At 50.9% G+C, this 141,926-nt stretch overlaps 2 protein-coding genes and 1 long non-coding RNA gene across 5 annotated transcripts; 1 reads left to right on the top strand and 2 right to left on the bottom strand.

The window, feature by feature from the left end:
* Positions 1-5,416: 5,416 nt before the first annotated feature.
* On the top strand, positions 5,417-67,945 carry CDC42BPG (CDC42 binding protein kinase gamma). Of its 3 annotated transcripts, none has more exons than XM_045023195.1 (36): positions 5,417-5,573; positions 28,406-28,497; positions 28,905-28,988; positions 29,341-29,436; positions 29,898-30,046; positions 30,218-30,311; positions 30,587-30,787; positions 32,094-32,342; positions 32,608-32,687; positions 33,169-33,284; positions 34,018-34,139; positions 34,408-34,650; positions 35,856-35,966; positions 36,572-36,771; positions 40,459-40,552; positions 42,734-42,858; positions 43,392-43,506; positions 43,745-43,893; positions 44,280-44,368; positions 45,426-45,478; positions 46,081-46,185; positions 46,582-46,650; positions 48,255-48,360; positions 48,679-48,812; positions 49,253-49,392; positions 55,996-56,077; positions 56,505-56,721; positions 57,131-57,193; positions 58,866-59,453; positions 59,920-60,017; positions 60,470-60,554; positions 61,649-61,769; positions 62,680-62,797; positions 63,275-63,389; positions 63,860-63,945; positions 66,265-67,944. In XM_045023195.1, the coding sequence occupies exons 1-36, from the start codon at positions 5,417-5,419 to the stop codon at positions 66,328-66,330; spliced, it is 4,812 nt and encodes a 1,603-aa protein (XP_044879130.1). In that variant the 3' UTR covers positions 66,331-67,944. The 3 variants fall into 3 exon arrangements, with proteins under 3 accessions (XP_044879130.1, XP_044879131.1, XP_044879133.1); XM_045023196.1 differs by lacking the exon at positions 5,417-5,573 and adding an exon at positions 13,820-13,841 and having other exon boundaries at positions 63,860-64,027; positions 66,265-67,945; XM_045023198.1 differs by lacking the exon at positions 5,417-5,573 and adding an exon at positions 26,725-26,801 and having other exon boundaries at positions 63,860-64,027; positions 66,265-67,945.
* Positions 67,946-77,498: 9,553 nt separating this feature from the next.
* On the bottom strand, positions 77,499-111,964 carry SCYL1 (SCY1 like pseudokinase 1). The gene is made up of 18 exons (XM_045023199.1): positions 111,779-111,964; positions 109,930-110,070; positions 108,701-108,823; positions 107,332-107,552; positions 106,323-106,413; positions 104,875-105,030; positions 103,201-103,359; positions 102,156-102,263; positions 101,428-101,541; positions 97,839-97,994; positions 97,126-97,314; positions 96,818-96,893; positions 96,538-96,720; positions 93,272-93,411; positions 79,691-79,792; positions 78,333-78,635; positions 77,979-78,045; positions 77,499-77,896 (listed from the first exon to the last, which is right to left on the bottom strand). Exons 1-18 carry the CDS (start codon positions 111,893-111,895, stop codon positions 77,772-77,774), a joined length of 2,571 nt encoding a protein of 856 aa, XP_044879134.1. The 5' UTR covers positions 111,896-111,964; the 3' UTR covers positions 77,499-77,771.
* An 18,446-nt stretch (positions 111,965-130,410) lies between these two features.
* Positions 130,411-136,677, bottom strand: LOC123373571. The gene is made up of 2 exons (XR_006580764.1): positions 131,908-136,677; positions 130,411-131,557 (listed from the first exon to the last, which is right to left on the bottom strand). It is a non-coding gene; the product is annotated as an uncharacterized LOC123373571 (long non-coding RNA).
* Between the last annotated feature and the right edge of the window lie 5,249 nt (positions 136,678-141,926).

The raw sequence follows: 141,926 nt of genomic DNA on the forward strand, positions 1-141,926 counted from the left end.
AAGCATAGTTAACTCTGCTCCTGAATGCAGCTGTTGTACCATGTTCCAGCCCCTGGGTGAGAGCAGTAGGGGGAGTGGGGAAGGGGGTCACAGAGCTGGAGGGAAGAATTGAAGTGTGGGGGAACCGGATCAGATGAGCAGCAGCTGTTGAGGAGCAGGCTCTGGCATAGCTGTGGGGTTGAGGGGTAGGAGTGCAGGAGCTTGGGAGGGACAGACATTGGGCAGTTTGTTTGCAACCAAACAGTAGCTGTTGAGTCTGTCTAGAGGAGGAAGCTGCTGATGCTCTGGACCTTCAGGGCATCTTCCTACTTCCTGGTGTGATCAAGGGCATGTGTACACATGCCCATACCCTTCCTGTCCCACAGCTTCCCTCCCTTCCCAGCTGGTGGAGGGGAATGGGATTTTCCTATGAGACCTGTTCTGCATCTTCCTCAGTGGGCTTCCCTGGGCCCGGTCCCAGAGTGTTGATCCCGTCTCAACACCCAAGCTCCTATTGTTACCAATCGTCCATTCTGACAGGTGGCTGGCAGGCTGTGCGCAGGGAGGAGGGGCTACTATGCAGTGGGGGCAGTGTCTCACTTTTCCTGGAGAGGGCATAATGTTTCCCTCTATCAGAGGGAAAGGATCGACTCCTCAAGGTGAGAGTTTGCATGCAATGGGGGAGGGAGGGGGCGGCAGCATGGCAGAGGGAGAAGCTTGCCTGCAGGGCTACTGCTGGGAAGGAATGGGTTGCAGGGGTAGTGGCACCAGCACTGAGACTCTTGGTGAATTCTGTGGGTGGGAAGGGTGGAATGTGGGAACAAATAGTGGGTGGAGGCAGCATGTAATGAGACTGGATTCTGCTGCCTGGAATACAGAAAAGGGAGGAAGGGTGGAATGCTGCTGACCTCTGCTGGGTGGAATGGATACTGCACAGCTGTTCCAAAAGCCCTGTACTGCCAATATCCAAGAGTGGAGACTCCTGGTCAAAGCTTACTCCTTTAAGAGCTGCAGCAGGATTTGAGTCCTGTCATCCTTGGCATGCAGCCCTGGAGGCTGGAGTTCAGCTGGAAGAGTCTTTGTACCCCCTGCTGCTGAAATGCAGCTGCCATTTGTCCGCAGGGAATTAGTTTTAGGGCCTGGTATTAAGCAGAGGAGAGGAGGTTGTTTGGCACCTGCAGCCCTGAACAACTTGGGGTGGGGGATATGTAAAGTGCAGCACATGGCAGAGTTTAGAGGCCCACTCTGCCTCAGTTGGGGCTTTTCAACTGAGGGAGGGTAGAATCCAGGATTGGGCCCTCCCATTAAAAATAAAAGGGCCTGATTGTACTGCACCCACTGGAAGTCTTGAGTGGGGGCAGGCCTAGAGAGGGGAGGAAGATGGGCGAGCATGATCTCACCCCTCTTGGCCATCTGGCAGCAGACAGTTCACATCTTCTCAAGGTTTCCATGCAAGTGCAGGTTAAACAAAATGCTTTGTGGGAATGTCAGTTTCACCAACTGTTGGAGTGGAGGGATTGGGGGAGTCAAACTCATTGAGACTCCCATATTGTAACTGTTTAGACTTTAAAATTTTAAATAGATTCTATTGTAACTTTCAACAGGCAGTATAGTATATGTATTGTGTTCATATTAGTCAAAGTCCTTTCACTTTAGTTGAATCACATGTTGATCTTCCTGAATCAAACTTCCATTTTGTGGGAAACTTTTTTGCAATTTCAGCTTTTTTTGCTCCAATTTGGAATGGGGAAGGGGGGGAAGCTTTGTGAATGGGGGAATTTTATGCAGAGGGGAAGTTCTTAAATGAGGTAATTTGGTGGTCACTTCCTAGGCTAGGACTCCCCCTGTATTCTCTATGCTGGGAATAAGTGTGCAGGGGATTCCTGCTCAAGGCTGGATTGCGTCTACAATCCAAAACGGCTAGTGAGTTGCTGTAGGATAAGAATTTCTAATATGTGCCTTTAACCTCTTCCCTGCTGCTGACTGCCATCTCCCTGCTGTCAGCTGAACTGAGTCCTTTTTTGTGTGTGTGAGTGATTCTTAGCCCTTTGTAGGGAATCCCAGCTGTGTGTGTGGAGGGGGGGGGGTCACAATCATTAGACCAATCTTTGCGGCATGTGCTGTGAGGTGGGTAAGTATAATTATCAGTGGGACAGTGGCTTGCCTGAGGACAAGCGGAGTCTGGTGAACGTAGGAATACAACCCAGAGTCCTGACTCCCACCCCTGTGTTTTTGCTATAAGGAGACGTCACCACCTCCCAGCCTGGCACATGCTGTCTGGGAAGGCTGTACAGTGTTTTGGGTCAGATGGGCTGTGTGGGTCTGGCATCAGTTGGTGCTGCTCTAGCATGAGGCCCTGTCTCTCTCCTAATGACTGGGCACAGTGTTCGTTGGTCGCTTTCTGCTGCAGTGGCCTGACAGCAGGGAGAAGTTTCTCACTTCCTCGACGTGCCAGCTGGGAGAGGGATGGAGTCTGGGCTTGGAGTCAACCCTTGAGCTTCCCTGGGTTAGCTTGGTCTTAGCCCAATAACCTGCCTTTAATTCAGTCATCCAGCAGTGGGTAGTGTTGCTTCATGTAAGCTGCTTCCTGCCCCCTATCCCTGCCATGGCCTCTGGTTAAACTGTGTAAGGAAACCTCACTGCTGTTGGGCCTATGCAGCTTGGTTTGATGGGGGACCCCAGTCAGATTGGCACTTGGCAGACTGAGGGGCCCCAGTCTCTGTTGTGGCCTCTAGGTGCTTTCACAACATAAAAGGGAAGCCAGCATGGCCAAGAGGCTAGTACAAGGGATTGAGAGTTGGACACCTGGGTTCTATTTCTGCCCCAGGTGCCCTGTGAGAGCTTGAATGAGTCCTTCTCTCCCCTCCCCTCCCTACCCAACATTGGCTGTTACTCCTCCCACCTTTTGTCTGTTCAGACTGCAAGCTCTTTGGGGCACAGGGTCTATGCAGTAGCTGGCATGCTAGGGGCACTGATCTGAGTTAAGGTTCTTTAGATGCTGCCCTGATACTAATATGCACATGCCATGGTGGGGCATCAAGTGCCAGTTGGTGCCTCTAGGCTAGTGATTCTCAGTCTATTTACCATGGTGAGCCACATATGCAGGTCTGTATGGCCCTGAGGATGTCACATGGGCTGCAAATGTATGCTGGTTGGGTTGCAAGCAGCCCATGGGCCACAGGTTGAGAACCACTGCTCTAGGCCCTACTGCACTGCTGGTGGTAACCCACACTGCATAATGTGGGCTCTAGCCACTATCCTAATGCTGCTAGAGAGGGCTGCATTGCCCTTAATATCTGAACAGGGGCCCTGCTTCTTCCCAGGGTGGGGAGCTGAGAGGGGTCTGCCTGAGACCCTCCACTTTGCCCCCAGCCACAGATTGGTCAGTCAAGCACCAGTCTCTTTCAGTGCCTCCTGACCTGGTGTGAAGTTTTCTGGGTCAAGTGGACATAGTGTACTTAGATTTCCAGAAAGCCTTTGACAAGGTCCTTCACCAAAGGCTCTTATCTAAATTAAGTTGTCATGGGATAAGAGGGAAGATCCTTTCATGGATTGAGAACTGGTTAAAAGACAAGGAACAAAAGGTAGGAATAAATGGTAAATTTTCAGAATGGAGAGGGGTAACTAGTGGTGTTCCCCAAGGGCCAGTCCTAGGACCAATCTTATTCATAAATGATCTGGAGCAAGGTGTCAACAGTGAGGTGGCAAAGTTTGCGGATGATACTAAACTGCTCAAGATAGTTAAGACCAAAGCAGACTGAAGAACTTCAAAAATCTCACAAAACTAAATTTCATTTGCCATTTTGTTGCCCAATCACTTAATGTGGATAAATGTAAAGTAATGCACACGGGAGGGGAGGGGAGAGGAGAAATAACCCCACCATATATACAATATGATGGAGGCTAATTTGGCTACAACTAATCAGGAAAGATCTTGGAGTCATTATAGATAGTTCTCTGAAGACATCCACGCAGTGTGCAGCAGCAGTCAAAAAAGCAAACAGGATGTTGGGAATCATTTAAAAAAGGGATAGAGAATAAGGAGAATCTTATTGCCATTGTATAAATCTATGGTATGCCCACATCTTGAATACTGTATACAGATGTGGTCTCATCTCAACGAAGAGATACTGGCATTACAAAAGGTTCAGAGAAGGGCAACTAAAATGATTAGGGGTTTGGAACAGGTCCTATATGAGGAGAGATTAAAGAGCCTAGGACTTTTCATCTTTGAAAAGAGGAGACTAAAGGGGGATATGATAGAGGTATATAAAATCATGAGTGGTGTGGAGACAGTTAATAAGGAAAAGATATGTGGAAACAAGTAAAAGAACTAAGGGCCACCAAATGAAATTAATGAGCAGTAGATTTAAAACAAATAAAAGGAAGTTCTTGACACAATGCAGTCAACCTGTGGAACTCCTTGCCTGAGGAGGCTGTGAAGGCTAGGACTATAACAGGGTTTAAAAGAGAACTAGATAAATTCATGGAGGTTGAGTCCATTAATGGCTATTAGCCAGGATGGGTAAGGAATGGTGTCCCTAGCCTCTGTCAGAGGGTGGAGATGGATGGCAGGAGAGAGATCTCTTGATCATTACCTGTTAGGTTCACTCCCTCTGGGGCACCTGGCATTGGCCACTGTCAGCAGATAGGATACTGGGCTGGATGGACCTTTGGTCTGACCCAGTATGGCCATTCTTATGTCTCGTTTGGGTTGCCGGTGAGGCAGGGGTCTATCTTAGCCTGGCCCTGATGGGGTTGGCCTGGCTCCTCCATGGTAGAGCAGAGGTGGGGAGAACAAGCATGTGCCATACCTCTCTCATTCCATCTTCCTCTTTTTCATTCTAAGCTGAATCTCTCTCTCTCTCCCGTTCGCTCTGTTTTCTTTCTGTTCTCCGTTCTCCCTCCAGGGGCTCTCCTGTCGGTCCATCCACCCCCGGCCCTGGCTGGCTGTCACTCCTCACCTCTTCATCCCTTCTCGTGAGCCAGCCTTCCCCGAGACTCTCCTTGTTTGCAGCTTTGCCTCTCCAGCCACCCCCTCTTTTTTCCATTGGCCGTCCTCTATCTATCCACCCCCCCCCCCCCGTACTTGCGCCCGTCTCTCCTGCCATCTGTCCATTCCTCCCCCTACACACCTTCCTTCCCTCTATTTTCCCGCCTGGCTCCTGTCTGCCCGTCGGTCTCCCTCCATTCCTGCTCTTGTGGTCTCCCCCCGCTTTTTCTTCTGCCCCGCTTTCCCCTTCTCTCCCTCCCCAGCCCTGGGGGCGTGGAGCTGTCAGAGCACATCTGGCACAGCTGGCCCCGCCCCTTCCCCACCTGGCCCAGGTGTCGGTAGCTCCCTCCCATTGGGGGCCGGCCGGCAGGGGCGGGGCCCGGGCTGCGGGGAGTGGGGAAGGGCAGGCAGGCAGCGAGGCTGGAGCGGCCGGAGTGGGGCAGCATGTGCAGCCCGGTGGAGCGGCGCCTGGCCGGGCTGCGGGAGCTGCTGCAGGGGCCCGGGCTCGAGTCGCTGCTGGACGTGCTGCTGTGCCTGTACCGGGAGTGCAGCGGCGCCCCCCTGCGGCGGGAGCGCAGCGTGCAGCAGTTCCTGGAGTGGGGTGAGTCTCCTGCCCCCAGAGCGCGGTGCAATGGGGGCTGGGCCCTAGAGTCCCAGGTGTTAGGGGAGGCTGCCCCTCATAGCTCTTGCAGTGAAGGAAAGAGGCCTGTCCCGTAAGCCCCCCCCCCCCGCCCTGTGCAATTAGAGGGGAGCTGTAGGCTGGGGGGGCTGCCCTCAGGGTGCAATGGGAGAGCTGACCCTGGGGTGCAATAGCAGGATATGCTGCCGCCCAGCACTCTGCAATGTGGGGTGGGATATTGGAAGGTCAGGAAGGGGAGAGGACTTGCCCACACCAGGTATGATGGCTAGGGGTCACCCATTACACAAGGTGGGGGATCCCTGTGGTGGGTGGGGGCAAGGCAGGAGTGGCTGTGCCTGAGTGCCCCCTTACTCTGCACCGCCACTGCACAATGTGCCCCCCTACCCCTGTTCACAACGGGGCAGGGGGAGGAAACAGAGGTGTGAGCATGTAGCACAAACTTGCTCCCTGCAATGCTTCCCCCACCTCCTGCCCTTTCTTCCCTGGGTCTGTGCTGATTGAGAAAGTAGCTGCTTTTATTTATATGGGGAGGTGGGCTCTAAATGACCCAGTAGGGACAAGTCTGAGACGTGGCAAACTCATGTCATGTCATTCAGCCCCCTCAAGCAGTTGGCTTGAGTCTGGATCACTGCTAGGTGCTTGGGGCTTGTCAATACAAGGAAGCTATTCTGAAGTAAGGTAGGGTGTGAATTTAAAGCACAATAGTTATTGTGGAATAGTTCACTCTTAGGGCTAGCAGTGCTGGTCAATCGCCCTGTGCCACCCTGGCCTGGCAGGGCTCTTGTCATTACAGTATCAGAGCCTCTCAGTCTGGCTGGTTTATCCTCAAAGCATCTATCGGCTAGTGAACCACTTAAAATGGGGCAAACTGAGGCAAAGAGGCTGTAGTGTGTTGCCCATAGTGAGACAAGGAGTCAGTGGCAGAGCTGAGGATAGAACTCGGGTATCCAGAACCTTAACCACACGCCCATCTGTGCCAGATGTGCGGCACTGCTTTTGGAGGACGGTGATGGATTGAGAGGTGGCTTGATCAGTGTACAAGTATCTTCAGAGAGGAAACAGCAGGTACTAAAGGGCTCTTTAATTTCTAGCTCTTGGTTCTTATTCTACGGTTCTCCACTAGATTAAAGTCAGAAACATTCAAGTTAGAGTTAAGACTCCAGTGTTTCTCAGGGACCAAACTCTGAAAGCAAGGGGTGGGGGGAGGAATACTCCATGTCTTGATGTCACCCACTCCAAACTGGCTGCCCAGCTGGAAGATGCTCCAGTCAAACATAGATTCATAGACTCCATGGCCTAAAGGGAATGTTGTGGTCATCTGGTCTGGCCACCTGTATAGCACAGGCCAGAGAACAGCCCCAGAATCATTTCTAGAGCAGCTGTCTAAGAAAAACATGAGCGATGGGGCTCAGTACAGGGAAAACTGCTGTGGTATTCTCTGGCCTGTTATATAGGTGGTCAGACTTGGTCTAATGGTCCCTTCTGGCCTGAATCTATGAATATTCTTGTCATAGTGTGGCAGGAGCTCCATTTTAGTTCAGGCTGAGACATTCTTGCTGTTTAACAGCCAGTTTTTCTAAGTGCTCAAAAATCCACCTGCTGCCTTTATTTAAAAATACAGAATACCTGCCTTCTAACCATCCAGCTGTGTTCTCATGGAGCCTTTGCTGTAGCATCTGGCCACCTTTCTCACAGAAGGAAACCTACACATTTGATACCAGAGCCTGTAAAAAGCTTGTAAATTTCCTGTTTGGCCCATCGCTACCAGTATATTGGCTCCTAGCAAACTGGTCCCTCTCATGCTCCAGATACAGAGCGAATGATGGGAGGGCTCAATTTTTCCAAAGTGCGTAAGGATTTCTGGGTGCACAAATGGAGACCTTCCTTAAAGGAGCCTGATGGAAGGGGTCCATTTAAGGCACATCCAGTTTGGCAGCCCCCAAATAACTAAGTGGCGATTTGAAGCTGTTTTGTTGACAAAGGAAGGTCCCTGCCCCAAAGCTTGGCCTAAACAGAGGAAAATAGGACAGGGGAGGGATGCTGCCATGTGCAGAACTTGGGTTCTGAGAGTCATTTGTAAATCTACTGTAATGGGTTGGCTACAGCATCGCCAGTGCTTGGGGGTCTTTTTGTGTCCTGCCACCTGCTGCCAATCTCTGAAGCCCCAGGGCTACGTTCATTTGCACCAGCTGTGGATCTGTCCCCAACTCTGGTTGAAGCCTGTAGGTCCTAGTAAAGAGTGCGTTGTTGTTCCATGCTCACCCCAGTGGAGGATGGCTGCTCTCGCACCACAGACCAAGCCCCCTGAGATAAGTCTATCAACTAATAAATGAGGGGAGAGGGTAAATCAGGATCTCCTGGCCTCATAGCACAAAAATGAGGGCCTACAGTGAAGTCTGAAGGTAGCAGTAAAGACAAGTGCAAAGCACTACACTTTGAGAAGGGGAAAAAACCAAATGCACAGCTATAACATGGGAAATAGCTGGCTAGACAGTGGTACTGCTGGAAAATAATTTGGGGGTCATAGTGGATCACAAATTGAATGAGCCAACAGTGTGGTGCAGTTGTGTGGCTTTTTTTTTTAAAAAGCTGATATTATTCTGGGGTGTATTAACAGGAGTCTTGTATGTAAGACCCAGGAGGTCATTGTCCTGCTCTGCTTGGCACTGGTGAGGCCTCAGCTGGAGTGCTGTGTCCAGTTCTGGGGGCCAGGCTTTAGGAAAGATGTTGATAAACTGGAGAGAGTCCAGAGAAGAGCAACAAAAATGATAAATGTCTTTAGAAAACCTGACCTGTGAGGAAAGGTTTAAAAAAAACCCAAACCTGGGCTTGTTTCGTATTGAGAAAAGACTGAGTGGGGACCTGATAAGTCTTCACCATCCTCTTTAAAACAGCCCTTAACGTATTTGATCAATTGTTCTCCATGTCCACTAATGGTAGGACAAGAAATAATGAGTTTAATCTGCAGCAAGGGAGATTTTAGGTCAAATATTAGGAAAAAAAATTTCTAACTCTTGGAGCCTGTTCCAGAGCTTAACTCCCCTGAGGGAGGCTGTGGAATCCACATCACTGGAGGTTAAGAACTGGTTTCAACAAACACCTGTCAGGCATGGTCTGGGTTTACTTGATCCTACCTCAGTATTGGGGCTGGACTTGATGACCCCTCAAGGTCCCTTCCAGCCAGACATTTCTATGACTTTATGAAACTCGCACCGGATCAAAGGATAGAGTATTTCTTTTAGACTATGGTACTTGCTGCCACAGGAAGTCAGAGGCCAAGAATTTACCAAGCTTCCAAAAAGGATTGGACAGGTTATATGGATAACAAGAATATCCAGCTATAGTTAATGTTAGCAAACTTTGGCAGGGCTATTAAACCTCAAGCTTTGGGGTTTAAGCTCATCTTTTAATTGATTAGTAATCAGGAGGAGACTTTCATTGGGAATATATTATCCTACATCAGCTCCCTCTGGTGTTCCTGCATCTTCCTCTGAAGCATTAGTGGATGGTGTTTGTATTGCTGTAGTGCCTATAAGTCCCAGTCATGAGCAAGGTGCAGTACAAACACTAAACAACAACTCTATTCCTGTCCCCAAATTATGACGCTCTAAATTCTGGGTTAGACAGCCTGCTGGTCTGATCTAGTCTGGCAATTCCTATTTTCCCAGGTCTAAACCCCGGGTCTGCCCCTCCCTCGTAAAACTGAGGCTGATAATTCAGCAGCTGCAAAGGGTGGGTGATGACATTTCGTTAGCTAATTGTAAAGTGCTGTGTTCTCTCCTTCCACTCCCTGAGAGCTGGTTTGCAGGAAAACAGGAATCTCTGTGCTGTGTGAGTTTGCATCCACTCCCACTGCTTACGTGTATTCTCCATGCTGGGAGTGATTTATGCTGCAGGAATGAAGATTGGAGGGGGGTGGGGGGGAGAATGATCCTGCTTCCGTGTTCTTTGTTTTTGTTTTAAGTCCTTTCTTCACAAGTGAAAATGTGGGAGAGATTCAAAATGAGAAGGCATGACTCTGCCCTCCTCCTGTGTGAATGTGAGAGCTGCATCAGGCCCTAATGTCTTGCTGTGAGAGCGTCTCTACCCCATTTGCAATACCATTGCCCTAGCACTAGAGTGACTGAAATTTGGGATTTCTGCTTTGCAGGACATAAGTTTTCAGCAAGTCTGACAATTTTAGAAATGGGGAAACACTGTTTTCAAAATGTAATACCTATTCCAGCAGGTGCTCAGGGGAAACAGACATGATTCTTGTCAGTTTCACTCTGCTCTCCACTGCATGACAGGTGATGCTAACCTGAATCATGTGAGCAGCTGCTGAGGACCCTGGGGATTGTATCTGCCATGGTTCTGGGGACCCAGGACTTCCAGTTTACCAGGTCAGCTGGTTCCCTGGGCTGCCTGGGGAGCCAGCTGCCCCAAGACACTGGCTAATAGTAGGGAGCCTGAAAGTCCTGGCTAGAGAGAGCTGAGCCAGAAGACCCATTGTGGTTCTCTAGTCTGATTTCTGTGTATCCCAGGCCCTAGGATGTCTCCTGAAGTAACTCCTGGTTGAACTAGGACTGGTCTGTTAGAAATACATCTTGTCTTGATTTAAACATTGCCAGTGATGGTAAATCCACCACAGCCCTTGGCTAATTATCCTGTCTGTTAAAATGGGAACCTGGTTTCATTCTGAATTAGTCTTGCTTCTGCTTCCAGCCATTGGGTCGTGTTCAACCTTCATCGGTTAGACTGAGGAGCCCATTTTCAAATTAGAATTCCTCATGTCGGTACTGCTAGATTGGGACCAAGTCACCCCTTCACCTTCCCTTTTGTAAGCGAAGCAGAGTGAGCGACGGGGCTTTAAGGGATGTGTGATAAGTGGTGAAAATGCCTCCAGTTGTTAGACTATTTCTATCCATAATAGATCTGTTTTCATGCATACTGCAGTTGGACCCAGCAGCCTTAGTCATGGATCAAGACCCATTGCACTAGGTCAGGGGTAGGCAACCTATGGCACACGTGCCAAAGGCGGCATGCAAGCTGATTTTCAGTGGCACTCACACTGCCCGGGTCCTGGCCCCTGGTCTAGGGGGCTCTGCATTTTAATTTAAAATTAAATGAAACTTCTTAAACATTTTAAAAACCTTATTTACTTTACATACAACAGCTTAGTTATTTATTATAGACTTATAGAAAGAGACCTTCTAAAAACGTTACAATGTATGACTGGCACACGAGACTTTAAATTAGAGTGAATAAATTAAGACTCAGCACACCACTTCTGAAAGGTTGCCGACCCCTGTGCTAGGTGCTGTACAAACTGAACAAAAGCTGGTCCCTGCCCTGAAGAGCTCACACTCACACTAGTCTGGCTCTGGCTCAGCAGCATGCTTCCAGTCCTTTTAAAGGAGTGGGAGTGAATTTTTGGAAAACCTCAGGTTAGTCAAAAACAAGCTCTTCCGAAAGCTTCAGCCCAGTGGCCTCCTTCCTCGGGCATCTTAAGTTCTCCCCTGTAAATAGCTGACATTTTCCAAACAGGTTTCAGAGTAGTAGCCATGTTAGTCTGTATCCGCAAAAAGAACAGGAGTACATGTGGCACCTTTAGAGACTAACAAATTTGAGCATAAGATTGGGGGACCGGGGGTGGACCCGTTGCTGCCCAGAACCCCTACACTGAGACTGGGGGAGACGTCCTGTTCCATCTGACTAAGAGCATGGGGCTGTCCCTGCTGTGCTAGAGGCTGTCCAGACCTGTCTGCCAACAGAGGTGTGTCCCCATGGGGCTAGGTTCTGTGCAGCCTCCTGCCCCAGAGAGCTTCCAGACCAAGCAGAGTTCACAATTAATGAATTTTCCAGTCCAGAAAGGGGTTGTTATAATCTAATGGGGCCTCATGCAGTGCCCTGGCTGGAACACCTGCTGCTTCCTGTGTTGAGCCGACAAGCTGGGGAGGGGCCCAGATCTATCGTGTTGGGACAAAACATCGAGGCTTGATTTAAAAGCTCTGCAGGTGATGGGGGAATCCCCCTTTCCCTGGGTCTCCAGCAGACAGAATTTGCTTCTGCCTTCCCAGTGTGAATTTTAATTCCACTCCCAGCTACTGGTTCTTCAACCCCTCCCTCTGGGTTAAACTGGGGCTCATTTGTCCTCCCAGTTGAGAATCGTTAGTTTCCTGAGCCATTGTGGATGGAAAACCTGGTCCCTGAATGAGAGGGGTGTCATCACTGGGGAAACAAGGGGATGAGGCGTGTGTTTCACGTTAAACACATGCAGGGCTGGAGGCTTCAATCAGCTAAAGAAAAACTTAGTTGTACAATGTTATTGCTCAGGCCTGGCCTATGCACAGATTTTGTACTGGTGGTTGTGGGGGTATGTGTGAGAGAGATGTACCACGACATCGGCTAGCGTGGATGCTCTTTCATAGAGTTTAAGGCCAGAAGGGACAATGAGGTCCTCTAGTTTGATCTTTGTATCTCAGGCCCTTTAACTTCACCCAGCTACCTCTGTACTTAGCTCAATGACTTTAGTTAGACTAGTGCATTTCAGTCCTTGGGCACCTGAGCCCTGGGCCTAGAACAGGAGAGACCACCGGTGCCTGTTCCCCTGCCATAACAGAGGCCTGAATGAGGTGAGACATGCCTAGATGATCCCAGCAGGTGACCCCCCACCCTATGCTGCAGAGGAAGGCACACCTGCCCCCCCTCCCCCGGTCCCTGCCAATCAGCTGTGAGAGAAATTCCTTCCCAACCCAAAATCTGATGATGAGTAAGAACCTGAGCACAGGAGCAAGATCCACCACCAGGCATCAAAGCCAGCGAATTCTCTGGACCCACCTCAGAGCCCTAGTTTGACTCATGTCCCGTTTCCAGCTGTAGCTGATCTTTGATCTGTCAGAGGCTGGGATTGTCTCACCTTCTACATTTGGCCAATTGTGCAATGGAGAAAAAAATGTCCTTCTCTGTTCTGCAGGTGCCCCATGCCTTGGACTGGTCTAGATTATTCCCCTGTGTGGCAGTGGTTTTCAAGCTTTCTAGGCTGTGTACCCTTTTCCAAATGGAGTCTACTGCATACCCCAATCTGAGAGAGGTATTTTATGACCCTACAATTCCATTGCAGTGTCTTCCTAAATAAAATGCGTTGTCCACCATTACAGGAATTTTTGCACATACCCCCGGATGAGAACTCCTGTACCTAGGGTTACGCATGCCCCGGTTTGAAAGCCACTGCTCCATGGGAATAATTGTCCTAGTATATATACATTGATAAGAGTAAAACTCTGGCTATGTCAGGTGCATTGTGCCACTTTAACTACAGCAGCATTAAAGTGATACAACTACTGTACGCAGACAAGGGCTGAAAGCGGGCGTAGTCAATAGGCGGGCTGCAGGCCGAATCCAGACCACCGGACGCTTTTGAACGGAGTGTGAAATCTTGTTGTTTACTTATGATCGTTATTGGGTTTTTATTATTTTCTCTGGCGTCTGGACCTTGATGAAAAAATAATTGACTACCCTTGGCTTAAAGAGAAGGCACACGGTCTAGGCTAGTAATTGAGACAGCTGGGTTCTAATCCTGCCTCTGCTACTCCTGTAATACACAGGATGGAGAACGCTCTTGTTCTGTGTCTGCTTGATGTAGAGAAATAGCAGGAAAACCACATATTGTGTCTCCTAGCGCAATAACGAAATTGGCCACAGTAGCTTGTCCTCCCTGTGTGTGTGTCTGCTTCAATCTTCAGCAGATTTTGGGGTGTGTTTTAATTTGTTTGGAAGAACAGCAATTTTTAAATCGATCTAAAAAACTCTTTGAGGGAGGGACCATCTCTTGTTCAGTGTCTGGACAGTGCCAGACACAAGGGTCCAGGTCCATGAGTGGGGCTCCTTTGTACTGTTGCAATACATATAATAATCTAAATATTGCTTCCTTGGTTCCTTATTTGACAGACCTCTTGAGATCTCCAGCAGCCCATAGAATCACCCAGTGGAGACAAGACTTTGCTTTTTCTACCACAGTAATACACCAGAAAGGGATCTGAGAATCGCAGTCATCCAAGGCAGCATCTCACTGCGTGCCGCCTGCCACTCCTGTCTGAAACTCTCGGCTGTACCAGCCTTTTTAAAAAACATCTATGATGTAACTCTTACCTCCGCTGGCTCCTTCTTGCGAGGCATTGGAAATACGATTACTCATGCTCCCCAACTGCACAGGACCCGTTTTTCAGGTTTAGGCGCTGGCTGCGTTAGGTAAAGCACTTGATCTTGCTGTAGGAGCCAAAAACCTCAGAAAACCATGCCTGGTACTTGGCAGGAAATTACCTTTTATTTTTTGTTAAAGTTAATCAATCATTTTGGCGGCAGGGCATATTCTCCGTGGGATCACAGCAGATGCTTGTGCGACTAACTTGAAAGGAAATTGATTGATTTTAGCTCAAGATCTCTATTTCAGAGATGATCGGCTGTTTAAAAACAGCTTTTGAAATCCCCTCATTTTACTGTGCCTTGGTTTGTATGACAGCAGGGGCTGGAAGCCCTATGAGATGAGGAAGGGGGCCCTGATGTGCCAGGCACTGCACAGACCCTGATCCAGATGCAGAGGGGTGGGGGAGGCATTATGGCAGGTGCATGAGCAATAGTAGTAAGGTACAGCCAAAAGATGCTGACCAAGATCAGGGTTCCCTTATGACATGCACATTATTAATAGTACTGTGGTAATGCCCAGAGGGTCCCATTCTATGATATGCTGTAGTAGTATGGTACTGCCATGTTGCTCTAGCTCAGACGAAGGGGCCTGCTGTCAGGCCAGGTGTTGTCCCTTGGCTGAGACTGAGGCCCATTTACGGCATCTGTATCATTGCTTGCACTATAGTTGGGCCCAAAGGAGATCCGCTGGCGTGGGGAGCCCTGCACAGACCCAAAATCTCCTGATTGTTTTAACACCTTCTCCTAGGTAAGAGTGACTCATGCTCCATCTCAAAGCCAGGCCAATGATGGCTTTCTGGTGAAAGCACTGCACTAACCTGCAGGACACCTGGCTTCAAGGGCTGGCTCTACCGCACAGTTCTTGGGAACCCTCAGCCAAGTCACTTCATCCATGCCTCAGTTTCCCTTGTCTGTAAAATAGGGCTGGCTTATTCACCCCATTTGCTTGGACTGTGAGCTCTTCAAGGCAAGGCTGGTCTCCCATTGTGTCTGTGCAGCACAGCGTGAGGGGGTCAGGGATTTCCCCCAGATCTTGGTCAGGGGTGTGTGCGCAGCATGTGGCACAACTAGGCCCCTCAGATCTTGGTTGGGGGAGGGGGAGGATGTCTGTGCAGCACCTGGCTTGGTGGGTCTCAGATCAGACACTTTGGCACAGGGCCGCCCAGAGGATGCAGGGGGCCTGGGGCAAAGCAATTTTGAGGGGCCCCTTCCATAAAAAAAGTTGCAATACTATAGAATACTATATTCTCGTGGGGGCCCCTGCAGGACCCGGGGCCTGGGGCAAATTGCCCCCCTTGTCCCCCCCTTCCCCCAGCGGCACTGCTGCAATACAAACATCTCCCTGTACCTTGTGCTATCAGTGAGAAACTGCCAGGGCTGAGTGGGGACGATAGCTACTAAATTTAAAAAAAATTAGCACAAGTGTCAACTGTGTGTGCGTGTGTGTTGTTCCTGTCGTCAGGGTAACCTGGCTGGAATCTTGGTTGGCAGGTAATTTTTGGATCCAGCACTGCCTGTTGATTTCAGAGGGCTCTGTCTGTGTCGAGTGATTGACTGGTAAAAGAACTGAGGCTTCCTGCAAACTCTGAGCTGTTAAAAAGGGACACTACCAATTTTTTACCATTGCCCGTCCAGCTCCGGCTCCATCAGTGTCTGGTTTGCCTCAGCCTTGCACTGAATTTGCTGGAGCACTCCTGGATTTGCAGTGAGAAAGGAATCCGGGGCCCTTTGCCAACGCTTTGTGTTCAAGTTCCATTTCAAAACAGGCATGTGGAGGGTTAATAAATCACTAGCTGTTTTAATGAATAGCTGATGAATTGTTACAGCTGCTTATCACTGTCTTTAACCCCTTGTGCAAGGTGTTTATAACACATGCTGCCTGTGCCCCTGATGTGCTGAGAACAGCTGTTTGTCACTATGTTAGTGTCCCATTTAGCGAGGTTAATCAGTGTAGCTAACTTACTAGATATGTTACGGTAGCACATGAAAGACCAAGAGTGGGAGCCTGTTATAGGGTGCACATTATTAGTAACATTACAGTAGCAGCTGGGACCCCACCTGAGAGCGGGGTCCCCATCAGGCCAGGTGCTGCACACACATATGTTGAAACCATCCCTGCCCGCCAGCACTCCCACTCGCAGTATAGGGTGGGAGGGGAACCTGGGGCACAAAGGGGGGAAGGGACTTGCCCCAGGTTAAACAGGGAGGCTGTAGCAGAGTGGGGACTTGAATCCTTATCCTACAAGGCCCAGGTTAGTGTCCTAACCACTGAGCCAACCTTCCCCTGTGGAGGCCTTTGAATCGTGTTGCATGTCTCAGATGGGTGTTAAGGCTGTTTTTTGTTTTCCTTCGGGTCCAGAGTTCACTGTTGAAGTAGTTGGGTGTGTGTGTGTGTAGTTGGCATGAGAGCATGTGTGTGGATAGCTGGGATGTGTATTTAGCTGGTGTAAGAGCATGTGTGTGGATAGGTGGGGTGTGTGTGTATAACTATGTAATGGGTGGAGCATGGCCATGTGCGTGCATGTATGTATATACACAGCTGGTGTGAGAGCATGCACATGTGTGTACTTCACTTTCCCCACCACAGCAGAAAGGGCAGGTAAAGGGTGTGTAATGGGGGTATCTGTGGTATGGAATCCTCCTCCTTAATGCAGGTCAGTGCAGGAAGCCCTGTGTTAAGGCTCCATCTCGCAGCCCGGCGGAGCACGCACACTGGGATGGCAGCATCAAGCCTCGAGCTGTTTAAATGTCTATTGAAGGGGGTTGTTAATGATCAACTGTACAGAGCAGAGCAAATGTGAGTCACACTGGAACCCGTTGGCTTGGGGCTCGGTCATCGGGGCTCCCGCAGGAGTCAGTGCTGCTCTTATGAGTCAGGACTCTGCCAAAACCTCTAACTTAACTGCTAACAAGATGGCAGCTGTAGCGGCTCACTGCCCTAGGATGCATTTGGTTAGTCGGAAGGGTATTGTGGCTTGAAGAGTAAGTGCAGAGAAGGGAGAGGGAAATGGAGCTGTGGTTAAAATACAGGCCGGGAAGTCAGCGCTCTAGGTTCATTGCATCCCTAGTTGCATCAGAGAGTGGGGCCTACTCTTTAGGGAAGCGAGGAGTGAGAATCAGGACTTCTGGGTTCTATTCCCAGCATGGGAGGGGATGTGCGTGCGGCAGCAATTTGTGGTTAGAGCATGAGATTAGGTACCAGGCGTGTGGGGTCTAGTGGTCAGAGCAGGGGGACTGGGAGCCAGGACTCCTGGCTTCTCTTGCCATCTTTGGGATAGTGGTCTAAGCACAGCAGCAGGAAGAAGGGTGGTCTTGTGGGTAAGTCACACAGGCATGTGTTCAGTTCCTTGCTCTGCCACAGGCTTCTTACGTGGCCTGGGGCTACTCAGTCCTCCTCAGCATCTGTTTCCCCACTGGTGAAACATGGAGAAGAATCCTTCTTTTGTCTAGGGAGAGCACAAAGTCCTGGGGGCAGGAACGGCTTGGTGCACCTGACAGGCCCTGATCTTGGGGGATGGTGGGGGCTAATCTTTGTTGGAGGATGCCTGTGTAACAGGGTCCCTAATTTCAGTGGGGGCCACCCAGTGAGTGAATGGGAATCTCTGCAATGCTGAGCATGATGGGAGACCGCCAATCTTGGTCAGGGCTGCGATGGGCTAGCGTAATACTGAGCGTACAGGAAACCCCACTCCCCCACATGCCGCCTCAGCCTTGTGACTCATGCAGGAGCATGTATGTCAGCTCTCTACTTCCTAGTAATAATGATAAGCCAGGAATGAATTGGCTGGTCTGGCCGGACATTCCAGCACCGTGATGCAAGAGCTTTGTTGACCTGGTGGAGAACTTTTCAGTAACTGAATGGCTGTTAAAGGAAGCTGCGCAGCTGTAGCAAGGGGGAGACCTGGAACTATTTTATCAACGGTTTCGTTGACACCCAAAAGGGTGTGAGTGAAGGCGTGAATTTTAACCGATACAGTTATGCTGGTTTAGCCTCACATGTGTTGTCTGGTTAAAAAGGATGTTGAAAAATCAGTGTGTGCAGAGAAGAGCCACAACAATGACCCAAGGGCTGTAGAAAAGGCTGGCCAGTGAGAGCAGACAGAAAATCAAGAGGTGACTTGCTCACAGGGTAGAGCACCTGCATGGGGGTGGGGGGAATCCCAGATACTGAAGGGCTCTTTAGCAAAGAAAGGCAGAACAAGCTCCCATGGCTGGAAGTTAAAGCCAGACATGCTGCACTTAGAAACAAAGCAGCAATAATTCCCCAGAAAGGTGATTAGCCACTGGAAGTGGTGGAATCTCTCTCCTGATGCCGCCATGTCCTGTCTGTCTGCCTTGCTGGAAGATGCTTTAGCCAGACACAAGTTATTGGGCTCAGTACATGGGGACCAAGTGGGTGAAACTCTCTGGTCTGGGATAGATAGGTTAGATGACATGATCTTATGGTCCCTTGAAGGCTGTGAAGCTAGACACGCATGTTCTAGTAGAAGAGGGACTTTTTCAGGTTAGTTAATGTCATTTAGGAAAGGGTCTAAGCTAAAACCTCAAATACCCACTTTTGTGTGATGAGTGTCCCCATGATTGTACAGCTATGACTGGACCGATAAACTATAACTGGTAACGCTTTCCCGGGTGGATAAGGCCTAAGGAACAGGATGCGGGTGGTGAAGAGACAGGAAGTGCTGTCTAGTGGCTAGAGCTGGGAGGCTGGACTCTGGGGTTCCTTGGGAGGTATCTAATGGCTACAGCAGGCACAGTGGTGGCCAGGACTCCTGGGTTTTATTCACAATTCTCTCTCTTCTGCATTGTCAGCTACAACACACAGATGCTGCTGCCACCAACAGTCACTCTAGAGAGGTTTTCCCAGCCCCATGCCTCAAGTTACACTGATTATTTCCCTTCCTCTAATGGATGTACTGCTAGGCTGTAAAGGGCTCCGATCCTCCGCTAAAAAGGCGCAGGGGGGAGGTTCAAAGTGTTAATTAGCAACGTTTGTCCTTCCGTGTGCAAGGTAATGGGGGTAAAGCAAGCTGGTTGTGAAACTAACGCACCTTATTTTTATATAGCATCAGTGATGCAAACAGTGTCTCAGGCCAGGTCCTCCGAGCTATTTAGGCAGCTGACTCCTCTGGGGGAGGATCTGGGTCTCAGTGCTTGAGAGAGAGAGGCGGGGTGGGAGCGTGGCCTAAGGGCCAGCCCTTGGCCTGAAATGCAAGAAACCTGGTTCCAGTTCCCAACTCAGCCATTGACTTCCTCTGTGACCCTCGGCACGTCCCTTCCCATCTCTGTGTCTCCACTTCCCCATTTTGTTGGGCCCTACACACATCCTGCCGGAGATTGGGGCCCCATCGTGCCAGGCGCTGCATAGACCCTGCCGGAGATTGGGGCCCCATCGTGCCAGGTGCTGCACAGACACACAGTGAGACACAGTCCCTGCCCTGCAGAGCTCACAGTCTGAATGGACAAAGGGTGCAGTATTCAGAGGGGGAACCTGTGGCCCGGAGCAGGGAAGTGATTTCCTTAAGGTCAAGCAAGGAGTCCCTGGTAGTGCTGGGAATTGAACCCAAGTTGCAGACTGGTGCCCTAACCTACTTCAGCTGTCCTGCATCCTAATTCAGCTGCATAAGCCTATGGCTGTCCTTTGCCGGCGCTGCCAACCTGGGAGATTTTAGCAATGTTCCTCAGGCACAGGCAGGGCTGTGGTTTGCTCTGCACTTGCCAGCAGGCCCCGGCTTCACGCCCCTCCTGACCTCAGAGAGCCACTCATTAACATGCTGCACAGTGCCCGGGGGTGGGTGTTGGGCGTGCCCCACGCCCAAGCATCCTGTCATCTTCTCAGCGCCTGCTGCCGAAATCCACAGCCCGGCACAGCCACCAGGGACTGCGAGGCACCTACCGGCCTGGCTGGAGGAGGAGAACTGATCAAAGGGCCTGTGGCTGCAGTTAGTAACTCGGCAGTGAAGGAGATGTAGGACTTGTCTAAATGGGAAAGCTGCCGGGGCTTCACTTAGGGAAAGTGTTACCAGTTATACAGCTCTAGTTACTCCAGCATAACCCCCGTGGGGAAGGATGTACTGCTGGTTATCAGGCTGGCCTGGGACTTGAGAGACCCACGTTGCCTGCCCAGCCATGGCCTTCCTATGAGATGTAGGGCAAGTCACTTAGCCACTCTGTGCCTCAGTTTCCCCACCTGTACAATAGGGATAACAGCATTGTGCTCACAGGGATGTTGCAAGGATGAAGGCATTGAAACTGGTGAGGTGCTCAGATATTACAGAGATGGGGTCAGACAAGCAGCGGCGGCTCCAGGCACCAATGCTCCAAGTGTGTGCCTGGGGCGGCAAGCCGCGGGGGGTGCCCTGCCGGTCCCTGCGAGGGCAGCAGTCAGGCTGCCTTCGGCGGCTTGCCTGACAGAGGTCCGCCAGTCCCACGGATTTGGCGGCAATTCGGTGGCGGGTACGCCAAAGCCGCGGGACCAGCAGACCTCCCGCAGGCAAGCTGCCGAATCCACGGGACCGGGAACCTCCCGCAGGCAAGCCGCTGAAGGCAGCCTGACTGCCATGCTTGGGGCGGCAAAAACGCTAGAGCTGCCCCTGCAGACAAGGACTCTAGTAAATCTTGCCTTGCCACAAAACTACTTGTATGTAAGTAAGCACACAGGTATCTCAGGGTGCAATGTTCCACTGATGGGCTTTCTGCCTTCTGGGGTTTTTCACATGGTGGGTCTTTGGCTCTCCCATGAGTCCTCTCCAGCTATCTCATAATGCATCTGGTTTTCATGAGCCAGTGCTGTTTTCAAACAGCTGCCAGCTTGTTTTCAAACTGCAAGGAGAAAGCATCGCAATCCAGGCAGCCATAACTGCTAGGGGTTGTACCAGTACAATGATATCAACTAAACGAATCACACCCTAGCAGACATAATTATATGTACCAGGGCACAGTCTGGGTGGAGACCATGCCTTCTGTTGGTAGAAGAATGGCTTTTTTGGGGTTAGCTTAAATCCCTTCCCAAGAGACCGAAACTAAACCAAAAAAGGTCACTCATCCCAGAATGAGTGTCCCCACAACGGGGGTTACAGGGGTAGAAATATATTGGTTTTAATTCATACTTGATCTGATGCTGACACACCTTTCCCACAGACAACAAGATAACACCCGAAGTTGTACTTGTGCTGGTAAAGATACAGACACAAGCCGGGGAATTTTGAGTAGGAGTAGAGAGGTCATATTACTTCTGTATTTGGCACGGGTGCGGCCGCTGCTGGAATACTGCTTCCAGTTCCAGGGACTACAGTTCAGGAAGGATATGGATAAATTGGAGAGGGGTCAGAAAAGAGCCACGAGAATGATTATAGTGAGAGACATCGGGGCTCAATCTGTTTAGCTTAACAAAGAGACAGTTAAGGGGGAACTTGGTCACGGTCTATAAGAACCAACATGGGGAGGGGAACAGAAATCGGATACAGAGAGCTCTTCAGTCTGGTGAGATCCAGTGGCTGGAAGTTGAGGCTAGGCAAATGCAGGCTGGAAATAAAGTGCAAATTTGTAACGGTGAGAGTAACTAACCATTGGAACAACGGCCCAAGAGCAGTGGTGGATTGTCCATCACTGACCATTTTAAAATCAAGGTGGAATGTATTTTGAACAGATCTGCTCTGGATTGAATAGGAATTAATTATTTCAGGGAAGTTCTTTGGCCTGTGTTATGCAGGAGGTCAGACCAGAAATATGATCAGAGTGTCCCTTCTGGCCTTAGGGTCTATGAATCTAATGTTGCCCCGTCTGCATTTCCCCCTTGTGCCTCCTAATGCTGCCCCTGCTACCCCTGTGCTCCCCACCAGTCAGGACCCACATGGTCCTTTGAAATGAGTTTAACTACACTGCTGTAAATTCACTCTTTCAAGCTTAAACTGGTGTAACTGTCTACTACTAATGCGCACACACCAAAATATGGCCGGATCTCGGCAGGCACCTCTGGGCGGTACTGTAATACTACTAATAATGCGCACACACCAAAATACAGCTGGATCTCGGCAGGCCCCTCTGGGCGGTACTGTAATACTACTAATAATGCGCACACACCAAAATACGGCCGGATCTCGGCAGGCACCTCTGGGCGGTACTGTAATACTACTAATAATGCGTGCACACCAAAATACGGCCGGATCTCGGCAGGCCCTTCTGGGCAGTACTGTAATACTACTAATAATGCGCACACACCAAAATACGGCCGGATCTCGGCAGGCCCCTCTAGGCAGTACTGTAATACTACTAATAATGCGCACACACCAAAATACGGCCGGATCTCGGCAGGCCCCTCTGGGCAGTACTGTAATACTACTAATAATGCGCACAAACCAAAATACGGCCGGATCTCGGCAGGCCCCTCTGGGCAGTACTGTAATACTACTAATAATGCGCACACACCAAAATATGGACGGATCTCGGCAGGCCCCTCTGGGTGGTACGGTAATACCACTAATAATGCGCATGCAAAAATACGGACGGATCTCGGCAGGCCCTCTTGGGTCTCGGTCTGAAAGAGGGACCGAGTGCTCGGGCAGGAGACACCCCGGTGACGGGAGGAGCCAGAGTCAAAGTTTAATCTGTCTCCTGTGTGGCCAACAGAGTTGTTACCTGAGTGCTGGCAGCCTAGCCCTCCCCTAGCTGTGTCCCTCCTGGTGCTTCCCTGCTGCCACCCGCCCTCGCCCCTCCCAGTGCTGCTGGGCTCTCTCTAGTGCTGCCCCCACCAGCACCTCTGAAAAAGACTTGGGGTCACAGTGGATAATCAGCTGAACATGAGCCCTCAGTGCGACACCTTAGCCAAAGGGGCTAATGCGATCCTGGGATGTGTAAATGGGGATTCTGGAGCAGGAGGGGAAGGTTCTGTTGCCTTTGGATTTGGCTCTGGTGCCACTGCTGCTGGAACAGTGTGTCCGGTTCTGGGGCCCACACCTGGAGAAGGATGTGGTAAACCGGAGAGGGTCAGAAGAGATCCATGAGAGAGATTAAACGAGTGGGAGCTCTGTATACCAAAGAGAGGGTTAAGGGGTGACTGGAACCGACGTGGGGAACAGAAATGTGATCACAGAGGGCTCTTTGATTTGCAGACAAAGGTCTAATGAAATCCAGTGGTTAGACAGAGTCCAACTGGAAATAAAGTGCAAACGTTTAACTGTGAGGGAAATTAACTCTTGGGACACCTGACCCAGGATGGGGGTGGATCCTCCAGCACTGGCAACTGGAACTCCAGATGGGAGGCTTTTCTGACAGATCTGCTCTGGTTCAAACAGGGAATTAATGCAGGGATGCTCCATGGTCGATGCTAGACTGGAGGTTGAACCTGGTGATCACAACGGTCCTGTTTGCCCATGGAACCTATTAATCTAATGCTGCCCCTGACTCCCCCGCCTAATTCTGTGTCTCTGGTCCCTCCTTCTGCACCCTAGCACCTCCTGTTCCTAACCCCCCTAGTCTCCCAGCAGCCCCCAAATCTACTCTGTAGGGAGTGTCCCTGTGTGTGTGGCTGAAGCAGAGAGGCTGTTTGTTTTCTCTTTACACTGCTGGCGCCTGTTTTTCTGTGACTCAGCTGGCACCTGCCCCAACGTGCCCGGGCACTGGCCGTCTCTCCTATCGCCCCACTGGGGAGCTGGACTCCTCCCAGTCCTAGGTGCGCCTCCAGAACATGGGGGAATAGAACCCAGGTGTCCCGACTTCCAGCTTCCCATTGTTCTAACCCACTAGATCCTACTGCCCTCATAGAGCTGGGGAGAGAACCCAGGAGTCCTGGCTCCCAGTCCCTGCTCCCCACTATTCTAACCCCTAGATCCCCGCCCCTCACAGACCTGGTGCTAGAACTCTAGAGTGGGGTCTAGCTGTGGGAACGGGGGTGCAGGGCTGGATGGGGGTCAGGTCTCCTGGGATTGATCGCCAGCTCGGGGTGCGGGGGTGGTGTCCAGTGGTAGGAGCAGGGAGGGCTGGATTGCAGTATGCTGGTCAGTAGAGCTGAGTCACTGCTGCCCTCTGCTGGCTGGCATCAGGCCTGCTCAGCTGTGTGTCATCAACTCTGTACTGCTAGCGGCTAATGGCAATTGTCCATTAGCTGAAGGACGCAGGATTTTGGCAGCAGGAGGAGCTGAGCTGTCTCCTCGCTGCCGCTGCGAAGTGCTGAGTGGCCTCAGCCTGCCAAGCAGCGTTACTATTAGATATCGGTGTGACGGGTGCTCACGTGTCATAGCTTGTGTAGGCCAAGCTCCTTGCCTACCCCACAGGTCCTTGCCTCCCTCCATCCCCCAGCAGCTGCCTCGGGCCACCTTCCCAGCCCCCGCTAGATCAGGGACTCCCTGCAACCCCCCACCCCTCCCATCAGAGGTGCTATGTGCTCCTCCTACTCCCATAAGAGGGTCCCCTTTTCTCCCCCCACTGCCAGCAGCTCTGTATGCGCCCCCAGTCCCACCAGCCATACCCTCCATTCTCCTCAGTGGCACACAGAGTGCCCCCTTACTCCTCCCCATGCAATGGGCTCTTATGCCCCCACCCCCAAGATCCCCTATTATTCTCCTTGCCAGGGTTCTGTGTGCCTCCGATGTCTCGCTCCCTCCCATACCCTGCTCCCGCATTCTCCCCCCATGCCAGAGGCTGAGTGCAGGCCCACATCCCCCCCCCCCCGCCCGCCATCCCCCACTTATTATTTGTCTGGGCAATGTCACTCCGGGTGTGGGGGCGTCTCCGTGTTACACTCTGTTGGGAGGCTGAGCTGAGCAGGGCTAGTGTTATGCTGGAAGCGTTAATAGATGCCCTCGACCAGTGCTTTGCTCTGTAGACAACTGCAGAGGTGCTCGGAGCTGTGGCTGTGCAGAGGCTCAATGGGTCCCCCCTTTTCCCCTTCTGGTTTCGTGATTTGCTCCAGAATCCATAAGATTCTGGCCAATGATGCCTCGACTGTTCCCTGAAATGCTGGAAGCGATTGGCTGCGGTGCTCATAACTTTATAGCCTGGCCCAGACAGACCCAGAAATGCCAACCGAGTGCCAGGGCCTTTGTGAGCTGGGCCGGGGTTATGGTACTGCCCACAGGCCCCAGCCAAGAGCACAGGGCCGTTATCGTGTGTGCGTTATTTGTAGTATTACGGTAGATACTAACTGGCCCAGCTGAGATCAGGGCCCTATTACAGCATGCGTGTTTCCATTAATGTTACGGTAGCACATCAGGGGTGTGCAGTGTTCATAGAATCATAGAATATCAGGGTTGGCAGGGACCTCAGGAGGTCATCTAGTCCAATCCCCTGCTCAAAGCAGGACCAATCCCCAACTAAATCATCCCAGCCAGGGCTTTGTCAAGCCGGGCCTTAAAAACCTCTAAGGAAGGAGATTCCACCACCTCCCTAGTTAACCCATTCCAGTGCTTCACCACCGTCCTAGTGAAAAAGTTTTTCCTAATATCCATCTAAAACCTCCCCCTCTGCAACTCGAGACCATTGCTCCTCGTTCTGTCATCTGGTACCACTGAGACCAGTCTAGATCCATCCTCTTTGGAACCCCCGTGGCCGTGTTGGTACTATAACAGTAGCAGCTACAGACCCCAACTGAGTTCAGTCCCCCGTTATGTCCTGCACATTACTGTTAGGATTACAGTAGTGCCTGGAGGCCCCTTCTGAGTTTGGAACATTGTGATTGTGTGAGCCCAACTAGCTCGGTATCCCCCGACTCTCCCTGTCACCCCCAATCACACCTGGGGCCCACCCAGCCTGGTATCCCTCCCACCCTCCCTGTCACTCCAGCTCAGACCCGGGGCCCACCCAGCCTGGTATCCCCACAACCCTCCCTGCCACCCCAACTCAGACCCGGGGCCCACCCAGCCTGGTATCCCTCCCGCCCTCCCTGCCACCCCAGCTCTGACCTGGGGCCCACCCAGCCTGGTATCCCCCCGCCCTCCCTGCCACCCCAGCTCTGACCTGGGGCCCACCCAGCCTGATATCCCCCCCCCTGCCCTCCCTGCCACCCCAGCTCTGACCTGGGGCCCACCCAGCCTGATATCCCCCCGCCCTCCCTGCCACCCCAGCTCACACCTGGGGCCCACCCAGCCTGATATCCCCCCCCCCCCCCCCTTCTGCCACCCCAGCTCTGACCTGGGGCCCACCCCCAATCACACACAGAGTTCCACCCAGCCTGATATTCCCCCCACTCTCCCTGCCACCCCCCATCAGACCCAGGGCCCATCCAGCTGGTAAGGTCTGTCACTCTGTAGCTGGGTGGGATCCTAGTGGCTGGGTGAGGGCCTGTGACCGGGCTGTGGGAAGCAGATCTGCAGCCTGGCAGCCTCCCCTGTGTGGTTCCAGACCCAGCACTGTCCCTGAGGGAGGAATGCAGCGATGCAGGTTCTCCCAGGCACATCCAGGCCAGACCACACCCTCAACGCTGCTTAAACTAGATGTCGTTGCCATCACTGTGCACAGGTGGGAAAGAAAAGTGTGAAGACCCAAGACTCCTTCACAGGCTTCTGCAGTAGCTGAGGACAGCACCCAGGAGTCCTGACTCCCAGCCTACCTGCTCTAACCCACTAGACTCCACTCCCCCCTCCCACAGCTGGGATAGAACCGAGGAGTCCTGGCTCCCACCTCCCCTGATCCAATCACAGGACCCCGCTCTCCTGTCAAAGCAAGGATCATGAGCTTTGGTTTGTTATTGTAGGGTTGCCTGCAGAGGTCTGTGCACACCCAGAGATTTCCCATCTGGCCACTATTGGGTGTCCCACGTCTGCAACGAGTTTGATGGGTCTCAGCTGTGTTCCTAGTGACACCCGTGCTCTAGCTTCTCTCCTCACCCTCAGTCTCCTTGGCGAGATCGGGGGCTGAAATGACCTCAGAGTCAGACACTCTCTTTCCACTGCAGGCGAGCTATCCCAATCCCTGTCCTGGGCCGAGGGGGCATGGCATGATGGAGCATGCCCTGATCACGCTGTGCCTCGGGATGCTGCAGAGAGGCGGGGGAAGGGGCACCTCAGGCAGGTGAACAAGTTGGTGCGTAGCAACCACAAGCGCCTAATTGGAGACAATCTGGAAAAGTTGCAACATCGTAAATCACTTTTGCGTTGTGCTTGCTGCTGTGACCGGGCAGGGAGGCTGGGTTCTATGCCTGGCTCTGGAAGGGGGGTGGGCCTAGGGGTTAGAGCAGGGGGCGCTGGGAGTCAGGACTGATGACTGGAGGGAGGGTCATTTATACAGCCCTGGCCAGCAGGCCCAGCCTTTGATGCACATCTGCAGACCACCTCCCTGGGCTGTGTAACCCTGGGCAAGTCTCTTCCCCTCTCAGGGCCTTTGTTTCTGCTGCCACCCATGCCTGTCTTGGCTGTAAGAGCTTTGGGGCAGGGACTGTCTGTCCCTCACTGTTGGGTCTGTGCAGCGCCTGGTGCAATGGGGCCCCAGCCTTAGTCAGGGCTTCTGCACGCTACCGTAATACTTCTAGCAATAAGCCTGTCACACTCATCCTCTCTGCAGCCTTTGAATGTTACTCTTACTGGGGTAACCCCACCAACCCCAACGGTGTGGGTCCTTGCCCCCTCTAGGGGCTAATGAGTGTGCTACTGCTCTGAGCTAGAGGCGCTGTGCCCAAAGGTTAAGGTTAGAGGCTGATTGTTTTAAATCTAGCAGTTCTGGCTCTAATTCCCTGTAAATAACCCAACCAGATACATCTGTGTTTTGGTGTTGCCCAGAGGTTGTAAAAGAGATCAGGGCCCCATTGTGCTGCCCAGACGCTGACCGAGACCAGGCACTGCACAGACATCGACTGAGATCAGGGGCCTCATTGCGCCAGGCGCTGCACAGACACCGACTGAGATCAGGGGCCCCATTGTGCCAGGCGCTGCACAGACCCTGACTGAGATCAGGGCCCCATTGTGCCAGGTGCTGCACAGACCCTGACTGAGATCGGGGCCCCCAGTGTGCCAGGCGCTGCACAGACCCTGACTGAGATCAAGGCCCCCATTGTGCCAGGTGCTGCACAGACCCCAACTGAGATCAGGGCTCCATTGTGCCAGGCGCTGCACAGACCCTGACTGAGATCAGGGCCCCATTGCGCCAGGCGCTGCACAGACACATGAGAGCGAGTCCCTACCCAGAGCTCACAATCTAACTAGACAAAGGAAGGATTGTTTGCCCCATTTTACAGGTTCAGGAGCCGAGTCCCAGAGAGCCAAATCTCCAACTGATGGAGATGGGCACAGCTCCACTGGTCAGTGAAGTCACAACCATTTACACGAGCTGAGGCTCAGGGCAGAGCCATTCATTGACTTGCCAAGGGCAAATGGGGAGTCAATGCTGGAGCCGGAAGCCTCAGCCTAGTGCCTTAACCACAGTGCCAGCTTTCCTCTTTCAAACTGTTGATACACCCAAGAGGCCTGACTCGCAGCCTCCCCCTCCCCCTGTGCTCTAACCCACAAGACCCCACTCCCCTCCCAGAGTCAGAGATAGAACCCGGGAGTCCTGACTCCCATTTCTACTCCTGGGTTCAAGCCACTAGCCCACCCCTCTGTCTCCAGGCAGCTCCCCTCATTTGCAAAGCCCCTGGGCAGCGCTGCCCAAACTGAGGTCTCTCTCTGTGTCTCCCTGTCCAGCCACCCCATTTGTCACCAAGGTAAAAGAGATGTGCCTGCGTCGGGAGGACTTTGAGCTTCTGAAGGTCATCGGGCGAGGGGCCTTTGGTGAGGTGAGTGCTGCCAGCCATCCCTGCTTGGACTCACGAGGGGCTAGTGGTCCTCAGTTTTGGCCATAGTCCCAGGTGCAGTGCCAGGCACCCTATCGCCTGCTGCCACCACTGTATCCTTCTGGCTGCAGTATCACCTGGTGTCACTGGGTGGGGCTGGAGCGGTTGGAGCCCTGCAGGGTGCAATACCGCCTGCTGTCACTGGGAGGCTGGGGAGGTCCTGGGGCACGTGGGCTGCAGGTAGCAGAGGGAAGACCAGGGAGTGGGGCTGTAGCAGGTTATTCCCACAGGGGGAGAGGGTAGGGCTCCATGCACCCATGGTCCCTCCCTGCTGCCCCTGCAACTATTTCAGGGCCAATTCAGACCGGCTCCTGGAGGTCCCCTCTTTGATCCCATTCTCTGGCCACCAGGTGGCAGTGGTGAGGCTGCGGAACAGTGAGAAGGTTTATGCCATGAAGATACTGCACAAGTGGGAGATGCTGAAGAGAGCAGAGGTACCTAACTCCCCCCCCCCCCCAGGACACTCACCACCCATGCTCCCCTCCCTCCTATCCCACAGATTCCCGGGCTAGTGGCAGTGAACAATGGCAGGTATCCCATTTTCAGGCTGGATGGGCCCATGGGTCTGATCTGGAATGGTAGGGGATGGAGGAGTGATACCAGTCTGGATGGGCCCATGGGTCTGTCCAGAACAGCAGGGGGTGGGGGGAGACTGGGCTGGATGGGCCCATTGCCCCAGTGCTGCAGCACTTTCTGCAGTGGCCTTGCTATGACAGAGCCCTGCAACCTCCCTGCTCTGGGGTGCATCCCCTGAGGCCTTGCCATCTCCCTGCAATCCTCTTATAGACAGCCTGCTTCCGGGAAGAGAGGGACGTACTGGTGAAAGGGGACAGCCAGTGGATCACTGCCCTGCACTACGCTTTCCAGGATGAGCAGTACCTGGTAAGACTCTCCCTTGGGGGTGGGGCGGTGCTGCATTGCAAGCAGACCCTTGGTCCCTTGAGCACCATCTCCTTGCTCCCATGGACCAGAGACCCTTCCTTGGAGGAAGCGGCTGCACAGGCCTGGTTTAAATCCTGTTCCAGCTGCAACCAGAGGAAATTTTTAGGCGGTATGCATCTGGTTGCCAGCAGGTGGCGCTGTGGGTGCTGGGCCTTGCCAACAGGATGTGTGTGGGGCAGGCTGGGGATTGCCAGCAGGTGGCGCTGCATGGGTGGCTGGCATTGCTGGATGAGCTGCAGATGCTGGATATTCCCAGCAGATGGCGCTGTACAACTGTATTGCTTGCGGCTGCCGTGAGTTATTTTGCATGTCCTGCAAGGCTCATTGCAGGTGACTGGCACAGCCTCCAGGGAGGGGATTCCCCCCCCATCTCCCCAACTAACGCTGCCCCCTGTCTGCAGTATCTGGTGATGGATTATTACGTGGGTGGGGACCTGCTGACCTTGCTGAGCAAGTTCGAGGACCGGCTGCCCGAGGACATGGCCTGCTTCTACCTGGCCGAGATGGTCCTGGCCATTCACTCCATCCACCAGCTGCAATACGTGCACAGGTACGGCCTGGCTCCCAGACCCTCCTGCTCTAACCCGTCGGACCCCACTCCCCTCCTAGAGCTGGGATAGAACCCAGGAGTCCTGGCTCACAGCCCCCTGCTGTAATCTTATAGCCCTGTTTACTTATCAGTGGCTGGTCCCTCTCTGCCTTCTCCCCTCTCTCCCCACAGGGACATCAAACCAGATAATATCCTGATCGACATGAATGGGCACATCCGCTTGGCCGACTTTGGCTCCTGTCTTCGACTGCGACCAGATGGGACGGTGAGAGGCACAAGCTGCCGCAGGCACTGAGTGTGTGCTGCCTGCAGAGCAGGAACCCCCACAGACCCAGGCCTGGGTCAGCCCCTACAGCCTATTGCCCAGGACTCTGGTCAGTCTAGGGTTACTGCTCCTGGGCAATGGGGCTCCTGCCCCTTCCCTTGTGGAGATGGAGGTGGATTGACCAGATCCTGTCTGCTCCGGGATGTGGATCCCATGGGATGGGGGCTGTCATGGCCACACACGGAGATAGACACCCTGTCTCCCCTCCTGGCCAGGTGGAGTCTGCGGTGGCAGTGGGGACCCCTGACTACATCTCCCCTGAGATCCTGCAGGCCATGGAGGATGGAAAGGGGAAGTACGGCCCCGAGTGCGACTGGTGGTCCCTGGGCGTCTGCATGTACGAGCTGCTCTTCGGGGAGACACCCTTCTATGCCGAGTCCCTGGTGGAGACCTATGGCAAGATCATGAACCATGAGGTGAGCCTGGCAGGGCAGGGTGCCCTGGCCAGGCCTCCCTGAGCTCGCTGAGGGGGCCTTGGAACAGGGGATGTATGGTGCAGGCTTTGCTGCAAAGGGGTGGATGCTTAGGAGAGTCTGAGAGGAGGTAGGGTTGTGAGGAGGGTTGGGGGAATCTGTGGGTAGATGGGGAGGGATGGATGAGGAATGGGGATGGATAGATGGGTAGATTAATATGGGTTGATATCTGGATGGATGGATGGATGAATACAGATGGATGGAAGAATATGGGTGGATGGATGAGTAGGTGAAGATGGATAGATGAATGTGGGTAGGTGGATGGATGGATGGATGGATAGGTAGATGAAGATGGATGGATGGATCCATTAATATGGTAAGGTGGGTGGATGGATGGGGCATGGTGATGGATAGATGAATATGGGTAGATAGGTAGATGGAGGATAGATGAAGATGGGTGAGTGGATGGGGATGGGTGGACGCGGTTAGGGATGGATAGATGAATATGGTTGGATAGGTAGGTAGATGGATGGATGAGGAATGGGGATGGATAGATTAATATGGGTTGATATCTGGATGGATGGATGAGTGGATACAGATGGATGGAAGAATATGGTTGGATGGATGGGTAGGTGAAGATGGATAGATGAATATGGGTAGGTGGATGGATGGATAGATTAATATGGTAAGGCGGATGGATGAATGGGGCATGGTGATGGATAGATGGGTAGATAGGTAGATGGATGGATGAAGATGGGTAGATAGATGGATGGATGAAGATGGATAGATGGGGATGGATGGATAGGTAGATGAAGATGGGTGGATGGATAGATGGGTGCATAGATTAATATGGTAAGGTGGATGGATATATGGGTGTATGGATGGGGTTGGGCAGATGGGAAGGAAGGGAGGAATGGAAGGGTAGATGAGTGTGGGTGAGTAGATGGAGTGGAGTGGAGGGAAGGAGAGGGATGTTTCATGAATGGAATGGAGGAAGGATGGGTACATGAGGATGTATTGTGATAACTGGGTGGATAGAGGGGGATAAATTTGAATACATCTGCATGTACTTGAATAAATTGTGCATACAGGAGACTGATTTGTGTGGCCATTTCAATCAATTGTGTGTATTCATGTTAATTTGCATACATTGGGATCATTTGGCATGTGTGCTGATAGCTCTGTCCAGAGGTGCAGATAATGTGATGGGCAAAGGGGCATCGAGCTAGGAAGCCAGCAAGGAACTCCAGCCTGACTCCCCTCATCAGTCCCTCTGCACTGAGCCCCTTTGCCTTGTACCCCTCTCCAGAACCACCTGCAGTTCCCCACGGACATCACGGACGTGTCGGAGCCAGCCAAGGACCTGATCCGGAGGCTGCTGTGCCGCCAGGAGCTGCGACTGGGCCAGAACGGCATTGAGGACTTCAAGCAGCACCCCTTCTTTGAGGGCATCGACTGGGACAACATCCGAGCCAGCACGCCCCCCTACGTGCCCGAGGTCAACAGCCCCGCAGACACCTCCAACTTTGATGTGGACGACGACACGCTCAAGGAGTTGGTGAGCGCAGCGCTAGGGGGCACTGTGCTGCAGGGTGGGGTGGTGGGGCTCAGTAGGGGGCACTCTGCTCTCGCAGTTGGTGCTGGCCCCAGTGCTATGCAGCGCCTATTTTCCTCTGAGGCTGTAGAACTGAGGTACAAAGGTTCACTGAGGTTCCTCAGACTCTGTGTAAACAGCCCCCGTGTCCCACCCCAGGAGTGGGGGTGTATCCGCACTGGCTGCCATGATCTCTTTGTGATGTGTCGTCCCCTCTCTCATCTCCCAGGAGACGCTGCCCCCTGTTTCTCACAGTGCGTTCACTGGCCACCATCTCCCCTTTGTGGGGTTCACCTTCACCTCTGGCTGGTGAGTACGAGCCCCTGGCAGGGACACCCCATCCCCCTTCACAGCTGTTCCCCTGGGGGCCAGGGCAGCCAGCGTTGTTATCACTTCAATGCACATCCATGATCCCCTCTCCCTGGATCAAACCAATGGGCCCCTCTCTGGGCTGCCCCAGGTCTGACCCATGAGCCCCCCTCCCTGCTGCCCCAGGTCAGACCCATGAGCCCCCCTCCCTGCTGCACTGAGCCCATCCAGCCTGGTATCCCCTCATGGGCCACATGTGAACTCAGTGCCCTCTGGCCAGGATTGAACTCATCACCTTGAGATCTAGAGACACGGGACTCTAGGGGTTGGGCTGAAGGACCATCCAGTCTGGGGATGCCGAGGCTTCTGCCACTTGGTGCAGCCACCAGGGGGAGACAAAGAGCCATGTCCTGGGCTAAATTGACCTTTGGGATTTCCGGGCCAGTTCCAGCTCACACACGCCCCTCCTCGTGTCCTGCAGCCCAGTCTCCGAGCAGAAGCCTCCGTCCCCTTCCACATCACCTGCCGTGGCCCAGCTGGAGAAGAAGATCCGGAACCTGGAGCGGGAGAAGCTGGAGCTGGCCCGGAAACTTCAAGGTGAGGCAGATGGTGCTCCGAGGGTTAAATCCCAAAGATCTGCCCTGTTTAGCAGCTTAGATGCCCCCTCTTGTACCTTTATCCCTGTGGTCTCCACACACCTGGTCATGGATGTATCTGCATCATCCCCATCTGGCAGAGAAAGTGACAATGAGTCTGGGAACAGAACCAGGATGGAACCCTGCCTGCCAACCTCCTGTTCTAACCCACTAGACCCCTGACCTTCCCAGAGCTAGGGATAGACCCCAGAAGTCCTGACTCCCAGCCCCCTGCTCCACTCCACCCCTCTCCCCTCCCAGAGCTGGGGAGAGAACCCAGTAGTTGTGTATGAGGGATGCCCCGGGAGGGAGCTTGCAGCCATCCCTCTCCTTCCTGTTTAGTCCCTTTCACCCAGTTTTGGAGGCTGACCCATTTTGCTTCCACCTGGCATTTCCCCATACAGACATGCTGCCCAGATTCCCACCCCTACCCCCACCCCAAGTTTCCAAAGCCCCGGCCAAGAACTCAGAAATAGGGAGCTTGAAGAGAGAAATAGAGATATTGTTGTGTAGAAAGTTGACAGGTACTGATGCCTGTGGGAGAACAGCCATGGATCAGCTGGGGCATTGATCTGATCTGGGATCTGATCTGGGGTAGTGGGGTTGTGAGAGAGAAGACTGGACTGGATGGGCCCATGGGTCTGATCAGAGGTAAGGAATCCCAGTAAATTCCCTGGTCTCTCTCTCATGCTCAGAGAACCAGTTGGAAGCTGAAGACATGGTAAAGCAGCGGCTGGAGGGGGAGGCATCTGGGCAGGTGAAAATCCTGGAGAAGCAACTGAAATTGCTCAGACAGGAGAGGAACGAGGCCCGTAAGGTGAGACACTCCCAGGAGTCCTGCTACTGCTCCCTCCACCTGTATAGAATAACTGGGATTCCTCACCTGGCACTGAGATGCAGCCACCTCTGGGGTGGGGCACAGGAGCTGTTCATACAGGGATCCCTCACCTGGTGCTGAGATGCAGCCGCCTCTGGGGTGGAGTGCGGAGGCTGTTCATACAGGGATCCCTCACCTGGTGCTGAGATGCAGCCGCCTCTGGGGTGGAGCACAGCAGCTGTCTTTAACAGTGTTTGTACCCCCACAGGAACTGTCGGAGGCCCAGGAGCGGCTGAAGGCCCAGGGCCAGGAGCTGCAGGAGCTCCTGGCCAGGCAGAAGCAAACGGCCGAGGAACTGCGCTGCACTGAGGCCAAGTGCGGGGACCTGCAGGCCCAGCTACTCCGGCATGTGCGCCAGCTGCGGGAACGTCAGGAGGAGACCGAGGCAGCTGCCCGGCGTGTGGATGGCCTGCGCAAGGAGCTGGCCCGGGTGGAGAGTGGGCGCAAGGAGGTAACCGGGCATTGCCCACCCCTTCCTGGCTGCACCAAGCATGGGACGCCTCCTAGTGAGGAACTTGCATGCCCTCATCACCAGGCCATGTCCCTCCCTGCTGTGTGCATAAGATGCCCCCTGGTGGTTGCCCTGCAGCTTTGCATTGTGCAGCACCAGCCTCAGCTTCCCAGTGCTACGAGTGGAACTTTGCCTGGTAGTTCCTTGCACCCATGCATCATACAGCACTGACTGCATCCCCCCCCAAAACCCTCTGCTGGCAGCCCATCAGCTGTGCATGATGCTGAGCCACATGCCTCTTGTGCTGAATGCACAGTGCCCCCTGCTGGACAGCACTGCCTCCATTCCCCAGCTGGCAACTTGGGGACAGGGCAGGGGTTAAATCCCAGTTATCTGGCAATCAGTGGCAGTGGCATAGTTAAGATGGGTGCCTTTAAGAACAGGCAGGGCAGAGTTGTGCTGGGGTACGAGGCTACCTGGACTGCTCTGGGCAGGACTGTGCTGTGGGCTTGGTTATGGGTGCACCTGAAAAATAAAAATAACCCCTCCCATCAAAGGGACTTTGCTGCTGTGTCCCCCAATAATCCTGGTTCCCCCTGTGCTGTCTCTGAGGCTCTCTGGGTGGCTTGGAGGATGGGGGAGCAGAATCCAGCCCCCTTGTGAGTTGCCTTAGGCCAAGAGGGGCTGGCACCCCTGGGGGGTGACCCCAAACAGAGAGGGGGTGTGCCAGGGTTAGAAGAGGGTCCCTGCTGCCTTTGGACCTGACTCCTGTGTGTGTGCCTGGGGCGGGGGTACCGGCAGGGAGCGTTCGGCCTCCCCTCCTTGTCCTGGGTTAAGCCCCTTCTACTGGGACTTAGTCTCTGGGCCCTGTCCTCCCATCTCTTGCCTGAGGCTGGGTACTGAGTCCTGGTTCTGCTGGGCCCTGCAAGCCCACATCACCAGGGGCTGGCAGTGGGGGGATGACTTGGGAGTGGGCTGGGATCCATGCCAACCCTCAGCCAGGGGCCGGGTCAGAGCCAGGGGGCCCCCGAGGGGAATGGCCCCATGTCTCATTCCCCACCCCCCTGAGCCAGCCATTCCTCCTCCCCCGGGTCTGAGTACCGGGGAAGGGCCCAGGTCCCCCAGCGCCCTCGGCTCAGGCCCGCTGTTCTCCCAGCCCTGGGGCTGTGGTGGTGCTGGAGGCTGATGGCCCCCCACCCCCACAGCTGGAGTCTCGGATCAAGGGTCTCTCCAGCGAGGTGTCCAAGCAGCAGAAGCTGAAGGAGAGAAGTGAGCTGCAGGCGAGGAAGATGAGGCAGGAGCTGGAGGGGCTGAAGGTGAGGAGGAAGGGGGCTGGGTATGTGGGGAGTAACGCACTAGTGCCCCTTGCACAGGTAGGCAGAGAGTGCAGCCTTCAGAGCATTTCCCTCCCCTGCCCGGCAGGGTCAGTGAGAGCATGTGGGCCCCTCGACTGGTCAGTGGGAACCCCTGCGGGGGCAGTTGGTGAGCGCATGAGAGCCCCTTGCCCGGTCAGTGGGAGTCCCTGTGGGAGTGTTTGGCGGGTGCACGGAGGCCCCTGCCCAGTCCTTGTGGCTCTGGGGGGGGAGGTGTTAGTGAGGGTCCTTTGCCCAGTCAGCGGGATCCCTGGGGGGGTGGTTGGTGAGCACATGAGGGCCCCTTGCCTGGTCAGAGGGGTCCTTGAGCATCGGTTGGTGAGCACATGAGGGCCCCTTGCCCCGTCAGAGGGGATCCCTGGGGGCAGTTGGTGAGTGCACAAGGGCCCGTTGACCCATCAGTTGGGGTCCCTGTGGGGAGCATTAGGGCCCCTTGCAGGATTAGGCATCAGCACTCCTCTTTGAATAGCTAGTGATATAGTACATAAGCGCCCCCCATGGTAATGGGCAAGTGGGTGCCTGTGGCTGAACTCTCCTGCCCCCTGCAGGCGAAGCATGGCACGGCCTCTCTGGACTCTGCCGGCCCCAACCACACCAAGGACCCCACACTCCTGCGAGGGGACCTGCAGCCCAAGGGGGAGCGGAGGAGCCTGCGTGAGCCACTGCAGCAGAGGGAGAGCCAGCAGGGGGTGCTGCAGGGTGAGCTTGCCCCACTGCAGGGAAAGCTGGAGAAAGCCAGGAAGGAGAGGTGAGTGGTGATTTGAACCCAGAACCCTCTCCCGCTCAGCATCCCCATTGGTCAGGGGCAGGGAGGGGAATTATGTTTTTTCTGAGGGAGGAGGGGGAGAAGGAAGGTGGATTTTTCCTGTGAGATTATTTCTCTTTTTTTATTTGGAGACATTTTTTCCACAAGAAAATGTTTGGAGTTTTTCTTCGTTTTCCTATTTCCTTTTTCCTCCCTCTTCTCTCGTCCTCTTTGATTTCATTTCTCCACTTCCGCCCCAGACTTGGACACCCCATTTTTTCCAATAATCATTTGTTTTTGTGTCCTAGGAATTTTTTCCCTTTTCTCTGCTCCGTTGCGTTTCAGGAATTTGGGGAGTTTCCGATAGTGAGAGTGACCGAATGAAGGAGGAGGGGGAAGAACCATTATTCAGTTCCATTTAATGGTTAAAAGGGGGGGAAAGGGTAAAATTGTTCATTTGAAGAAATTTAAAAAAAAAATCCACACTTTTTAACCCAGATAAAAGGGGAGGAGTTGGTAAATAAATGTCCTTCAGACACAGTTGCTGTTGTGTGGCCGAGAGCTTACAGCCCCAGACTGGGTTCTGTTCTCGGCTCTGCCACTGGCTTGTTGGGTGACCTGGAGCAAGTCAGTGCCTCTCTCTGTGCCTCAGTTTCCCCATATGTAAAATGGGGGTAATGATATCGATCAGATTTTTCAAGCAGTAGCTCTCAACCTTTCCAGACTCCTGTACCCCTTTCAGGAGTCTGATTTGTCTTGCATACCTCCAAATTTCACCCCACTTAAAAACTACTTGCTTACAAAATCAGATGTAAAAATACAAATGTGTCCCAGCACGCTATTACTGAGAAATTTGTACCAGATCATTCTAAAATAATTCCACTGGAATATAAATATTGTTGTTACATTTTAGTGTGTGGTATATGGAGCAGTATAAACAAGTCATTGTCTGTATGAAATTTTAGTTTGTACGGACTTCGCTAGCATAAGCGGCAGGTTCGTATAATTTTTGGTGGGGCCCAAAATGGTGGTCCCCCCCCACCCCCCCGCTCTCACCCTGTAAGCTGATATAAAATGAAGCTACAATGCGTCAGCACCTCAAGATTACAAGGGTCAATTAAAAGTGGAAAGTCAGAAGCAGCACTTGCCTGCTTCAATATACGGTATTAAATTTTGTTGCACCTGTTGTGACAAAGTGGGAATGTTCTTAATGTTTTCTCTGAATACTGTGTGGGTGCCTCAGTTTCCCCTGCAAAGTGCCAACTGACGGTGTTGGGGACAAAGAGATCAGGTGGCCTCCTTGTCCGGAAGAGACACAAAGGCCAGATGAGGGAGTGTCAGTTTGGAGCTGGCTGGGGAAATCGGGAGAGGCCCAGAACTTGGGTCTGGGCTCCCCACCCCCCAAGATGGACCTGACTGAGGGGTCCTGATTTCTGTACCTACAAGCTCTGTTTTAGACTGTATCCCTGTCATCTAATAAACCTTCTGTTTTACTGTCTGGCTGAGAGTCACGTCTGACTGCAGAGTTCGGGTGCAGGGACCTCTGGTTGCCCCAGGACCTGCCTGGGCAGACTCGCTGCGGAAAGCACACAGTGTGGAAGGGCATGCTGAATGCTCCGAGGTCAGACCCAGGAAGGTGTAAGCTTCTTGCCCTGGAGACAGTATGCTCAGAGAGGAGGCTCCCCCAGAGTCCTGACTGGCTTTGTATGGAGTTGTTCCAAAGCATCCCAGCATCCCCTTCCACACCATGCGCTTCCCGGAAGTCTGCACAGGCACTGACACTCCCTCCTCTGGCCTTTGTCTCTTTTCCAGGCATTAGGAGGCCACCCGATCTCTCTGTTCTCCAACACCTTCAGTTGGCACCTTGCAGGAGAGTGGCCCAGGCCATCAGTTGCCTGGAGGCAGGGTTGCAGCCATTCTCTGTGCAGACGGCATCACACTGGCCCTCTAGGGCTTTACAACAATCATACCCCCTTATCCCACCATCTAGAGCCTTAAGAAATGCATTGGGGAAACTGAGGCACACAGACAGTATTCAGAGAAAACACCTGTATACGACCAGTTACATACTTTGAAGGGTGTAAAATAATCAAATATTGTGCTAAATACAATGATACTCCAAACACCTTCAGTTGGCACCTTGCAGGAGAGTGGCCCAGGCCATCAGTTGCCTGGAGGCAGGGTTGCAGCCATTCTCTGTGCAGACGGCATCACACTGGCCCTCTAGGGCTTTACAACAATCACACCCCCTTATCCCACCATCTAGAGCCTTAAGAAATGCATTGGGGAAACTGAGGCACACAGACAGTATTCAGAGAAAACACCTGTATATGACCAGTTACATACTTTGAAGGGTGTAAAATAATCAAATATTGTGCTAAATACAATGATACTCCAGACTGACCACCAAATTTAAGTTGCATGTTTTTCCCCTCAGGTGAGGGTTCTGGGGTGGGGCTGGGGATGAGGGGTTCACAGTGCAGGAGCGTGCTCGGTGCTGGGGGTGCAGGCTTTGGGGTGAGGCAGGGCTGAGGATGAGGAACTTGGGGTGCAGACAGGCTGCCCCAGGGCTAGGGCCAGAGAGGACTCCCCATCACCACCACTGGCAGCAGCAAGCTCCAGGGGAGGGACCCCTCCTGCCCCCCACGGCACACACACTCTGCACATGCTCCTAGGGCCCCTCTCAGGTCCAGAAAGCTCACTCCCCTCCCCTATGATGGGTACTGGGGGGGGGGCACAGGTGGCCTTCCATGTTGCTGCCCCTCACCATAACTTCACTGTGGATGGGGCTGCCCCTTGCCGAGCATGGGGCAGAAGTGGGGTAGGCAGGGTGGTGGCTGGCTATGGGACGGGGGAGCAGGGTGTCATAAAATTCACCCAAGCCCCAGCTGCTCAGGTCTAGGAAGCCTCCCTCTCCCATCCCTCCTGTGGCGGGTGGGTTGGTGGGTGCTGGGGGAGGGGGCATTGCCTTCACATGTGGCTTCCTGCCTCCCCTGTGCAGCCTGCTGTGCCTCACTGGGGGTAGGAGTAGGGGCTGGGACTGGGGCTGGGGCTGGGGCTGGGGCAGGGGGGGAATCATAGGGTCAAACACTCAAACATAATAAAAAATCATAGGGTCAAACACTCACGGAAGCCCCAACAGCTGCTAAGGTGAGTGATGTCTGTCTCCTGGCCCGTTTGTGTCTCCTCCAGGTAGGGGCAGGAGAGGGGAGGCCCCCTCCACTCCCCTCCCCCTCCTGAGTGGGCTTCAGCAGCAGTTAGCACATTCCTCTTATGCTAATGCTGCAGCCCTTAGGCTACGGCAGCAGCAGCAAAGGAGAGAGAGACGTGCTGTGCGCGCTCTTTACATTCAGGCAGGGAAGCTCCGGGGAGGGGGAAAAATCTAGCTCCAAATATTGGTGGAGCAGAGCCCCTGATTATGAATATTCCTGGGGCTTTAGCTCCAAGAGCCCATATAAGTTGGCGCCCATGTTCGCTAGTGCTTTTTGTGTAGCCTGTTGTAAAACTAGGCAACTACCTAGATGAGTTGATGTACCCCCTGGAAGACCTCTGCATACCCCTGGTTGAGAAGCACTGTGGTAAAACACTTTGAGAGCTACAGGTGGAAAGTGTTGGATAAAAGCTAGGGATTAATATCATTATTTCTGTTAGTCGTGGCTCTAATGTTCTTTTCCAACCCCTGGGCTCTAGTTTAAGGGAACACAAGGAGCTGAAAGACCAGAACGAACGGGAGAGGACTTTGCTGCAGGAAGAGAACAGTAAATTCGCCCAGGAACAGGAGAGGGTAAGAGGAACTTGAATCTCTCCATTTCTCCAAGGTGGGCTTGATTTGGATCTTCCAGAGGTAATGGGGCTTAGCCTCTTGCAATCTGGTTGCTGCTGGGTTGCATGGCTGATGTGCTGCGGGCTGTACTACCGGCTGCTGTCACTGGGTAGCTGCAGGGGCTGCATCCTACAAGGTGCAGTACCGCCTGATGCCACAGGGGGCGTCTCCTGATGGGAGAGTGCTGTGGTCTGCCTGCTGCAGCCAGAGGGATTGCACGTGGGCTGCAGGTAGCAGAGGAAGGGGTCCTGGAGCAGTGAATGCAGGCTGCAAGTGGGGCTATTGGATCTTATCCCCCAGAGGCAAAGTACAGGGTCGCTGGAATCCCTGCAGCATGCAGGAGGAGGCACAGAGCCCCACCGCATGCCCTAGCTGGTACCTGAGGGCTGGTCTGTCTCATCTCATTGGCCAGCAGAGCAAGCTCTGCCCTGCGCTCGGAGCTGTACGTGAGCAGCTGTTTGCAATGGTGCACTACAGCTTGAATTGGCCCTGAAAAGCCCAGGAACAATTCTGCATGGAGCACCCTCTATTAGCAATTTAAATAGCTGTTGTATGTAGACAGAGCTCTCCCACGTACAGCGCACTCTCAAGATGCTCCTTAGCTGGCTATATACAGATCTCTCCCATGTGTTATAGCCGACCACTAGCTCTGCTGTAGTTAAGGTTGAGAAGCTCTTTCTGTTTAAAGGTCAACTCTATCAGGTGCTGTAAAATTCACATACTTAACTGAATTGCCTTGAAATTTGGTTTGCCTCATGGGGGCACAGGGTGTGGTTAGTGATCCAAATTTGGGGGCATTCAAACAAGAGGTTCCTGAGATACAGCCCCCCAATTCCCCAACATTTCTTAATGCTGACACTTTTCCATCAACTTTGATTGCGCAGATCTGGGGCTCAAACTGTGGGTCTGATTGTCTCAAACACTTGCCATTTATCCCTGCTAGTGCATGGCATTGGCACCCACTGCTTTTTGGGGGAAGCAATATTGAAAATGTTATTTGGAACAGAGTTAAGCTGTCTGGCTAGACTCGTGCTCTGAATGCATTGCAACGTACATGTGCAGAGAGAATAGCCAAGGGGGTTTTGTCACTCACTATTTACATGACCTGGATGGACCAAGGGGACATGCTGTGGGTACTGAACCTGAGCATACACCTAGGCAATAGGCAATGTGCATTTAAAACCTGCTGTGCCGAGAAGTCAGAGAAAGATTTGCTGGCATGTTGATCCAGTCCGCCTCCATCTGAGGGAGGGGGAGCAAGATGAGGTTATTTGGGGAAATGGAATCTGAGAACAGCAGATAATTAGGAAAATGCATATGCCTTAATTCTGGATGTCCTAGTTTCCAGAGGTTTGAGTTTTGCTAAATTTGATGTTCCGGAACAGCAAGAGATCAGCCGTAACTCTGCATTAGCCAAGTTTTTGGCCAGTGAATAGAGCATGCTTGGGACACTCAGCGAACAAGCTAGCTACTTGTGGACAGACCTAGCTCTCATGGCACCCTGAGTTAAAAGAATAGGAGGGATTTGAGGGGAAGGGGGAGGTAGAGCTGCCCGAACTTTTTCCATCAAAACTTTTTTTCAGTGAAAAATGCAGATTCAGGCAGATGGAAACATTTTGTGAATTTGGGTCGACTTCAGCAAATTGTTTTGGTTGAAATCGAACAAATCAAAAGCTCCAAAACTTGAAACACGTTGACTTGTTGATGTGAAATGAATTCTCATTTGAAATTACCTTTAATTTTATTTAAAATAACATTTCAAGGGGGGAGAGGGACTCGAAAATGACACATTTCAATTGACCTGAAATAAAACTATATAAAAATAAAACTTTTTTGCCTTTTTGATTTGTCGAAAATTCCAAAATACCTTGGTTTTGGGTCAACTTGATACAATTTTTTCCTGATATTTTGGAACTGCGAGGGGATGAAAGTCCATTCTCCACCCAGCTCTAACTGCAAGGTCCTTCCTTCCAAGGTCCCTGTGGCATTGTCTTCCTCTCCTGTTCGTAGGGTGACCAGATGTCCCGATTTCATAGGGACAGTCCTGATTTTGGGGTCTTTTTCTTATATAGGCTCCTATTATCCCCCACCCCCCGTCCCGATTTTTCACATTTGCTGTCTGGTCTCCCTACCTGTTTGCAGCTCCTAGGCCAGGTGGAGAAGCTAAATACAACCAACAGGCAGCTGGAGCAGGAGCTGCGCTCACTGGAGGACCGAAGAGAAACAGTCACTAACTGGGAGGCCCAGATCTCTGACATTCTGAAGTGGTATGAGCCCCCCATGCTGAGCCGGGTGGTCCAGGGATTAGAGCCCCTAGCAGGGCTCACTGTGGGGTGGGGTGAGAGCACACGAGGGTTATCCTGCTCTTAGAATGAGACAGCATCCCATCGTAGCAGGGAGCAACAGTATAGCCTGCGAGCCGGGACTCTAGGTTCTGTTCCTGGCTCTGGGAGGAGAGTGGTGTCTAGTGGTTAGAGCAGGGAGCTGGGCTGGGAGTCAGGACTCCTGGGTTCTATCCTTAGCTCTGGGAGGGGAGTGGGGTCTAGTTGTTTGGACAGGGAGGGTTGGGAAACAGAACTCCTGCGTTCTATTTCCAGCTGTGTTGCTGGCTGTGTGACTTGCCCCAGATCACTTACCCCTCTCACCCGGTTGACATGAACGTGTTGGGCTGGGGGCTCCTTTCCCTGGGATTGGGAAATAGGTTGCAGGGGCAGATGCTGCTGCCTCCTTGGTCCCACTTGGGTTTGTCTAGCTGGGTCCTGGCAGGGCTTTCTCCTGACTCTCTCTCCCCCTCCCCCAGGGTCAGTGACGAGAAGGAGTCCAGGGGCTATCTCCAGGCTCTGGCCACCCGGATGACCGAGGAGCTGGAATCCCTGAAACACATCAGCACAAAAGCCTCAGATGCCAGAAGCCCAGTATGAGCTCAACAGGGTTGTGTGGGGCTGGATTGGAGCCAGCATGTGTTTGGTGGGGCTGGATTGGAGCCCTATATCCCATTCCCCACCCCTCTGAGCCAGCCAGTGCCCTGCCCTTGTGCTGGGATTGGAGCTGGCACCCCCTAGAGGGAAGGCTGGGGGTCCCATTCCCTCTGATCCAGCCAGCCCTGGGGTTTCCCTGCTCCTAGCTCAGCCCTTCCTCTCTCTGAATGTGAAGGACAATCACTGGAAGGCCAGGCGCCTGCAGAAGATGGAGGCCTCGGCCAAGCTGGAGCTGCAGTCAGCGCTGGAAGCCGAGATCCGGGCCAAGCAGGGTGTCCAAGAGGAGCTGACTGAGATGAAGGCCGCACACCTGGCCACCGAGCGGTGAGGCGGGTGGGGAGCTGATACTTGTTAGCCAGGGAGGGGTGGGAGCCCCATGCCTTGGGACACTTGCCAGACAGCTGGGGGACTGTCGGTGGCTGAAATGGGACTAGAACCCAGGAGTCCTGGCTCCCCGGCCCCTCCTGCTCTAAGCACTAGGTGCCATTGCTGTCCCAGAGCTGGGGATAGGACAGAGGAGCCCACAGCCCCCTGCTACAATGGCTAGACAATGCTACTGCTTCAACAGTTTTCACCCCCTGAGACGTTCATCAGGGTAAAATCTGTCTGGGGAGGGGCTGGTGCCTTTGCCGTTGTGCTGCCCTGGCCCCGTGGCACCTTTGGAGCAATAAAGACAAGGGTTTCCCTTGTTGTTGGGATATTTTGACAAGGAAATTGCAAGAGGCCGAGGCGCAGAACCGGGCCCTGCAGCTGGAGCTGGAGAAGCTGAAGGAGGAGCTGAAGGTCAGGTCTGTGGAAGGTAAGGCCCTGGAATTTCCAGCCTGGCTGAGTACACACGCAGGATGGCTGCTGTGTGGTTGCTGCTCTAGCCTGGGGTGCCCCAGCTGAGATCAGGGGTCTTCGGGGGGGGTCCCTCAAATGAGATCAGGGAAACCCACCATGCCAGGGGCTGCATGGACCCTCTGATTGAGATCAGGGGGGCTGTCCTTGGTGCTGGTCAGGCCCACCCTTGAACGAGGTCAGAGGCTCGCCTGTTGTGCCAGGCGCTGCACCAAGACTGGGGGACCCAGTTGTGCCAGGCGCTACACAGACCGTGACCGAGGGGCCGTGACGGGCTGGGCACAAACAGACGCATGGTAAGAGAGTCCCTGCCCCCAAGCGCTCCAGGCCTAAACAAAGGGTGGGAGGGGCAGAGAGGAGAAGAGACTCTCCTGAGGTCGCTGGCAGAGCCAGGAATAGAACTCAGGTGTCCTGCGCCCTCCTCACTAGTTCCACTCGCAGCTTGGCCATGGCTTGACCTTGGGCAAGTCACAGAGTCACTCTGGCCTCAGCTTCCCCACCTATAAAGTGGGGAGAAGCCATCTTTTGTCTGGCCAGGCTGTCAGCTCTGGGGGACTGAGGCTCTCGCTGTGTGTGCAACGACTGGTGGGGGGCATTGTGGGGGGCACTTGGCTCAACCAGGGCAGGGGAGGCCTGCGTGGGAGCCCACCCCAATGTCATTTGGGGTCTATAGACGCTATTGTAATAATTCAGTGCTGGTGGGACATACTTAGAAGTGAAAACTCCCAGTTCCCAGCCCTAACCAGCACGTCATGTTCCATTGACCAACGCAGTGGTTGTGTGAACTGGCTTCTGTGTGTGTCTGTGTGCCATTGTCCTTTGCTGGATGCAACGGGAACTTCTCCACCATGTGTCAAATCACCTGTACTGCTAGCAGCTAATGGGGGATTCTCCTTTAGTGCAAATAGGTAGGGTCTGTGCTTTTGGGAGGAAGGAGCTGGGGTCCACCCTGGGCCATAGACAGGAGGCTGCTGAGGTGTTACAGTGCTATGTGTGAATCTTTCTCTTTCTTCTAGGCACAAAACAACAGGGGCCGCTAATTCCCTTCCTATCGTTCTGGAGTGCGGAGGTGCGTCCATCAGGCTATGGCTGGAGCAGGGCAGGCTGGGAATCAGGGCCCCTGGATTATATTTTGGCTCAGGGAGTTGAGGGAGTTAAGACTCCTGGGGTCTGTCCACAGTTCTGGGCAGGGAATGGGGTTTGTTGGTTAGGTTTGGGGGGCTGGAAGTCAGGACTCCTAGGTTCTATTCCTGGCTCTGGTCTCTCAAGACACTGACACAGGGGACTTTGTACTTTAGCTGCGTGCACTGATGGTCCCACCCATCCGGGGGAATTAATAGCCCCTTGATTCATATGGTGCCATCTAGTGCCACTCCGGGGTCAACACTGCCTGCAAGGGAACAGCGCCCCCTACTGAGCCTCCACAACGTCCCACAGTGCTGCTCTGGGTTCAGCGTTGACTGCAAAGGAACAGCACCCCCTACTGAGCCGCCACCCCATTCCCTCCAGCACAGCACCCCCTAGTACCATACTGGGGCCAGCACTGGCTCAGAGGGGAGAGCGCCCCCTAGTGCCATGCTGAGGCCAGCACTGACTCCAAGGGAGAGCGTCCCTGCCTCATTGCCTTACATGCCTCAGGGTTGGGTTTGCATGGTGCTTTTTCTTTGGCAGAAGGATGCGATCAGTTTTGGGAGCCCCCCAGACACGCAGGAGAATCGGAGATCAGCTGAGGAGGCCCAGCTGCGCCCAGAAGGGAGGAGAAGCCTCCGAGCCAATGTGAGTAGTAAATGCTAACAACCTTGCTGTGTGATGCCCCAGTGAGGAGCTCAGATGCAGGATGTAGCTCTTGGCTCCCCCAGGGCTCACACTTCTACCCTAGCCCAGCCCATGGCAATCTGCCCCCAGCTCTGGGAGGGCAGTGGAGTCTAATGGGTGGGGGTGGGGGTGGGGCCTGGAAGCCAGGACTCCTGGGTTCTATCCTACCTCTGGGAGCGGGAGGGAGTGTGGTGGGTTAGAGCAGGGTGGGGTTCGGAGGCAGGATGCCTTTGTGCTATTCCCAGCTCTTCGCCAGATTTGATTTAGAAAAAGTCACTTACTTGCAGCTCCTTTTGAAATGTTTCCCTCTGGGCTCTCTGTGCTGACTCTGCCCTCTCTCTCCTTGCATCCTCACAGCTGGCTCTGAACAAACCCCCAGCACAGGTAGCTGTTGCTGCAGAAGGAAGCAGCTCAGGTGCACTCAAGGTAACCTGGGGGAGTGAGAGAGAGAGTGTGTGTGTGTGTGTGTGTGCGCGCGCTCTGTTGTGCAGGGGAGGGCGTGGAGTGTGTGTATATGGGGGTATTTTAGTTGTGTGTGTTAGAACAGGGGGTTGGGGGCTGGGAGTCAGGACTCTTGGGTTCTAACCCCAGTTCTGGGAGGGGGTGGGGTCAGGCTGGGAACCAGGACTAAGCGTTGTGTTTGTGGCATTTCAGCGTGTGTTGGTACTGTGTGTGTGTGTGGTTTTTGTTTGTTCATGGGAGAAGGTTTTATGTGTGCAAGTTCTCTCCGTGTTTCAGGTGCATGTTTGCGGTCATGATATGTGATTGTGCTGCTACATAAGATCAGAGCCTTCTTCATTTCCACACTTAGCCAGATGATTTCTCGACGTGTGGCACAGTGGCTGAGTGGTTCAGGTGCTTGGCTACAGCCCGGGAAGTGGGTTTGAGTCTTGCTCGATCTCACCCAGACAGGGCATCTCCGGTCCACCCAGCTACAACTGGGTACCTGATCCATCAGGTTAGGGGAGCTAAGTGTGTTTGGATCTGGTGCTAGCCCATGTGTACCATTGTCTAGGGAAACTCACAGGCCTTAACCACCTCAGCCTGATGGCGCAGGGTGGACTTTGTCCACGATTGAGTGTATGTGATAGTTGGGGTGTGTGTACACATATCTAGGCATCTTTGTGTCTGCACACGTGGCTAGCAGAGAAATCCTCTCTTGCCCTTTTCTAGTGGATTTACGTAAGTGCGTGTGTGGTGTGAATCTGTGTTTATATAGGCATGTGGTTGTGGTTTCTCTCTGGCATATGGCGTGAGATACATGTGAAAACAGAGCATTTGTGTAGAGAGGATTTGTTGTGTGGTGTTGGGGTGTCCATATGTTTGGTGTGGGGGAGTGTGTGATGGAGAGGATTTATACCATAGATTGTGTGTTTCCTGTATGTGGTGGTGTGGGTAAGTGTGTATATACTTGCCAGTGTCAGATAAACCCTGTCTAGTCAGCTGCCGTGGGAGGTTTTTTGCGCATATGTTACTACATTGTGTGTTGCATTCACTTTGTATGTCTACCTGTTGCATGACAGGGGGTGTTTGGGTATGTGTGCAGGTGACACAAATCCCCTGCAATTTCCCTGATACTGTATTTTTTTTCTGCGTGTGTTGAGAGTGTGGGGGTGTGTATTTAGAATGCCCGGAGTGTGCGGTACGTAGATCTATTACAGATGGGGTGTTCTCTGGATATGTATGTTGTGAGCATGATGGAGGTGTATGTGTCAGTGCGTTGTACAGTTGTATGCTGTGAACATGGGAGATGTGGCATGTGCACCTGATGTATGTGTGGTGTGTTTGTTGTATACTTGTATGCTGTGTGTGCAGATGTCTGTCTATGGGTGTATTTAGGTGCGCATGGGGCTGTGCTGTGGGTGTGGAGATGAATGTGGGTGGTTAGTATGTGTGTGTAGTGCATTGTGTGGGTCTGTGTACACACATTGGACAAATGCCCGTTTATTCCCCTGTGTCTCTGGCTTCCTGAAATCCCTCCCCCACCGCAGATCGAAACCCCTTTTTGTTGTTTCCCCCCCATTTTCCAGCCAAAATCTCACAGCTTCAAGATGCGGAGCTTCGCCGTGCCCACCAAATGCACGCGCTGCACCGCGCTCATGGTGGGGCTGCTGCGCCAGGGCTACGCCTGTGAGGGTGAGTGAGGCCGGGCTGGCTCTGCCCCGGGCGGGCCCCGTTGCAATTGCTTCCCTGAGGTGAATTCCTGAATGGGGCTAAGCACTGGCCTCTGGGCCTGGAACCCGGGTCCCTGCCAGGCTGGGCATTGAGTGCTGGGCCATGGGGCTGTACCCAGGTCTTCTGCCAGGCAGGGCACTGGGGCCTGGCACCTGGGTCTCCTGCCAGGCAGGCTTGGATGCTGGGCCCTGGGGGCGGGGGGTGCCTGAGTCTCTGGCCCCTGTCAGAATCCATCCCCTTCTCCTCACTCATGCACCACATCCTGGCTTCTCCCTGCAGCTTGTAACTACGTCTGCCATGTGTCCTGCGCTGGGGGCATGGCCATCTGCCCCACACCCCCTGAACAGCTCCGGAAAACCATGGGAGTCAACCCGGTTACTGGGACAGGCACAGCATTTGAGGGGTATCTGTCGGTAAGTCCTCCCACCCTCCGCGGGTGCCCTGTGTCAGGCTGGCTTTTGTCTGATGTGGCGTGGCAGAGATGATTCTGCGAGCACCCTTCCCCCGATCTTCTCGGCCATGGTGAATGTGGTTAAAGCAGGGGCACAGAAGTCAGGACTCCTGGGTCCTCTCTCCAGCTCTGGGAGGAGAGTGGGGTCCAGTGGGTTAGCACAAGGGGTCTGGGAGCCGAGACTCCTGGGTTCTATCCCCAGCTGTGCCACTGATGTGCTGTGTAGCTTTGGGTAACTCGCCCTCTCTGTATCCGATTCCCATATGACAGTCACCCCAACCCAGGGGAAACTGAGGCAGGGTCAAGCCCTGCTGGGTACTATTAGCACCCGGCATGGTGGACCAACAACAGACCAAATCTTCCTGTGGCGAATGGGGCTGTAACCGTCTCCCATCCCCGTAGGTGCCGAAGCCGGCGGGGGTGAAGAAGGGCTGGCAGAGGGCATTCGCCATGGTCAGCGACTTCAAGCTCTTCCTTTACGACGTGCCAGAAGGCCGGGGCTCCCAGTGCGGCGTCAACGTCATGCAGGTCGTGGATATGAGGTAGGGAGGGGCACGACTGGCCCCCGCAAAATGCAGGGAAAGGGGACCCATGAAGTGCCTTATTGGTCAGTCCCCTGAGCCCACCTAGCCTTGCATCCCTCTCTGTCATCGCAGATCAGCCCCTGGGCCCAGCCAGCCTGGTAACCCGCTTCCTGCCACCCCGGCTCAGGTCCCCGGGCCCAGCCAGCCCGGATCCCCCGCCCCCCTCCCCCATCCCTCGCCTCAGACCCCTGGGCCACCTTGCCTCCTGGCTCACATCCCTGGGGCCATCCAGCCCAGTATCCCCACTCCTGCCACCCTGGCTCAGATCCATGGGCCCATCCAGCCCAGTGTCCCTCCCGTCTTTGCCTTCCTGGATCAGACCAATGGGCCCTACTAGCCTGGTGTCCCCCCAGCCTCTGCTGCCCCAGATCAGACCAATGAGCCCGCAGGACTGAGTGCAAGGCAAGAGCGCCCCCTGCTCAACCACCCTTCCTGCAGCATAGCGTCACTGTTGCCCCAATGGGTTTACCACCCCTCCAGATATGCAAATCACTGCTGGGTGAGTCGTCGAGTTGTCTGTTTTCTTCCCAGAGCTCATGTAGGTTGTGATCCTGGTGTCTGGGAAATAAACTTCCGCTCCCTCGGGGTTTCCAATTGTATGAGCTTTATTCACTAAACCGAATAATGAAGCAAAAAGCATGACGTAAATAATCCGTATGAACGGGTTGATACCAAATCAACTGCCCTATCAGATTGACTAAACCATATGCACAAACAATAAAGCCAGAAGAGACCAATGTCTGACCTCCTGTGTCACCCAAGCCATAGGCCAGCTCTGAATTAATTCCTGTTTGAACTAGAGCAGATGTGTTAGAAACACACCCAACCTTCATTTAAACATTCCCAGTGATGGAGAATCCAGTCCAGCCGTAGATCAAGTGTCCCAAGAGCTCATTCCCCTCACTGATAAACTTGTGCACCTCATCTCTAGTCTGAATTTATCTAGCTTCAACTTCCAGCCAGTGGTTCTTGTTCCACCTTTGTCTGCTAGACCGAAGAGCCCCATGCTGTATAGCCTGTGATCAAGTCATCCCTCAACCTTCTCTTTGTTAAGCTAAACAGCTTGAGCCCCTGGAGTCTCTCACTGTAAGGCAGGTTTTCCAACCCTTTACTCCTTCTCGTGGCTCTTCTCTGACCCCTCTCCAATTTGTCCACATCCTGCTTGAATTGTGGGCCCCAGCACTCCAGCAGTGGTCGCACCAGGGCCAAATACAGAGGTAACTGAACCTCCCTATTCCGAGTCAAGATTTCTGTGTTTCAAATGAACCAACAGTTCTGGAGAGGCCCCACCTCGTGCGTGGGAGGAGCAGCAGTCTTGTTTAGCTCTCAGCCCCTAAGTGACCGGGCTTTACCAGGCCCAGTGCCACTTGACACACCTATATTCTGGTGGAATGGCTGATATTGGGAGGGTCAGATCAGTTCAGGTCGAAGCTAAAGCTGAGGCGACACTCGGATGCCAGGGAAGGCAGCGTGCCCAGATCCTGGGGGGTAGCAATCCCTCCCCCCGGCACAGGGTTACATAGAAATGTCAGGCTGGAAGGGGCCTCAAGAGATCATCAAGCCCAGCCTCCTGCGCTGAGGCAGGGCCAAGTAAACCCAGAGCATCCCTGCTGGATGTTGTCCAACCCGTTCTCAAAACCCTCCAGTGATGGGGATTCCGCCATCTCCCCAGTAACCTGTTCCAGGGCTTAACCATTCTGGAAGTTTTTCCAAATCTCTCACCTAAATCTCCCTTGCTGCAAACCAAGCCACACGCTCCTTGTCCCACCCTCAGTGGACACGGAGAACAATTGATCCACTGTCCTTCTTGTAACAATCTTTTACCTATTGAAGGTTATTATCAAGTCCCCCCTCAGCCATCTCTTCCCTAGACTGAACATGCCCAACGGGTCAGGCTTTCTAAACCTCGGATCGTTTTTGTTGCTCTTCTCTGGACTCTCTCCAGTTTGTTCACCTCTTTCATACAGTGCAGGGCCCAGCCTGGACACAGTACCCCAGCTGAGCCCTCGCCCGTGCTGAGCAGAGCAGGACACTGACCTCCTGTGTGTAACTATGGGGTGGCTGGTCCCTTTAATGGGTGTTGGCCCTGTTTAGGGCTCCTTTAAGGGGAATGAGCCCATCTCAGCCAACTCGTGAGTAATTAACTGCCTAGGTGGCTGGCTGGCAGCTAATTGACTAATGAGCACCTGGCTGTGCTAAAAGGCTAGCAGAGCTCAGTCGGAGGGGGTGCTCCTAGGGGCATGGTGCTGCTAAGGAGAGGTTAGCAGGTGGAGGACATCTGCCGGCTCACCTGAAAATGTCATTTATCTGCATTAAAAATTGGATCCGCTTGAAAATTTCCCTGTGAAATGTTTGTCCAACTGAAAATGCTGACACTTCCCAGGGCAGGGAGCATGCTGATTTCGACACAGTCTCATTGCAGGGGGCGTGGGAACTGTATGTCCATTAGCTTGGAACGTTCCATTTTGACAGTTTTGGAATGGAACATTTCAACCTTGAGTTTTGAAATGACTTTTTCTTTAAAAATCACTTTCTAAAAAATAAATCAATACGAGGAGTCAGAATCCAAGGGAAACATTTTGATTTCTTTAAACGACATTTGGTGACGATTATTTATTTTGTTGAAAATTTTATTTTGCGGAAAACTTCATAGTTTGTTGTTTTCCCCCCAGTTTTGCATTGAAAAAAATTGGAAATGGTGGGAACAGAAATTCCAGGTCCTGTCCAGCTCTATTATTAATACAGCTCCTCCCCCATGTAATAGAGGCACGTAGGATCTTTTAGACAAAGAGGTGGAGTTGTTTTAGGTGTTTGAGAAGTTAATTTGTAGGTGCTGTTCTCAGATTCTGTGGGTTCTAGCCCCCATAAGATCAGCCATACTGGGTCAGAGCAAAGGTCTATCCAGCCCAGTATCCTGACTGCTGACAGTGGCCAATGCCAGGTGCCCCAGAGGGAGTGAACCTAACAGGCAATGATCAAGTGATCTCTCTCCTGCCATCCATCTCCACCCTCTGACAAACAGAGGCTAGGGACACCATTCCTTACCCATCCTAGCTAATAGCCATTAATGGACTTAACCTCCATGAATTTATCTAGTTCTCTTTTAAACCCTGTTATAGTTCTAGCTTTCACAACCTCCTCAGGCAAAGAGTTCCACAGGTTGGCTGTGCGCTGTGTGAAGAAGAACTTCCTTTTATTTGTTTTAAACCTACTGCCTATTAATTTCATTTGGTGACCCCTAGTTCTTATATTATGGGAATAAGTAAATAACTTTTCCTTATTCACTTTCTCCACACCACTTATGATTTTATATACCTCTATCATATCCTCCCTTAGTCTCCTCTTTTCAAAGCTGAAAAGTCCTAGGCTCTTTAATCTCTCCTCATAAGGGACCCATTCCAAATCCCTAATCATTTTAGTCGCCCTTCTCTGAACCTTTTCTAATGCCAGTATATCTTTTTTGAGATGAGGAGACCACATCTGTACACAGTATTCAAGATGTGGGCGGACCATGGATTTATATAAGGACAATAAGATATTCTCTGTCTTATTCTCTATCCCTTTTTTAATGATTCCTAACATCCCGTTTGCTTTTTTGACTGCGCACTGCATAGACGTCTTCAGAGAACTATCCACGATGACTCCAAGATCTCTTTCCTGATTAGTTGTAGCTAAATTAGCCCACATCATATTGTGTGTTTAGTTGAGGTTATTTTTTCCAATGTGCATTACTTTACATTTAGCCACATTACATTTCATTTGCCTTTTTGTTGCCCAATCACTTAGTTTTGTGTGATCTTTTTGAAGTTCTTCACAGTCTGCTTTGATCTTAACTATCTTGAGCAGTTTAGTATCATCTGCAAACTTTGCCACCTCACTGTTGACCCCTTGCTCCAGATCATTTATGAATAAGTTGAATAGGATTGGTCCTAGGATTGGCCCTTGAGGAACACCACTAGTTACCCCTCTCCATTCTGAAAATTTACCATTTGTTCCTACCCTTTGTTCCTTGTCTTTTAACCAGTTCTCAGTCCATGAAAGGACCTTCCCTTTTATCCCATGACAACTTAATTTAGATAAGAGCCTTTGGTGAGGGACCTTGTCAAAGGCTTTCTGGAAATCTAAGTACACTATGTCCACTGGATCCCCCTTGTCCACATATTTGTTGACCCCTTCAAAGAACTCTAATAGATTAGTAAGATATGATTTCCCTTTACAGAAACCATGTTGACTTTTGCCAAACAATTTATGTTCTTCTATGTGTCTGACAATTTTATTCTTTACTGTTGTTTCAACTAATTTGCCCGGTACCAATGTTAGACTTACTAGTCTGTAATTGCCAGGATCACCTCTAGAGCCCTTTTAAAATATTGGCGTTACATTAGCTATCTTCCAGTAATTGGGTACAGAAGCTGATTTAAAGGACAGGTTACAAACCCCAGTTAATAGTTACACAATTTCACATTTGAGTTCTTTCAAAATTCTTGGGTGAATGCCATCTGGTCCTGGTGACTTGTTACTGTTAAGTTTATCAATTAATTCCAAAACCTCCTCTAATGACACGTCAATCTGTGACAATTCCTCAGATTTGTCACCTACAAAGGATGGCTCAGGTTTGGGAATCTCCCTAACATCCTCAGCCGTGAAGACTGAAGCAAAGAATTCATTTAGTTTCTCGGCAATTACTTTATCGTCTTTAAGTGCTCCTTTTTTATCTCGATCATCCAGGGGCCCCACTGGTTGTTTATCAGGCTTCCTGCTTCTGATGTGCTTAAAAACATTTTGTTATTACCTTCTGAGTTTTTGGCTAGCTGGTCTTCAAACTCCTTTTTGGATTTCTTATTACATTTTTACACTTAATTTGGCAGTGTTTATACTCCTTTTTGTTTACCTCACTAGGATTTGACTTCCACTTTTAAAAAGATGCCTTTTTATCTCTCACTGCTTCTTTTACATGGTTGTTAAGCCACAGCGGCTCTTTTTTACTTCTTTTACTGTGTTTTTTAATTTGGGGTGTACATTTAAGTTGGGCCTCTATTATGGTGTCTTTGAAAAGTGTCCGTGCAGCTTACAGGGATTTCACTCTAGTCACTGTACCATTTAACTAACCTCATCTTTGCATAGTTCCCCTTTCTGAAATTAAATACTACAGTGTTGGGCTGCTGTGGTGTTCTTCCCACCACAGGAACGTTACATGTTATTATATTATGGTCACTATTTCCAAGTGGTCCTGTGATAGTTACTTCTTTGACCAGATCCCGCGCTACACTCAGGACTAAATCGAGAGTTGCCTCTCTCCTTGTGGGTTCCCGTACCAGCTGCTCCAAGAAGCAGTCATTTAAAGTATCGAGAAATGTTGTCTCTGCATTTTGTCCTGAGGTGACATGTACCCAGTCAATATGGGGATAATTGATATCCCCCACTATTATTGATTTCTTTATTTTGATAGCCTCTCTAATCTCCCTTAGCTTAGTCACTATCACTATCCTGGTAAGGTGGTCGATAATAGATCCTGACTGTTATAGTCTTATTTAAAGCATGGAATTACTATCCATAGAGATTCTGTGGAACATGTGGATTCATTTAAGATTTTTACTTCATTTGATTCTACATTTTCTTTCACATAGAGTCCCCCCTCTCACCCCCCCCCCCCACACAACCTGTTCTGTCCTTCTGATATATTTTGTACCCCGGAATGATTGTGTCCCATTGATTGTCCTCATTCCACCAGGTTTCTGTGATGCCTATTATATCAATATCCTCCTTTAACACGAGGCACTCTAGTTCACCCATCTTATTATTTAGACTTTTGTGTACGAGCACTTTAAAAATTTGTCACTGTTTCTTTGTCCCCCACTCCATCCACATTCCCTATCAGTCACCTGCTCTCTCTTTTTTTGTTCTTGATGCCCCTCTGCTGCTGTTGATGGGGAATAGGAGCAGAGGAAAATACAGAGAGGCTGGGGAGGTCATGGGCAGAAGGTTTTTGTAACCAACAGAGCATGCTCCCTTCCTCGACATTCTTCCACTTGCAGCAAATAGCAGCAGAACCCAGTGGCAAAGTGTGTGCCTCATCCACACTGAGGTTAAAAGCCTACTACTGCTACCAGTTACTTTAATTTGGCGGGGAAATGCAGAAAAACCACCAATGGCTGAAAGTTAAAGCCAAATAAATTAGAAATAAGCTACATTTTTTTTCCACAGTGTGGGTGATTAATCTTTGGAACAAACTCCTAAGGGAGGTGGTGGATTCTCCACCTCTGAATGTCTTCAGATCAAGCCTGGCTGCCTTTGTGGAAGAGATCCACAAGCAACTGGGCTCCATAGAGGGGTAACTGGGTGATGTTCTCTGGCTTGTGCTGTACAGGAGGTCAGACTAGATGATTGAACGCTCCCTTCAGGCCTTAAAATCTGTGACTGTAGTGAGCAAATCTACATCCTTCTCCTTTCCCAGGCTTACAGTTGCTCTGTGGGGCACAGCAGCTGACACGGGGGTGTTGTAAGGTGCAGCTGGGGAGGCTGCACTGGTTGGTGCTGATGCCTCTCGTCTTCTCTTTAAAGGGACGAACAGTTCTTGGTGACGTCGGTTCTGGCCTCGGACGTCATCCACGCCAGCAACAAGGACGTGCCCTGCATATTCCGGGTAAGTTCTGGGAGTCGGGACACTTACAATCTTGGGTGTGCCTCAGGGCCAGAGCAGCAGAGCTCTGCAATCGTGTCACTCCAGCCTGGGTCACATGACTAAGTCCCGCAAGTTCCATCTCAGTCATCTTGTGTGTCAGATCCTTATTGCAATGGGCGAGTGCTACTCGGTTACATCACTGGTGCAGAGCTGGCATCATTGCATTTACACCAGGAGTAACTGACATCAGAATCTGGCCCTGGCCCCATTGTAGTCAGGGCTTGAATCCCAGATTGACCCAGGGGAGCTGAGATCTGAATCTGGCCCTGAACCCACTGCAGTCGGGAGGTGACCCCAGATTGACTCGTGGGGGCTGAGCTCCGAATCCAGCGCTAAACATCTGCATCTTTTAGAACAACGCTAAGCTGCCCTCCCCTGCTCCCCATAGATCACATCCTCCCAGTTGGCCACGCCCCCCACCACCAGCTCCCTGCTGCTCCTTGCTGACAGTGAGGCCGAGATGAAGCAGTGGGTGCAGGTGCTGGTGGAGCTGCACCGGATCCTGCAGGAGAACCGGCACCACGACCGCTCCGTCTATATCCTCAAGGAAGCCTATGACAATGGCCTGCCGCTAATACCACAGGCCCTCTCTGCTGCCGTCATTGGTGAGCTGGCATTGGAGGCAAGGACAGACCACCCAGGGAGGACAGTGGAGTCTGCTGGGTGAGGGGAGGGGTTGGGAGCCAGGACTCCTGGGTTCTATCCCAGCTCTGGGAGGGGAAGTGGGGTCTAGTAGGTTAGAGCAGGGGGTGACTGGGGGAAGGGGGAGTCAGGACTTATGGATTCTATGTCCTGCTGTGTCACTGACTTCTATAACTTCGGGCAAGTCCCTGCGCCTGGCTTTGCCTCAGTTTCCCACTTTGTAAATGGGGAATAATAAAATCCCCCAGCTTCCCAGGAGGTATTGCCGTCTGAGAGCAGCCAGGGCCCATAGGGAGGAGCCAGCCTGTGCAGCCGAGCCTTTTCCACATCCAGGCTGCCTCGCTCTGACACTTGTCCCTGTCCTGCTTGCAGACCGGGAGCGAATCGCACTGGGAACCGAAGAGGGGCTGTTTGTGATTCACCTGCACACCAATGGTAAGAGCTGTCAGGGGCTGAGTTCGCAGGCGTATGGGGATGGGGGTTGGAATGACACACGCTTGCAGCTGGGCTGGTCCGGGGCCCAGCACAGGGAAGAGTTGGGTGGCCTAACTTGGCACTAGTTAAGACTCTGGATCAGATTCTGATCTTGGTTACACCCTGGTGTAAATCTGGAGCTACCCCAGAGAAATCCTTGAGGCAGACTGGATTTTAGTTATACTACTTGTTATATATAAATGGCTAGTAAATCTGGTGTAGCTGCACTTAGGTCAGTGGACTTAGGAGCACATGTTGTTGTTGGTTACAAACTGGAGTAAGTCAGGAGTAAGTCTATTAAGTCATTCTGATATATAGATAATCTGTTATGAACAGGGGGGTACATCTTGGGTATGAGACAGATTCTGTTAAATCTGGTGTGAATCTGGAGTAACTTCGCTCAATGAACTGGGTTTAGGGACGATGTTCTGATTTCAGTGACCTGGGTTTAAGTCTGGAGTAGTTCATTTTGAGATAATTAAAACAGAGCTGGTCTCTGTTACACATTGGTATAAATCAGGAGTGACTCCATTAACTTCACTGGGCTCAGAACTGCATTCTGACCACAGCTACATGCTGTCTGAAGTAGCTGCAGTCAAGTTGTTGAGCCAGATTCCAGCCTTGGTCACAAACCTTGTGTAAATCTGGAATAGCTGCACTAAAGTCACTGAGGCGTATTCTGATTTCAGTTACATACTGGAGTAAATGTGGAGTAATCCGTTCCAAGTAATTAAGCCAGATGCTGGTCTGACCTTAAATGCTGGTGTAAATCAAGATTAATTCCACAGAAGACCATTATACACTGACTTTATTTTGGACCATTGGGTCACACCCTGACATTATGCATAAATCTGATAGAAGTCCACCGAGTCAAGTTCTGGGCTCTGTTACAAGCTGATGTAAATCTGGAGTCACTCATGGGGTGACTCCAGATTTACACCAGTTTGTAACTCAACAGAAGTCCACCGAGCCAGATTCTGATCTAGGTTACAAACGACTGCAGAGGAATTAATCAGGGTCTCTCTGGGTTTACACCTGTTTGTAACTCTGCCAAGCCAGAGTCTGATCTAGGGTGACCAGACGTCCTGATAAAATCGGGACTGTCCCGATTTTGAGGAGTTTGTCCTGCATCCTGACCAGAGTACGGTCAGGACACCATTTGTCCCAATATTTTGTTACTGGCCTTCAGCGGCAATTCGGCAGAGAGTCCTTCAGTCGTGGACGGTCTTCGGCGGTATTTCGGTGGCAGGTGCTTCTGTCTTTGGCGGCAAGGTTTATTACCCCCCGCCGAAATACCGCCGAAGACCGTCCGTGACTGAAGGGCTCTCCACCAAATTGCCGCCGAACTCCCGGACGAGTGAGTGTTTAAAAAAAAAAAAAAAAAAAGCCCCCCCTGCAGCAGTCCCGATATTTTCCCCTTAACATCTGGTCACCATAGTCTGATCTCAGTAACAAACCAGTGTGACTCCTGGAGCTACTCTGGATTTAATCAGGGATTGCTCCAGATTTACACCAGTGAGTAGCTGAGATAAGCATCTCCCTTCCCAGTGCAGCCTCCATAGCACTCTGGCAATGCAGCCCCCCTGTGACTGTACATCTCTGACTCTCATCCTTTGTCTGTCTTGGTTTGCAGAGGTGCTCCAGCTGGGCGACTGCCGGCGGGTCCAGCTGCTCCTTGTCTCCCCACAGGCCCAGGTGCTTTCAGTGCTGTGCGGCAAGAACCACAGCGTGCGCCTCTTCTCCTGGGTCGAGCTGGAGACGCCAGAGTCCCCGGGGACCAAGATCGCCGAGACCAAGAACTGCCAGACCATGGTGTCAGGGCTGATCTGCCGGGGAACCACCTCCGTGCTGTGCGTGGCCTCCAAGCGCCAGGTGCTGTGCTACCAGCTCACCCACTCCCGGCCCCACTCCCGGCGCATCAAGGAGATCCAGGCCCAGGGCTACGTGCAGTGCTTGGACATCATGGGTGACCGGCTCTGCGTAGGCTACCCCTCGGGCTTCTCCCTCTACCCCCTGCTGAACGAGGGGGCACCCGTCCACCTGCCCCACCCCGAGGATCCCCGTGGAGTGGCCGTGGCCCAGATGGAAGCCCTGCGGGCCGTGGAGGTCAGCCTGAATGAGCTGATCCTGTGCTTCAGTGGGCTGGGGCTCTACGTGGATGGGCAGGGCCGGAGAACGCGGCAACAGGAGCTGATGTGGCCGGCGACCCCCCTGAGCTGCTGTGAGTGGTGGGTCTGTGGGGTCAAGGGAGGTTGGGGGCAGGCAAGGGAAGATGGGGGTGGTTCCTGCTCTCCAAGATGCTGCATTCATGGAGCAGAGGAGAGCAGCAGGGGGCAGCAAATGCCCCATCACCAGAACCGGCTGCCCCAGATCACATCCGTAAGGCCATCTAGCCTGGTAGCTTCCCCCTCCACTCGCCTGCCATCCTGGATCACACCTGTGGGACCATCTAACCTAGTATCGCCACAGACCCACTGGATCACACCCATGGGCCCATCTAGCCCAGTATTGTCACACCACAACCTCTCTGCTGCCCCGAATCAGACCTATGGACTCATCTAGCCCAGTATCCCGTCTTTGACAGGCCAACAGCAGATGCCTTCTAGTGGGCACCCAAGGGAACCGACGGCTGTACTGGCTGGGATTTGCATGCAGGTTTAAAATGCCCTTGGTCTCTCAACTCCTAGGCTACAGCGCCCCCTACCTGAGTGTGTTCAGTGAGAACGCCCTGGATGTGTTTGATGTGCGGAAGGCTGAATGGATACAGACAGTCCCTCTGAAGAAGGTGAGGCTTTTAGGGGGAAACAAGCCCCGGGGCCCAGGATTTAGCCAAGTCTGGGGTGAATGTGGGATGCATAGGCTGACAAAGCTCAGCAAAACTTTTCTTGGTTCATTCTTATTTTAATGGTCCATTAAATGAGGCTGGGAGCCATGATTCCTGGGTTCCATTCGCAGCTCTGGGAGAGGAGCAGTTTCTAATGGTTAGAGCAGAGACTGCCTGGGAGAGTTCCTGGTTTATATTTCCAGTGGTGAGAGAAGAATGGGGTCTAGTGATTGGAAAAGGGTCATGCTGGGAGCCTGGGTTCTCTTTTCGGCTCTGCCACCATCTCGCTGTTTGAAGTCTGGGCACCTGCCATAACCTCCCTGCACCTCAGCGTGGGGGTTGCGATGACCTGCCACCCAGCAGCTCCTTGGGAACAGCAGCCTTCCGGGAATGACTCTTATTCTCTTACTCAGGTGCGGTCCCTGAACTCCGAGGGCTCCCTCTGCACCTACGGCAGCGAGAAGGTTCGCCTGACCTATCTCAGGAACAAGTCTGCAGGTAATCAGCCACCCCATCCTGCTCCCTGTTCCAGGCCGCCCAGTCGGAACCCTGGGGGGGCTCAGCCCCAGAGCGGCTTCCCAGCTCATTTACACTGACCTCAATGTGGACTAGAGCCATTGTAGTCAATGGAGTTACTCCAGATTGATACCAGCTACAGGCACTGGCTGCTGTCAGAGATGGGATACCAGGCTATGTGGGCTCATGGGTCGGTTCTGGTTCCGGCATGCACCTGGGCTAATAATCTTACTGCCATCTAGAACTCCATACAGCAAAGGCTAGCAACATTATGGTAGCAGTATTATGGCATCTCCTAGAAGCCCCATTAGGGTCCTATTATTGTGTGCACATTATTAAAAGTATTACGGTAGCACCTAGAGCAGTGGTCACCAAACTTTTAAAGTTGTGTCCCCCCCAATATAATCTCCCCTGCCCTCCTGGGAGCCGCAGGTGGAGGCTGAGGCTGCACCTGGGAGCGGAGCCAGGCCACGGTTGGGAGCCAAGGCCGGGTGCAGGGGCTACAGCTGGGGGTGGGGCTGTGGCTAGGCCACAGTCAGGAGCTGGGGGCAGAGTGGGGCTGGGTGGTGCTCCCTAATCACGCTGGCCCAGACCCCCGCCGTGCACCCTCCCAAATGTTCCTCTGCGCTCCTCTGTGGGGTGCACCCCATAGTTTGGGGACCACTGATCTAGAGGCACCAGAGAGAGGGCCCCATTATGTGCTCTCCATTATTAGTAACTTTATGGTAGAGTCTAGCAGTCCAAGCTGAGACTGGGGTCCCATTGCTAATATTACAGTAGTGCCTCATGGCACTGACCGAGATTAGGGGGCTCCCTTGTGCCACACAGTGAGAGACAGTCCCTGCCCGGAAGGGCTCACAGCCTGAATGGACACAGCTGGGAAGGGAAACAGAGGCGCAGAGGGCGGAAGGGGCTTGTCCCAGGTCAATGGCAGAGACGGGAATAGAACCCAGGACTCATGACTCCCACTCCAGTGCCCCAAGCCACTAGTCCAGGAGACACAGGCACCCAGTGGCTGAATTGTGTAACTGCAAGTAGACCCATCTTTGCAACCTCATTTCGCCCCTCTGCTCCAGACCAGGATGAATTCAATGTTCCCGAGACCACAGACAACACCCGGCGGCAGCTGGTGAGGACCAAGAACAAGCGGAAATTCTCCTTCCGTATATCAGCAGAGGAGTGGCAGCAGCAGAGGAGGTAAGGCCAGGGCAGGGCTGGGGGGAGGTGTGTGTGTCCTGCACTACCTTCCTGTCCTCACCCAGAAGCCTGGAGGGTGACAGAAGCTTGTCATTCCATCCTAGCTAGCATGGTGCACATGCTGTTTGTATTCATGGGAATACTGTACGGAACATGGTAGGGTCTGTAGCCCTCAATCCCAATAAGGGTCCCATTGTGGTGTGTGTGGTGTTAGTACTATTACGGTAGTACCTCCAGGCCTACAACTCATCCTGCCTGGCGCAATGCAGATGGTCCCTGCCCTGAAGAGCTCACAAGCTGAGCAGAAAAGCAGATAGTTCTCACCATGTTACGGGGAGGGGAAATGGAGCATAGGAAGGGAAAAGTGACTTGGGCAAGGTCACACAAGAAGTCTGTGGCAGAGCCAGGAACTGAAGTGAGGTCCTCTGAACCCATGGCCAGCACCCTAAGTCCAGTGGCAGAGCTAATGGGGGCGGGGAAGTGACTGCCCCACTCTCCCCCCCCCCCCCCCCGAAGCCATCAGGTGTATGTGTGGTGCCTTTCCGGCACGTTATGCAGGTGACAAATGGAGATGTACAGCGTGAATGTTCACACAGCTGAAGAGCCTGCCCCGCACTCACCCCACTGTGCCGGCTCCTGTCCAGCCAGGTTGCGCCCGGCTCATCATGCTGGGTGCTCTGATCTGGGACACTGGGTCATATCTGGCTGTCAGCATGTCCACCCTGTGTGTGTGTCTGTCTAAGCATGTTCCCCACCCCCATGTATGTCTGTCTGTCAGCGTGTCCCCATGTGTCTGTCTAAGCATGTCCCCCACCCCCATGTGTCAGCGTGCCCCCCCCGAGGGTGTTGCAGAGCCCACAGTCAGGGCACGCTCCAGCTATTTTTTTGCTCCTCTCTGTTCCCCCTGTAGGGAGATGATGCGAGACCCCAGTGTGAGGTCAAAACTCATTTCCGGCCCAATCAACTTTAACCACCTGGTGCACGTGGGGCCGGGCGATGGGCAGCACCGGCTGCAGGACCTGCCCACGGTGAGCACTGAGGGGGTAGCAACCCGGCCAGTGAGATGCTGCCCAAGGCAAGGGTGGGGCTACAACCAGCTCTGGGTTTGCAGAGAGGGCAGGATCTTCTGCCAGGGTGGTGGTTACCAAAATCTAGCCCCCATGATCGCAAGAGACCCTACAATAACAAGCCAGCCTGGGTGAGCTGGAGCAGCCCTACAATAACAAACTTGCCCTTGCAGTGAGCCTTTGGTGACCCTACAGTGACAGACTCTCTGGTGGGCCCTTGGTGACCCAATGGTAACAACCCACCCTTGGCTTGGAGGTGTCACCTCTTTGAAGGGATATAAGCAAACAGCGAGAGGGGTGGGGAGGGAGGGGTTACCTGCCGAGCACCCCCTGCCTATGCTCTCGGCCTGCTGATGTCCCCATGCTGAGCTGGGCTCCCCCCTGGCCCTGTGCTTCCCCTTTCCGGGCTTTCAGCCCTATGCTGATTGTCTCTCGCAGGCCCAGGAGGAGAAAAGACGGGAGTCACAGGCCAAGCTGCGTCGGCGCAGCTTCACCGAAACCCGCCACCCATCGTCCTCGAGCAGCGACACCGCCCTGGGGGACTCTGCATCTGGTAAAGGGACCCCACGACTGGAGGGGGAATGAATCGGGGAGGGAGCGACCCCTCAGGTCCTGTCTGGCCCAGAGTGGAATTACTCTCCCAGGGGACAGCAAGTCCTGTGAGACTAGCTGTGCTTCTCAGCTCTAACCACTGGGGATCGCTGCATCCCCATGCACCCCAAATCCCCTGAGGCCATGTTCAAAGACCCAGAATTGCAATGGGACCCTGAGCCCTTTAGAACAGGACAAGGATTCCTAATGGCTAGGGTGGGGAGGCATGGGAACCAGGACTCCTGGGTTCTATTCCCAGCTCTGGGAGGGGAGTGGGGTCTAGTGTTTAGAGCAGGGTGGGGGCTGGGAATCAGGACTCCTGGGTTCTATCCCAGGATTTAGGACCCAGGTTGGTGGTGATCCCAGATTCCCTGTGCAGTAGCTGGGAAGGTTTGCACCAGCCAGTGACTACAGCTCTCTGTCCCTTTGCAGCGAAGCGTAAGTCGGGCAGCTCCATCTCTGACGACTCCTTCACCTCCCCACAGGGCCTGTTCACAGGCACTGACATGCTGACGGAGGTAAGAGACCCCAAGCAGCCAGACCTGGCCGAGGAGGGACAGGCCTCCCTTGCCAATACCCTCAGCGTCACCCCATTGAGAGGTGAGGGGCTGCAGCACCCTAATACTTAAAGCTATTTTTGAAGAGACAGCCTGGTTTGGTAGTGAGGGTCCTGGGCTGCGAGTCAGGACTCCTGGGCTCTGTTCCTGGGTCTGCCACTGACCTGCTGTTTGGGCAAGTCCCCTCCTTTCTTGGTGCCTCAATTCCCCTCTCACCCTTTGTCACCTCAGACAGCGCGACGGGGCCCCGATCTCAGTGTGGGCCTTTAGGTGCTACTACTGTAGCATTGGTCCACTGAGGCAGGACCAAGTAAACCCAGAGCATCCCTGACACCTGTTTGTCCAAACCATTCTCAAAAACCTCCAACCACAGTGATCCAGGAACTTACCTGCCCTTAGAATTAGAAAGTTTTGCCTCATATCTAACCAAATCTCCCTTGCTGCAGATTAACCCCATTACTTCTTTCCTCCTCACCATCCTCTTTATAACAGCCCTTAATATATTTGAAGACTGTTACCTGGTCCCCACTCTGTCTTCTTCTCTCAATCCTAAACATACCCAGGTTTTTAACCTTTCCTCATAGGTCAGGTTTTCTAAACTCTTTATCATTTTTGTTGCTCTGCTCTGGACTCTCTCCAATTTGTTCACCTCTTTGGTAACGCGTGGCACCCACAATTGGACACAGCACTCCAGCTGAAGCCTGAGCAGTGCTGATCGGAGCGAGCCAGTTACTCCTGTGTCCTATACACGTGGCACCCTCGTTAATACACCCCAGAATATTAGCCTTTTTCACAGCCGCGTCCCATTGTTGAATCACATTCAAGTTGTGATCCACTTTAACCCACGATCCTTTCCAGCAGTTCCGCTGTCCAGCCAGTCATTCCCCATGTTATAGTTCTGTTTGATTTTTTTTTTCTTCCTGAGCATAATACTTTGCACTTGTTTTATTGAATTTCATCTTGTTGATTTCAGCCCAGTTCTCCAATTTATCAAGGTTGTTTTGAATTCTAAGCCTGTCCTCCAAAGTGCTTGCTACCCCTACAGCTCGGTGTCATCCACAAGTTTTATAAGCAAACTTTCTATTCCATTATCCAAGTCCTTAGTGAAAATAATGATCATGCCAGACCCAGACAGGCAGACACCTGCGGGACCCCACTAAATGCATCCCCTCAGTTTAACAGTGACCCATTGTTAACTACTCTTTGAGTTCAGGTTTTCATCCAGTTTTACAGTAATTCCATCTAGACTCCATTTCCCTAGTTTGTTTTTGAGAACGTCATGTGGATCTGGGTCAAAAGCTTTACTGAAATCACGATAAATCCCATCTTCTGCTCCCCCCTAGCCCAGTGGCCCCCAACCTTTTTGGCTGGCGGGCGCCAGCCGAAGGACCACCGCGGTGGTGGAGCACCCGCCGGAGCGACGGTGGAGCGACGCCTCTCAATGATGTCACTTGCCGTCGACAAGCGACGTCATCGAGGCGTCCCCGCCGAAATTCGGGAGCGACGCCTCTCGATGACATCACTTGTTGGTGACAAGCGTCCCCGCCAAAATGCCGCTGCAGCATTTCGGCGGGTGCTCTCCCAGGGGCCAGGACGCGGGCGCATTAAGATGCCCCCACGGGCGCCATGGCGCCCGCGGGCACCGCGTTGAGGACCCCTGCCCTAGCCGTTAGGCCAGTAACCTTGTCAGGGAAGGAAATTAGATTGGTTTGGCATGATTTGTTCTTGACAAATCCATGTTGGCTATTCCTTAGTCTTCTAGGTGCTTACAAATTGATTGTTTACTAATTTGTTCGAATATCTTTCCAGGTATCAAAATTAGCCTGACTGCTCTGTAACTCCCTGCATCCTCTTTGGTCCCTTTTTTTCAAAATATGGACTTGGTTTGCCATTCTCCAGTTCTCTGTGAGCTCACCCATCCTCCATGAGTTCTCAAAGATAATCGCTAATGGTTCCAAGATTGCTTTCACTTAGTTCCTTAAACATCAAGGGTGAATTTCATCAGGCCCTGCTGACTTACACATCGAACTTCGCTAAATATTCTTTAACCTGTTCTTTCCCTGTTTTGGCCAGTGTTCCTTCCCCCTTGTTAATATTAGTTGAGTATCTGGTCACCAGGAATGTTTTTAATGATGAAGCAAACAATAATTGTCTTGGGGCCCTGATTTTGATTGGGTGTTTCTGTAACCCACGTGGTAATAATCACAGGCTGCCCTGCTGTGCCAGTTCCTTGCTTTTGGTGGTCCCCCTCCACCCTAACTCTTCTCTGTCTCCTTGCAGATCTCGGATCAGACCCGTAGCCTCCACCTCTCAGTCAGCTCCAGCCAGGGGAGCGCCAGTTCTTAAGGTGGCAGGACCGATGCCACAAACCAGCCCCTCTTGCACACGATAATCTGTGTATTTTAGCTGGAGACGCCACCACAAGGTGCTGTAATGCTGCTGCTGCTGCCGCTGCCATCAGTGGAACATTCCCCTCGCTGAGGCTGTGCTCTGCAACTGGGGAGTTAGTCCATCCTCTACTGAAATACATAAATGTTGGTACCAAAGTATCTCCACCTGATCTCCCCTGTCTCTCCGCCCCCCATGCATCACCCAAAAAAACCTTTGCCCCAGGACATACCACTTACTGTCTCTGAGACACCCCTGTAGAGAGGAAGCTAAGTATTACAAGCAGTGAAGAAAGATCCCCCTCACACATGCATGCTTTCACCAGGGAGAATAGTGCCTCCTTACTTGCATTCCATTCTTTGCCTCTGGATAGCGCAATGGGATGATGCCCCAAGTGGTGAAAAGCCTGAAAAGAAGCAGGTGAAGGTGCACCCTAACTTACCTGGGGAGTCGGAGCTGCATCACCTGAAGAGCACACCCTGCTGGCCACTGGGGGTACTACTGCAGTACCTGGAACCACTAGAGCAGACAGCATCAAAGATTGTGGTGGGGGTGTTGCTTCTCCCAGAAATCGCCAAATTCTAGCAGCCATCTGAATCAGGGACGGATGCTGCTTTGTTTTTACTGCTGTTTAACAGAAATGAGTCCAGCTTGGGCCAGATTCTGATCTCAAATTATCACCTGTATCGATCCATTGGAGTAAATCTGGTTTCACAGGGCTCTGACTGGATCGTCTTGTGCCACTGTATATCCAAGGTTCTTTTTGAACTACTCAGGGATTGGGTTGCTTTGCTGAATGGTCACGACATTGTTTAATCCTGGTTGTGTTTCCTTAAACTTTTCCATCGTTCTGCAAGAACCAAGAGATGCTGAAACCAAAGATTATCTATTTCCATTCAAAGGGGAGAGAATCCTTCCAGGAATTCAAATTCTAGGGGACACTTATTTAAAGGTACAGGGTGGGTCAAAGACCAGATTTATTTAGGAAGCAAATGTGTAAATAATTGGACAACTGCACCATTAAATGCTGTGCAAAGATTTGCAGTCTGCTCTGTTCTATACAGCAAGGGAGGATGTGCTGAAAGAGGGACAGAGGTAACTGAGCCTCTGGGGGGTGGGGTGATAATAAGGCACAGGTTTTTAATAGCGCGGGTGATTAAGGTTTGGAACAGTTGTCCAAGAATGGTGGACTGATTTGTCCATTGTTGGCAGTTTTTACAGCAAATAGGAATTAATTCTGGGACCATTAGACAGGAGGCCAGAAGAGATGACATTAGTGGGCTCTTCTAGTTTTCAATGCTGATATGATGATGGCATTAAAACTTGCTCATGGGGTGGGGGGACGATCAGTGTGGAGCGCTCAGCTGCCTCCTCTGCGCAAGGGCTAGTTTGAGGCCAGGCCCTGGGGAGACATCTCCCATAGTGGCACTTCCGACCCACAGCCGAGAAAGCTGGCCAGCACATGCACCCTAGGAACAAGCTGGCGGAAGCTGAGCAAACACCCTTTAACCATAGCGAGCGTCTCCTATTGGTCATGGCTGTAGCCAATGGGGAGGCAGGAGCTGGGTACCAACCCGGAAGTAGCCTGTGAGTGAGAGGTAGGTGAGCAGGAGCAAAGGGCGAGTCTGAGTGCACTGGAGCTGCTGCTGCAGAGTCCTGAGCCCGCCTCTGATGCCTTCACCTTTCTCCCCTCCCAGCCTGGTGTGTCTCTTTCCAGCTTGCTCTGCTAAGAGAGTATCCTCCATGTGTGTCTCACTCTTAAAGAGACTCTCAGTATGTGTATGTTACTCGCTAATGGCTTTCTGGCTTGCTGTCGCTAAGAGCGTAGCCTCAGAGTGTGTGTGTCTCTGTCGCTAAGACTGTGTGTCTCTCTCTTTCTAGCTGGCTGTTGTCTAAGTGCATAGACTGTCCCTTTTTGGCTGGCTGTGGCTAAGCGGGTAGACTGTGTGTGTGTTTTTTTCTGGCTGTCGCTAAGACAGCGAGACATATATAGTGTATACGTCTCTAAGAGCATAGCCGCACTCTGTCTCTGGCGGTCACTAAGCATAGCTTCTCTATCGTTGTGTGTGTGTGTGTGTAAAAGCAAGTAGACTGTGTGTCCCTTTCATGCTTACTCTTAGATGTCTCTAGGGTATGGCTACACTGAAATTATTAGCTACCCAGAGTGCATCACTCCATGAGTTATCTCCCGGACTCCACTGCCCATTGGAATTCTGGGTTAAGCGCCCAGTGTCTGATGCGGCTGGTTGATACAGTGGAACGCCCATTCTGGGCCCAGCAAACAAGCACTGACAAGTGGGACCATATAGGTATGGGATGAGTCCCATCCAAGGGCTGCGGAATATTCGCACGTGTACGGCCACTTTCCTGGAACTTTGTCAGTTGCTCTCCCCTGCCCTGAAGCGCAGGAATACCACAATGAGAGCTGCCCTGACAGCTGAGAAGCAATGAGCCCAGGAAGCACTGAACTTCAGCTAACAAGGGTAGTGACTCTGGGAAACGTGGATGGCTTTGCTGCAATGGGGTAATAGAACGCCTATCCCTATCTTGGCACCATTACCATTCGGGATGTTGAAATGCCAATAGTTATCCTTGGGGACCCAGCCTACCCCTTGCTCCCATGGCTCATGAAGCCATACACAGGCAGCCTGGACAGTAGGAATGGTGGCAGAATGGACCTTTTTAGACCTCACTGCAACCACTATTCCCATTCTTATTGCTGCTTGCCAGGTGCTCCATAATATCTATATCTGTGAGATTAAGGGGGAGATGGTACGGGGTGAGAGTTGTGTGTATTTCTCTTTGATGCAAAACTGCCCCCTTTGTTGAATATTGTTTTGAATCCATGCATTCTTTATTTATTTTTTTAAAAAGGGAGATCACAGACAAGGTAGCCTGGGTGGGAAGGACAAGGTGTGCACATTGCTTATTGTAGCCACACTACAAATCAAAGATGGTTAAATGACAGCCTTCTGTTACTTGGGCCATCCTCTGGAGTGGAAGTGGCTGGGTTCTGATCACGCTCACTTAATGCTTTCCTGGCCTCTGTCTGCCTCCATCCATTCAGCTGTGCCCGAAGAGAAGATAGAGGAAACATTTGCACCTGCGCGGGGGGGGGGGGGGGGATAAAAAAGGAGAGTAAGATTTAAGATGATACATTTCTGAGAACAAAAAATACGGTTACTCACCATAGTAACTGTTGTTCTTCGAGATGTGTTGCTCCTATCCATTCCAGTTAGGTGTGCGCGCCGCGCGTGCACGGCTCTCCGGAACTTTTTTACCCTAGCAACTCCGGCGGGCCGGCTGGGCGCCCCCTGGAGTGGCGCCGCTATGGCGCCTGTTATATACCCCAGCCAGCCCGTCCGCTCCTCAGTTCCTTCTTGCCGGCTACTCTGACAGTGGGGAAGGAGGGAGGGTCTGGAATGGATAGGAGCAACACATCTCGAAGAACAACAGTTACTATGGTGAGTAACCGTCTTTTCTTCTTCGAGTGATTGCTCCTATGCATTCCAGTTAGGTGATTCCCAAGCCTTACCTAGGCGGTGGGGTCGGAGTGAGACGTGGCGGAGTGTAATACCGCGGAGCCGAAGGCTGTGTCGTCTCGAGACTGTTGCACCAACGCGTAGTGGGAGGCGAAGGTATGGACCGAAGACCAGGTGGCCGCTCGACAGATGTCCTGGATAGGAACGTGTGCCAGGAAGGCGGCCGACGAGGCGTGCGCCCTCGTCGAGTGTGCGGTGAGGCGGCATGGTGGCATGCGAGCCAGCTCGTAGGAGGTCCGGATACACGCAGTGACCCAGGAGGAAATCCGCTGGGAGGATATCGGTTCGCCTTTCATGCGGTCAGCAACCGCTACGAACAGCTGGGGCGAACGCCGGAAGGGCTTAGTCCGCTCGATGTAGAAAGCGAGCGCCCTGCGGACGTCGAGGGTGTGCAGCTGTTGCTCCCGAGGCGAGGCATGCGGCTTCGGGAAAAACACCGGGAGGAAGATCTCCTGGTTGAGGTGGAAGGCCGACACTACCTTTGGGAGGAAGGCTGGATGTGGTCGAAGCTGCACCTTGTCCCCGTGGAAGACAGTGTATGGCGGACTAACCGTCAGAGCGCGGAGCTCGGAGACTCGCCTCGCTGATGTAATGGCGACGAGGAAGGCCGTCTTCCAGGAGAGGTAGAGCAGGGAGCACGTGGCCAAGGGCTCGAAGGGGGGACCCATCAGCTTGGCCAGCACGAGGTTCAAATCCCAGGTCGGGGCAGGACGCCGCACCGGCGGGTACAAGCGGTCCAGGCCTTTAAGGAAGCGGGAAACCATCTGGTTAGAGAAGATGGACCGACCTTCCACGGATGGACGAAAGGCGGACACTGCTGCCAGGTGAACTCTTAAGGAGGAGACCGCAAGACCTTGCTCCTTAAGGTACCAGAGGTAGTCCAGGATGGTAGGGACAGGGACTACGAAGGGATTGAGGCCTCGTTGGTCACACCAGAGCGCGAACCGCTTCCATTTCGCCAGATGGGTGGAGCGAGTGGAAGGCTTTCCGCTCTCTAGCAGGACTTGCTGTACTGCCGCCGAACAGTCCCTCTCTGCGTGGGTCAACCACTCAGGTACCAAGCTGTAAGATGGAGGGACTGTAGGCTCGGATGGCGAAGTCTGCCGAAGTCCTGAGTGATGAGGTCCGGCCACAACGGAAGGGGGATGGGATCCCGAATGGAGAGCTCGAGCAGCAGGGAGTACCAATGTTGCCTCGGCCAGGCCGGAGCTACGAGAATGACGGTGGCTCTGTCTCTCCGCAGCTTCTGCAACACTCGGTGGACGAGTGGGAACGGAGGGAAGGCATAGAGGAGGTGATCCTTCCAGGGATACAGGAATGCGTCCGACAGGGAGCCCTGCGCGTGACCCCGGAACGAGCAGAACAGGTGGCACTTCCTGTTAGCCTTGGAGGCGAACAGGTCTATCCGGGGAAACCCCCACCTGCGGAAGATTGTATGCACGACGTCGGGACGGAGAGACCACTCGTGGGAGGAGAAGGACCTGCTGAGATGGTCGGCCAGCGTGTTCTGTACTCTCGGAAGAAAGGACGCTTCTAGGTGAATGGAGTGGGTCACGCAGAAGTCCCACAGGAGCATCGCCTCCTTGCAGAGGAGGGAAGAGCGGGCTCCGCCCTGCTTGTTCACGTAGAACATTGCTGAGGTATTGTCCGTGAACACTGTCACACAGCGGCCTTGCAGGTGGGTGCAGAAGGTGCGACAGGCCAGACGGATCGCTCGCAGCTCGCGGACATTGATGTGCAGAGCGAGCTCCTGGGGCGACCACAGGCCTTGGGTGTGAAGATCGCCCAGGTGAGCTCCCCAACCGAGTGCTGAGGCATCCGTGGTCAGAGTGGCAGACGGGCGAGGAGGATGGAACGGGACTCCCGCACAGACACTCTCCGGGTCTAGCCACCAGTTGAGGGACTCGAGGGTTGGCCTGGAGACTGTGACCACCATATCGATGGGATCTCGATGCGGCTGGTACACCGACGCGAGCCAAGTCTGGAATGGGCGGAGGTGAAGCCGCGCATACGCGGTGACGTACGTGCATGATGCCATGTGGCCAAGGAGGCAGAGGCAGGAGCGCACCGTCGTGGTTGGGAAGGAGACGAGGTCCCGGATGAGGGAGACCATCGTCTGATGACGAGATTGCGGTAGGCAAGCCCGGGCCAACGAGGAGTCGAGGACTGCTCCAATAAATTCCACACGCTGCGACGGGATCAAGGTGGACTTCTCGGTGTTGAGGAGGAGACCGAGCCGTCGGAAGAGGGATAGTATGTCCATCAACTGGCCCATCACCAGCTGTCGAGACTGTGCGCGAACCAGCCAGTTGTCGAGATACAGGTAGACATGTATCCGACGACGGCGGAGGGCTGCGGCAACCACCGCCATGCATTTGGTAAATACCCTCGGTGCGGTGGACAGCCCGAACGGCAACACGGCGAACTGGTAGTGGGCGTTGTTGACCACAAACCGGAGGTAACGTCGATGGGGAGGATAGATCGCGACATGGAAGTAGGCGTCCTTCATGTCGAGGGCAGCAAACCAGTCTCCCGGATCCAGAGAGGGAATGATGGTCCCCAAGGTGACCATGCGAAACTTGGGCTTGAGCAGGTACTTGTTCAGCTCGCGAAGGTCCAGGATAGGACGAAGCCCCCCTTTCGCCTTGGAGATGAGAAAATAACGGGAGTAGAATCCCCTGCCCCGCCTGTCTTGAGGCACTGCTTCTATGGCACCCACGCTCAACAGAGTCTGAACCTCTTGTAAAAGGACTTGCTCGTGAGAGGGGTCCCTGAAGAGGGACAGGGAGGGCGGGTGGGAAGGCGGGGGCGAAACAAACTGAAGGCGGTATCCCGACTGGACTGTTTGAAGCACCCAGTTGTCCGTTGTTAATTAGGACCACGCCGAAAAGAAATGGGAAAGGCGGTTGTAGAATAAAGGGGAAGGATCCGGTAGGGAGAGTGATGGGCCGTCCTCGAGCGTCCCATCAAAAGGCCTGCTTGGCCCCCTGAGGGGCCTTGGAAGAGGCCTGGCCCTGGCTACGCCTATTGCCGGAAGGACGACGGCGGTTTGTAGTCGGTCGCCGGCTATTATACGGGCGGTAGCGTTGTTGGTTGAAGGACCGGGGGGGGTTGCCGGAAGGACCTGCGCTGTGTTGCCGGCGTGTGCATCCCGAGGGTGCGGATGGCAATGCGGCCGTCTTTCAGGGTCTGGATCCGGGAATCCGTCTTCTCGGAGAAGAGACCCTGCGTGTCAAACGGCAGGTCCTGCAGTGTATATTGCACCTCCGGCGGCAGGGTGGAGGACTGCAGCCAGGCGATGCGCCGCATCGTCACGCCGGAGGCTAAGGTCCGAGCTCCGGAGTCCGCAGCGTCGAGGGCGGCCGTGATGGAGGACCTAGATGATCTCCTTCCCTCGTCCAACATCGCCGCGAACTCCTGGCGGGAGGCTGTTGGCAGGAGCTCTGTAAATTTCGCCAGTGACGCCATGATGTCGAAGACGTACCTGGCGAGGAGGACCATCTGGTTGGCGATACGCATCTGCAGTCCGCCAGCGGAATACACCTTACGGCCTAACAGGTCCATACGTCGCGCGTCTTTCGACTTGGGCGCAGGGGCAGGTTGACCGTGCCTCTCCCTGTCGTTGACCGACTGCACGACCAACGAGTCCGGGGTCGGGTGAGTATATAGATACTCGTAGCCCGTGGGCGGGACAGAGTATTTGCGCTCAACCCCACGGGCCGTAGGAGGGATGGACGCAGGCGTCTGCCAGAGTGTGGTGGCATTCTTTTGAATCGTCCGCACAAATGGCAAAGCCACGCGCACTGGAGCCTCTGCCCCAATGACGTTCGTTATGGGGTCCTCGTCCTCCTGGACCTCCGCCACCGGGAGAGCCATAGCCGTCGCCACGCAGCGAAGTAGGTCCTGGTGCGCCTTTACGTCTATCGGCGGAGGCTCCTTGGTCGACGCTCCGGCCACCGCTTCGTCAGGTGAGGACGAGGAGGATAAGCCCTGGACGACCGCCTCCGACGATGGATCTGCTGCCTGCTCATCAGGAGGGTCGGGCTGCGTGTGCCCCTGGGGTTCAGGTGGTATGGAACCCGCGCCTGGTGGCGAAGGGGCCGGTCGGCTGACTGTCGCCTCTGGTACCCTGCGCTCGGACGTCGGGGCTCTCGGGGGGAATGGCACCCCCTGAGTCTCATACTGGGCCCAGGGAACCCAGAAGCCCCACGGCTGTGCCCCCTGAGGATGGCCCTGTTGGGTAGGTGGCAGGTGGCCGTAGCCGTCTGTCCCGGAAGCGACCGACGCGGGGCGGGATGGCCATGGAGGTGCCGAGGCGGTAGCGAGGATCGATGCTGGTCCGCTCGGTACCGGGATGGTGACCGGGAGCGACGTCCGTCGCGGTGCCGGGAGCTCGACTGGTGCTGGGAGCTCGACCGGTGCCGGGAGCTTGACCTGGATCCGGATCTGCGGTGCCGGGAGCAGCTGCGCGAGTCGCGGTGCCGGGAACGGTGCCGGGACGGAGACCTCCGCCGGTGCCGACGCGACAGCGATCTGGACCTGGTGCGACCGGTACCGCGATGATGAGCGGTACCAGGACTGCGACCGACGTCGCGACGGCGATCGGTACCGCGATGGCGAGCGGTGTCGAGATCGCGAACGACGGGACGGAGACTTGCCATGGGACCGGGAACGTCGTCCGTGCCGTCTGTCCAGAGAGGGCGGCCGGGTCATTCTGGCCGGCTTTCCCGCCAACACGACAGCCCGCACCGGCGGTGCCGGGGGCCGGAGGCTCGGTGCCTCTATGAGCTGGATAAGCTCACGCGCCGAGGAGAATGTCTCCGGCATAGATGGCAGCCGGGGCTCAACCACAGTCGGTACTGGGGAGCGTGGCGGCGCCGGACTCGACGGCCCTTGCGGCGCCGGAGTCAATGGCCCGGTGCACGACTTCTGCACGGCCACCGCGGGGGCCGCAGGTGGCGCAATCGTCTTCGCTGAGTCCTCAGCGCGGGCCTTAGCAAGCGCCTTCGCCAGCTTGTGTCTTTTTGAAGGCGAGAGCGAGCGGTGTCGGGTCTTCGGAGCCGCCGTCTGAGGCTGCGGGGCCGCGGTGCCGGAGCGGCTTGATGCCGCCGGTGCACTCTGCACCGATGAAGCTCTCGGTGCCGGTGCGGACGGTGCCGGGGGCTGGAGGGACGCCTCCATCAGGAGCTGCTTCAAGCGAATGTCCCGCTCCTTTCGAGTTCGCGGCTTGAAGGCAGAACAGAACGAACACTTATCTGTCCGGTGCCCTTCGCCCAGGCAACGGAGGCAGGCGTCGTGCGGGTCTCCGACAGGCATAGGCCTCTGGCACGATGCGCAGGGCTTAAAGCCCGGTGCTTTGGGCATGAGCCCGCACCGGGGGAGGCAAAGGGGGAAAACCCCCCTTAACCTTATCTAAACACTAACTATCTAACTAACAGAACTATAAAACTAATCACTAAACTAACTATGTACAAAACAAGTAGCGAGAGCTAGGGTTGTGGAGGACAGAGAGCACTCCACAGTTCCAACTGGCCGTCACGGGCGGTAAGAAGGAACTGAGGAGCGGACGGGCCGGCTGGGGTATATATTCAGCGCCATAGCGGCGCCACTCCAGGGGGCGCCCAGCCGGCCTGCCGGAGTTGCTAGGGTAAAAAAGTTCCGGATAGCCGTGCACGCACGGCGCGCACACCTAACTGGAATGCATAGGAGCAATCACTCGAAGAAGAAGAGAGAGACTTTCAGAGTGAATCAAGCAATTCACAGCAGACAGCACATGTGCTTTAGGTAGGTCGCATTTTGTCTTGTATACTGAGCACCTGGCAGTATGGTGACACCTCACATAGGGCTGGGCAACAGAATTCGGTTTCCAGGCAGCCACGGTAATCCAAAGGGTACGCAGGGTTGGCTTCATAACAGGTGGGAATGCTTTTGAATGATATCACTCTCCTGAGGCTAACAAAGAACGAATGTTGCTTCAAGGTGACCAAAACCCACGACCATTCGCTGCCATGCTGTGTGCTGCAATGATTCCAGACTGCTGGCTTGGCATGGCAAAGTGTCCTACCATGGAGGATGAAATAAGGCAGCCCTCCCCAGAAACCTTCTGCAAAGGCGAATTCACGCTCCATCCCCAGCCACGTTAAAACAGACTTCTCCAGTAGCTGTACTGGCCACAAATGCTGCCCAATTCTTCACGGCAAAATCAAACAGTAAACAAAATTGCTTTTAACCCCTGTAATGTAGTTACAAATGTGCACTCACCAGAGGTGCCTTCTCCGGCTTCAGTGTCCAGGAAATTGCCTTGGAAGGGTATCAGCTCCAGGGTGATGAAAAGAGCCTGGCTCCTGGGGAGAATGGATTCTCCTCCTCTTCCTCATCCATAAACTCCTCCTCCGTGTTGCATGAGACTCCCCCCTTGCAGGTGTCCACGGACAGTGGTAGGGTTCCCCCCAGAATGGCATGCAGCTGATCACAGAAGCAGCATGTATGGGGCTCTGACCTACTGTTGTGTGTCCCTAGTGTAGCTTCGCTCCACCATGCCCTGTGCGATTTTGGCATTTATATTAGCATTTCTTCTTTTTGATTGGAGTTCAGCCTGCACCATCCTGTTCAGTCCATGCTGGAGCTCGTTTGCAGTTCTCGGGGGACTGCATGGTCACCTGTGCTGCTGAGCTCGCTACGCTGACCAAACAGGAAAGGACATTCAAAATTTCCTGGGACTTTTCCTGTGTACCTGGCTAGTGCATCAGAGTTGAAAGTGCTGTCCAGAGCGGTCACATTGGAGCACTCTGGGATAGCTCCTGGAGACCAATTCTGTTGAATTGCGTCTGCATGCACTACCCCAAATTCAATCCAGCAAGGTCAATTTTAGCGCTATTCCCCTTGCCGGGGAGGAGTACAGCAGTCGATTTTAAGAGCCCTTTAGAGGTCAGTGGAACAGGACTGGTTGTGTAGATGCATTAAAATCGATCTAACCTCTTAGTGTAGCCCGACCAGGGCTCAGACAGTCACACAGAGAGGCTATTTAGACAGACACTATCACTAAGAGCGTAGCCTCTCTCTGTCTCACTCTCTTTCAGGCTGTCATCTAAGAGCAGAGCCTCTGTCTCACTCAGACTTTCTCTCTCTCTCTTTCTGGCTGGCTAAGTGAGTAGAGTGTGTGTGTCTCTCTTTCTGGCTGGCTGCAGCTAAGAGCGTAGCCTCTGTGTATGTCTCTCTGTCTCTTTCTGGCTGGCTGTCATCTAAGAACGTATACTGTGTGTGTCTGTCTCACTCTTACTCTTAGTGGCTGTGTCTTGCTGTGGCTAAGAGCGTAGCCTGTGTTTGTTTCTATCTCTTTCTGCCTGGCTGTGGCTAAGAGAATAGACTGTGTGTCTCTCTCTCACTCTTAGTTTCTGTCTAAGAGACTAGACTTTCTCTCTCTGTGTCTCTCTCTTTCTGGCTGTCGCTAAGAGAATTAGACACTGTGTGTGTATATCTCTATCGCTAAGAGCGTAGACTGTGTGTGTCACTTTCTGTCTTGCTGTTGCTAACTGTCTCTCTCTAAGAGACTAGTCTGTACAATGTCTCTGATTTAAACACAGATCATTTAAAATTAATTTATTCCTACACCCTTTATATACAAGAAAGATTGCAGCACATACAGGAAAAATGTAAATAGCCACACAATCACAGACCCCCATCTGCTTACTGAGAAGCTGTACAGAATAAATACAGTAGAACCACAAGTTTGTGCATCTCTCTGCATGCGAGTGTACCTGGCTGAGGGGGTGTCCTTATTGCTGACGTATGTATAAACTAAAATTCTAAGAGCATATGTACAAGCTATAGCTAAAGCTTCCACTGCTCTGTTGCCCGTCAGTCCAGCTTCCTGGCGCCCAGTTTCATAGGTCCCTTTGCCACCTTCCTGTCCGCCCGTTTAGCTTCCATCTCCTTCTTCCGCTCCTCTCGCTTCTTGCGTGCTAATTCTGCCCTGCTGAGCCCTAGGGAGACACAAGAATTCCCAGCTAGTAGGAATGGCTGGATGGAACAATCACGTGCAACTTTGCTGCTTCAACAACTCACCCTGGTCAGAGTCCACAGATTCCCAGTTTTCCTCTGTACCCCAGTCACCAATGGCATCCATGCGTCTCTGGCAATTGAAGTTAGACACAGAATTAGAATTCAGGGGAGTCCTTCACAGTTATGCACTATACTGGTGGGAGCACTCAGTACATATTTATCTTTCCACAAAGGAAGAGAAGTGAAGTAGCTAAGCCCTAAACTGAGTGGGTATCCCAGCCTGCCTTCCCCTGGAACTTCAGTTAAAAGGGGTGTGGGGGGGGGGGGATAGCACTAGCCATTTCCTGGCCTTTGAGGGGTGTGTACACCCCCCAAAAAATGTCACTCACACACACACACACACATGGAGAAACTTACCTGGGTCTCTGTTGTTGACTTCTGTGTAGGGATTATGGAGAAGAAAGGATCTGGTTTCTCTGCACTCGACGAGCTGTCCCAATCATATTCGCTGGCCAGTTTGGTCCCTTCTGGCTGGGCCAAGGGAGCTTGCTGTGAGGGGGTCGGTTTCTGCGCTGTCCGGGAATCAAAATCCTCCTCCCAGCTGTCCTCTGGCACAGAGCTTTGTCCCTGAGCGCCCCACTTCTTGTGACTCCAAGTGGATCCAACCTCCCAACCAGAGCTGGTCCAGTCTGATTCCTGTTTCTTGGAGGAGCTGCTGGTCTGTTAATAATTTGGGGGTAGGGGTGAGGATTGATCAGAACAACCGAAAGAGGACAAATGAAGAACTGAAGGGGCTTCTGGACTAGTCATATTCTACCTGCAAGATTTAGAAGAGGTGACTTTGAGCGCCCAGGCTCAACAGATAAAGGCCAGGAATGGGAAAAGTCTTGCCCGCCACCCTAGCCGCTAGAGCACACTGTCTTTCATACTAGTAGGCACTTGAACAATGGTTATTCCCATCTGAGGGCCCTATGGTGACTAAGGCGAGAAAGGTTGACAGACTTAATTTAAAGACCACAATCAAATCGCCTTTTAACCTTCTCTGGGATAAACTAAACAAGCTGAGCTTCTCAAGTCTCTCCCTATAAGGTGGATTTTCCAGACCCGGAATCATTCTTATAGTTCTCTGCTGACCTTTTCCAATTTGACATCCTTTTTGAAGTGTGGACACCAGAACCAGACACAGTATCCAGTAATGGTGTCACTACTACCATAGACACAGGTGATGCCCTCTTCCTTTACTCCTACTCGATATTCCCCTGCTTACACGTCCAAGTCTGTTTGCGCCCTTTCAGCTCTAGCATTGCCCTGGGAGCACTTGGTTATTTATCATGATGTCCAAGTTCTTTCTGATGTCACTGTAGTCCAGGATACAGTTCCCTTGCCCCGTTACAGTGATCTACATTCTTAGTTCCTAGATGTAATGATCATTAGTTCTTATATAGCACTTTTCAGCAATACATTTCAAAGCACTGAACAAAGGATGTCATTATCCCCATTTCCCAGATGAGGAAACAGGCACAGAGATTTGCCCAAGGTCAGCGAGCAGGCTGTGGCAGATCCAGGAATAGAACTGAGGACTCCTAAGTCCCAGTTTAATACCCTATCCACTAGGCCACACTATTGCCCCTACACCCTTCCCAGTTGGTATTAGCTTGAGGGTTACTCGTTCCCTCCCAGAGACCATGGAGACCAAATGAAAGAAAGGGATACCTGCACTTAAGACAGCATATGGTGCGGCATCAGAGTGATAGCATGTGCGGAAAGTCACCTACCATCCTGGCCCCAGGCTTCTTCAACACCAAGGCTGGTTCTGACCACTCCGGGGTGTTCCAGTCATCCAGGCTCACCTGCCCTTTGGCTTGCTCAGCCTCTTGCTACAAGCAAAAGCACAGAAAATGAGGCACAGCACACAAGGAAGCAAAATCTCAAACCAGGCAGCAATAGAGCCTGCAGCTAATTTGGCAGAAGTCACTGGATGGCGCTGTGGTGCTTTTCTGCATACGAGCAGTGGCCAGTCTTGGAAAACATGCAAAGCTGTTGTTAACTTGGTGATGCATTCATGTATTTTTTTCAGGGGAGCTATTGCAAGCAGTGCAAGGGTATTTGCTGCCTACCCTTAAAAGACAGTTCCTCACCTTTGTAACTGTTGTTCTTTGAGATGTGTTGCTCATATCCATTCCAATTAGGTGTGCGCATGCTGCATGCATGATCGTCGGAAGATTTTTACCCTAGCAACACTCGGTGGGTCGGCTGAGGCGCCCCCTGAAGTGGCGCCCTCATGGCGCCGGATATATGCCCCTGCCGACAGAGGGGAAGGAGGGTGGGTTTGGAATGGATATGAGCAACACATCTCGAAGAACAACAGTTACAAAGGTGAGGAACCGTCTTTTCTTCTTCGAGTGCTTGCTCATATCGATTCCAATTAGGTGACTCCCAAGCCTTATCTAGGCGGTGGGGTCGGAGTGAGATGTCGCAGAGTGAAGGACCGCTGAACCAAATGCAGCATCACCCTTGGACTGCTGCACTATTGCATAGTGGGAAGCGAAGGTATGTACTGATGACCAAGTTCCTGCCCTACAGATCTCCTGTATGGGCACATGAGCCAGGAAGGCGGAGGACGAAGCTTGGGCCCTAGTAGAGTGGGCACTAAGGTGCGTAGTCGGGACACTAGCCAGGTCATAGCATGCACGGATGCATGATGTAATCCAGGATGAGATGCGCTGTGTGGAGACCGGGAGGCCCTTCATTTGGTCTGCCACCGCTACAAACAGCTGGGTCGTCCTCCTAAAGGGTTTTGTTCGTTCAATGTAAAAGGCGAGGGCCCTGCGAATGTCTAGGGAATGCAGCTGTTGCTCTCGTTGAGAGGCGTGCAGCTTCAGGTAGAAGACCAGAAGGAAGATGTCTTGGTTGACATGGAAGGCAGATACCACCATAGGAAGGAAGGCAGGGTGTGGTTGCAGCTGTATCTTGTCCTTATGAAACACCGTGTACGGTGGGTCCGACGTGAGGGCTCGAAGTTCCGACACGTGTCTCGCCGAGGTGATAGCGATGAGGAAAGTTATTTTCCAGGAAAGATACAGAAGCGAGCAAGTGGCCATTGGCTCAAACGGGGCACCCATGAGCCTGGATAGGACCAGGTTGAGGTCCCATGTAGGGGCCGAATGCCGAATTTGCGGGTACAGACGTTCCAATCCCTTGAGGAACCACCTGCTGACCATGGGATTGGAGAAAACCGAGGGCCCATTTTTGCCCGGGTGGAAGGCCGAAATTGCTGCTAGGTGTACTCTGATAGATGAAACTGCTAGGCCTTGCTGTTTCAAGGATGTAGCAGGGTGGATCCTGCTCCTGCTGAGAAGGGGTTTAAAAAGTGGCCTGACAGGGCTTGAGAGCGGTGGCTCTCAAGGCTGAGCTGATTAGGGAAGTGGCTGCAGCTGGGGGCCACGCCCCAAACTGAGGAACAGGGCCTTATAAGAAGGCAGGGAAGCCAGAAGCCAGACAGTCTCTCTCTGGCTATAGAGAGAGATGGGCCTGGCTGCTTAGGAGCTGAGACAAGGTACCTAGGGTGAAGCAGGGCTGGGGACAGGCTAAGGAGCTGGGGAGCTCTGGCCTGGAAAGCCCCAGGCTGCGGCCTAGTAGAGGGCTAAGAGGTACTGGGGGCTGCAGGGGGCAACCTAGGGGCAGGCAAGGCAGCAGGTCCAAACCCCCTTTGCCGATGATGAGTACTGGATACTGCAGTCTGCCCCAGCGAACGGGGGCTAGATAGAGACTGGGCAGTAGCCACTACTGAGGTGAAGTGGGGATAGTGGGGTGGGGGTTCCCCAAGGAGGGGAGACCCTAAGAGAAAGGGGTTATTGCTGAGGGCAGCACCCCATGTAAGAGGGCACCGGGGTCCAGGGAGGGACTCGGGGCCAATAGTAAACAGGTGGATCACTGGCCTGCAGAGGGCGCTCCGGACGCTGGAGAGAGCTAATTCCCCAGAGCAACCAGCAGGAGGCGCCGAAGGGGTGAGTCGAACCCCGTTACAAAGGACAAGAGATAATCTAGGATGGTAGGTACTGGCACCTCCAGAGGGGCAGTATTGCTCAGGGTACACCAGCAGGAGAAACGCTTCCATTTAGCCAGATACGTGGACCTAGTAGAGGGCTTTCTGCTACCCAAGAGTACGTGCTGTACTGAGCAGAAGCAACTCAGCTCAGATTGAATTAGCCATGCAGCATCCATGCTGTGAGATGGAGGGATTGCAGGTCCAGATGACACAGTTGGCCGTGCTCCTGAGTGATCCAACGGGAGTGGAACTGGTGTGGTCACTGACAGATCGAGGAGAGTGCTGTACCAATATTGCCTGGGCCACGCCAAGATTAAGATTATGCGAGCCTTGTCTTTTCGCAATTTGAGAAGGACCTTGTGAACCAATGGGAATGGAGGAAAGGCGTAAAGCACATGGTCTTTCCACGGCATCAGGAAGGCGTCCGATAGTGCCCCTGGAGAGAGCAGAACACCTGGTACTTCCGATTCTTGCGAGAGGTGAAAAGGTCTATGTGGGGAAACCCCCACTTCCGGAAAACAGAATGGATAACAAGGACCTGCTGAGGCAATCTGCCAAGGTGTTTTGGACTCACGGGAGAAACAACGCCACCAGGTCGATCAAGTGGGATATGCAGAATTCCCACAGGCGAATGGCTTCCTGACAGAGGGGGGGATAATCGCACCCCCCCTTGCTTGTTGATGTAAAACATGCCCATTGTGTTGTCTGTGAAGACTGCGACACAATGGCCCTGAAGATGTTCGTGGAACACCTGACACACCAGGCGTACTGCTCTCAGTTCCTGTATGTTGAAGTGCAGGGTTATCTCTTGTGTGGACCAAAGGCCCTGTGTGCGAAGGTCCGCAAGGTGAGCGCCCCAGCCCAGAGATGATGCATCCGTGGTTAGGGCTGTGGGGCATGGAATGGCATCCCCCCATATATGACGTTGGGGTTCAGCCATCAAGACAGGGAGGTTAAGACTTCCGTCGGTACCGTGAGCACCGTGTCTAGACTGTCTCGGCCTGAACGGTGGACTGATGAGAGCCAGGCCTGAAGTGGACGGAGGCGTAGTCTGGTACGTCTGGTCACGAAGGTGCAAGACGCCATGTGTCCTAGTAGGCCAAGGCACGTGCGTGCTGTCGAGGTCGGGAAGCTTCGGAGGCCATGGATAATGCTCGCCATGGACTGGAAGCAGGCATGCGGTAGGCACGCCCGGGTGAGATTTGAATCCAGGACTGCTCCAATGAAGTCTATTCTCTGGGTCGGCTGCAACGTGGACTTTTCGACATTGAGCAGCAGGCCCAGCTGTCTGAACAAGTTCATGGTGACCTGAACATGGGATTGCACCTGGAGCTCAGATTGACCCCGAATGAGCCAGTCGCCTAGGTATGGAAATACTTGGATCCAATGTCGATGGAGCGAGGCAGCTACAACAGCCATACACTCTGTAAATACCCTTGGTACCGTGGATAGGCCGAAAGGGAGGACGGTAAACTGGAAATGTCGTTGACTGACCACAAAGCGAAGGAAGCACCTGTGCAGTGGGTAAATCGCTATGTGGAAGTATGCGTCCCTCATGTCGAGGGCAGCATACCAGTCTCCAGGATCCAGGGAAGGGATAATGGTCTCCAGGGAAACCATGCAGAAAAGACGGTTACTCACCGTGGTAACTGTTGTTCTTCGAGATGTGTTGCTCCTATCCATTCCATGTAGGTGTGCGCACCGCGCGTGCACGGCTCTTCGGAACATTTTTACCCTAGCAACTCCGGCGGGCCGGCTGGGCGCCCCCTGGAGTGGCGCCGCCATGGCGCTGAATATATACCCCAGCCGGCCCGTCCACTCCTCAGTTCCTTCTTGCCAGCTACTCCGACAGTGGGGAAGGAGGGCGGGTCTGGAATGGATAGGAGCAACACATCTCGAAGAACAACAGTTACTACGGTGAGTAACCGTCTTTTCTTCTTCGAGTGATTGCTCCTATGCATTCCATGTAGGTGATTCCCAAGCCTTACCTAGGCGGTGGGGTCGGAGTGAGACGTGGCAGAGTGTAAGACTGCAGAGCCGAAGGCTGCATCGTCTCTGGATTGCTGCACCAACGCGTAGTGGGAAGCGAAGGTGTGAACAGAAGACCAGGTGGCCGCTCTACAGATGTCATGAATGGATACATGGGCCAGGAAGGCGGCCGACGAGGCTTGCACTCTCGTCGAGTGACCGGTGAGGCGGCATGGTGGCACGCGAGCAAGCTCGTAGCATGCCCGGATACATGCCGTCACCCAGGAGGAAATTCGCTGCGAGGAGACCGGCTCGCCTTTCATGCGATCGGCAACCGCTACAAACAGCTGGGTCGAACGCCGGAAGGGCTTCGTCCACTCGATATAAAAAGTGAGGGCCCTGTGGACGTCCAGGGTGTGAAGCTGTTGCTCACGAGGTGAGGCGTGCGGCTTCGGGAAGAAGACCGGAAGGAAGATCTCCTGATTGAGGTGAAAGGCCGACACCACCTTAGGAAGGAAGGCCGGGTGTGGTCGAAGCTGCACTTTGTCTCCGTGGAAGACGGTGTATGGTGGACTAACCGTTAGGGCACGGAGCTCAGAGACTCGTCTTGCCGATGTAATTGCGACGAGGAAGGCCGTCTTCCAGGAGAGATAGAGTAGAGAGCACGTGGCCAGGGGCTCGAAGGGCGGTCCCATAAGCTTGGCCAGAACGAGATTTAAATCTCAGGTCGGGGTAGGACGCCGCACCGGCGGGTACAAGCGGTCCAGGCCTTTAAGGAAGTGGGAAACCATCTGGTTGGAGAAGATGGACCGACCTCCCATGGATGGACGAAAGGTGCTGCCAGGTGCACCTTTAAGGAGGAGACGGCAAGTCCTTGTTCTTTAAGGTACCAGAGGTAGTCCAGGATTGTAGGGATAGGGACTAGGAAGGGATTAAGGCTGCGCTGATCGCACCAGAGCGCGAAACGCTTCCATTTCGCGAGGTAGGTGGAGCGAGTGGAAGGCTTCCTGCTTTCAAGTAGGACTTGCTGTACTGCTGCCGAACAGTCCCTTTCTGCATGGGTCAACCACGCAGGTACCAAGCTGTAAGATGGAGGGACTGTAGGTTCGGGTGGCAGAGTCTGCCGAAGTCCTGCGTGATGAGGTCCGGCCATAACGGAAGGGGAATGGGATCCCGAACGGAGAGCTCGAGCAGCAGGGTGTACCAGTGCTGCCTCGGCCAGGCCGGAGCGATGAGTATTACGTGGGCCCTGTCCCTCCGAAGCTTCAGTAGCACCCGGTGTATGAGCGGGAACGGAGGGAAGGCGTAGAGGAGGTGATCCATCCAGGAGCAGAGGAAAGCGTCCGACAGGGAGCCCGGGGAGCGACCCTGGTACGAACAAAACAGGTGGCACTTCCTGTTCTCCTTGGAGGCAAACAGGTCTATCTGGGGAAACGCCCACCTCCGGAAAATTGTGTGCACCACATCCGGACGAAGAGACCACTCGTGGGAGAGGAACGATCTGCTGAGATGGTCGGCCAGCGTGTTCTGCACTCCTGAAAGAAAGGACGCTTCCAGGCAAATCGAGTGGGTCACGCAGAAGTCCCACAGGAGTATCGCTTCCTTGCAGAGCAGGGAGGAGCGGGCTCCGCCCTGCTTATTCACATAGAACATCGCCGTCGTGTTGTCCGTGAACACCGCCATGCAGCGGCCTTGCAGACGGGCGCGGAAGGCGAGACACGCCAAGCGGATCGCTCGCAGCTCCCGGACGTTGATGTGGAGGGAGAGCTCTTGGGGCGACCAGAGACCCTGGGTGTGAAGGTCGCCCAGGTGAGCCCCCCATCCCAACGCCGAGGCATCCGTGGTCAGGGTGACGGATGGGCGAGGAGGGCGGAACGGGACTCCTGCACACACGACTTCTGGGTCCAGCCACCAGCTGAGCGAATCTAGGGTAGGCTTCGTGACCGTGACCACCATGTCTATGGGGTCGCGATGGGGGCGGTACACCGACGCCAGCCAAGATTGAAATGGGCGAAGGCGCAGCCTGGCGTGCGTGGTCACGAATGTGCAGGACGCCATGTGGCCCAGGAGGCGTAGGCAGGACCGAACCGTCGTCGTGGGAAAGGTGCGTAGGTCCCGGATGATGGAGACCATTGTCTGGTGCCGAGATCGAGGGAGGCAGGCCCTGGCTAAACTGGAGTCGAGGACCGCTCCGATGAACTCCACTCGTTGCGATGGAGTTAAAGTGGACTTCTCGGCATTGATGAGAAGGCCCAGGAGCCGAAATAGGGCTAGTATTTCTGTCATCTGGTCCATTACCAGCTGTCGGGATGTCCCGCGAACCAGCCAGTCGTCGAGATACGGGTAGACGTGTATGCGACGACGGCGGAGGGCTGCGGCAACCACTGCCATGCACTTGGTAAAGACCCTTGGCGCGGTGGACAGGCCGAAGGGTAGCACAGCAAACTGGTAGTGCGCGCTGTTGACCACTAAGCGCAGGTAGCGTCGATGGGGAGGGTAAATCGCGACATGGAAGTACGCGTCCTTCATATCGAGGGCGGCAAACCAGTCTCCCGGATCCAGGGAGGGAATGATGGTCCCCAGGGTGACCATGCGAAACTTGAGCTTGAGCAGGTACCTGTTGAGCTCCCGGAGGTCTAGTATGGGTCGGAGACCTCCTTTCGCCTTGGGGATGAGAAAATATCGGGAATAAAATCCCCTGCCCCGCATGTCGTGCGGCACCTCCTCTATGGCCCCCAATCTCAACAGAGTCTCGACCTCTTGTAGGAGGAATTGCCCGTGAGAGGGGTCCCTGAAGAGGGACGGGGAAGGTGGGTGGGAAGGAGGGAGCGAAACAAACTGAAGGCGGTAACCATACTGGATAGTACGAAGGACCCAGTTGTCCGATGTTATTTGGGACCACGCCGGAAGGAAGTGGGAAAGGCGGTTGTAAAATAATGGGGTAGGATCCAGGAAAGAGACTGATGGGCCGTCCTCGGGCATCCCATCAAAAGGCCTGTTTGGGCCCTTGAGGGGCCTTGGAAGGGGCCTGGGCCTGGTTGCGTCTGTTGCCCGATGGTCTACGGCAGTTTAAGTTAGCATGCCGACTATTATACGGCTTTGACCTGGCCTGGGTAAAGGGCCGGTAGGGCTGCTGCCGGAATGACCTCCTCTGGGTAGCCGGTGTGTGCATACCCAAGGTACGAATGGCAATTCGACCATCTTTGAGGGTCTGAATTCTGGAGTCCGTTTTCTCCGAGAAGAGACCCTGAGTGTCGAACGGGAGGTCTTGAAGGGTGTACTGCACCTCAGGCGGCAAGGTGGAGGACTGCAGCCAGGAGATATGCCTCATGGTCACACCGGAGGTCAGGGTTCTGGCTCCTGAGTCCGCCGAGTCCAGAGCGGCCTGGATGGAGGACCGGGAGGCTTTTCTGCCTTCTTCCAAGAGGGCCGAGAACTCTTGACGTGAGGCTGTTGGGATCAGCTCCGAAAATTTCGCCAGGGACACCAAGATGTCAAAGGTGTAACGAGCGAGAAGAGACATCTGGTTGGCAATCCGGAGCTGGAGGCCACCCGCCAAATAGACCTTCCGGCCCAACAGGTCCATGCGTCGTGCGTCTTTGGATTTTGGCGCCGGAGCGGGCTGCCCATGCCTCTCCCGGTCATTTACGGACTGTACCACGAGGGAGTCCGGAGTCGGGTGCGTATAGAGGTACTCGTATCCGGTGGGCGGGACCGAGTACTTGCGCTCCACACCACGCGCGGTGGGAGGGACGGACGCCGGTGACTGCCAGATGGTAGTGGCATTCCGCTGTATGGTGCGGATGAAGGGCAGGGCCACCCGCAGCGGGGCCTCAGCTCCAATGACGTTGGTCACCGGGTCGTCATCCTCTGGGACCTCCGCCACGGGGAGGTCGATAGCCTTTGCCACCCGGCGAAGAAGGTCTTGGTGGGCCCGCAAGTCAATAGGAGGGGGGATCTGCTGTAGACGCCCCCGCCACCGCCTCATCCGGCGAGGATGATGAGGACAGACCTTGGACCACCACTTCTGGAGCTGGTTCTTCCAGGGGGTGTGAAGCCGCCTCGGACCCTGGATGCTGTGCGGGACCAGGTGGCGACGGGGCCTCACCCGGTGGTGATGGGGGAGGTCTGCTCACCGTGGCTTCGGGCACCCTATGTTCGGCGCCCACGTGCCTCGGGGGAAAGGGGAGTCCTTGAGGCTCGTGGTAGGCCCAGGGGACCCAAAAACCCCACTGCTGCGGTCCGTGGTCCTGGCCTTGGGGGTCGGCCCGGAGATCTCTCCCGCTGCCCGCCTGAGAGGCGACTGAGGGCTGACGAGAAGGCCAAGGTGGGGCAGAGGCGCTGAAAGATTGCGCCGTGGATGCCGGCAGTAGGTCCCTGGGCGGTGCCGAGGATCGGTGCCGGTCATCGCGGTGCCGGGATGGAGAGCGGGACCAGCGACTGTTGCGGTGCCGGGAGCTCGACCGTGACCTCGACCGACGGCGTCTGGAGCGGCTTCGGGAGTCACGGTGCCGGGAACGGTACCGGGATCCAGACCTCCCTCGGTACCGACGGTCGGGTGACTGGGACCGGGAGCGTCTCCGGGAGTGCGACCGGTACCGCGATGTTGAGCAGTACCGGGACTGCGACCGGTGCCGAGACGGGGAGCGGTACCGCGATGGTGAACCCGGGTCTGCGGGACCGGGAGCGGGACCGAGTCTGCGGGACCGGGAGCGGGACCGACGTCTATCTCGTCCGTCAGGGGGAGGCGGCCGCATCATCGCCGGCTTGCCCACTGACTGAACGGCCCGCACCGGCGGTGCCGGGGGCCGGAGGCTCGGTGCCTCTGTGAGCTCGATGAGCTCTCTCGCCGTCGAGAATGTCTCGGGCGTGGACGGGAGCTGCAGCTCAACCGCGGTTGGCACTGGGGAGCAGGGTGGTACCGGACTCAACGGCTCTTGCGGCGCCGGAGTCGACGGTACCGTGCACGGTTTGTGCACCGCCGCAGCCGGTACCGGAGGCGCCAGTGGTGGCTGGGCAAGCGGTCCCGTAGCATGCGGCTTAGAGGCCGTCTGCGCCATCTTCCGTTTCCTCGCTGGAGAGAGGGAACGGTGCCGGGACGCCGGTGCCGGCTGCGGAGCTCGAGCAGTCTCAGTACCGGAGCGGCTCGGGGCCGCTGGTGCGCTGCGCGCCGATGACGATTTTGGTGCCGCTGGGGTCGGCGCGGGAGGTTGAAGTGTCGCCTCCATAAGGAGCTGCTTCAGGCGAGTGTCCCGCTCCTTTCTAGTTCTCGGCTTAAACGCTGTGCAGATGGGACACTTATCTGGACGATGTGTCTCCCCGAGGCAGCGCAGGCAGGAGTCGTGCGGGTCCCCGACAGGCATGTGCCGCTGGCAAGCCGCACAGGGCTTAAACCCCGGTGCCTTGGGCATGAGCCCGCACCGGTTGTGGAAGAAGAGGGGCTAAACCCCCCTAATTCCCTTACTATACTATATCTAACTAAACTTATTCAACGAATCTAACAACTAAACTAACTTAACCAACTATGTACACGTAGGAAATAGAGAAATGCTAGGGCTGTGGAGGTAAAGGAGCACTCCACTGTTCCAACTGGCCGTCACGGGCGGTAAGAAGGAACTGAGGAGCGGACGGGCCGGCTGGGGTATATATTCAGCGCCATGGCGGCGCCACTCCAGGGGGCGCCCAGCCGGCCCGCCGGAGTTGCTAGGGTAAAAATGTTCCGAAGAGCCGTGCACGCGCGGCACGCACACCTACATGGAATGCATAGGAGCAATCACTCGAAGAAGAACTTCAACTTTACCCTAAATTTGTTGAGTCCGCGCAGGTCCAGAATGGGCCATAGACCCCCCTTTGCCTTGGGGATTAGAAAGTAACGGGAGTAAAACCCCCTGCCCCTCAGATCCCTTAGAACCTTCTCTATAGCTCCCATAGCCAGGAGTGTCTGCACCTCCTGTAGAAGGAGTTGCTCGTGAGAGGGGTCCCTGAAGAGGGACGGGGAGGGAGGGTGGGAAGTGGGGGGACAAAACAAATTGAAGTCAGTATCCACTTTCCACTATCCGTAGGACCCAAGCGTCTGACGTTATGCAGGACCACGCAGGGAGGAAATAGGAGAAGCGGTTGGTGAAAGGTGGGGAAGGATCCTGTAAGGAGACTGGTGCTCCGCCCTCAGGCGCAGCTTCAAAACTTTTGTTTGGGCCCCACTGATGGTTTGTGGGGGCCCTGGTTCTGGCCCATCTGAGAACCAGATTGCCTCCTCCTACCACTGCGGCCGCGTCTTCTAGAAAAGTCCTGTCTCGGCCGGGGGTTAAGGTAGGTGAGCTGCGGTTGGGGTCGGAAGGGCCTACGTTGCGTCACTGGGGTATGAATGCCCAATGAGTGCATGATGGCCCTGTTATCCTTCAGACTCTGGAGTCAGTTTTGTCTGAAAATAACCCCTGGCCATCAAAGGGCAGATCCTGAATTGTTTTTTGCAGCTCCGGTGGAAGACCGGACACCTGCAGCCACGAGATACAGCACATAGCTACACCCGAAGCTAGAGTCCTAGCCGCTGAGTCTGCTGCATCTATCGAAGCCTGCAAAGATGTCCTGGCTACTTTCTTGCCCTCCTCTAGCAAGGCCCCCAACTCCTCCCTGGACTCGTGAGGAACCAGCTCTTTGAACTTCCCCATTGATTTTCAGGTATTATAATTATGACGACTCCATAGGGCCTGCTGGTTAGCCACCCTAAGTTGTAGGCCACCAGTCGAATATATCTTGCACCCGAATAAATCCAGGCGTCTAGCATCCTTGGATTTAGGAGCGGGAGCTTGTTGACCGTGTCTTTCCCTCTCATTAATGGATTGCATGATGAGGGAGCACGGTTGGGGGTGAATGTACAAGTACTCATAGTCTTTGGAAGGGACCAAGTTCTTCCTCTCCACCCCCTTGGCAGTGGGAGGAATAGACGCCAGAGACTGCCAGATTGTATTGGCATTAGCCTGGATGGTCCTAATAAAGGGCAAGGCTATACGCATGGAGGCATTGGCAGATAAAATGTCCACCACCAGATCCTTGACCTCCACTACCTCCTCCATCTGGAGGTTCATGTTCTGTGCCACCCTACGAAGCAAGTCTTGGTGCGCACAGAGGTCTATAGGTAGTGGGCCAGAGGAGGACGTGCCTGCCACCGCCTCGTCAGGGGAGGACGAGGAGGATACGCCCGGGACTAAAGGGCCCTGGGGCAAGTCCTGCTGGGGGGGGATCTGGCTGCCCTAGGTCCTCCATGCTAGGGGCATGGGCCTGAGCTGAGGGTAGGGCCATCACCTCCAAGCCCCCTGTGCGGGGGCGACTGACAGTGGCCTCCAGGACCCGAGGTTCTGAGTGGGCAGAACGAGAAGCTCCCGATGAGACACCTTGGGCCTGATGGTATGCCCAAGGGGTCCAAAAGGACCATTGTGGGGGTCCCTGAGCAGGATCCTGCCCCTCACTGTGCCATTGGCTAGTGCTGTCTGCATCTTGGTCATGGACGCAGTAGCCACTCTCCGCTTGGGACGGCCTCGAGTTGGGGTGGGAAGGCCAAGGTGGAGCCGATCGCTCATGCTGGGTTGCACTGTCATGTGTCGCTGCCCCGCACTGTGGGAACGGTGATCGGCACTGTGGTCTCGAGCGGTACCGCGATCTGGACCGGGACCGACAGTCATATCGGTGCCGGGAGGTAGATCTGGATCTCGATGAAGATCTACGAGTGGAGCAGCGCCGGGAACGACTCCGAGGAGAGCGGTGCCGGGAGCTGGAGCTGGACCAATACCGATCGAATCGGGAAGGAGATCTTCTTGAGGCGAGCAGCGATGTGAATATGACAGGCGCCGAGATGGTGATCGGTGCCAGGACTGAGAGCGGTGCCGTGGAGGAGACCAGCGCCTGGATCGGGACTGTGACCTGGACTGGGACCGAGATCGGTGCCAATCCTTCTCGCGCTGCGATGGAAGGCAGATCATGGAGGGCTTCCCTATCGATGAACAGCCTGCACCGGTGGTACCGAAGTTTGTGACGGTCCCAGCTCGGTGAGCGCAATCAGGTTGTGAGCAGTGGAGAAAGTCTCCGGGGTGGAAGGCAGGCTGAGCTCGACCACAGTGTGCATCAGGGAGCTTGTGCGCACCGGACTCAACGGTGCTTGTGGCGCTGGAATCGACGGTGCCAGAGTTGGCGCCTTCGCGGGACAGTCCGGCACGGGATGCTTCTCCAAGGGAGGCACAGGCGGTGCCGGCAACTGTACAGGAGCAGCAGGTTGCTTGTGCTGCTTCCTGGCTCCCAGAGACAGCGAGCAGTGCCGTGCTGGTAATGGTGCCAGCAACGTCCGGTGTCGGGAGTCTTTGCCGGTGCTGGGTCTATCCAATGCCGGAGGCGCGCCTCACACCGACAGCGCCGGGTCTCGGTGCGGGGCAGAGGGCGTCGGGCTAAGTGCCGCTTCCATGAGGAGCTGCTTCAAACGAAAGTCCCGCTCCTTTTTTGTGAGGCTTGAATGCCTTACAAATGCGGCACTTATCTGATTGATGGGATTCCCCCAGGCACTTCAGACAGGAGTTGTGGGGGTCTCCCATAGGCATCCGCTTGAAGCAGGCTGAGCAGGGTTTGAAGCCCGAGACCTAGGTATGAGCCCGGTATCGGGAAGGAGGGAAGGGGAGAAGCCCCTTACCTCCAATTATTATATACACTAACTACAAAAACTACTATTAACTACAACTAGAAACTACTAACAACTACAAACTATCTACAGGTATAAACAAGCAAAAAGCTAGGGAAGTGGAGATCAGCTATGCCACAATCCACAGTTCCAATGACCGTCACGGGCGGTAAGAAGGAACTGAGGGGGCGCTGGGTCGGCAGGGGCATATATTCGGCGCCATTAAGGCGCCACTCCAGGGAGTGCCTCAGCCGACCCACTGAGTGTTGCTAGGATAAAAATCTTCCAACAATTGTGCATGCGGCGCACGCACACCTAATTTAAATCGATATGAGCAAGCACTCGAAGAAGAATCTTTTTAACAACAACAGGTTCTTGGGGCAGAATTGTTTCTGGGGAACTGGACATGGGGCACTGGTATCTAGGCTGAGAAATCTGAAACAGAATTTCCCTGCATGCTGTTTGTAACCACTTCTGCCCCAGGACTGTGCATGCAGTGTAAATAAATAAGTTACACTAAAAAATTGCCCCTCACTCTACTAATTTCCCCACCAGACTATAAGCTCCCAAATCTGCTCAAACTCAGCAGAGAGGTCACAAGTCCTTAATCCAATCACTGAGGCAGCCCACCTGTCATCCTCAAACAAACTCTATTGCAGACAGAAGTGTGTTGCTCACCTCCAAGCTTCCCCAGTCATCATCGTCCCATCTATCTGTGGAGTTCTCTTCTTCCTCGGTCACATCCCCCTCCAGATCCCACCGGCTGGATGGAACGGGAGCTGCTGGCAATGTTGTCGGGGAAGTGATGTGGCTGGCTCCTTGAAGACAAAAGCCCACAGTATTAGAAGGTGTCCTTTCTCTGACAGTGGCCAGCACTGAGCGCTTCAGAGGAACTGTGCCCAAGTTTTCTCCTATCTCCTATTACAGCTAGGGCCTGTCAACACAGGGACTGCTATGGCTATACTGATCAATTTCCCCAGGGGATCCCTTCCAAATCCCTTGTTCATTTAATATTTTAATGTTGAAAGATGCTAATTGCTGCCATCACCCGAATCTTTGATCCAAAAACAATCACAGCCCTAGTTACAGCCAATGGGTGCGCCAAGCAGACTCAACGGAAAGAGCAATTAAGCAACTTTATGTAGTAGAGACAGCTACAAAGAATGGAGGGATTGACCAATGCATCTGGCAGGTCAGAGCCAAGACTGCAGGGACTAGGAGATCAGTTGCAGCCTGTGTGTGTTGGTGGCAGGAAGCCCAGGGAAGCACTGAGTATTTGAGAGAGGAAACGAGGGACAGAACGTCTTGGGCACAGAGTGATAGACTGGGATCAGGTTACTTCCGAACCTTCTCTGTTACGCTACATAGATCGAGCTCCTTGAGTCTAAGTCCCCCCATGGGGAACAGAAATTTGTCACTGTAACACACAAAGACCTAACAAGATCCAATGGCTGGAAGCGGAAACTAGAAGAATTGAGACAAGATATAAAGCACACATTTTGAATAGGGTGCAGAGAGAATTGAGTTAAATCAGCAAGCAGGAAACTTGGATTTAAATCATCCATTGTTAATTTTATTTTACATTTGTACTTTTAAATTATTTGCCTAACCAAAAGTTATTTTCACTGGTTGTAATCATTAAAACATGCTGATTTGCAACTAAATATTGCGTTTACATTAAATGTGATGCTATTTTTTGCTAACCAGGTGGATGCACTACACCAGACATGGGCAAACTACAGCCTGCGGGCCACATCCAGCCCACGGGACCGTCTTGCCCGGCCCCATAGCTCCCGGCCAGGGAGCCTATTCCCCATCCCCTCCCCCGCAGCCACGCCACCCACACTCTGGCCTGCCACTCCCGCTGGGCAGCGTGGAGTGTGCAGCTGGCTCTGGCCAGGTGTCATGGCTGCAAGCTCCTGCTGCTGGTAAGGGGGTAGGGAGCGGGGGGGTTGGGTAAGGGAGCGAGGGTCCTGGGGGGCAGTCAGAGAGGAGGGGACGGTCGGATGGGGCGGAGGTTCTGGTGGGGCGGTCAGGGGATGGGGAACAGGGAGGGTTGGGAGTGGGAGTCCCAGGCGGCCTGTCAGGGTGCAGGGATGTGGATAGGGGACAGGAGGGCAGTCAGGGGACAGGGAGCAGGGGGGGTTGGAGGTTCTGAGGGGGGCAGTCAAGTGGGAGGGGACGAATAGGGGGTGGGGGCCAGGCTGTTTGGGGAGGCACAGCCTTCCCTACCTGGTCCTCCATACAGTTGCGCAACCCCGATGTGGCCCTCGGGCCAAAAAGTTTGCCCACCCCTGCCCTACACATTTATTTAAGAAATTATATAGCTTAACATACATTTATTCAGAGTCTTAAGTCTTACTTTTTTTTATTTCAGAAATGGTGAATAATGCATTTCTTATTTATTAGGTGATTAATTGTGATCTGTGGAATTCAATTAGCAATGAGCAAAACTAGCTTTTTAATTTTTGTATTAGCTAAATAGAACTACTTAAAATGTGCTGGAAAATGAAAGTTTATTAAAAACATATTTTGTATGTAAAATTAATGGATTTATTATTCATAGACTGGAAGAGGAAATACAAGCTTTCCTGCTTTTTCAACTCCCAATCAGTTTATTAACTTCAAATGAACCAGTCATTGAACTAAACTTCTCGAATAAAGAGGATATTGCTGTCAAAAGCTGGCTCAGTACTTCAACAAACTCTGGCTCCAGGTGCTTAGGTGGTGATTTCCATCAGTTAAGTGGTTTGATTTTCTTTAAAACTTTGGCACCACGTATATACTGCTTAATATTTTTTTTTCATTTAATTTAAATGCTTCACTCTAGTATTTTTAGGCCTCAACACAGTTTATCAAGATTTCAAATTTAATTTTAAGTAGGCTTACTTTTTAATTAATTTGAATGAAAAAAATCTGATTTCTTTCATTATTTGAATTAAAATCATTCATTTTTATTCACCATTAGAGTGAGGGTAATAGAACAAGTTAACAAGGATTGCAGTGGATTTTCCATCACAGTCCATTTTTAAATCAAGATGGGATGTTTTTCTAAGAGACCTGTTCTATTTCAAATAGGAATTAACACAAGGAAATCCTATGGCCCTGCGTTACAGCAGAGGTCAGACTAGATGATCACAAGGTCCCTTTCTGGCCTCAAACATCTGTGAAAAGCTTGCTAGAGGGGCAGACTTGAGGATTTCTGATCAAGAAAACTGCCTGCTGTTGTTTGGTTCTACTGTGTTCAGGGAAACAGGACTTTGTGTGCATTCTTTATAAATAAACAAGATTACATCAAGATTAAAGTTGGGCAAAACAAAATTCAGCAAACAGTAAATTAGCTAAAAATGCATTTTGAGGGGCACTAAAAACTATATGCCATATTCACCCTTAGCTTGCAAATAGTTTTAGTTAAAAACATTATTTCTTTTCCCCAAAAAATGTCAAAACTGTTTGTTTTGTCAATTTCGACTTTTTGTTTAGAAAAGTTTCATTTACAAATTTAGCTTAGATTAAAAAAACAAAAAGTGTTTTGTGTTTTTCATTTTGCTTCAGGTGTTTTTTTGAGCTGAAACAATGTTTTTCATTTCAGCAACCACCACCATCACCCCCCCTCAAAAAAATCATGTATTCGCTCAGCTCTAACTAAAAATATACCTGACTTGCGTCACTGAATTCCCTTTTTCTGGAAACAACCCTGCGAAGTCCCAAATACTGACCAACTGCTTGAGCCAAAGGGGCAACCATCCTTATAATTACACTCTGGCTAGTCTTCTGTAGGCTAACTGCGTGTCACGCAAACAAGCATTTCCTTCTATCGCTTGAGATGGTGCTGCTGGCTTCAGTGAGATTTGCCGCATGGCTACTCAATTCTCTGATGCCACCACCCCAGGGTGAATAAAGCCCAAATCAAGCTTTGAGATTACAGCTGTGCAAAGACTGACCGACACTGGGTGGCTCCGGTGCACCTCCAGTGGGGGTTTCCACAGCTGTTTGTTCTACCGTGGTCCCGGCATTTGTTCGGATTAGCTTCGACGTAAGCGATGAGACCCCTGTCACGGCCCACCCTGCCCAGCTGGCAGCTGCTCCCATCCCAGGGCTGGTTGATGCTGCGTGAACATCCTTCTCTGCAAAGGGAGCAGAAAGAAAAGGGGAAAAAAGTCCATTAGTTCTGTCTGGTGTTTAAATGCCTGAAAACTTCAGCATGATATTAGGATCGCTCACCCAGTTCAGAGAGCTGAGATGGGTCTTCAGAGACAGTTTCTAGCTTAGTCACGAAGCTTCGAATGGCCTTGAAAGTCTAGGAGATTGAAGTTACTTTATTATTATATGCTGTAGAGATACCCCCATCATACAGTGGGAGCCCTTGTTGCACCAGTGACTGCACTGACCCCCAACTGAGATTGGATGCCACCATCATACTGGGCACTAGAATGGACTGGTTCAAGGTTGGAGGCCCCCGTTGTGCTGGGCATCAGAGCTGGAGGCTTGGAGTTGGTGGCTCTGCAAATTTCACTGCAGATCCAACTCACCTGATCCCTGACTGTCTTCTCAGGGTCAACTGTCAGCGCACAGAGAACCGGCAGGATTTTGAATGCACAGTCATTCATAGAGTAGAAGTTGTGAGTGGCAGCGAATCCCAAGACGCCCGCTGCCCGGGAGGGGGCAAATGGGTCTTTTGTGGCACGGCTGAAGGCAGAGATCAAAATTCTTTGTCTAGTCTGGAAACAAGAGAATGGGCAATTTATTATGTGTATTATGGTAGCACCCAGGAGCCCCAGTCACAGACCCATTGTGCTAGCCCTGCAGAAATACATAAAAAAACAGTCCCTGCCGTGATGAGTTTTCAGTGTAAATAGACTAGACAGACACAGGGTGGGAGAAAGGAAGATTATCCATGTTTTACAGCCAAAGAACAATGAAGCATTTTGCCCAAGGTTACACTGACTTTGTAGCAGAGCCTGGAATCAAAGCCAGGCCTTCCAGGCTCTGGGCTGGTACTTTAACCACAAAACCCTCCTGTCCCCTTCTCCTGAAAGCTAGACCACTGCTGGGATCTACAATCCACAATTCCCCACTTAAAGAGGGTCTCAATCTTCCTCTGCATCATCTGAAGCCTTGGTGAGAAATAGGCATTTTAAAGGGAAATCACCCTGGGAAAGAAACCAGGGTCTGTGTCCCTATTTTCCCCATCCCGCCTGGCATCGGGTCCTCCTGGAGTGCAGGAAACAATCTCACTACTCACGCTGGCATTGAGGTAAGGACCGATCTTTCCAAGGCACACAGTGGTGTTGCAACGAATGGGCCCCTGGTCGTCCTTGGCCTGCAGACGGGCAAAGTGCTTCATCAGCTCCATGTTGAGATTGTTCTCGTTCAGCTTGGGGGCCAGCAGCAGCATTGACTGTGAGGGGAGGAAAGATGCTGGTCATAGAGTAGTTCAGGTCTAATAACATCTAGCTCTTACACAGCACTTGTCATCAGTAGCTCTCAAAGTGCCTTACAAAGGAGGTTGGTACTATTATCCCCATTGTATACATGGGGAAACAGAGTCATGGGGCTGGTAAAGTGATTTGCCTAAGGTCACCCAGCAGGCAAGTGGGAGAGACAGGAATTTAACCCAGGTCTCCTGAGTCCCAGTCTAATGCTAACCCATTAGGCCATGGTGCCTCCCTAGCTCATAGGATGTGTTGACAGCATGGCTAATAACAGGGAGTAACTCCTGAAGCATCTCGTTGTACAGCTGTAGTAGGGCTTTTATCCTCTGTAGGACACTAGTATTATGCAACATTTATATCACAATAGAACTTAGAGGATTTGGGCCCCGTTGTGTCAGGCACTGTACAAACAGAATAATGATAGCTGGACTAAACCTTTTTGACAAAACAATTTTCCATAGAAAAATAGAGTCTGGTGGAAACAAACAATGTGAGGGAACGTAGTTTTCGATAAAATTCTCAATGGAAGGAAGTCAAAGCGATTTGTTTATACTGTTTCAGCTGTTCATTTAACTTTATTTAGTTTCTACTTCTATATTATAATAATTTTAATATTAGATTATATGTACTGTATTGACTTACATTTAATATTTTATAGTGTTTTGACACACCAAACTATTTCAACATTATTATACAAAATGAGAGGCTAAATGATTCACGGTTTCATTTTATTTCGCCAACATATATATTATATTAATTTTTAATTTATAGTATAATTTATATATTGTTTTGACATAAACTAAATATTTTTACCTTATTAAAATGAAACAATTTGACATTATCAAAACAAAACGTTTCAATGGCTCCAAATCAAAATTTTTCAGAGCTTCCATTCTGTGGAAAATTTAGGAATCAGAACAAAAATCATTTTTGAAATGTCAGAATTTCCCACCGAATGGAAATTCCACTGCCCAGCCAACTCTAATTAAACACAGCACACCCTGCCCCCTGAGAGTTTAAGGACAAGTCTGGGCCCCATTGTTTCAGGCACTGTACAAACATATAATAATGGTAGTAACTGTCCCAAAATCAGGCAACAGAGTAACATCCCTTGGGGTTTGGATCTGACACTATGTCCTGCAGTGACAGACATTTCTATAGCCCTTTGTCTGCCAATGAATCCCCTTAGGATAGTGGCAAAGGTTGGGTTAAAGCTAATTAAAACTGGGAGAGAAGGTGGTAACTGCTGCCCTTCATTAAAGGGAGTTGTAAGAAGCTATTAAAGCTTCTTTATGGACTCAGAGCTGAAACATTAGGGGGCCTGCAAACAAAACGTGTGTTTTGGCTCCTGAGGCTGCTCAGGCATTTGCATTCAGGGGGCAGAGGGGCTTCCCTGGGTATTGTTTTAGTAGAGGGGTGAGCAGAGAAAACAGCCAGGATGCACCAGACACAGAAGCACTTGGAAAGGACCCTGAAAAAAAGCCAAGAGAAAGCTTCTGAGCAGAGTACTGGCTGAAAGCAGCTGGGAGCAAAGAAACATCAAACAAAGAGATGTCCTGTTGTTTGATTCCTGCTGTGTTCAGAGAAAACAGCACTCTCTACATTCTTTGTAAATAAACAGGATTGCATCAAAGAAAACCTGATGCTATCATCAATTTCTCCTCCTAACCAAACAGCCTGGGGGACCCCAAATTTTGGCTAACTACTCAGATCAAAAAGGGGGAATATCCAGCTCTTAACATTCATACATCCCAGAGCAGTTTACAAAGGAGGATCACTATCACTATCTGCATTTTTCAGATGGGGGAAAAAGACAGGTGGGTGACTTGCCCGAGATGAATGGCAAAGCTGGGAACAGGTTTCAGAGTGGTAGCCGTGTTAGTCTATATTAGCAAAAACAACGAGGAGTCCTTGTGGCACCTCAGAGACTAATTTGTTAGTCCCCACATAAATTTGTTAGTCTCTAAGGTGCCACAAGGACTCCTCGTTGTTAAAGCTGGAAACAGAATCCAGGCCCAAGGGGAGTGGGGGAGGGAGAGGACTCAGTTAGAGACATTGGAAAGGGATCTAGTTTTCAGAGGGTGGGTGCTCAGTACTTCCTGCAAATCAGGCCTCTTTCTAAAAGGCATCAAATCAGGCAACTAAAATCACTAGTCACTTTTGAGAAATCCTTGCCCGTGTCTCCTGAGTCCTTGGTCCAAAGCACTATCCACAGACCATGTTGCCTATCTATCCAGCCAGTGTACACAGCAAAAAGTGCACCCTCTGAAAACTGACAGGACTCAGGACAGACTTGTCTGAGGTTCTTTATGGGAAAGGCTGTCCAGATCATGCAAACCAATATCACATAAAACCTCCTCCCCGTGCAGAGGTAAGAAATAGCAACAGGGTCTGACAAGATCAATAGTCCAAAGCAGCATCATTTTCCCTCTTAACGCCACACCATCAGCATCCTTCAAGGAGGAACAGAGCAACCCTGAAATTGATTTCTAGATTATAAAGTCAGAAGGGATCACTGCGTTCATCTAGTGCAGGGGTCGGTAACCTTTCAGAAGTGGTGTGCCAAGTCTTCATTTATTCACTCTGATTTAAGGTTTCGCATGCCAGTAATACATTTTAACGTTTTTAGAAGGTCTCTTTCTATAAGTCTATAATATAGAACTAAACTATTGTATGTAAAGTAAATAAGGTTTTTAAAATGTTTAAGAAGCTTAATTTAAAATTAAATTAAAATGCAGAGCCCCCCGGACCGGGGGCCAGGACCCAGGCAGTGTGAGTGCCATTGAAAATCACACGTGCCATAAGTTGCCTACCCCTCATCTAGTGTGACCTGTATCACACACAGACTTCTCTATGTTAATTCCTATTTGAACCAGAGCAGATCCATTGGAAAAACATTCCAGCTTGATTTTAAAATGATCAGTGATGGAGAATCCACCACATCCCTTGGCAAGTTGTTCCAATGGTTATTTATCCTATTAAAAATGTGCACCTTATTTCCAGTCTGACTTTTTCTAGCTTCAACTTCCAACCACTAGGTCTTATTAGACCTGTCTCTGCTAGACCGAAGAGCCCATTAAAAAAGATTTGTGGCCTATGTATGTACTTACAAACTGTGACCAAGTCACCTTTTAAACTTCTCTCTGATAAGCTAAATTAATTGAGCTTCTGGAGTCTCTCACTGTCAGGCAGGTTTTTCAACCCTTTAATCATTCTCCTGGCTCTACTCTGAACCCTCTACACTTTATCCATATCCTTCTTGGAAGTGTGGACATCAGAACTGGACACAGTATTCCAGCAGTGGTTGCACCAGTGCCAGATACCGAGGTAATGGAACCTCCCTACTCGAGTTCCCCATTTATACATCCAAAGATCACATTAGCCCTTCTGTTGTTCTACCTTCACTGTCTGCTCACGAATGGCTGGGTTGGTGTCCAGGAAGCCATGCACAACGTGGGGAAAGATCTGGGTGTTGACGGTGGGTTCGTTGAGGTATTGGATGAAGTTTTCCATCTGCAACACACACACACACACACACACACACGTATGTGCCGCCAGTCAGGACTTAATGTTTGGTCTAGTGCTGAGGAAGATCTATGCACAGTCAAAATTAGCAGGGCTCAACACCATCTGGGGAAAGCCAAGAGGAGAACCCAGATGTCCTGATTCCCAATCACCTATTCTAAGCCCTTGACATCACATCTTTCCACAGCCAGGAACAGATCCAGAAATCCTGGCTCCGAGTCACCCCTGCAGCACGCTTCTTCCCAGAGCTGGGCACAGAACCCAGGCAACCTAATTCTTAGTCCCCTTGTCCTAACAACTAAGAGGTACTCTCTCCCAAAGCAGAACCCAAAAATCCGGTCTGCTAATTCTTTGATCTAGCCACAAAACCATTCCCCTCCCAGAGCTGAGACGAGAACCCAGGAGTTCCAACTCCCATTCTCCTTGGTTCTAACCACTAGACAGGCACCATTCCTCTCCCAGAGCCAGGGACAGAACCCAAAAGTTCAGACTCCCCATCCCCTCCTTGTTCTAACAAGAACAAAAAAATACTGCTCCTGCCAATCCGTCTGAGCCCTGGATCCACCCAACTGCACAGATGCGAAGCCAGGCTGATCACTGACCTGCTGCAGCAGCCGTATCCTCATGGCTCGGTCGGTGGAGGAGAACATTTTGACGATGACAGGAATGATCTTCTGCTGATACTCTTCAGTGTTCAGGAACTTCCCCACCTGCAAAAATACTGGAAGTTAAAGAGGAGGCTTTGATTCCGGAGGAGATGAGGGGCATGCAAAGCTTTAGTGTGGAGATGGAAAGTGGTGAGGTGTGCCCATGAGCCTTCCAGAGATAAGATAATCCTAGCTGGGCCACACCAAGAAATTAATCTGTAGATGGTGCCAAGAGCTGATGTCAGTACTCCAGGAACATCTCCAACATGGTCCATGTATCTCGGGAATGGAGTCCCCATATTTTTACATACATACACACACACACACACACGATGAGGAATGTGTAGTGATGGCCTCAGTTTCCCTTTTCCTGGCATGGGATAGGGGAAAGTAAGGGAAGTGGGGGGTGGGAATGAGAGAGCACACAGAGCCCTGGCATGGAGGGAGAATCAAGGACTCTAATATAGGCGGAGTGAATGTAGCACATCCAGCCCTCCATGAGAGGTGGACGTTGCAGGGAGTCCCTGAATGAGAGGGTGGTTCACAGGCCGCTTGTGCGGGAAATGGAGAGATGCAAGGACCCCTGGTGTATGCAACGTGTGCAGCCTACAGAAGCTACGAAGCGCGCAACCCCTTAATAGGGCAGTTTAGCCCTAAAATGGCTCTCTCCCCCAACTTCACTGAGTTACAGGCGGAGATCCAGCCCTCTGGGGCTCTAGCGAAGAGAGCAACAGTCTGCTCCCACTTTGAACTGTCCCTATAGTGTTACTTTGTGTTTGCCTGTCTCCTCCCTGTCACTTCCATAGGTCCTGCTCAGTCGCAGGAGATCTCCAGAAGCAACTGCTCTCCCCTCCCCACAAGCAAAGTCCACTTGCTAGCAGTCCTTGCTCGCTCTGGGAACTACAATCCTCAGAATGCCCAGAGACTGGAAACAGGCCTGTAGCCCCATCCCGTCACAAGATGTAAACAGAGGAATGCCACCATTAGAACAGCAGCTCACCTTGAAGAGTGGGGTCAGGATGACAGCACCAGCGCTACCAAACTCAAAGGCCGTCAGCAGCTGTGGGAGGATCTTGTGCCGGCAGAAATCTTCGGGGAAGGTGTCTAGGTTGTTGCTCAGCTCCTGGAAGAACTTCTGCCGTTCTGCTGGTTCCTTAATCTGCCAGGACAGGGGGAAAGGGAAATGGGGTCACTGGGCAGACTAGCCTGCTCCTTGTGGCTCCATTCTGCCCTTTGAAGCTGCCAACAAGAGAACCAATGACAATGGTGGCTTGGATGGCGCAGTCTCCTCTCCCACTAGGAAATGGATGGAAATAGTAAATTCTTGTTCTACCACACAGGGGCATGAATTTCCAGCTCTGCTAACATGGGCTGGAGTTGAACCAGTGACTTAAAGTTGAAGTGGTCTTTATCCTATATAACCCTGAACCCATCAGTCCAGGGGTGAAAGTAACTTATAGGACTTACCGGTACTGCCGGAGTCCTGAGGGGGGCGTGGCCTCCTCCCAAAGAGGCGTGGCCTCTCAAGATTTAAAGGCCCTGGGGAACCAGCTGTGGCTGGGAGACCCAGAGCCTTTAAATCAACCAGGGGCTCCCAGCTGCAGAGGTGGCTGGGAGCCCCCCGGTGCTCAGGGGCAAATTAAAGGCCCAGGGCTCTGGCTGCCAGGGGGAACCCCGAGCTTTGCGGGGCTGGGGCAGGGATTTAAAGGGCCCAGAGCTCCTGCCGCTGAGGGAAGCCCAGAGCCCTTTAAATCCTGGCCCCAGCCCGGCTGCCAGAGCCGTGGCCGGGATTCAAAGGGCTCTGGGCTGCCCGCGGCGGGGGGGAGCTCTGAGCCCTTTAAATCCCAGCTGCGGACGGGATTCAAAGGGCTCTGGGCTGGCCGCAGCGGCGGGGACCTCTGAGCCCTTTAAATCTCAGCCGCGGCCAGGATTGAAAGGGCTCTGGGCTGCCAGCAGCAGGGGGGACCTCTGAGCCCTTTAAATCCCAGCCACGGCCAGGATTGAAAGGGCTCTGGGCTGCCTGCAGCCGCGGGGAGCTCTGAGCCCTTTAAATCCCGGCCCCAGCCCGACCGCCAGAGCTGTGGCTGGGATTGAAAGGGCTCTGGGCTGCCTGCGGCTCTTGCCGGTATGCCATACCGGACCGTACCAGCTTACTTTCACCTCTGCACCAGTTCCTCCCACAACTTGGGGCCACATCAGAACTAATGCCTTGTGGAATGAAAAGACACCTTACCCCTTTCCCTGCCCCCTAAGCCAATCAGTCCCCATACCCTGCAGCAGGATTGATGCCAGTACTCCCTAGAGAGGAAAGGCCTCACATCCCATTCCCCACCTCCCTGATCCAGCTAGTCTCCCCCTCAGGGCTGGTGCCCTCTGGAGGGGAAGGGCCTCATATCCCATTCCCCACCACAGCCAGTTCCCTCTCAACCTCCCCCTAAAATTAATTGTGCTCCGGAAGCCACTTTTCCCCATCAAAGGAGCGTATAACAGACCCAAGACAAAGGTCAGTACTGCCCAAGGCAAGTTCAGTGGGACCATAAACCAATGCAGGGGGTCCTCAAGCCCCAGCAATTGATTGGACACTGTCTTGGGCACCTCTGGCCTACACAGAGGAGTTCTAATACTTTCCACCCCTCCTGACCGGAGGTGACAAGGCTACAGACATCGCTCTCACCTGGATCTCTTCCAGGAAAAGGTTGGTCTCTACAAAGCTGTTCTTCATGAAGCCATTGGGGCCCCGGCAGTTCTGGAGGAACTTGGCAGGGTTGGGGCGGATTTTGGGGTTGGCCCCCACCAGTTCACAGTAGTGGGGGACCAGCGATTTGGGGATCTGGAGAGAGGATAAACAGATTCTACAGTCAGGAAGAGGTGTCCCCCATGTGTGTTAAGCATTTGCTATGTATACTAATTAGTTTGGGATCTTTTCAGCTTGGATGGCAAAGCAGCTGACAATGGCCAATGGATCTCATTATCCTTGTTTTAGGAATGAGGAAACTGGGGCACAGGAAAACAGGCTGAGCTGCCCAAGGTGACACAGCAATTCCATGGCAGAACTGGGAAGAGAACCCAGGAATCCTGACTCCTGTCCCCACCCCTCCCAAAGCTGGGAATAGAATCCAGGAGTCCTGGCTGCTTCCCCTCCCTCACACTAATCACTAGACTTCCCACCCCTGCCCTCCCAGAACTGGGAGTAGAACTCAGGAGCCCTGACTTCCAGCCCCTCCTGCTCTAACCCCTAGACGCCAATCCCTCTAGAGTTCCCAGCTCCCAGTTTGTGCCCTATCTATTGCACTCCATTGCTATTCTACAGCACAACCACAGAACTCTTTAACAACCCGTTTTAAATTGCACAGCTCCATAAGGGACTGCGTAAGGAATAGTACCTGCACATCCTTGTCATGCTCCTATAAGTCTGGCCAATAAACAAAACAGAAGGGCCACTATTTAACCACAGGATGGACAGACGCAGGGCAATATACTACCAGTTCCCCACCAATGCACCCCTATAGAAAACTGCATCGACTCACCCTCACATTAACAGGGTGAAGCTGACAGTTAGCTCTGGGGCATGTGGCCTAGCAAACTGGGACAAAGGAGACTTTGGTTCTATTCCTGGCTCTACCATTGGCCTGCTGGGTAACATCTTGCCCCCTCTGTGCTTCAGTTTCCCCATCTGTAAAATGGGAATAATGGGTCTAACCTCCTTTGTAAAGCCTCTATGATCTACTGATGAAAAATGCTACATAAGAGCTAGGGTCTATTATTACTGAAGTCAATGGAGCCTGAAAGAGACATTCTCCCTGCACAGCATATTGCGAAACCCACCAGCAATCAACTTTCCCTGCTGGGTCCCTTGTGTGTGTAACCCTGATCCACTCCACGTGGTGCTGTCCCCCTCTAGCCATGGCTGGGCCACAGACAGAGGTTGATGAGTCTGCTACAGCTTGGTTCTTTCAGCACACGTCACAGAGGCTCCTGATTCTGGGTTTGATTCCTGTTGCCAACAATCCACCCACCGGTGTAATATTACAAGTAGAGGGATTGGAGCCAGGCGGATCTGCTGATTAATTACTTTGCCAGGCCCTGTCACAGAGCAGGTAGGAAGGGGACTGACCACATTACCTTGCCGAGGGATCGCAAGGAGGATGGGCGGGGCAGGGTGCCATTGAAAACCTCCCAGATCAGACAGCCAAGACGCCACATGTCCGCGGACCTGGCACAGCAGAAGAACCGATGTAACTTTCCCAGTGGTTTCCCCATGGGGAAGGAAAATGCAACCCAGCTGTATTTTGCATAGCATGATCCATACAAACTGCACCCTAAGACACTTTAGGGTTAGGCAGAAGGGCTATGCAGAAAAATAAAAATAGGGGACCTTGAAATGAGACGGAGGCTCTTGCATGCACGTGCACTCACTGTCAAGAGGTGGCAAGGATTAGATAAGCAGAACGGGCCGTAGAGGGGGAGACAGCAATTCTGTTTGCAGACAAGCGTCTTGCACACACGGAAAAGAAGCAGGTGCCGGGTGAACTGAGAGAAGAGCAGATTGAGAGATGCAGGGAGGAGGATTCCTGAGGGTAAGGGTCTGCAGAGGAAAAGGCTCTTGCACATGCACACAGCAGGACATTGTAGAGAAAGAAAGACTAGGTCATGGAGGGTGACTGGAGAAAGATCACAGAGTGAGTTAACAATGAGGAGGGTAATACGGAACTGGTCCCTGAAATAACAATAAAACCCCAGCAATGCATGTACGGCACACCAAGCCGAGTTCACAGCCTCTCCCTTCTAGACCCTGGGCTTTGTTAGTTATTGGGCTCAATGAAGGAATGACAGGGAGAAATTCTCTGGCCTGTGTTAAACAAGAGGTCAGACATAATGGTCCCTCCTGGTCTTAACATCTACAAATCTATTTGTATTACGGTAGTGTCTAGAGAGGCCCTGACAGAGATTGGGAGGCCTCTGTCGTGCCGCGTGCACTGCAGACCTCATTCAGCTGAGATTAGGGGGCCCATCGTACTGGGCACTGCACAGTCACACAGTGAGAGAGAGTCTCTGCCCTCAAAGAGCTTACAGTCTAACTAGATAAAAGGGTGGGAGGAGAGTAACGGGCCCCTCCCCATCTCCCACTCACCATTTCTCCCCAGGGGTTTTGCTGTTGTCTGTTTTCTCTGGTGGGTCGTATCTCTCCAGCTCAGGGATCCCTTTCCGAGGCGGGGTGTTGTCACCCTGGGTCGAGTACATGTAATCCAGGCCACCCAGCTTCCACTCACCAGCACGGTCCACAAAAACAGCAGCCATGCACACATTATTGTGGATGAGGTTGCAGTCATTCACCAGGAAGCTGAGAGCTTTCTGGAAAGGCAAGGGAAGGACAAGTGAGAGGAGCAATCAGCTGGGACCCTCGTGAGAAGAACCTTAGAGACAGAATGGTCTAGTTGAGGGGTGGGATTGGGAGTCAGAACTCCTGAGTTCCATTCCCAGTTCTAGGACAGGAATGGGGTCTGGTGGGTTAGAGTCTGGGAGCCAAGGCTCCTGGGTTCCATTCTTAGCTGTAGGTCATGAGTGGGGTCTAGCTGTGAGAGAAGAGCGGGGCGGGGCTGGGAGTCAGGACTCCTGAGTTCTATTGCCAGCTCTGCAACTGATTTCCTGTGTCCCCTTGGACAAGTCACCTTCCTTTTCCACACCTCAGTTTCCACATCTATAAAATAGGGATAATGCTATTCACTTGACTCATAGTTGGTTTACCCCAATATCCTGGATCAGACAATAAGATAACATAGTGGGCAATGGCAGAAGTCTCTTTCTAACCTCAGTTGGGTCTAACCTGGACAGTTCTACCCCTGGACAGATCAAGGGATCATTGGCAGGACTGCAGCCCTCAACAGCTATACCTGGTTAAAGAAGAAGCAGAAGAGGTGTGTTCTGTCTGGGCACAACTCGAAAACTCACCAGGGCACAGCAAAATAAATTATCGTTATTACTATGTCAGCACATTGCTCCATTAAAACTAGGCTTGGAAAGATTAGATTTTTATTGGTAAATCTCGATTTCACTGTACACACAAATCAACGAAAAAATATCTCCTTCAATAACAGAAATGTACAGATAGGCAAAGTAAGAAAAATGCTGTTTAAGCACATAGTAGAGTTTGATTAAAGGATATTTACTTTTTATTTTCTGACATGTGAAGTTGACAGTTTGTTTTAACGGCTATAAAGTCTTAACTTTTTGAATCTCAACATCTACTGCCATTAAATAATTAGCCTGAGACCCCTATTGTCTAACCCCACTCCCGTAATTTCCTGCAACTGTGAAATTTTAAAACCAATAAAAATTGGAAAACATGTTAAAAATAAAGACCAATATTATCTGTCAAAATTAAAAATAATAAAAATCTAATTCTGCCAAGCTGAGGGGCAACCAAGACTGGGGGCTACGGGCAAAGGATTTGGTGATTTAGGATTTTCCTCACAGGCATGCTTGAAATCACTGTATCTTACCACAATCTGATGGAGGCCCCACGATATCTCCTGTTCGTTTAGCCCGCCAGAGTCTGCTTTCGACTTCAGGTAAGTACTCAGAGATGTCACAGGCTCTGTCACCACGTGCAAACATTTCTCTGTCTATCCCCCCCGCAAAAAAAACACCATGTTTCTTTTTGTTACAGAAGCACCTAGAGGCTCCAACTGAGACCTGAGCCCCTTTGTGCTGGGCACATTATTAGTAGTATTATAGTAGCATTGTGAAGCCCCAACCAAGATCAAAAGGTCCTGTTGGACCTGGCGTTGCACAGACCACCCCCACAACTGAGATCAGGGATCCAGTCGGGTAGGACGCCACAAAGACCCCCACAACTGAGATCAGAGAGGCACTTCACAGACCATCCCCAATTGAGACTGGAGCCCCTGTTGTGCCAGGCACTGCATAACCCCCCTCCAACTGAGACTGGGGCCGCTGTTGTGCCAGGCACTGCACAATGCTCTCCTTTCCCCCACTAATTGAGAGCAAGGACCCCTTACTGCCAGTCACTGCGCAGAATCTCCCAACCAAGATAGGGGACTGCACAGACACAAACATCCCAGCAAGATCAGGGACCCCCATTGTGCCAGGCTCCACACAGATCCCCCCACAAATAAGATCAAGGGACCCTTCGTGCCAGCCACTGCACAGACACCACTGCCACAGCCAACACTGACTGACCCATCCCCATTAGGGGGTCCAGCATGCAGCCCCTGGCATGGCAAAAGGCCCAGATCTCTGTCAGGATCCATGCGGTGCCCTAAAGAGGACCGCCAATCTTGTTCAGGGTTGCTGGGCCCTACCATAATACAAATATATTGATAATAAATAAATGCATCCAGTATAGGAAGACAAAAGTGTTATACACTGTGCTGTCCCATTGCAAGCTGGACATGTCGGGTCACACCGCTTTATCCAGATTCAGGATTGGCTGCAGTTTCATAAAGGCAGCCGATAAAGAACATAATTCCATACAGTATCAAGCCAGCACCCTAAGCATTGGTGTTTTTCAGCATAGGAGAAACAGTCTGGGGCAGAGATCACCCTTTACTCCACGCCAGATGTGATTCAAATCCAGCCCTGTTCAGGGCCTCAAACACTACCGCAAACCAAAATCATAATCATCAAAGCCTGTGGACATGGCCACAATACGAAATCATAAATATAACAGACGCTAGGTATCGCCACAAATAAAAATCATAACCAGTACCTCCAATCCATCGATGTAGGACAGAATATTGGGGTGTCGGAGAGTTTTGAAGCGTTTGAAAGCTGCCTTGGCGACCTGTGTCTGTTCATCCGAATTAGGTTTAACTTCATAGACGAAAACAGATACCAGATCCCCTGTGGTCTGAAGAAAAACAAAAAAGTGTAATGTGCTATTTATTTAAGGATGTCTATCGTCCTATAGTATCTGAGCAGTGCTAATATCCCCATTGTACAGATGGTGAAACTGAGGCACAGAAAAAGGACGTGACTTTGCCAGAAGCTGGGAAAAGGTGACAGGAGATGGATGGATCACTTGATGATTGCCCTGTTCTGTTCATTCCTCTGAAGCACCTGGCATTGGCCCCTGTCAGAAGACAGGCTACTGGGCTAGACAGACCTTTGATCTGACCCAGTATGGCCGTTCTTATGTTCTTACTTGCCCAAGGTCTGTGGAATTGAACCCAGGTCTCCTGGGTCCCATGCTGGCATTCAAATTGCTGGCTCATCTTTCCTCCCATGTGGGACAGCGGGGAGTCAGGGATGGTTTGTTTGGGGGAGGCAATGTAGTCTAGTGGACAGAGCATTGCACTCACAAGACTTGGGTTCTATTCCAGGCTCAACTACTGGCCTGCTAAGTGACATTTGGCAAGTCCCATCCCCACTCTGTGCCTCAGTTTCCGCACATATAAAATGGGGATAATGATACCAACTTGCTTTGAAAGGGGGTTTTGTGATCTACTGATGAAAAGCTCCATACCAGAGCTAGATATTAAATAATTATTACTATTATTATTATATGGACCCTACAATGAGGGTAACTGTCTGCCTTTGGGGTGGAACACAGCAGCCACTCTGGAAGCAGGCTAAACCCTCCCATTTTCATGCTGCTACTTGTCCCCTGACCCTAGGGGACTACAGTTAGTACTAGATCCGGGCCTTGGCTGTCCCCCAGCTGCTTTGGAAAGTGATGTGTGTGTGTATGGGGGAGACCCTTGAGACTAAGGAGGAACTAGAGAAGCCCTCAATTGGGGGTCCCTGGACCTTTATTTTTGGGGATGCTCAGGAGTGGGGAGAGCTTGGAGGGACCCTGAAAATCCTTGTTACTGGCGGAAGCAATAGCCTAGAGGGCCCCCTGAAACATCCCTCTATCCTAGTGGGGTCCCCCTGGAACCCCTTCTATCCTTGAGAACAGTATCTGAGTGGAGGCTTGGACCACACCCTCCCATAAACCAGGGGAGAAGCAAAACTCTGGGGATCATTAAACACCTGTTCTGGGGGGTCCTGGAAACCCTGCCTCCGTCCAAGAGCTCTCTCAAACTCCCCCTTTACACCAAGAGCAGGGCTTGAACCCCCCCCCCCATATCCCCCACCTCTAGCTCAGGCTGGGGAAGAGAAGCCTGGATACCCTAACCCTCTACACCCCGGCCAAGGGATGAGGGCCTAGAAACCCACTCTTGAACCCCGGACTGGGGGTGGGGGTTGGAAACCTCCACCCGTACCCCGGGATGGGGAGGGAGAGGCCTGGAAACCTACCTCCCCCCCGTACCTCTGGGAGGGGAGCCTGGAAACCTCTCCCCCCCGCCGCCGTATCCCGGGTTGGGGACCTTGGAAACAACAGCCCCCCCTCGTACCCCGGGCTGGAGAGGGGGAGGCCTGGAAACCTACCTCCCCCCCATACCCCTGGCTGGGGAGCCTGGAAACCTCCCCCCGTACCCCAGGCTGGGGAGGAGGAAACCTGGAAACCTCCCCGTGTCCCGGGCTGGCGGTCCCGGTGGCGGCGGCTCCAGACCGGGGAGGCCCCGCCACGTCAGGCGGGCGGAGGCCGGGCCGGGCCCAAGGGGGGGATTCACCTTCCTCTTGCCCCGGTGCAGCTGCCAGGGCCCCGCGGGCTCCCCCCGCTCCGCGCCCGCCTCCGCGCCGAACTCATAGGGGAAATCCCGGACCGGGTCCCGGGAGAAGAACCACATCGTCCGGCCGGGCCGCTCCGGGACCGGGATCCGGCTCCTCCGGGCTGCGCGGAGCAGACGGGCCGCCAGGGGGCAGCAGAGAGCGCGGCGCTGCGGTGGGGGGAGCGGGGAAGGAGGCTGGGAGGGGCTGAGCAGGGGAGCTATGATGGGGGAGGGGAAGGCCTGGGGCAGAGCTGATCCCGGAGCCGCACACTCTGGTATGGGGCAGAAGGGCCTCAGGGCTCCTGCCAGTTGCTGCCTGTGTTTTGCTGGTGGAGCTGTCCAGGCACAAAGAGGTCACCTGATAGTCCACAGGGTCCCACAGCAAGTGAGTGACAGCCTGGGAATGGGACCCAGGAGTCCTGCCTCCCACTCTCTGCTCCACCACTAACCCAGGCTCTCCTCCTTGAGTCAGGAATAAAACTCTGTCTCCCAGTCTCTGTTCTAACCCTGAGATGACCACCAGCACCCCCAACATTTTTTGTGGGGAACTGTTTTTTATTTGTCTAGTATAACTGAGAAATTAGATGTGTTCTGTTCCTAGCTGTGCTGGGTGACCTTGGACAAGACATTTCACCTGTCTGTGCATCAGTTTCCCCCTCTGTAAAATGGGTGTAATGATACCGACCTCCCTTGACAAGCACTTTCAGATCTAGAGATGCTATCTAGGAGCTAGGTATTATTGTGAAGCTTGACAAATTCAAACTAGAAATATAGTGCAATTTTTTAAAAGGGAAGGTGATTAACTACTACTAGAATAGTTGGCCTTGAGCTGTGGTGGATTTTCCATCACTTGGAGTCTTTCAATCAAGGCTAGATGTCTTTCTAAACAATCTGTTCAAGCGCAAACAGAGATTATTAGCTTAATGCAGAAATCACTTACTGTGTGAGGTTCTCTGGTCTTAAAATCTATTAATCTATTCCTCACACGATAGGACAGAGGAGGGGAACCTTTTTTCTATACTAGGCCATTGACTCAGAAAAAAATCAATCGCGGGCCACACACAAGTAAAAAGCAAGAGTCTGATTCAAAGCCCCCAGCCCCACCCCTTCTGCCTTGAAGCCCTGAGACCCCCCAGCATGGCCACCGGCCCCGCCCCAGGCTAGCTCCCCAGCCCCAGAGGAGTGCCGGGAGGGCGGGTGGCACGTGGCCCCAGCCCCGGAGCACCTGGAAGGCGGACAGCGCACAGCCACAGCCTTCCCAGCCCCAGAACACTGGGAAGACACGCAGTGCGCGACCACAGCATCCCCAGTCCCGGAGCGCTAGGAGGGCAGATGAGCGGTACCGCCGCAGCCCGCCCAGCCCCAGCTGGAGCACAGGGGGACTGGAGGAACTGCACGCTGCATGGCAGTAAATAGGAGAGGAGGAGGCCTGGGCAGGGTGAAGCATGGGCAGGACTACACCTGGCTGTTTGGGGAGGCACAGCCTCCTCCAACCTATGGTACCCGCCGCCCATGCACAGGCCGGATGAAAGTAAGCAACAGGCCGGATCCAGCCCACGGGCCATAGGTTCCCCACCCCTGCAATAGGGCTTTGGCTTCTGGCGTTTTGAACCCTGATTTTGAGGTATTTAAGTATTGCTACATTCAGTGTTGTAATGCCTAACTGATTTAGTACCAGAAATCTAATTTTCAGAAGGGATTTAGGCACTTAGGACCCAAAAGCCTATGGATTTAGGCTCCAAAGTACCTAAATCGCTTTTGAAAATTAGATTTAGGCCATGTCTCCTAAATCAGTTAGGCATTGAAACACTGAGTGCAGCAATCCCTAAATACTTTTTAAAAGCTGGACCTAGGCACTGTCATAATACAAATAATAAATAATATCCTGTGTTATTCAGTTTCCCCAAGATATCAAAGTTTCAAAAGTTAAATCCCTTTACCTTTCACTTGTATATTTTTATTTAATTAATTCCTTTCAGCCTCTTTTAAGATCTATCATGCTGACCAATATAGTCTGTTGTTTTCTTGTGTTCCCCATCTGTCTGTCTGCATCCACGTTGTCTCTTGACAAAGGTAATCTTACCCCCACTCATATCTATTCAAAAAACTTTTGCAAAGATCATTTTCTAGCCTTTCACTTTGACGATGTCACCCCTCCTTGTCTCTCTCCACTGGCTCCCTTTTCTTTATTGCATCAAACATAAGCTACTTGTCCTCACTTTCAAAGTCCTGCATGTCTTATGCCAGTAGTCCCCAAACTGTGGGGCACGTCCCCACTAGGGGGAAACGGAGGAATGTTCAGGTAGGGTACGATGGGTCCTGGATGCAGCCTCCACCAGGAGCAGAGAGGGAGTGCCACCCAGCCCCTCTCTGCCCTGAGCTCCTCTCCAGCCACCAGGTCCTGGCCCCAGCCATGGCCTGACTCCTGGCTTTTGTCCCATCTCCAGCAGGGCGCAAACCAAGTGGTGGGGAGGGGCAAAAAAGTTTGGGGACTACTGCCCTATGCCACCTGACCTATCATCTCTCATTCACTATCAAGAGGTTGACTCCTGCCTCCGCGGTGCCTGCGCTTCCATTACCCACTTGTTAAATTAGCAAACACCCAGGGCTATTCAGGCACCAGTGCAGGAAGCAGGTGCTTGGGGCAGCCCATGCAAATGGGCGGCTCGTCCAGCTCTTCGGCGGCAATTCGGCAGCAAGTCCCTCAGTCCCTCTCGGAGGGAAGGACCTGTGGCCGAATTGCCGCCAAAGAATGAAGTGGCGGCGGTAGAGCTTCCGCCAAAGTGCCGCCGATCACGGCTTTTTTTATTTTATTTTTTTTCACCGCTGGGGGCGGCAAAAACGCTGGAGCTGGCCTTGCAAACACCTTAGTGCATCCTCCGATGCTGCCCCTGTAAACATTCACAAACTACTTCATCTTCCTCCTTCAAATCTCTCTTTTGTTGTGATGCCTACAAAAAACTTTACAATGGTTAGGTTGTTGGTGATACTGAGCATAGATGCTGACTCCATGGGTGCTCTGGGGCTGGAGCACCCACAGGGAAAAAAAGGTGGGTGCTTGCCCCCATATCAGCTCCCCCTCATTCCCTCCAGTGCCTCCCTGCGGATCAGCACCTCCCCCTCCCTCCCTGTGCCTTCCATCCACCGCAATCAGCTGTTTCATGGCATGTGGGAGGCTCTGGGGAGGAGTGAAGACGCAGCACACTCAGGGGAGGGGTACAGAACTGTGTGGGAAGAGACAGAGCGGGGCAGGAAGAGGTGGGGTGGGACGGAGCAGGGGTGGAAAGACATGGTGTGGGGTGGGGCCTTGAAGGAGGGGTGTATTGGGGGCGGGGCCTGGGGCAGAGCCAGGGGTGGAGCACCTCCCAGCATTTTGGAAAGTTGGTGCCTATGGTACTGAAATTGTCTGATATTGTCTCATTGTTTCTTTGTACTCCCCTGTCCATCTGTTGGCCCTTGTTTTATTCCTAGATTGTGAACTCTTTGGGGCAGTGACCGTCTTATTTGTACTACGCCTAGCACAATGGGGTCCTAGTCCGTGACTAAGGCTCCTAAGTGCTATTGCAGTACACACAATAAATAATACTAATTGATTTTGTGTCCAGGCTTTCTAACTACCAACCTTATTTAATTGAAACCCTGGCTATTTCTCTGACAGCCCACCCCATCTGCTCCTCCTTTTTGAGAAGTCCCAGTAACCTCACTGTACACTGTGGTCTAAAAAGTGTTTAGCTACGGAACTAAATGCACTGAGAGGAAGCAGCATTCTGAATCGTACATTGCAATTTTGACTTTGATCACTAGAAGGCGCTAAAGGTATGCAAATAATTTCTGTTCCTTCCTAAATCTGAGCTGTCTGAGCAAGAGGAAGCAACTCACACACAGAGCAATAATTCCAGAAAATTCTGGTTTCAACCAGAGATACAATGTAATTAAAATAGAAAATGATTGTATGACTTTTTATGCTAGAATGTCACTTTTAAACAGTCTCTACATAAAAGAATAAATGGACACAAATCAAATATCAGGAATGGTAACATACAAAAGCCAGTAGGAGAACACTTCAATCTCCCTAGACATTCAATAACAGATTTAAAAGTAGCCAACAACAACAAATCAAAAACAGACTTCAAAGAGAAACTGCAGAGCTACAATTCTTTGCAAACTTAACACCATTAATTTGGGCTTGAATAGGGACTGGGAGTGGCTGGCTCACTACAAAAGCAATTTTCCCTCTCTTGGTATGGACACCTCCTCATCAATTACTGGGAGTTGACCACATCCATCCTGACAGAATTGGCCTTCTCAGCACTGGTTCTCCACTTGTAAGGTAACTCTCTTCTCTTCATGTGCCAGTATATTTATGCCTGTGTCTGTAATTCTCACTCCATGCATCTGAAGAAGTGGGTTTTTTACCCACAAAAGCTTATGCCCAAATAAATCTGTTAGTCTTTAAGATGCCACCGGACTCCTCGTTGTTTTTGTGGATACAAACAAACATGGCTTTGTAGACTGTATCAAAGGTCTGAACAGTGACATTCTCTCACTGATTTAACTCTGAGAGGCAAGGAAGCCCAGGGAATTGCACACTTGCATCTAAGGGGCCAGATAAAAGATGGTTACTCACCGTAGTAACTGCTGTTCTTCGAGATGTGTTGCTTCTATCCATTCCAGTTAGGTGTGCGCGCCGCGCGTGCATGGCTCTTCGGAACATTTTTACCCTAGCAACTCCGGTGGGCCGGCTGGGCGCCCCCTGGAGTGGCCCCGCTATGGCGCTGGATATATACCCCAGCCGGCCCGTCCGCTCCTCAGTTCCTTCTTGCCGGCTACTCCGACAGTGGGGAAGGAGGGCGGGTCTGGAATGGATAGGAGCAACACATCTCGAAGAACAACAGTTACTACGGTGAGTAACCGTCTTTTCTTCTTCGAGTGATTGCTCCTATGCATTCCAGTTAGGTGATTCCCAAGCCTTACCTAGGCGGTGGGGTCGGAGTGAGACGTGGCAGAGTGTAAGACTGCTGAGCCGAAGGCTGCATCGTCTCTGGATTGCTGCACCAACGCGTAGTGGGAAGCGAAGGTGTGGACAGAAGACCAGGTGGCTGCTCTACAGATGTCCTGGATGGGGACATGGGCCAGGAAGGCGGCCGACGAGGCGTGCGCTCTCGTCGAGTGAGCGGTGAGGCGGCATGGTGGCACGCGAGCAAGCTCGTAGCATGTCCGGATACACGCTGTGACCCAGGAGGAAATCCGCTGCGAGGAGACCGGCTCGCCTTTCATGCGATCGGCAACCGCCACAAACAGCTGGGTCGAACGCCGGAAGGGCTTCGTCCGCTCGATATAAAAAGTGAGGGCCCTGCGGACGTCCAGGGTGTGAAGCTGTTGCTCCCGAGGTGAGGCGTGCGGCTTCGGGCAGAAGACCGGGAGGAAGATCTCTTGATTGACATGGAAGGCCGAGACTACTTTTGGGAGGAAGGCCGGGTGCGGGCGAAGTTGTATCTTGTCTGCATGGAAGACGGTGTAAGGTGGACCAACCGTTAGGGCACGAAGCTCGGACACTCGTCTCGCTGAAGTTATAGCGACGAGGAAGGCCGTCTTCCATGACAGGTAGAGGAGGGAGCACGTGGCCAAAGGTTCGAAGGGGGCTCCCATAAGCTTGGCCAGAACCAGGTTTAAATCCCAGGCCGGAGTAGGACGCCGTATGGGCAGGTACAACCGGTCCAGGCCCTTCAGGAAGTGGGAAACGATCTGGCTGGAGAAGATGGATCAGCCGTCTATTGATGGGCGAAAGGCGGATATGGCCGCCAGGTGTACCTTTAAGGAGGAGACCGCGAGCCCCTGCTCCTTAAGGTACCAGAGGTAGTCCAGGATTGTAGAAAGAGGGACTACGAAGGGATTGAGGCCTCGTTGATCACACCAGAGGGCAAAGCGCTTCCACTTCGCAAGGTAAGTGGAGCGGGTGGAAGGCTTTCTGCTTTCAAGCAGGACTCGCTGTACTGCCGCGGAACAGCCTCTCTCCGCCTGGGTCAGCCACGTAGGTACCAAGCTGTGAGATGGAGGGACTGCAGGTCCGGGTGGCGGAGTCTGCCGAAGTCCTGTGTGATGAGGTCCGGCCACACTGGGAGGGGAATGGGCTCCCGAACGGAGAGCTCGAGCAGCAGGGTGTACCAATGCTGCCTCGGCCAGGCCGGAGCGATGAGTATTAGGCGGGCTCGGTCCCTCCGAAGTTTGAGCAGCACTCGGTGGACGAGCGGGAACGGAGGGAAGCCGTAAAGGAGGTGATCTGTCCAGGAGTACAGGAAGGCGTCCGACAGGGAGCCCGGAGAGCGACCCTGGTAGGAACAGAACTGGTGGCACTTCCTGTTCTCCTTGGAGGCAAACAGGTCGACCTGGGGAAAGCCCCACTGTTGGAAAATCGTGTGTACCACATCCGGTCGAAGGGACCACTCGTGGGCGAGGAAAGATCTGCTGAGGTGGTCCGCTAGCGTGTTCTGCACTCCTGGGAGAAAGGACGCTTCTAGGTGAATCGAGTGGGTCACGCAGAAGTTCCACAGGAGCATCGCTTCCTTGCAGAGGAGGGAGGAGCGGGCTCCGCCCTGCTTGTTCACATAGAACATTGCCGTCGTGTTGTCCGTGAACACCGCGACGCAGCGGCCTTGCAGGTTTGACACACCAGACGGATCGCTCTTAGCTCCCGGATGTTGATGTGAAGAGCGAGCTCTTGGGGTGACCAAAGACCTTGGGTGCGAAGGTCGCCCAGATGAGCCCCCCACCCCAGCGCTGAGGCATCTGTGGTCAGCGTGACGGATGGGCGAGGAGGGTAGAACAGGACTCCTGCACACACCACCTCTGGGTCCAGCCACCAGCTGAGTGACTCGAGGGTGGGCTTCGTGACCGTGACCACCATGTCGATGGGGTCGCGATGTGGGCGGTACACCGACGGCAGCCAGGACTGGAACGGGCGAAGGTGGAGTCTCGCGTACGTGGTGACAAACGTACAGGACGCCATATGGCCCAGGAGGCGGAGGCAGGACCGAACCGTTGTCGTGGGAAAGGTGAGGAGGTCTCGGATGATGGAGACCATCGTCTGGTGCCGCGATCGCGGGAGGCAGGCCCTGGCCAAATTGGAGTCGAAAACCGCTCCAATGAACTCCACCCGCTGAGACGGAGTTAAGGTGGACTTCTCGGCGTTGATGAGAAGACCGAGGTGTCGAAATAGAGACAGGATTTCTGTCATCTGGTCCGTTACCAACCGCTGGGACGTTCCGCGAACCAGCCAATCGTCGAGATATGGATAAACGTGTATATGACGACGGCGGAGGGCTGCGGCAACCACTGCCATGCACTTGGTAAAAACTCTCGGCACGGTGGATAGGCCGAATGGCAGCACTGCGAACTGGTAGTGCGCGTTGTTGACTACAAAACGCAGGTAGCGTCGATGTGGAGGATAAATCGCGACATGGAAGTGACGTGGACGAGGGCGGCAAACCAGTCTCCCGGATCCAGGGAGGGAATGATGGTCCCCAGGGTGACCATGCGAAACTTGAGCTTGAGCAGGTACTTGTTGAGCTCGCGGAGGTCCAGTAATGGACGTAGACCTCCTTTCGCTTTGGGGATGAGAAAATATCGGGAATAGAATCCCCTGCCCCGCATGTCGTGAGGCACCTCCTCTATGGCACCCAAGCTCAACAGAGTCTCGACCTCTTGTAAGAGGAATTGCTCGTGAGAGGGGTCCCTGAAGAGGGACGGGGAAGGCGGGTGGGAAGGAGGGGGCGAAACAAATTGAAGGCGGTAACCAGACTGGATTGTTTGAAGCACCCAGTTGTCCGTTGTTATTCGGGACCACGCCGAAAAGAAATGGGAAAGGCGGTTGTAAAATAAAAGGGGAGGATCCGGTACAGAGACTGATGGGCTGTCCTCGGGCGTCCCATCAAAATGCCTGCTTGGGGCCCTGGGGGGCCTTGGAAGACGGATGGGTTTGGTTGCGCCAGTTGCCCGATGGTCTACGGTGATTCAGGCCTGGCCGTCGGCTGTTATAGGGACGGGACCTGGGCTGATTAAACCGGTAGGGTTGCTGCCTGAACGACCTGCGCTGGGTTGCAGGTGTATGCATCCCCAGAGTGCGGATGGCTATGCGACCGTCCTTCAGGGTCTGGATTCTGGAATCAGTCTTTTCAGAAAACAGACCCTGGGTATCGAAGGGCAGGTCCTGCAGGGTGTACTGCACCTCGGGCGGCAGTGTGGAGGATTGTAACCAGGAGATGCGCCTCATGGTCACTCCTGAGGCCAGGGTTCTTGCACCCGAGTCCGCCGAGTCGAGAGCGGCCTGGATGGAGGACCTGGAAGACTTTTTCCCCTTCTTCCAACAGCGCCGAGAACTCCTGGCGGGAGGCTGTTGGTACCAGCTCTGCGAATTTCGCCAGGGACACCATGATGTCAAAGGTGTACCTGGCGAGGAGGGCCATCTGGTTGGCGATCCGGAGCTGGAGACCACCTGCAGAGTAGACATTGCGGCCCAACAAATCCATACGCCTCGCCTCCCTGGACTTTGGCGCTGGGGCGGGCTGGCCATGCCTCTCCCTGTCGTTGACCGACTGGACAACCAACGAGTCTGGGGCAGGATGAGTATACAAGTACTCATACCCCGTGGGGGGGACGGAGTACTTCCTTTCGACCCCGCGGGCAGTGGGAGGAACGGACGCCGGTGACTGCCAGATGGTAGTGGCGTTTTTCTGAATGGTGCGGATGAACGACAAGGCCACCCGCACTGGAGCCTCCGCTCCAATCACATTTGTCACCGGGTCTTCGTCTTCTGTGACCTCCGCCATGGGGAGGTCGATAGCCTTCGCCACCCGGCGAAGAAGGTCCTGATGGGCCCGCAAGTCAATTGGTGGAGGGTCTGTTGTAGCAGCCCCGGCCACCGCCTCATCCGGTGAAGACGACGAGGATAGGCCTTGAACCACTGCCTCCGCGGGTGGTTCTTCTAAGGCGTGGGCGGCTGACTCGGGCCGAGGATGTCTCTGGGGATCAGGTGGCAACTGAGCTGAACCTGGTGGAGAAGGGGGCGGTCTGCTTATCGTGGCCTCCGGTACCCTGTGTTCGGAGGTGGGGGCCCTCGGAGGGAAAGACATCCCTTGAGTTTCGTATTGGGCCCAGGGGACCCAGAAACCCCACTGCTGCGCACCCTGGGCTTGACCTTGCGGGGCAGCCGGAAGATGAGCATCGCTACCAGTCCCCGAATCGACCGACGAGTGTCGAGATGGCCACGGGGGTGCAGAGGCGCTGATGGACTGCGCCGTCGAGGTCAGCCATTTGTCTCCGGATGGTGCCGAGGATCGGTGCCGGTCGTCGCGGTGCCGAGATGGCGAACGAGACCATCGACCGCCGCGGTGCCGGGAGCTCGACCGGTGCCAGGAGCTCGACCGGGATCTCGACCGGCGGCACCGGGAGCGGCTCCGGGAGTCACGGTGCCGAGAACGGTGCCGGGAATCGGACCTTCGTCGGTGCCGACGGGAAGGCGATCGGGACCGGGAGCGTCTCCGGGAGCGCGACCGGTACCGTGATGTTGAGCAGTACCAGGACTGCGACCGGCGTCGAGAAGGCGATCGGTACCGCTATGGTGAGCGGTGCCGGGATCTCGAGCGGTGCGACAGTGACCGGCGTCGGGACCGGGAGCGAGACCGGGACCTGGAGCGCCGTCTACTTCGTCCGTCCAGTGCAGGGGGCCGCATCATAGCCGGCTTACCCGCTGACACGACAGCCCGCACCGGCGGTGCCGGGGGCCAGAGGCTCGGTGCCTCTGTGAGCTCGATGAGCTCCCTCGCCGTCGAGAAAGTCTCAGGCGTGGATGGCAGCTGCAGCTCAACCGCGGTCGGTGCCTGGGAGCAGGGTGGTACCGGACTCGACGGCCCTTGCGGCGCCGCAGTCAACGGCATGGTGCACGGCCTGTGCACGGCCACAGCCGGTACCGGAAGTGGTGGAGTGGCTGGGCGATAGGACCCTCAGCATGGGTCTTTGCAGCTGTTTTCGCCGGCTTACGCTTCCTCGATGGTGAGAGGGAGCGGTGCTGGGTCGTCGGTGCCGCTTGCGGAGGACGAGGAGCCTCGGTGCCGGAGTGGCTCAGGGCTGCCGGTGCGCTGCGCGCCGATGAAGACTTTGGCGCCGGCGCGGTTGGTGCCGGGGGCTGGAGCGTTGCCTCCATGAGGAGCTGTTTTAGGCGACTGTCCCGCTCCTTTCGTGTCCTGGGCTTAAAGGCTGCACAGATAGGGCACTTATCCGTACGGTGAGTCTCTCCGAGGCAGTGCAGGCAGGAGTCGTGCGGATCCCCGACAGGCATGTGCCGCTGGCAAGATGCGCAGGGCTTAAAGCCCGGTGCCTTGGGCATGAGCCCGCACCGGTTGCGGAAAAAGGGGGGTAAACCCTCCTTATTCCTTTATACCTAAACTATACTAACTAACTAAATCAACTATCTAACAGTAACTACTGAAACAACTATATACAGACAAAATTAGCGAACGCTAGGGTTGTGGAGGACAGAGAGCACTCCACTGTTCCAACTGGCCGTCACGGGCGGTAAGAAGGAACTGAGGAGCGGACGGGCCGGCTGGGGTATATATCCAGCGCCATAGCGGCGCCACTCCAGGGGGCGCCCAGCCGGCCTGCCGGAGTTGCTAGGGTAAAAATGTTCCGAAGAGCCGTGCACGCACGGCGCGCACACCTAACTGGAATGCATAGGAGCAATCACTCGAAGAAGAACCTTGTGGTTGAAACGGAGTTCGGAGCCGGCGTACTCAGGAGATGGCCAAGTAATTCTTGTGTGATCCTGGGGGGCTAATTCTGCATGGCTTGAGTAATCTTTACTCACACAGAAAATCCCACTAAAGGGAATGGGATTATTACACACATGAGTAAAGGATGCAAGATCTATTCTGTGCCTCAATTTCCTCTTCTCTCAAAGCTTGTTGACATACAAATGCCTCTTTCCAGTACAGTTAGAGCTGTACAACCATGCTAGTGTGGATGCAGTTATACTGGTATAAAGGTGCTTTATTATGGTATAGCTGTTCATATATCGGAAGGGGAGTAAGCTATATTGTTATAAGGCCAGGTCTATACTACAAACTTCTGCTGGCATAGCTATGCCAGTCAGGGGCCTAATCTCTGACAGAGCCTAATGACTGACAGAGCTGTGCCAGAAGAAGCCTCTAGCGTTTTTCTGGTATAAATTGCGTCCATACTAGGAATGCTCTGCTGGTATAGTATACCAGTATAGCTATACAGTCAGAGAGCTCCTGTTGTAGATCTGGCCTAAGACACCTTTATATCAGTGTAACTGCATCCAAACTAGGTATTACAGTGGTATAATTATTTGGGTAAAAAACACCTCTCCCCAACAATATAAAATCTGTATATAAACCAAACCTCACATAAGGACACAAGCGGATGCACGTATGCAAACACACATATAATGTAAATGTACATATACACATGTGCACACAGGTATGTAACATATGTCCACAAATGTGCATGCACACACAAAGGTATGCAAACATACATATATGTACATATGTGCACACACACAGGGTACTGCAAACATATAAAAGTAGACACAGGTACACAAACACACAAGTATATACACAAGCACAGGTATACAAAAACCACATACATGCATGCACATAGCAGGCATCTTTGCACTTTCTCTTATGCACAGATTGAGTTTCTCATAAAATTCTGCAAAGGCAACACATTATCCTCCTCCAAATCTCTTCTCACCTCTGACATGCTCCCTATAAATCACATTAGAATGCTTAGGTAGTTGGTGTGCTTCAGCCATTGCTTATTATGCTCTAATCATACTAGTCTCCTGGTCACATTGCATTCTTACCTTTGTTGTATCCATGTACTTTCTCTCTTAATGATGTCTAGGACAGAGACTGTCTTTTCATTATGTATGTGTGTACAACACCTAGCTCAATGGGACCGAAATCTCAGCTGGGGCCTCAATGTCCTACTCTAACACTTGTTACCTACTTGACAGTTCAGCTAAGTAATATCACAGGTAAACTGTTAGGATGCCAAGTTCATGAGAGTGAAGTACCTTGAGATCAGGCAGGGTAGAATTACAAAGTAAGATTGTAAATTGCAAAATGCATTACTGCATTATTTGCACTGACCTTATTACAAGGCTGGAATGGGGGGCAGGGGGCACACAGAATCCCTAGTGTGGGGAGACTTGGGGACCCTGGCATATGGCTGAATGAGGGACACAGAGCCCCAGGCATTGGGGTAGGAGGAAGTTGCAACAAGTCCCTGAAATAGAGGAAGATGGAAGGATGGCACACAGGGAACTTGTGGGGGTGAAATGGTGGAAATGCAAGGAGCCCCTGGTGTGTACAATAAGCTTGGCCAACAAAAACAACAAAGTGTGCAACCTAGTTTACACTGTGACCTTGAGTGGCTTTTCATATACCCTATTTCTGAAATGACTCACTAGGTAAGACCTGCTCTCAGGAGTGTGACTTTTGTACTGAAATAGTTAACTGATTCAATCCCTCATGTAAATTATGCCAGTATAGCTTATTCTTCTTCACACAGAATTAGCAAATTAGCGAAGGGGAAAAAGCTAATATTTTCAAACATGAATGTCTAAAGTTAGTTTCATAAATAAATTGGCCTGATTTTCAGAGGTGATAGGCCCCCATAGATCCAAATTAATGTGGGAAGAAGCACAGCATCTGTGAAAATCAAAGTTATATGTAGGTGTCTAAAGATAGACTTAAGTGTTCAATGTTCAGCACCCAAGTTTGACAATTTTGGGCCCCATCTAATGTGTAGGACACTGGTTGATCAGTTCTTTCTGTACTTCCACAACACTAAATGGAGTTACGGTAGAGTCAACACTACAAGATCCTTCACTGTATGTTCCTGAACCAGGTTTCCTCATTATGGACAAAAGCAGACACATTTCTGCTTGATTTCATAAGAAGTGTTTAACATTGAAAAGATCATTGTTTTGAACGTGGCATCATCAATCGTGATCTCTAGCTTTTACATATTTTGATTAACCATATTTTGTCTCTGCCATATTTCTAGAGATATCACTAATGCCTCTCATTGGCTCTTGAACAAATGTAATAAATATAACACATGGCATCAATGTTCCTTTACAATTTACCATCCAGTAACTCTTCCCCCATCTTAGTGAGTTACATTAGTTTTAAAACCATGTACTGAGGGTGAATAATTTTTCCTTAAGGAAAGCACACTGCTGTTCCAAAACGTTCTGTTGGTTCAAGCTTTTAAGACTCTTCAGTGCCAGTAGGTCTTGTATTTAAAGCACCCACAGGGAGAAAAAGAGTACATCTGGAGGCAGTGCAGTCTAGTGGGAGTCAGACAGGAGACTAATTCTATTATTGTTTCACTGCTATTTACCTGTTTCCACCACCTCAGACACCCACTTAAATGCTTTCTTCCCTGTTGCAAAGTACTTGGAAATCTAAAAACAAGAAACACTATGTAATGTTGATTATTAAAAAGATCCAGGCATCCCTATTACCGAGAGGCCAAATCCTACTCATCTTACTTACCAAATAGTTCCACTGCAGACAGTGGGACTATTCTCATGAGTAAGAGCAAGATTTGGCCCCAAAATGGCTTTTCTAGTCTTGTACCTTAATCCTTTCATGACCAGAGCTTGATATTTGTGGTGCAGCCATGACACTGGTTAATGCATACAGTGAAGGCTCCCAGTTCTGAAGGAGAACCCCTAAAATTTACAATGGCTAATTAATTTTAAACAATTGGCAATCGCATGCTGCGAGCCATATTTGAGGATACCCAGAGTGCGCTGGTTTACTGTTTCCCTATTGATCGATGCAACTTGTGTCTGCCCAGATGCAGGCTTTTATTTACCGATCAGCCCCAATGCTAATTGAAGTAGTCGTGTGGCCTAAAGCATAGGACTAAGATCTTTGTTCTTACAACAGGGAAGAAAATCACTCCCTTGGTGTACCTCAGTTTACCAATCTGATGAAGAATACTACCCTACCTTTCAAAGTTAGAGAGAATCTTAATATTTTTAAGCACTGATTTTTGAATGGGAAGACAGTATGTATGCTAATAAAGAAATTATTGATTACCATCCAACTCTATAATACAAGCTGTACAGCACCGAATTCACACTATATGCTCTTCAACACAGCAGGGAACTTTTCTTGCAAGTTTCTTGATCACCACATACGTAAAAGGCACACTACACTACACAGTACAAAAATCAGGGAGTGGGGGGGGGGAGAAGGCACAAGTGAAAGCTGCACTCATTTTGCACTGCAAAACCCATTTTGGAAGTTCAGGGTTTGAGACTTTTACTATGAATAACCTTGATTTGAAACTCATTTTCTACAGAACTAGATACACTTTAAGAGAGGAGGGTTGCCAATGGATAAAGCACTGGACTGAGACTCAGGATATCTGGGTTCTATTCCCAGCTCAGCCACTGGCCTGATGGTTCATCTTAGGCAAATTGCTTCACCTTCCTGTGCGTCAGTTTCCCTATATGTAAAATGGGGATAATAATGCTTACCTCCTTGATAAAAGCATTTTGAGGTCCACCGATGAAAAAGCAATTATAAAAAATAAAAGCTAGGGTGTTTATTATCCGTATTATTATATAAATCAGTAAAGCACCTCAAGAAAGACACCAGACCACACAAAAAAATTGTATTCCAGATTTATTTATTGTTTAAATCCCCATATAGTGAAATGGTTGAAGTACAAATAAGTTGTACAGGCAGCAAGAGATTCCATCTCCATCACAAGCTAAAACCCTCATAACTTCTAATACATGGCAATGAAGTTAAGTAATAGCTGTTGAAAGCAATCGGGTTAGAATAGTCAGTCGTAGATGCAGTTAAATTAAAACTTTTTAGAAGGCCGGCAGACATCTATTGCTACACTTGCTAAAATTTCAATGAGTTTCTGCAGTTGTTCATTACCATGCTTGGGTTGCCAAACACCTGCCAGTAGAGTAGGAAGCCGGTTTAGAAGCAGGGTAAATTATTTAATGCTGTCAACAAGAAACTGGTTTCTGCATGAACAAGTTGTTGTTCAGGGTGGCTGGTCAGGGACAGTAAAAGGCTATTGTAGTTTTCACAGCAGGACACTATCCCCATTAGATCTTTGATTTTCAACCTATGGTCCAAGATTCCAAAAGGCAAAAAAAAAAAAAAAAAATAGGGGTCAGCAAATGAAAAAAGGTAGAAAACCACTGCCCTAGTCAGAGGATTGTCAATTAGGACTCCTGGGTTCAAGTCACAGCTCTGTCACTGACTGGCTGTGTTAACTGTCCTCTCTGCATCTCAGTTTCCCATGTTGGAAAAGGTGAAGAGTTACTCCCACCATTGTGAACTGCTCTGTGACCTACAGATAAAAATGTTAATTGCAAAATATTATCCAAGTACTGTCTGTCCAGGCAAACAGCTCTAATTTCCCCATGAAAAAGTTACTCTCACCTAGGAAAACCCACACTGAAGGGGTCTGTATTTACACCTCTATGCTACAAGAAAGCAAAGACACTGTAGGGATTTGAACCCCATCCTGGAAACCAGGAGTGCCAACCACCAGCATCTTTTGCTTTTTTTGTTAATAAAATAAAGGTGAAAAGCAAAACCTGAGAGAACACATTGTTCTCTCAGGAAAAGAAAAACCTTGAAAGAGCACTGAAGAAAACTGCTTCATCTAAGCTTCTACTTCTGACAAATCACTTATTTCGAGTTTGTTAGGACACCTGAAAAAGTCTTAGCAGAGAGTTGCAAAAGCCCTCCCAAAAGCCACCTCACAACGACAGTTGAAATTTACTTTCTAGTTGTTTATTTACAGACAGTATGGCGGGTACCCACCCCCTAACATTCTTCCAAAGCACCATGAAGTTGTTTTGTTTTTTTCGTTTTTAATGTTAAGTATTTTGCCATCTGTTATGTCTAGATTTACTATTTAGTTTTGGGACAGTTTTGCCTGTCAATATTATTCTGAGTGTTATTTGAAGGTAAAGCTATTTTAGTAATAGTTTATAATTAAGCATCATTACATTTTTTAAATGTGATGTTAGCTTCTGAAGTTAGGAGAGTTCCAGGCAAAGTACATTATCCCAATTTTTTGTAGACTTACATTTTAGAATTTTACCTTAAGAGAAAACCGCATACCAGTGACAACGATCCATGCTACCAGCTGACACAAGAGGAAAAGCGCTGTGTGTAGTCTGAACTAGGTACTGAATAGCAGGTTTCTGGAAAAAAAGTCTAGCGAAAACTGGTTGTGGTTTATCCCCGCCCCCCTTAAGTATTTACATCATTTTAAAGTATAAGCCATGATCTGAGAATTAGTGTTTTTAAATGGGGGGGGGGGTTTACATGAAGTGATAACATGGCTATAAGTACACAAAAGGTACTCAACATTACTTTTAAAGTAATGTATTAACTTGCTCAATATATAGTTAATGCAAAGAGCATCTTTTGAGGCACATATCCTCAGTATATGCAGGATTTATATTACAAGTGCAACCCCATCGCCTTCAATAAATTCATGTAATTTTAAGAGTGACCTTGATGTAACTGCTTTGTCGTCATGTCAGTTTTGTCACAAGATGTCTGTAAAGGTCCACGGTTCTCCTACTTTTTAAAGCCTTTTCTGTCTTTAAATGGGGACACCTGCAAAAGTCTTAAGCAAAAGAGGTCTCAACCCATTTTCCCCCACCCACATCCCTAAAAAGATTCAAAGATATAGTCTCTCATTTTAAATTGGTGCAATTGCAGCATAAAGCTGGATAAAAGTAAATTATTTCCCCTTTTTTTTTTTAAATTGTGGGTGGGGTGGGGAGGAGATTCCAATTTTTTTTGAATCTTTTTATCTTTATGGTAAATACAGAAAAGTTTATTCACCTGTTTGCTTTTTGTCCACTGTGGTATTTTCAATTCATTGGGTCTGGCTGCTCCTTCTACAGGTCTGTGAAAAGTAATCTTAAAACTAGGTTGCACCCCCCCCTTTCCCCCCAAATTCCCAGTAAACTCCATGAAAATTAAATTTTTTGTTCTAAAGTAAATTAAGAACTATTCTTACTGGGTTGGCTTCTGTGGCCCATCATGAAGAACTGGCTTGTTTAGTATTTTCTTGAAAAGAACTGTTAAAAAACCAAGAAAGGAAGAGACCCATACAAAAAGCAAGGTACCGAAAATGGTCACTAAACTGGTGGAATTTAAAATGTCACTTGCCAGTTAGTTTCCCGGAGGATTGTTGCTTGTTTGGAAGCTTTTATTTCTTGTCAATGAGATGTTTTAGATGTATCTGGAAGAGACTAAAGGCTTCAGTACCCCCTCCCCCTACCCCCACCCACTTCAGAAAGGGAACAACAAAAAGCAGTTACCTAAATAAAGCAGCACAGCCAAAGGAACTTGGATCTCAGTCACATACACCGACTGCTTAAAGCTGTGGGGAATTATACTCGAAGGGTAAGGAGCTCCTTTCAATACACAGGCACTTGTGTCATTCAGCTGTATTTTTTTCTTTCAAACAATCACTATTCCACACATGGACAAAAGCTTTGGGACACGTATTTCAATCGATTCAAATGCTCTACCCAAGCAGATCAAGCATACTGCACATTACTTGCCAACAGACCAGACCTGCTTCAGACACTGCATTCTCTGCGAAGTCTGTAAAAAGAAAAGCTAGAACAAGTTGTGAGCCCCTCCCACCCTACCCCAGCCACAGTCCAGATATTAAAAAAAAAAATGCTGTTAATGTTTGAAGATACAGAGGTTTAACTCACTGCAGGGGCCTTCACATACACACACAAGGTGTGGGGAACAGAAGAAAGCGCCAAGGCATGTCAAGCAAAATCATCCTGAACAGCTTCATGAAGGGATGGATCAGGGTCTATACATTATGAAATGAAGCTTCTACAAAGAAAGATACGTAAAAAAAAAATTGCCCATTTCCCCCACTAATGTTAATTGGAAGTAGAAAATGAGACGTCACTAGCACTGAAGGAAATGGTTGCAAGCATTGTTAGCATGCAAATTTCTAAATATGCAAACTGACTAGTGTTAAATTTAACAAATTATTGTGCAGTTAAGTTTTCCCCAACTATAAGTCAGTCGGTTTTAATTTTAACAGGATTTTAGCTCTGGAGACATAGCAAGTCTTATTGCCAAAATTTTACTTGTTATGAACTTACTCCAATTGGTAAGTTTTGCCCCCACTGGTCTAGTTTAAAGCATTTTAGAAATCATTCCTTGGGCAGATACTTTCCTTAATTACAGGACTTCTATTGCCAAGTACCTTGATCTACATTTGTCTCGATGGAGAGGGGTGGAGAGGGAGGGAAGGAAAAGATTCTGCAAAGACTTTCCTGCCTGAATAAAAAAAGCATTTCAGTCTTCTGTTCAATTCCTGCTCCCGTCCAATTAAGGTCAGGTGTTCTTGGAGAAAGATTCTGAAAGATTAAAGAAGAATCCCCCCCAACACACTGCCCCAGAGCTAACCACACACAAAGAACATTGACAGCATTTTTATTAATAAAAATGAAGACAAACTGTCTATTCTTAGAGCACATCAGTAACTTTATTAAAAAGTGCCTTTATAGCTTTTTTTTTTATCCCATGTTTTCTGCATATATTTTAATGCTACAAAATAGCAGAAAAATAAGGTGTGTTTTTTGGCAGCATAATGTGCTGTTTGGTATAGCATTTCAGGCTCTCAAACTGTAGGCCCAGAGTAGGCTCAGCCTCCAAAGGAGGCTATACATTGCATGTTTGTTCCTAAGCACCACAGCATAGCTGCTATGCTTGTCTGCCTGTAGGTGATGGGCAAATCCAGCTGTGGCCTGTGCACAGAGGAGAAAGGAATTTAGAAAGTGGAAGTGCAGCCCTGAATAGGCACAGGGGTAGGTTAAGTCCCTTATACCCATTCCACACACTGCTAAAAGCCGGGAATGGGAAATGCCAGTTCAGATGTTTAGGGCTTCCACTGCTTCATAGCATTTAAAAAGTACATTTCCCTAACATGCAGTATCTGCGGATATAATTGATAAACTTATCTGTAATAGATGCCTGCTTGTTTTTTTCAGCTCCCAGATGAAATGAAGCAAAACTCCTCATTAATAGTGCAGAAAACCTGTCTCAGGTAAACAGTGGAACACAGCACAAGCCTCCTCTCAAATCCAACAGTAGTGAAAGTTGATCCCAAATTAGATTGTGGTTTCAAAATAATTCATATTCTTTCTTCAAATCCATAAGATTTAGGTAGTAATTTATCAAATAGTTTGGTAGAAGCCATATGTATTTGCATATGCATTTTTTCTGCCGGTATTTTCTTTCAATTTAATTGCAATGATGTGGAAGTAGTTGTTCACTGCTTTAATGAAATTATGTATTTCAAGGAGGACATTTGCTCTTTACTGCATATAATTTTGAGATTTCTTAGAGCAAATATTCTGATCAGATATTTGATAGTCAATGCTTATTACTTCAAATTTTTCAGTTTCATTGCTTATGGCTTTTTTTTCCCCCGTTGACACATTGGATTTTCACTTGTTAACATCTGGGATCCTTTTCCATCAAGTAGTAAGGAACATTAGAATCTTTTCTGCCTTTACTTATCATTCGCCAAGAAGCTGTTCCCTCTGCATTTATGAGGCCATATTTTCTCAGGTCTCGGGGCTATGATTCTGATGGCGGATCTGAAAAATGTCTACAAGACAAAAGTTGTTCCCCACACCATGCCCCACCCCCAAAAAGAAAGACACATTCAAACTAAACGCATTACAACTAGGTTTCTTACTTTTTTTAATTACTGTGTTTTAATTTAAAAATTACCGTGTTTACATTGATAACTGATCTGCTCTTGGGTCTTTTGTTTTTTTATTTTTTACTATGACAGTAAGTGCACTTGAGAGTTTTACAGGATTTTAAGTATGGTGTAACATACGGTGTTTCATTTTTTAATACAAACAAAAAAAATCTAAATAAAAAAATGTATAATTCCTACACTCAAACAAACCCACATTTCTAGGTTACAGACAACTGAAAGCAGAATCTTACTTGAAAAATACACAAGCTACCATCAGAAGGAATCAGACCAGGGTCATTAAGCAACTTCTTTCTCTCTGAAGTCTCTACAGTAGCATTAAGTTACATTAAGCACCTGAAAAAAAATGCCAAAAAAAGAAAAAGCCACACACCACCATATCCAAGGTTTCAAACTGATTCCCCCAAATACAGATATGCACCAGAATATGCGTCTAGACACCACAATCCTAATAGTTACAGAAGGATGTGAATGTGTGTTTTATCTGTAGTCCATGTTTTAATTTGGACTAGTGGAAGCTTTCCACTGAGAGAGTATTTTTAGTAAGTTTTATGCTACAGGGGAAAAAAAATTAAACAAGCTACTTTGTGTTAGTCTGGGTTACAGTTTTAACCTTGACTATTCTCTTTCTAGCTAGTCTCTTACTAGCATTGTGTGTGCTTTACGTAAATACACATGCATATGAGCTGTGTGCACATTCCCGATTACTCAATGGGGCACCTCCTCAAGAACAATTTAAAGCTACATTATGAGAATTACTTGCCAGGATTGAAGCTGAACATTCTTTTTTTCAGTCCTAACGTTATGGATGTTTCTGCAGTTTAGGGAGAGAATCTGAAGAACATATAGACGATTATGTTGCCCCACCCCCACAAATATGTCAAGCCATATAAAACTGCACCTAAAATTCCACCCATAACACACATACTGTATCAAAGATTGTCTGTTTTGTTTGTTTACTAGAGAAAACTTAACTTTCAAGTTCTGGACTAGCCAAGCTCTTCTTAAATTCGCCTTAGAGGATGACTGAACGACCATGAATCCTGAATACAAGCTCCAATCCAACTTTCCAACTTCATTTTAGGTAAACTGTCCTTTCTTCCAAGGCAAAAGCTGCTCCGACTCTGGGGAATGTTCTCCCAACAGCACAGTAGATAGAACCACCACACTTCTAACCAAGCCAATAGGAACTATAGTATCTGCAAAGAGTCTAGAAACAAGCTTGTTTTTATCCCTACCCACCACCACCCTTTTCAACATACACAAAAATGTTTCCCTCTCCCAAAATAAATGGTACCTTTATAGTTTGATAATTAAAAAAATGTAAATTACTTTATGAAGAATCCAAGCTTATAAAAATAGAATATAATTAACTTGCATTTCCCTCTGTCTGGCCAGTTTCTCCACACACTTCAATTGATATCTACAGCTGCAATACCGGTCAATCACATTTCTAAACCACTGCCATCATCAATACAATAGAGGTTTTATCCTGATTACTGGTTCTCTTTTATCCTTTACATTGTCACCTCTCCAGTCGTCTGGCTCTAGGATCTAGACACACCTAGGGGGGAAAAACACTGAAGAAGTTTCTGGTCCCCTTCCCCTCCCTTCAAGGAAAAAAAATACACTTTTGAGCAAGACTAACAAAAGCCTTTTCCCTTCCCACTAGAATGCGTGACAAAAATACATTTATTTTCTCTTGCTAGGAACAGCAAGGATACATGGGGAATAATATACATTACCTACAATATTTTAAGACGTGAACAAACAAGTTTGTTGTTCTGTTGGGCAATAATCTTTTTTAAAAATTATATGTGATTTGCTTACACTTCACTGCCACCAGAGATGCTTGTCGCTCCACCAGGCTCACGACTTCCCCAATTTGGGTAGGGTTACAGCAATATAGACGCTAGCTACAACTCACTCCTAAAGCCGAAAGGAAAATTCCAGCAGTTTTCTAAACACTCGGGAAGATGACCACTCTCTCCAGGCCTTGGCAGACTGCCCATTAGCTTCCAGACAAGATGCAATGAGTAAATAAGCCTGCAAAGAGAAAAACCTACGACACACCACGACTTGACCCACTCCAACAAACCCCCTTCTCATAACAATAGGCACTTTTACAAATTACTATTAATAAAGAGTATAGCAAAGAAAATAGTGTTTTAAAGAAATCAAGGAGAAAGTAGGTTACCAACTACAGGTTAAATTATTGCTGTCTTCACTCATTTTTCCACTTCTGCCTTTCACAAAGGTATCTTGATCTAGAAGCCTCTAATCTATTCTTTCAAAAATTTCTTGCTTGATCTTGTTTTCCGTGATTCTTTTTCCTCTAGTTTCACCAATTTGCACCGGCTCTTTTTTCCCCTCTAACTTCACCAATTTGCACTGGCTCCTTGAAATCCTGTCTTTCTAGCTTCACTGAATCCACATTCCGCCTTGGTCAATGCATCAGATGTAAAATGGCTGGTTTTATTCTAGTCCTTTGTCAGCTATTTTTTAAACGTTTTAGCCCAAGACATTTTTTCCACTTAGTCCAACACAAAAAATACATCTTTTAAAGATTATTCTTGATCTTGAAATAATTTTCATACACAAAGTCCTTTGAATTAATAGTTATCGTATGCTATGAATTTGTAATTTTGATTTTTATGACAAAAACTGAGCTAGTTTGCATTAAGAGATTAAATTCTTCAGCAAATATTACTCCTTAGATTTTACAAGTATCAATGTAAGTCTTTTTCACCCTCCTGTCTTCACATTTTTTAACTAATCTACTATATATATATATATATTTTGCTCATCTTTAAAATGCAACTCCCCTTCTCTCTTCTCTTTTCCTGGGTCCTCTTCTAAGTTACCTTCTGCCTTCTAATATTACCAAAAAACCAAACCACAACCTTCTCTCTTCTCAGTCTCCTGTCTTGAAAATCTTCCCAAACCTTGTTTCTAATATTTTCTTTTCTAAAAATCACTGTCTTTTAAATAAAATCTTTGTTTCTTCGTATTTTCTTCTGCTTGAAGCAGACTTAATCTGGCGTTTTTAAAACAACCAGCTTCTTAATTTATTTTTTCACCCCAAACTGTTTTAAAGCATGTTTTGGGTTTCAATTTATCTTCAATTTTATGTTTGTCTTGTTTTGCTTCTAAATTAATCTTCATTTTTAAAATCTTGTTTTTTTCTTATCTTCAAATTTTAATTTTTTCTTTCCCAATTATCTTCAATTTTTAAATTTAGCATTTTCTTAAATCTTCAATTTTTTTCTTGTTTTTTTCTTAAATTTATCTTCAAGGTTTTCTTGGTTAAATTTTTATTTTGGAGGCATTTAAAATGCCCTTTTTCTTTCAACCTTTACCACCCAAACCTCCACTTATCACCCTCCCGCACTTATTGAATACTTCAGATTCTTTGATTCTTCTCTCCTCTTCCAATTGCCTTTCATATTAAAAATCTTCATATTTCCTGTTTTTAAGAACATTAAGTGGTTTAAAAACCAGCGGCGCACTAGTTAACCATATCTTTTTAATTATCAATCTATAATTAATATTTTAAGAGTAAAATCCTCTTTACTGATTTACTTTAAAAAATATTAGCTATAGTTTCTAATAGATTATTAATCTAGTTTAACTTTTTTTTAAAAGCTATTCCTGCGCTGTTTCCTTTCCCTGTTTTATTTCCCTCTCCACCTGCCCTTTCTCCCTAGCTCTCCTGCCTGCAACTCTAACAGTAAGTGGGGAGGAGGACAATTTATAGACTGATGACAGACTCACTAACTGCAGCATAGCATCTCCTTCCGCCCCTCCTCTGCTAAGGGGGAGGGAAAAACACTGATCATCAACACAAAAAAATAATCCCTGAAAATTCTATAAAGTTTTTCAATGTCCATTCACTGAAACGAGTGGAGTGGATTTATTCGTTTTTAATTAGAAAGAAAGAAATTAGTTCACTGGAGAAATTTAGTTTCTTTTGCTCTGTAAATGGGTTTATTAGACTGGGCCATCCTAATGAATTTGTAACAAGATCCTAAATCATTTTACTGAATTCTTTTTTTAAGGTGAGTGGAATAAATCCTCTGTACAAAGCCAGGCATGAAAATAACTTCTCAATTATTTTTATAATTTTTTAAATAAAAACATACATAGCTTTAGTCTGAACATAATCTTTCTTATGCAGCATCATGGTGTCTATGACAGTAAGTTTTGGCCTATATAGAGAATTTACATTTTTTCTTGTAAAAAACAAGATCTGCAATGCCAAATACAATCCTTTAGATAAAGGTTTTGATCAAAGGTGTATATTCCATATTCCAACTAACGGAGAAATGTTATGTAGCTTACATTTGAAAATAATTTTACTCCCAGTCTACCTACCTATGTGGCTGAATAGTTATCCTTGTTTACTGCTTGCAATAGCCATTATAAGACTTTTGTATCTGGTCAAATAAATCTAAGTCTATGAGTTTTAATAAAAATTCACAGTCCCACTGAGTCCTTATAATGCCATTGATATTTAAGCAGAAAAGTTCTCCATTAAGTTTGTGTTTAAAAGCATTTTGCTGTACCATCCACTATAAGGCCTGATTTACAATATTTAAATTACCAAGTATGTATGTTGCAAGGACTTCTGTCAACAGGTTATTCAAAATAAATACATCTCAAACAAATGGAGGATTTTTTTTTTAAATAACCTCACTGGTTCAATTTTAAAAACTTAATTAACTTATTTTGTTGCTTTGTGAAAAGACTGATGCTTTTGAAAACTTAAATGGTAAATTAAGACACTATGTAGATTTAGTAACTTTGATTATGTATATAAGGAATTTGTGAAGTGAGGAAACTAATTCTTTGTGTTTGTTAATATCAGCGATACTGTCTCTCTCTTTTACTATTTTTAAGCAAGACAAACATTTTGACTGCTGATGAGAAAAGGAATACATCCAAAGAGACTTTTAAATACTAACTTGTAGATTTCATTTGTAAAAATCTTGAAAACCCATCAAATTCTTTAACAACACAAAAAGAGTGTAGATAATTTCTGCAGCTTAATCAAAAACAATTCGTTTTAAATTCTGGTCACACTTTCAAAGGGATGACGTGTGGTCTATTAATTCAAATTGGGAGTTATTTTTTAAATATTTTTTTCTGGAAAAGGTATTTTATTTAAATTAAGTCTGATAAGCATTATTATAGCTGGAAAACAACAAGGTATGGAAAATCAACATTTGTATAAAGGTTTGTAAACCCTTACATCTGATGTTGATTTCCTCCGAGCAAAAAGCAGTATTTTTGTGTGTGTGTGAATTCTCTCTCTGGTTTGAATCCTGTTTGTGCATCTTTTTTGAACACTTACAAATTAGTGAAATGACCCTAATATATATGTTTGTTTCTAGATACGTTGCTTGTAATTATCACAAAATAAATCCTGGGGCTTTATGGGATTGTTTTAAAATCATTGCTAGGACAAAACATTCTTTTCCAGTTGCTTGTGGTTGATCATTTCAACATTCAAGGGCACGTAAGACAGCAAATTATTAAAACTCTCACAAAATCCTCAAAATCAACTCCAAAACGTGATGGTTTCAGACTTACTTCTGAGGAAAATTATCCAATTTGAATCTCATTTGTCACTTAAAAAAAAAAGAGACAAGGTTCCTCAAATTCTTGATTCCCATCAATTAAAAGCATTTCACCCCCTCTGCAAACATTTGTTGTCTGTAAAATCTTTCACACACAAAAATTCAAATCAAGCAACCAAAAATAAATCTCCGCAAAATCAGAAGTTTTGAGTAATTAAGGAGTTAATTTCCCTCAAACTTTTTTAAATCCCTGACAATAAGCTTAAGTCTTGCCCACACACCGAAAAAAATAAAGTTTTAGTTTTGAGGTAAAATTTACTCCCTGGTTTCCATACACAAGCATAATTGCCATTTTTAAGTGACCAGGCCTCAAAGGTATTCAATCCCCTTCACAACAAAATTATATTAGTTCAAAATGAACCAAACAATGAGATTTGGGAGTCTTTTCTGAGGTAATACACCCTCCCACCCCCACTCTCATATTGAGCATAAGCCTTATATAAATCTGATAGGGAGCTGGACCTGAGCCCCCCGCAGAAATGTTCAGGATTGAGGCCTATGCGCTGTGTTTACACTCAGTCTCGCGTGAATGGCATGGGGGCAGGGAGACTGAGTGGCGGAGGAATATCTAGCGTGAGGAAGCACGAATTGCTTGTGGCGCAGTAGCTATTTCAGACGATGGGCGGGGGGAGTTGGACGGCTGGTTCTATCCGGCTCAAACTGGTCCTAGCCAGCTCCTGGCTGGCTAAAACAACGGCTGCAGTGCCGCAGTGAAGCAGTGCGCATGTGCGCTCCTCTCCCACCCTGCTGCAATGACTCAGGAAGGTGGGAGGAGGGGCGAGGGAAGGAACTTAACCTCGTCTCTCCCTGCTGAAACCAGAGTGTGGGATCCAAATGCTTGCCCATAAACCACAATAAGCATCCCCCCAGTAGAAAATAAGCATTTAAAAAATGCCACCTAAAACAAATGCATTTCCCTCAAAATGTCCCCCCAGAATATTGCAAGTAAAAGCCTTTTGCTCAAAGATTGCCTTAAGAAAAAGCATTTGCACCAGTTCCCAGACCAAGTAAACACATTTCCTCTTCAGTCCCACAATATGCTAAAGATTGCATTATCCCCCTCAAGAAAAGTCATTTGCCCAAATGAAAGTGCCCCCCCAAGTTGCAAGGACTTAAATTATGCTCAAATTGCCCCAGAAGAGCATTTCTCCAAGACAAAGTATGTTCCCCCAAATATATGCATTTCCTGTCACAAAATCCTGAAGAAAAATAATTTTTCCCAAGCAAAAACATATTGCCAGATACGATAAATCATGGACACTAGTTCCTATACAGGACTTTTAATCTCATAGTGCTTTACAAAGGCGATCAATATCATCTCCATTTTACAAATGGGGAAACTGCTTCCCTACTCTGTGCCTCAGTTTCCCAGCAGGCCAGTGGCCAAGTCAGGACTAGAAGCCAGGTCTCTTGAGATGCCGTGTGGCCTAGTAGATGAAGCATTTGATTGTGACTCAGAATTTCTCAATACACACATTCTCCCTCCCCCCTCTTCCCCCAAGTAACATTTTTTTCCAGTTGGGGTGTAGAGTGATACGTTGTAGCCATACAAGCTCTCCTAAATCTGTAGTACAAGGCAAGCAATACCATGCTAGCTACTCACAGTATTGCCAACCCCAAATACACAAAAGCCTCACAAATCAGGCCTAAAGCAACTTCACCAGACTAATTAAAAAACAAACAAACAAACAAAAAAACATGATTTTTAAGACAAATACATTTTGGGTTCTTTTTATTTGCCTTTTGGTTTCTGAGCCTTTAGGGTATGTTTGTAATTTTCAAGCTTTTCACTGCAACTATGAGGGCTAGAATCTAATTTAAAAAAGAAAAGAAAATTCTGATTTTTTCTCATAACAACATGAATCTAGAGAAGAGCAGAGCAGAGTCAGCTGAACCAAAGGATGTTTTAAAAAGATGGAGGATAACTTTGAACTGGATTCTGAAAGGAACAGTGGGAGCTAAAGGCATATTTTGAGGATGAGGAAAAAGCATGATTGAAAAATCAGGAAGGGTAGATCAGGGCCTTTTATTTATCATGCAGTAAAGCACACTAGCATTTGATTGCAATTTTGCCATTAAAAGAATGAGAAATTAAAGGCACATTCACAATGGTTATGAAATTAAGTCACAGTTTTTACCATGTAAGAACTGCAATTTTAGCCTTTTTAAACAATTTGCTACACATCAAATCAGGAGGGTAAAGATTAATTCCATTTTTACTGACTCAAGGAGGAACAAACATTAAAATCACATTTGCAAAGAAAACAGAATCTTCCAAATTCTACCTGCAAAACTTTGTTCCTGAACTCCCCAGCTTCCAGCAAACGACTTACATCTCTGTCAACACACAAACATTAGCTGCCACAGGAGACTTAAATTCCAGGCATTTTGTTATTTACTGTAAATATTTTCACTCAGATTCAGTGTAACAGATTTTTAAAAAACCCTTGCCCCTCCCAACTGGTTGCTTGACCTTGCTTTGAGATAGGGAGTTGTGCAGTCTTCAAGTGTGCACTCATATATTACATTCTCATCATGCTCAGTAACACTTTAACTGCTCTTATCGGTTTCCATTATACTAACAAGCCCATTTGGTTTAGGCAAAAGCAACATTTATAATTATGTCTTTGTTTTTAGTAAGAATTGTTTGTTCACACATATTAGTAAAAATGTGAGATATATATATATATAATAATTATATATATATAATAATATATGTAATAATTATCCACAAATACAACGTTTGTTTTTAAAAGTCATATGATACATATAGTACATAATCAGCAATAACCCAAACTTAGGTGAATAAATTTAAGAATATAGTTTTATTAGCATCCAAGTATTCAGGTACATCACTCATGAAAAGTTGTACAGAGATGTAGTTGTGGAAAGCAAAATATATCAATGAGAAAAGATTGTCCCTCGGTAATTGAGAATTAGGTTAGGCTGTCCATTTGGAAAATACAATCTATCTGGGAAGTAGTTCAGTTACTTTCCTTACTGCGCTTCTCATCCGCACTTCAGCTCATCCCTCCTGGTATTGCCCAATGTTCAATAGGATTTTGTTGCAAATCATTTCATACCTCAGTCATCCATTTCCCCCTCTGCTTTAATCTGCTCAGCTTTTCCAAACTGGTTTCTATTGTAATAAATACATGATCCTTTAACCCCATGTAACTTGCATGCTGGAAAGGCTTCCAGTCTTCACTATGGTTTTGGTTTGATCTTTTTAAAATGGAGACAGAATGAACTCAACCCCAGCTACTTGTGCAGTTACTAGATATACACCCAGCTGTTCTCTACTCAGTGTTAGAGCAAGATGTCTCTAAAATATTCACATCCACCAGCTCTCTGTAAACCCTATAAGATTCCCTGCACAATTTACTAATCATAAAGGAAAAAAATAGACACAACAGAGAGAATGCAGTACTGGGTCTGGGCGGTGGTCTTCAGGGTGACAGAGTAAGCAAGGCAGAGTGACCATGGGGCCTTTGAGTTAATGTGGAAGTGTGTCTGGGCTGTAACTTTTGTAACTGTCTCAACTTGCCACAGCCTAAATTTGGGACACACACAAATTATCCATGCAGGGAAAGCTGAAATTAAGTGGGATTAATTCCTATAGTGTAACTCTTTTTATAGCCTCATTTCTCAGATTCTTTATGTCTGGTGAAAGTATTTTTCACTAGTAAAATAATTAGATGATTTATATGGAATATAGATAAGACATCATCTACTCATAAAAATTGTTCCAAATATACCAGTATAGTATACTTAAGCGGTATAAACCTAAGGCTATGGCTACACTTGCACTTCAAAGCGCTGCCGCGGCAGCGCTTTGAAGCGCTAAGTGTAGTCAAAGCGCCAGCGCTGGGAGAGAGCTCTCCCAGCGCTGTCCGTACTCCACCTCCCTGTGGGGAATAACGTACAGCGCTGGGAGCCGCGCTCCCAGCGCTGGGGCTTTGACCACACTGGCGCTTTGCAGCGCCGCAATTTGCAGCGCTGGAGAGGGTGTGTTTTCACACCCTGCTGCAGCGCTGCAAATGTGTAAGTGTAGCCAAGCCCTAAAAGGTGTTTATACTGGTATATGTGAGCTCATACATTTAGTTTAAGGCCAGAAGAGACCATTAAATCATCTTGTCTGAGCTCCTGCCTAAACCCAGGCCATTCAATTTTATGCCTACCAAGCCAAATGACTTCACTTAAACTAAAGAATTAGTCCTTAAGAGACTAAACTGTTGTGTGCCACAGGTAGAGAACAGGAGAAACCGAGGCACCACAAATGCCCAGGGCTTCTGCGATAAGCATAGAATTGATTAGGTGAGGCATTCCCAGATGATCACAGCAGACAATCTACACCTCATACTGCAGAACCCCCACCCCCCACCCCCCAAACCTTGCCAGTCTGACCTGGGGAAAATTCCTTCACAACTCCAAATTTAGAGATCAGTTAGACTCTTAACATGTGAGCAAGACCCACAGCCAGGCATCCAAGACAGAAGATTTTCTGTACCACCTGAGAGCACTGGTCCATCTTTACTAGTAACCTGTCTCTAGCTGTGGCTGATCTGATTGCTGATGCTTCAGAAGGGAGATGAAAACAAAACAAACAACCC

The sequence above is a fragment of the Mauremys mutica genome, chromosome 7, assembly GCF_020497125.1.
Source record: "Mauremys mutica isolate MM-2020 ecotype Southern chromosome 7, ASM2049712v1, whole genome shotgun sequence".
In the NCBI taxonomy this organism is placed as follows: Eukaryota; Metazoa; Chordata; order Testudines; family Geoemydidae; genus Mauremys; species Mauremys mutica.

Bases quoted from the DNA above. Each gene is read 5' to 3' on its own strand.
- SCYL1 (XM_045023199.1), bottom strand. From the start codon at position 111,895: ATGTGGTTCTTCTCCCGGGACCCGGTCCGGGATTTCCCCTATGAGTTC. The intron at 97,315-97,838 runs GTGAGTAGTGAG...TCTTGTTTCCAG, and splicing joins GTCCTTACCTCAATGCCAGC to ACTAGACAAAGAATTTTGAT. The intron at 79,793-93,271 runs GTGAGCAACACA...TTTTGCTTGTAG, and splicing joins ATGACTGGGGAAGCTTGGAG to CAAGAGGCTGAGCAAGCCAA.
- CDC42BPG (XM_045023195.1), top strand. From the start codon at position 5,417: ATGTGCAGCCCGGTGGAGCGGCGCCTGGCCGGGCTGCGGGAGCTGCTG. The intron at 29,437-29,897 runs GTAAGACTCTCC...CCCTGTCTGCAG, and splicing joins TCCAGGATGAGCAGTACCTG to TATCTGGTGATGGATTATTA. The intron at 43,507-43,744 runs GTATGAGCTCAA...CTGAATGTGAAG, and splicing joins CCTCAGATGCCAGAAGCCCA to GACAATCACTGGAAGGCCAG.